The sequence below is a fragment of the Anabas testudineus genome, chromosome 7 (genome assembly GCF_900324465.2).
Source record: "Anabas testudineus chromosome 7, fAnaTes1.2, whole genome shotgun sequence".
Lineage (NCBI taxonomy): Eukaryota > Metazoa > Chordata > Actinopteri > Anabantiformes > Anabantidae > Anabas > Anabas testudineus.
Window position 1 is genome coordinate 12,200,815 of NC_046616.1, and position 144,179 is coordinate 12,344,993.

Consider the following 144,179-nt stretch of genomic DNA (forward strand, 5'->3'; position numbering starts at 1 on the left):
AGTATTTTCAGGCAGTACTCCCACATCTAACTACTATTACAGTACTCGGTGTGGACGCTGCTGCTGGGCGACGCTTCTCAACATGGACATTAGATGAAGGCATTTCTGGCATCCCTGTGAACGCCATGGCCGCACCATGACTATATTAGGAAAATAAGCACCCTTGTCAAAAACGTACCTCCCAGTCGGACATAGTAAAAGTCCGTGTTCAAACAAAACGTCGAGTAATGTGACTGCTGCGGAAACGTGTTCAGTAAACCGTTCAGTAGCCGTTAGCCGCTCCGGTTTAAATACGGGGTCCCGAGGCAGAGGGCGTGGTTGCGGCCCGTGACGCGCTGTGTTTATGTCAAGCCGAGCAGCTAGCAGTCGGTACGGGACCGTGTGAGACCTTCAAACCGTGGACCACAAACGGTACGTTATATCGCTTTAGCGTCGGTAGTTTGTCGATAGCTGATGCGAAGGTCATTTCAAAGCGTAGTCACAAGTGTCTGATTTGAATGTCATTCGTTTTTCTTTCCGCATCTACAAGCTAACGCTAGCTTCCTAGCTAGCTTGGTGCTAGCAGCTGGTAAAGCAGCTGGTAAAGCTGTAGCCGGGGATCATGTTTTACTCTGAACCAGGCGGCTCTTATGGCTTCTTGTGATTTTTACAACAATGATAATCTGGCATATTTTAAAGGCTGCCACCAGCTGTGAAACGTACAACATTGTTGCATACTGCCTTTACTTTTTCTTTATTGCGGAGCATGTACTTAGCTATCCAACGTAAAGTAGCTGTCAGTGGCACTCATTTGTTTACATTTAGCTTTAGTACTTGCTAGACTGCTATAATAAGGGAAATCGGGTCCCTTATTATAGCAGTACAATCTTACACTATCAAGTCTTTTAGTGATAATGGTTCTTGGCTAATTCACACATATCAAACAAGTTGTACAAATAAAACTATAATCAATTATGATATTTCTGGACTCCTCATTATATGTATGACCTAATTTTACATAAAAGTAAAGGATTTCCATGTCCATATTTATTGTTAAAATCAATCAAAGCATTATACATTAGAGACCATTTGGAAAGTCGCCAACTTTGCAACCCTTTGCAGTAGGAATCAGGGCACTTCTATGTCAAAGCAACAGATTGCATGCATTTATGAAATACTCAGATGACATTCCCTGGCTGCCACTAGCAAAGAAGAGGTCTCACCACCCTAAATTGTTAAAAAAAAAAAGCTCTAAGGGACCTTTAAGTTTTTTGTTTTTTTTAAATTCAGGTAAGTATTGATGTGCACAAATCATAATGGCTTACAGTTTCTAATTCTTGAAAAAATGTATTTCAGTGTGCTGTAGTGTCACCCTGCCTGGGTGCCATGGTCCGCTGTTACACATGAGCTCTACTATGTGGTACATCATGCAAAACATTCAAAGTAAATACTCCTTGTCTGAGCGGCTCATCCGCACCATTGCTGCCATCCGCTCATTTCCACACGACAATGTGGAGGACCTCATTCGTAAGGTAGCCCTGTTCATCTCCCATTTAAACTTTGCATGTATAACATCTCTGTTATTAGTGACCATATATTGACTTTATCTTCTGTATGACTAAGGGAGCTGATGTGAACCGGATGCACGGTACCCTTAAACCCTTGCACTGTGCCTGTATGGTTGCTGATTCTGACTGTGTGGAGCTGCTGTTGGAGAAGGGGGCAGAGGTATGTAATAGATAACTCAAACACATTTTTGTATAGTATATCACATTGAGATTAATGTGCTACCTACCAGACAATCACATATAACATGAAAGTTGTCCTGCAGAGAGTTTAATTTAGCTTGTGATGAGTAATTCATCGCTCTGAAGACAAATTTTTAAAACTGTTATTGTTGGTGTGTTTAAGAATGCTTTGACATCGAAATTAAATATTGGTTTGTTAAAATCATTCATGCAGAAGTTGTGTTGTTAGAAAATTAGACATGGAAGTCTTTTAAGAGTGTTTCAAAGCAGTCCTTGCTCATAGCTTAAGTTTCAATATAGTTGCAGATAGTGCATCTTCAAAACTGAGTATTACTCTCACTGAAGGAATAATTAAGAATACTGATGAGAACAATAAGATGATGATAATCATAATACTGATGTTGATAGCTTAATTAATATAAAATGTGTCTTTCAGTTTTTACGTGAAAATATAGAAAACTGGCATTTAACTCAAAATTATTAAAAAATGGTTGTGTATGGGGCACTACCAGAAGATTTGGTTAGATTTTCCCAGATTTGGATATTCTGGATGGTTTGTGGGGTTTACATTATCAAAAAATGAACCTAAAAGATTCAGCAGCAACATTTCTTTTAAGAAACTGTTATTGTACTGTTACATTAGTTACTAAGAGCAGTTTTGATAGAGATTATGTCTTTGCTAAAAGGAAGCTCCTTTGAAAATAGTTTTGGAAATATAATTTTGGTGAAAGAAAGAAGCTTTAATTGCTCATGGTGAAACGCTGACAATCAACAGACTTGTCAAAAACAAGAGTTTGACGTTTTTGCTGAAAATAGACTTTGTCAGTTAGTGTGGTATTTTAATGTCCAGTTACCACACCCTTTGTTTTTCATTTCATCCACCCCTTTTGGACTTAGTGCAGTTCCCCATACATGAACCAAAATAACACGTGTTCTGTGCCCAAACCTTTCCACTTTCCTCACATCATTGCATTTGCATGAGTTGAAATGCTGTTATATATAGCATATTTAGCATGAGTCGGCCAATTGTGTTGCATCTCCTCATCAGGTGAATGCCTTGGATGGATACAACCGAACAGCATTGCACTATGCAGCAGAGAAGGATGAGAGCTGCGTGGAGCTCCTGTTGGAGTATGGGGCCCAGCCAAATGCCCTCGACGGGAACAAGGACACTCCGCTTCACTGGGCTGCCTTCAAAGATAACCCAGAATGTGTGAGGGCCCTGTTGGAGAGTGGGGCCTGTCCCAATGCCCGGGACTACAACAATGACACTCCTTTGAGCTGGGCAGCAATGAAGGGCAACCTGGAAAGTGTCAAAGTGCTATTAGACTACGGAGCCCAAGTCCATGTGACCAACCTGAAGGGCCAGACCCCTATCTCTCGACTGGTGGCCCTATTGGCCCGGGGCCTGGGCACTGAGCAGGAGGAGGAATGCCTGGAGCTGCTGTGCCGGGCAGCTGGGCGGTTTGAGATTCGACTGGCTGATGGCACTCTACCGAGGGAGCTGAGTAAAGATCCCCAGCTGCTCGCAAGGTTGACCAACATGGTAGCTCAGGCTCCCACGCTGCGCAGTCTGGCGCGCTGTGCTGTCCGGCAGAGTCTTGGAGTGCAGTTCCTCCCCACTGCTGTAAAAGAGCTTCCTTTACCAGAGACTATCAAAGACTATCTACTGCTGAGAGACTGAGGTGATGAAACCACTGGGGGGCTTTTAGGCCATACTGGCTAATTAACAGCAGACCACGCTACATTTATTGATAAGAAAGGGTTCTGTTATATCATAGGATATTGTCTGACAGTGGCCCTCATTCATCAAGCCTTCTTGCAAGTTAATATAGATTGATTCACCAAGAGAGATAAAAAAACACTTGTGGTTGCACAGCATTTGAGTGAGCAGTTAATTATGTACAAATTAATATGACTGATTGGTTTCATCTGTAGGAGCATGAATCAGAACACTGTTCTCGAATTGTTCAAAAACATTTGGCCCATTAAAAGGAAGTTTATATGCAGTGCAATGTTCTCAGCCCACTTTATAATATTAGGTGTGTCATAGGAATTATTATTATTTCTGGATCCAAAACCTAAATTAACCTTTTAAAACCTAAATCTAATGACATTATTTATATGGTGGTATTCATATGTTTTGTAAGAGAGGAAAATAAAAATCTTAAATATTTCTGGTAAAATGACAACATGCTCAATGTAAGATTAGATTTAAATGTAAGATGGGTATATGAACAAGGGCAAATGTAAATAAGTAATTCTGAAGATGCAGTTTCTGAAGTTATGCTCAGGAAGAAATGTTAAGTAGTTTGTATGATAGTAGGAGTGATGATCTTTCTCTGAATGGCCTCCCAGTGAACTCACAAAGCAGTCCCTTTGCTATACTAAGAGGAAATAACAATAATAATAATAAATTAAATTATACACTTTCACCAGAGCAGAAAACATTGTGCCAGTTGGGAATATTTGTTCTTGTTGCAACAGAATTTTGCAGACATTATCATTTGTTCCACAAAATGTGCCAGGCACGCCTGCCTCCATCTCGTCCTCTCAACATGTTCAGTGCTGATGTCAGTGATGTCAACATGCCTGTTGTCGTATGTGATGTAACATTTATTTGGGCTTTATTTTAATTAATGAAGCAGTTGCTAATGAGAATGTTTTATAATGGATGTTTCAAGTCTTAACCTGCAAAAGTTTGGGTTTTCAAGGGCGCTCACTGGTCCAACATGTTGCAGCATATGTTTAAGATTATGTTATTTTAAATTAGATGTTTAAATGTTAGAACCATCAAATAGCATGATTACCAAATTTTGGTCTTGAAAAATTCATTAAATTAGCTTGCAAAATGTATTTAGGTTTATTATACTATGTCTAAAAATCAGAACATTTCTGTGCTTGGTTTTGTTTGCTTGTTCTGGACATGTTTAGAAATTAACTCCTTAGATCATGTCTCGTGTATACTTGCATAAGTGCTTTTTTCCCTCTTTGTCAGTGTTATGAAAGTAAATGCCTTTATATAACATTCATCTTTTTCTCTTTATTTTTTGAAGTGTCAACCTAACATGTTTTTAAAACGCACAGCTGTAATCCTTTACTTTAAGGTCATTATATGTAGGCACTGTTACTTTAACATTTGATTTTACTACGCAATTAAACCCCTTTGAAACACTGGCGGTCTGTGATATTCACATTACTGGGCATGATCAGATTTAGGTTATGAGACTAATAATATAAGATGTCATAATATGTCTGCTTGTAACAGCAGAGTTTTCTAACTTGTCTGTGTAGGTAAAGTGTAGGTGTTTCTGTAAGAGACAGCTTGGCAACATGTGGATGTCCCTGAAAGTTATTGTGTGACATGATGATAGGAACACTGATGATCTACCCAAATTTATTGTAAAATGATCTGCCATGTTATAATTACAGTATAAAAAAACTAGATTACAAATGAACGGTGTGGGGGAAAAAAAGTAATCTTGTTTGAATGTGGCTGTGATCCCCTCATAAAACTGTGTAATACAGTTTTATGGCGCTAATTAGACAAAATTACAAAGAAAGGGCCAGACTAGCTCAAATATGAGAAACCACATCATAACTCTGCAGTAGGGCTTGCTATTCAGAGCTGTTTTCAAGCTTTTTTTTAATTCTGGAGAAAAAATGTTTTCATGTTCACTAATGAACTCAACATGGATTCAAAAGACAATACACAGCAGCTAAACAGGAATGATATATTTATTAAAAAAATAAAATCCTGACTGTAGTAGACGTACAGTGTATCAAAGTTAATGTTCCTTTCTTAAATTATCCACTGGGGGGCTCTGCAAACTTGTTTCTGAATTCACATTCATGAGATGAGTGAGATGTGTCTGTCAGTGTGACTTTTGTATTGAAAAACAAAATTCTAGTGTAACGGTTGCTGTGGATTACATCAGCTGGGTTGTCTTTAGTGCTTCATGATGACAATAATGTGTTGTCTTAGCCTGATCTCAGGTTTCGATTTTAATTCTATGTATTCACTTGTAATATTTTGGCCAGTTGACTTTGTTATGCACAGTGCTGCTTTTACCTCCACAGTCAGGACGATCCATCTTCATTCGGCTAATATGGTGAGAATATAACTATTATAATAAATATAAATAAATAAAATGAACATATTCAAATTAAATTTAGTAAAAATACCAACATCATGATAAATTTGGCCTTTTCAAAGCTAACTAAAGCTAAAAAGAAATCACAAGCAAAAATATTTTAGACCACAAAATAAAAATACTAATAATAATTGGATCCAGTCCAGTTCTGGAAACCAAGGTTTTATCCCAATCTGGTCTCTGTGGCACTTGACACCTGCTTACCAAACATTTGTAGAATGAGTATTTTCAGTGTAGGAGCAGTTATCATAAAAGTTGAGGAACAATGAACAATGAGTGTTTCACAAAGTCAATAAGAAATGATGCCTGAATAAAGGAAGACACTTAACGGTTCTCTGCCAGCACAGGATGACACATCCAAGTAATTTAAATGAGACAGTAGAGTGAGTGATATGAGTGAGCGCCTGGTTCTCTCTTTTTTGTCCATTTGATGACACATTCACATATGTATTCTTGTACTTTTATACCATGTGCAATCCCAGTGTTGATTTTCATTTGGGACCCATGAAGCAAAAAGCTTTTATTGGAATAGAACTCAAAATTAAAATAAAAAACTAGAATATGACGATAGACTAAAATAAAACTAACGCAGAAACTAAAGTGAAAGGCACAAATCAGTGCAGACAAGTAAAACTAAACAACATATAATCAGCTCTGTTTATTAAGAGATGGGATCAAATTATATTGGGTTTTTTTGACAGGTTTACCGTATGCTATAGCCGCAGTGGACCTACAACAGGTGATATTAAGTGTTTAAGCAAACATATAAATGTGTAAACGTGCAGATTCAGACTATTTGTTGTTAATATTACGAAAAAACGAAAGAAAAGTTGTGAAGAATTGCGTCCGACAATCAGGAGCCCTGATGTGAAATCTCGCGATACTTCGAGACGTCGAGGGGAGTGTCAAATTCCAAGAGAGAGGAGAGGAGAGGGGAGCCAGAGAGAGGGGCGCAAGGGTGAGTTTGTAAACACTTTATTACCATTTAAATCCACCGTAGATACGTCGACTACACTAAACTTTGACAAAGTAGCTGTTGGCGTGACACTCTCCAGTGTTGGTTATTGTTAAAAACACACGTGTATTTTCTTGTCATACTGTTACAGCGCTTCATTCGGACCCACTGTCTCGTTTTGCACTCAAGTGTCAGTCCGCTAACCAACTATCTGCTAGCTGTTCGCCTGCTTTTGACTCTCCGTAAAGTATTTAAAATACAGTCGTCCACTTTGAATATCATCCAGTGAGTGTTGATATGTGTTAGTTGTCATCGCTGAAGGTGATAGTAGCACTGTTATTACCCATTTGAAATGTGCGTTCGGCCTGTTGTTAACGCTAGCCACACCAGTTAGCCATTAGTTTTGCGAGGATACAAAAAGTTGATTTCGGGCTTTTAACCAATAAGATCGAGCCAGTCGGTGTTATTGACAGGGGCTAGAGCTTTGCATGCATTAGATGCAGTTGACTGACGTGCTTGTGGCCAATTGCTGGAAAGAATAGGCGGTCTTGTTACGGGAAAAGGCAGGGCTAAATGTGCCCGTACGTAGCCAGAAGGTAATGGAGGCTAAAAAGACAAACTTTTTCAAGCCAGTCAGCGCTGTCTGGAAGAAGGAACTAAAGTTATTTTCAGTTTGATATTGACATCTTCTACATGCCTGAAACCCCACGAAAAGTATTTGCTTGGCTATTTTTCGGCGGTAGAAAATGCCACGATGATAGTTTGGTGTGCAAGAAGAGCCTTAAAAGAAGTCAAAGTCTGAAGTAGTAATGATATCCATAGTATTGCAATTTGAGCTGAACGCCCCAGGATTCACATCCCCATGCATGTCAACACGTTCATTAGGAATGTAGGTCATGTTTTTGGCAGAGTTGTACCTAATTCCATCACATAGAGAAGTGTTACACCACAGAAAATTGCAATCCACATTTGTCCGACCGATAAATGCTGCATACATTGGAAACTGACTGCATCAATCTTCTTTGCTGCAACTGAAATGTTAACACAATACAAACTGAGTGAATCATTTTAAGGTTTGAAAGATGTATGTTCAAAATGCATGCTTTTATTTAAAGTATGCTTATTGGTTTGTGAAATCATTATTTGTTTGATAATATTTTATAGCATTAAGTGCAAATAATTTAGCAAAATAGTTAGCTTGCTGACTTGCTACTGACTCTAAATACCTAACATTGGCTTTTGATTTTATTGTAACATAACTTAAACCTCATGGCAAGTTATGCTAATTGTTGCTGATCATGAAAAAAATTGGAATAGTGTTTATATTTTAATTTTAGAAAACGGCGTCTGTTCTGTATTGTCTGCTAGCTCCACATGGATTTAGCTTTTAGCCCTTGTTAGTTATGCAGACGTGGATATAGGATTTCATTTGTTCCATTTACCAAATCTCAGGTTCACTGTGCTTACATAAATGCATGTTGGCTGTTGCACACACCCAGATCTCTGGTCACTAAAGCTCACAGCCACCATTTACTGGACCTCACCTGTGCTTGGGCAAATATCTGTGATCATTCCTACTTGACCAATCGCTGATCTGTCATTCTGTCTCTCCTTTACTATCTCCTTCCTCTCCTTTTCTACTTTTTTTCCTGGGGGTCTCCCCTACCCTCCGGCAATTCAAGCCTCAGATTCCAGAGACACGGCTGTACCGCGAGCTATTAATACAGTTTGTTTAGTCAGTTTCCTAGCAGGCTGCATCAAACACTGGATGTCTGATTATAGCTGGGACTCGGTCCCTACACCTGCTGAGTCGGAGAAATCCTAGTTAACGGTGGGACTTTGGCAGCAGCTTAACGAGAGGGAAAGGAATTAGGGCACTTTGAGTGCTTCCATGTCACCTTGGATGAAAGCGGGCAAAAATAGGTGGGCTTGATATCTATGTCTGTAATGAATATCAGTGATGTGCTTCAGGGCTAATGTAACCAGCACACCCATTTACTCTCTCTTACAGAGTTGAGATCTGTATAAAGCAGAGAATATTACGGTGCACAGTAAGATTTTACACCATCAACTCTTTAATTACTTTAATTTTATTGTTAGTGAGACATGTCTGAATCAAAGTAACAGTGACATCTTTGTATAGATGTGAATCTAGAAGAGGATTATAGTTTTTGACAGTGTTTTTCAAAATATATTGTTTACCTCAAAGTCAAGCACTAGTTGAGTGTTGAAGAATAGATTTTAACACATCTGTTATAATCAGGTAAAGATATTAGTTGGAGCAGCTGTGAAAACAAATTACATTTTCCACCCCTGTCATTTGGAATTTATGGTGGACCCACAAAATCAAATCTCTCATTTAAAGTTTGTGCCAGTCAGCCAACTTAATGTCTAGCGTGTCTTTAGTAAGATGTAAACTCTCAAATCTTGTCCCACTCCTCACACCAGATGTGTCTATTTCCCCACACAGTCCACACCCTTGGTATAACGAGCTAGATGCAGTATCTTGTTTGCAGGCACATCTCTGTCCAAATAGATTCAGTGGATTGGAAGCACTTTGTGAGGCCCTTGGCACCGACTTGTTGCCTTTCTCCAGAACATGGGAGGTCTGCAAGAAATCAGACTGCTCTATTTCATCGGCCCTTTGATCCACACAGAGAGAAATGGGGCTTTTGCTTGCAAGCGTGATGCGGATCTCTTTCGTCATAAAGACACAGACCTGAGAAGTACAACTGTTAGGTCTGTTACAGGCCCAGTGTCACAGGAGCACGCTGTACTTCAGCGCAAGTCTTCAGTAATCATGTGTTGGCTCAGGGGCAGCTGTCCTCGGCAGCGGGAGGAAAATATACTGACTTCAGCATTGGGAAAACTTTCAGACATTTATGCCTCGCCAACATAATGAATAATCTGTCCCACTCAATAATGTTAGGTTACATGCTCAATACATATAGTGGGTACACCATAGGTTAATAGGATCAGTAATGGTCTAATACCACTTTTGTATTGTAAACAAGTTTAACTTGTTTTAGTTTGTTGAATAGTTGTACATTTTGTGCTGTATAGTAAATTAGTGGCTTTTAAAAAATTAATATGATGATAATACAACATTTGGTTGTTGGAATAAATCATCATAGTCAAAGCAAAAGTTAATTTAAACGCCTGTTTTGAAACCATTAAAGTTGGATGTTATCTCTGCTTGTGATTGTGTTATAGTAGAACCTTAATGAGTCCTACACATGTCAGAGGCTTTTATTTATTGAAAGTGTTCTGCTTGTATATATAGCAAGGCCTTTGATGCATGCTAGTAGTTACTGTACTGTTAGTGGGGCAGTGTTGTGTAATAGCTGCCAGACGTCACTTTGGGCCAGCTGCGAGTGCTAAAACATTAATGTCCCTCATCCATCGCCACCCCTTCAATTCCCTGATTTAAATTTAATGACCAAGTTATTTTTCTAAACTTCTCAGTTTGTCTTCATGCTGTGCTCTGTTCAGCTACACAGAGCAGAGCAGGGTGGAGTGGTTTGGTGGAGCTGGACATTCAATTCAATTTTATTTGTAGAGCGCTTTTTTGATGGGGTCGAGGCGAGAGGAAGGGGGTTTGTGAGGAGTGATTCTCCTCAACAGAGACCGTTGTTAGCAGTAAGCATCGCACAAACATAAGGATGCACATATTTTAACTCAGGACAATATCGTGAAGATAGAAGGATGTAGTTTTGATTTGTAGTCCTATGGAAAGCTTTGAAGGTGTTTACGGTGCATTCGGATGGCCACATGTGCCTTTGTTTTTACTATTACCAAATATTTATGCTGTGTTAATAGTACCATATTTAACCAGACATTCACTAGGGGTGTGTGATATATTTCCTTTATGCTAAGATCTTCATTGTTGTTTAAATAATGTGTGACCTGATATTATTATGTCATTTAAAAAACAAACATGCTTTAAGAGTCAAATTCATTGCACCATGCAGCTTTGAAAGATATACTGCTGCACATGCGCATGCAGAGTGCATGCCATGTACTACTATAGCATACATGGTCACCTCACCACAAACATAGCTGCTTAAAAAATGCATTACTGAAATTAAAAAGTAAAGAACAAACAGTGCCAGGACACAAAATACAGACACCACTAGCCTCACAATCTACTATGTTATTACATTTAATTGCTAGACTCAGATCATCTTCACTCGCCTGGAGTCGGAGGCATCAGTTTGGTTCACCAATTGCAAACTACCCACTGCACAGATTATGAAGAGTATGAAAAATTTCAGAGATCAGATGTCCAGGCCAGGCCTAAACCAGCCAAGGTGCCAGCACAAAAACACAATCGACAAACTTTAGTGGAATCAAAAGAAAAAAAAAAGTTCCTTACAACAAGAAAAACAACAGATGGTTATACCCAACAAACTCTGTCAGTAATTATATATCAAAAAACATGGTGCCAGCAGTAGAGAGAGATGGTGTCAAACAACTTGTATAAATATCCAACAACTCTTCTTAAATCGTATGATTTCAATATTGCCAATCTCTGGCACATAAACTGCAGAAGATTTCACAATTTTATAATTGTTATTGACAAAATACTGGAAAATATCTCAATATACTGTATATCTAATCTATAATAGCAAATGTTTTATTAATAACTAGCATAGAGACATTACTGCATTTATTTAGTTTATAATTATTTAATGTTTATGGCAGAACAATTTAGGTCTCATCTCAGGTAGATGTAGGAGATACAGTACACCGAAATAATGTTATATAATGATAATGCCCCATATAGTATTGTTGATAAAATAAAGTTTAACCACTCTCCAAGCTTGTCTGACGAGTCTGTCTGCAAATGGACAAAACTGCAAATGCCTGTTGTCAGAGGAATAGCTGATTACTTTTATCATTGTTTAATTTGTTAGTCTGGTGATTTTTAGTTCTAAAAGAAAATCTTTACATGTGACCAACTGTCTAAAACCCAAAAATATTGAAATCATATAATATAACACAAGAAAGAAAAGGAAGGAGGAAGTCTTTATGTTTGAGAAGATGAAACAGCATTTTTGCCATTATATTTTATAAAAAAGTTTGATTTTACTTTTATTATATAAAAGTTTTATATTTTATCATAGTTTATGATTGTTGCATTTCTGCATGTCACCTAATAACATTGCCAATAGTCATATAAATAGTACCATAACTTTATTGGTATTTATAAAACTTTCAGTAAGTACAAGTGAGTTATAATGTCAGATCAGTGCGAATGTGCATATTTGTAAAGAAAGTGGATGGAGATGACACAGAAAGAGACTTTGCTCAGAGAAACAGCTGAACCAGAAATAGGGAGAGACTTGGGGGTACAAGAAGGGAAAAGGTTGAGTGGTGCGGGAGAGGTGAAGAGAGGGAGTGGTAATGAGAGAAGGAGGGATTGGAAGTGAGCGAAAATGAGACAGAGGGAGACGGAGAGTGTGATGTCTTTGTGTAAACGGTAGCTGTCGTCCTCTCTTGTAAGCGACTCCTCATTGGCCAACCAGAAGCCCCCCTGTGTGAAGGAAGTATCACCAGGGAAACTTCGTCTCGCTGCCTCTGCGTGTTTTCCTCCTTGCCAGGGTTATTTTTAAATAGCATTCGGCTTCCTGCTCAGACTAAAGACTACAAGCCACAGCATCCCTGTTTTGTTGTTTTCAGGATTTACCAGTTGACAAATCAAGAAACACGCTATGTTCTCCTCTTCTCCCTTCCCACAGTTACATTGCAAGCTCTTTGCAAAAATGGGGGACGACCGACCTTTTGTGTGCAATGCTCCTGGCTGTGGACAGGTAAGTCAGTGTGTTTATATGCCTGTTAGTACTCTCCAGCAGTTCACTGTGACTACTTACTTGATTTAATGCACTTTATCCTAAAACAAAATTATTTGAAAGCAGATAGAAGATAAATGTATTGTACTTAACATGACACGCCACTAGACTAGAATAAGTGTAAGTTATTTTTGAACAGTACAAACTGTCATCACATCTCTGTGATTTATGAAGCAGTGTAATTGATCATTGCAGTGTTTCTAGCATTTTAGCTAGCATGCTTTATTGTTAGACAACACTATGTCTCCTTTACCAATGACTCACTGGAAGCTCCAGTGAGTAATCAAAGCACAGTTATTGTTTCAACCTGTCACTGTTGACTTCTAGCGCCTGCAGACACAGGTTTGAGCCGCGGCAGTGACTCAGCTGAGTGCCAGTAGTGTGCTCACATGCCAGTAACGTGGTGTATTGTCGGGGCTTGGGCTGATATAACAGCAAAGTGAAAGAAATGTGTTCTACGACTCATGATTATTCAACACAGGAAATGTCATGTCTGATGTTGTGCCCGGTTAGCTGTCTGAATCTGCTTTCAGTTGGGTGTGATATCTTTAGAGCTTGTGATGGATTATATCTCCTGGGGTCTGGAGGATGAAAGTGTTTATGTGGTTAAGAAACATTTGTGATTCACAAGCCCACTTCTTCATTCTTATCAGTAGTAATCTGTTGTACACGGGGTTTGTGGTTTGAACAACAGTCAGGTAAAGCCAGTTAAACATGCGTGGTAGATAAATAAATCATGATTTGTGTGGTTATTTTCTTTTTAGAACATTATGGACACCCAGGGACCTCCCTTCTGATAGAAAGAAAACATTTTAACTTCTCTCTGTGATCTAAATATTGCATATTTCATTTGTAAGTATCATTATTAATTTAGTTGACCATCCAAGCAACAGAATCGCATGGAAACTTTTCAAGGCAAAGTGATGGTTGACGATAGTGTGGACCTACACCTGTGGCACTCTCACCAACTTTGTTTGAGTGTGAAACTGTTGAATAAACAGATCTGCTATCGTAGTACAGTGTGACGGTGCTGGATGTTTGAGTGTTTTTTTGGCATCACCACACCACTTTACTTCGAGGAATATAAGCATGTTTTTTTGTTATTTTTGCAATCTAAATGTTGAACATTTAAATTGCTGTCATTTTTGACAAATCTAATATTGATTCTGTTTTAGCTCTGTTTTGGTCTCTGGTAAACCCTGAGTTAAAAATCTGGCTCTGAAGCTGCCAAATACTCCACACTGTTTATGAGCAAGTGCCGCATACTTTGTATGTGTGCAGTTTGTTTGTTGTGTGATTTCTGAAAAAACGGCTTACTGCAGCTGGAAACAGAAAACAAAACGATGAAAGACTCAAACACTCCACAAAGAGCTGAAGGAAACTGTAGATTTGGGTGATAGTTCTCTGTAGTGTTTTTTACCACAGGTCACTGCTTTCACTCTACAGACAGTCATTTTGATCTATTGGTAATGTAGAAATATTGATCACCTTAAAAAAGTATTTTTCTAGTCAAAAACTCTGTTCAATAAATAAACACGGTGAAAGGGACAAAGAATTTAAATACAATTGTAAATGTTATTATACAAATGTTGCTATGCTAAGTTTAGACTTAGCTTTCATTTTAAAAGGTTTAACTAACCTTTAATAATATCTTTTAATGATATTTATGTGTTTATATTTACATGGAAAAACCTTTATGTTACAAGTGCATCATGTCCTAATGCAGTTTTACTGCTGCCCTTTACAAGCAACAGTTGTTTACCAGGAAAATCAGAATCATGCCCATAATAGAACAAGGATGATTGACTCCTGGCTTTGCTCAAGGTTTTCCTTTTACTAAGTTAACAACAACAACAACAGCCCTGTATTTTATTATGTTCAGTATTTACTGTGGGAGAAGAAATCCTAGCTGCCAGTGTCTCATACAGGGACATTAGTTAGATAGTTTCCTGCTCAGGACCCAACCACCTTGTTCAGAGGAAAGAGACAAATAAGACATGTAGTTGTATTGGTGATGCTGTCCGTTAGGGCTAAAAATAAGCCCCCTGACACTTGACTGTGTTTCCACTTCACTCTCACGACTGAACTTGCAAGTGCAACACAACGCCCTAAAATAGGCTGCAGCGAATGGTGGATAGGCTGGTGCCACAGCCAAGATGATTCCTCCCACATCTCTGACTGATTCACCTAGCCACTTCTCCAACCAAGAAATGCCCTGTCTCAGAGGATGGCTGGTAGTGCTCTTTTCTAAAAGTTTGTTTCTCCAAGTGCCAGACCCCCTGTAGCTTCCACTGAGAGCACCTGATAGGTAGGAAGTAAAATAATATACCATAAATATTTGGCACAGACAGCAGTGAGCTCTATTCTTTACACCACCTTACCGCATCCGTTTTAATCTTGACACATAAGGACTTATAAATAATTAGCTTTTGGCCAGTGGCTTTTGCAGTTTTTCACAAACTCGTCAACATTGTAATCTGTTGCTCACACTCATAATTCCTGTGCTGTTAGTCATTTAAGGTCTAAAATGCATACTCACCATTTTCATCTAGATAATTCTAGTTGGTGCAAGTGTATTTGACCCATATCCTTAGGCTTTTAAGAAATTAGATATTGTACACCACAGATAACGAATTACCTTGTGTTGTGCCATGTAATGCATACAGCAAAGACTGTGTGGGTTGGACAGTATGTGATTACTGCAATATGATATTTAGGTTAGGGTACTAGATGGTTTTCCTCAGGTCACCACAACAAGTGGACAATTACCCATAGGTAATTATAATTTACAACACGCTTACCCACCTCTTTTCGTCCTGCTCTCTTGTTCCAGAGGTTTACCAATGAGGACCACTTGGCTGTACACAAACACAAGCATGAAATGACATTGAAATTTGGACCACCCAGGACAGACTCTGTCATTATTGCAGGTAGTGATTGTCTATCAAACAGACTTTGCTCTTCCTCTTTTTTACCTATCCTCTCTCAGCATTCTGTTGAAGACTATGCAACACATTTTAGTGTCAGCATCTTTCAACAGTATTAGTGAACTCTCAGGAAAAGCAGCTTTGAAGACACATTATGTGACATGAGCTTTCTATATTCATTCTTTATTCAATGCTAAGTGTGAACTAAGTGTGAAAGTGTTGCTTTGAATATCTCTGCTCATTCCATCTTGCCAGACCAGACACCTACTCCCACCCGCTTCCTAAAGAACTGCGAGGAGGTTGGTCTGTTCAATGAGCTGGCCAGCTCCTTCGAACAAGAAGATGATGAAAAGAGGGCCAAGAACTCTGTAAGTTGATGGGATTGATGATTTTTTCTGTTCTGTTTCAGTGTGTGAATGATTACACGTATTACTTTGTACAGAAACCATGAAAATGTTCTTTAAAAACTCCAATGAAGTGAAAATTTTACTTTAGTTTGTTCTTTCTTACCTCAAGTTTTGATGTAGTCAAAAATAATTGCTTGCAAAAATTCCAGTCTTGTGCACTTTGACTGTACATTATTTAATCTGTACCCGCTATTGCAACAGCTTGTTCCAGTATGTTTTACTGTACCTAAAATAGTGCTTCTGGTGTGGTTGTGTGGCTAGTATAAGAAATACCCACTTCCTTTTTTAATGTAGTGTAGTCTTTGAGAATATTGTACTTACTGTCTTTATCCCTCGCTCACTGTCTGCATCCTTCTCAGCTCCCCGCTTCCAACTCTGTGGCTTTAGACATGAGTCTGCAGACGCCATCAGATGTGAAGGTGAAAGAGGAGGCACCTGTAGAGGTTGACTCCACACCACCAGGCAGCCCTGAATCTATTTCTGGAAATTCAGACAGCAACAGAGAGCCTCTGGTTAAAGGAAAGGTAGGGCAGATCTGGGAGTAGGTGGGGTTTCATGACTTCCCAGAGAAGAGGGCTGATAATATATGTCATTATGACTTTCACAATAGTGCATAAATGCGCAGATTTTAAGGAAATTAACTGTGTTTATATTAGATGTTATGCCCAAAATGTTATTTTCTATGTTTATATCTAAAATAACTAAGATTTGTTCAGCTGTTTACCATATCCTCCCACACTATTAATCTCCTAGGACACACCACCCAGGAGTTCAGCTCCCACCCCAACTATTGTGCGTCCAGGTTCCCTCCCACTACACTTAGGCTTTGATGCCCTTCATCCCACGATGCCATCACCCACCTCTGTCATTACACAGGCACCGCCTTCCAATCGCACTTTGGGGTGAGTTCAGCATCCTTCTACTGACGACTCGATTTCTGCATAAATTGGTCTTGAAATGTGATCAGGACATCACGGAGGAAGCTATTGCTGTCCTAATGAAACTTTGCAACACGCCTGAAGTTTGCCAGAAACTACCTTGATAAAAGGGACATGGAAAATATCCTGTGGACAGATAAAACAAAGATAGAATTGTTTGGAAAAAACACACAACATGGAAGCATCATCCCAACAGTGAAGTATAGTGGAGGGAGCATCATGATTTGGGAGTCTTTTGCTGCCTCTGTACCTGGACAGCTTGTCATTTTGGAGGGAAAAATGTAATCCTAGGTTTATCAAGGTGTCACAACAAAAGTTATTATTTAGCTTAACAACCAAATTATCTCAAGACACTTTACAGCATATAACAAATATAACAGTATACAGAATTTTATAGAAAACCTAACAATCCCACTTGAGCAACACTAGGCGACAGTGGAGAGGATAAACTCCCTTTAATGGAATAAACCTCCAGCAGAACCAGGCTCAGGGTGGGCAGCCATCTGCCTCGACCGGTTGTGGTGAGTGGAAAGAGAAGATAGAAAAGAACAGCAGGCGACAAAAAACAATGGCAAGCGGCAAAAACACTGGGCAGGTTGGTAGGGCCAGTAACTGCACGCTGGAGATATACAGCTCCAAGGCCGATGATACCTGCAGAAAAGTACAGGGAGAGGGAGATACAATTAGAGAAGAAGACACAGAGTTAACAACATGTAATGGTGGCATATAAGTGGAGCGAGTAGAGGAGCTCAGTGTATGGTTCAGGGTCACCTGAGCCAGCTCTAACTATACGCTTTATAAAAAAGGAAGGTTTTAAGGTTCTTAATTGTAGAGAGGATGTCCTCCCGAAAGTAGTCTTTCAGTAATGCAACAGTGACCAACAATGACCGTAAAAATCAAAGTAAATCTACTACAGATTGTCTTCGGAGAAACAAAATCTACCTTGTTGAGTGACCCAGTCAGAGCCCAGACCTCAACACAATAGAGATGTTGTGGAATGATCTCAAGAGAGCTGTTTACACCAGACACACAAAGAATACAACTGAGGTGAAGCAGTTCTGTAAAGAACAGTGATTCTAAGTTCTTCCAGGATGTTGTGCAGGTATCCACAGGTACATGAAGCGCTTGCTTGAGGTTATTACTGCCAAAGTGTTTTAACCAGTTATTATAAAATTAGTTTTTCCACCATCAGTCATTATGTTTAATGGACATGATCAATATATTAGTCATGATCTTATCAGCTGAGAAATGTTTGTTGTGTTGATATAGTTTCATGACCAATTTATGCAGAAAACCAGGAAATTGCAAATAGTGCCATTAGTTTTTCTTGTGACTGCATGTATAGTAAATGTGTTTCCATGTTCTTAATAAAACTGTGTTTTTGATTTAAAATTTATCTATGGATACATTTTTGTGGGTTTAAGCAGATACTTAATAACTTTTGTGGGATTAAAGAACCTGAACTTGAAATGTATTTAAACATTACTGAACTTCCTGTTGATATTTTTTGTTCACTGTCTGCCTGTCTAGTTCACCAACCAGTCACTACCCAATGATGATGTTTCCCTCTGGTCAGGCAGTGCCTGTGCTCCCTGGTCCTGTACAGATGCCCTCTGTCATTAATGTAAGGCAAAACAGTAGTGTTAGTATGTTTAGTATGTTGTATTTTAATTTTATAGCCAAGAAGTTTGTACAAGTTGTTAATACGTGTGTATTTATGTGTCTTATCTGATCTTCAGCTGGCCCGGCCCGTGTGCATGGTACCTAACATTCCTGGGATCCCTGGTCCTCCTCTGGGAGGCAGCAGCAGCGGCTCTAACTCCCCCTCTGGCTACAGCATCCACTCAGAGGCCAAGATGGTCAGCACTAGATTAGCTCTCTATTTTTATCTCTGTTCTTTTTGTCTCCATCTTCACCCTGCAGCCTTCCTCTGCATCATATGATTTTTTTACTGCTGTTGCTTGATTAACTCTTACACCACAACACCACCATAACTGCAGAATTTATGGCACTGCAAAGCAGCAACGACTGGCGTTAAGTTAAATCTGCTGATTACTAGTTGTATGCTTTCATTGCTATGGTTGATTATAGTCAAGCTATTATTTCCAGGTGGATAATGTACTTTATCATAAAACAATATTATCAACACACTTCAAGAAGCAGCATCTGCAAATCGTTCCAGGGACATGCAAAGAGGCTAGAGCCGAATCCAACACAAAGAGGTTATGACAACAATGTGTCAGATTGATGTGCTGCTGAAAACACGTTGGAACTCTGTGAAACTTTCATGGCAGCATGGGCGAGAATCTCTGTATATTTAGAGTCCAGATTTTAATGCAATCTTCAGAGAATGTAGGCTATTCATGTGGCAAAGGGTGGTACAACCTGGCATTGATTACAGTTTATCATGAAAACCTCAAAAGAGATTTAGCAGAAAACATAGTCAAACAAATTCATTGCATGCAAAATATATGTGCAGTCTGTTTTCAGCATAATTATCACTAAGGCTGACAACTTTGCTGAAATAAATCATCTTTCACACAATGCATCTGGTGTGTAAGTGTTATCAACAGCTGACGCTAGGTGGTAATGAAAATTTGTACCAGAGTCCAAGTTATCTCTTGTTTTAAACTTTATATGAGTTTATGGGTTAACATAGAGTTATCCTAGTTAGGTAGCGTTTCCTATGATTCTGCAATGATGTTTGAGTGATAATTTTTATTATTTGGCACATGTATTGCTGTTGAATTCTATTCAGTGCTTTGACCTTTCTGCAATAACAACACATTTTTTATATTCCTATATTGCACTGTTCATTCTGTTGGTTTAGTCAGTTCTTGTGCCTGTTATTAATGCATTCTTCTCCTGTAGCGTCTGAAGGCAGCGCTGTCCCAGCAGAGCCCGTCAGGACAGAGTATGGGGATCATGGCCATGGGCAGCAGTCCCATGGTACCTCAGAAAGCAGAGCAGAGCCAGCTGCTAGTCCAACATCCAGATGCTCCATCACCCGCACAACCTCAGGTACACTGTGTTCATAGTCAAGCACTTTACCCTAAGATAATGTTCAGGTCTTACAACCATGCCCTTTATACTTACAAGCCTAAAAGTGAGAGATCAAAAGCTTTTTTTTTAACGTACTTTACCCCATAGCTTATGTTTTAGTTACAGGACTACACTACTTCTTGAAGTGAGACAACTATGATGTGCTCTGACTAAAATAATGGAACTATGACTCAAACTTCCCTTTTCTTTCTCATCTTTCTTTTGCACCCATCCCCTGTCTTGTCTGTTTCCTTCTAACCCTTTGCCCTCTCTAGGTATCTCCAGCGCAACCTACGGGTGGGCGTCGGCGGCGGACAGTAGACGATGACCCAGACGAGCGAAGGCAGCGCTTCCTCGAGAGGAATCGAGCTGCTGCGTCGCGCTGCAGACAGAAACGCAAACTTTGGGTCAGTTCCCTAGAGAAGAAGGCTGAGGAGCTCAGCACCCTGAACGTCTCGCTGTCGGTGAGTGGGCCTGGAGTGGGCGGATGGGGATGAAATGTGATGTGTGGGAGGCCTGCTTAAGTATGTGCATAGTCACACTGACTGTGCAGAGTTGACATGCTGTCCACAACTTTACATCGATTCTCAGCATTACATTAAGGGGAAAAATATGAAGGGGCTAGTTCTTCTGAACTTTGCGATCCAGCATTGGGGATGATTTTTCTTGGGGTTACACAAACTGAAACAGCATGTCTGACTAAAAAATTAGTTATCTAAAGTATTGAGCAACCTGATTTTCTATTCTCTCAGAATGAAGTGTCTCTGTTGCGGAACGAGGTGGCTCATTTGAAGCAGCTGCTGCTGGCCCACAAGGACTGTCCTGTTACCAACCTACAGAAGAAGACTGCCTACTTAGGTGATTCCTGCATTATTACCTCATGGTATTCACCTGGACATATTTAAAGTTACCTGATTTAGCATACATTATACACTATATACAGTATGTAGCAAAATAAGTAGATTTTCCATAAAATTACAGGAATTTTTTCTTTAGATTTTTCTTGTGAAAAAAAGTAACTTTGCAGCAATTTGTGATATTTCAATCAGCTTATAGCAAGTCAACATACACACAGTAAGTAGCACCCATTAAGCCACAGAATCCTGATTTGAGTTTTCTGCACCTCAGTATATGTATTTTGTTATTCATAATTGATGGGCAGAACTCGTAAATGTTGGACTGAGATTTTGTAAATACATTCATAAACTCCAACCTATTTCAGTATAAAAGTCATAGAGTGTTTTTAAGGTCAGAGGCTGAATCTGTTCTTGTGTGTTTCCTGTGTAGCTGCAGAAGAGAGCATGAAAGATACCTCAGAGCCTACAGGATCTCCTGCCCCGGTGATCCAGCACAGCTCTTTGGCACCCAGCCCCTCTGCAGGGCAAAACGGCCTGAGCTCAAGGGCAGCAGCTGAGGCTATGGCTATGTCTGTGCTGGCAGGAATGGGCCAGCAGCAGCGGGCTGAGAGTGGACCCTCTCACATTATCATGGCTGCACATTCTCAGTCTGCTGCCAGATGATGAGCGATGCCATTACGGCCCAGACTTGGCTCATCACCCAGGGTTAAAAAAGAGCAGCAGACCCATAACCTCCCCTTCCACCTTTTCCAGTCTAGAAGTGCAAATTTCCCAGCTTTCCCTTCCCCGTTCCTCCTCTGCTGTCTCTGACCCTCCTGTAGAGCCATCACGCTGTGGCCTGGAGCTCAGCAACAGCCTTCTGGGAATGGACTGAGACTTTTGAGAGAGCTTCCTGTTCATTTTGCCATAGACTACAGGGGCTGGACTCCACCCCCCACCCCCAAACTACCCTTATTTCCCTCTGTGCCTCCCCGCTCATCTGTCCTCACCTTCAGTCAAAATGAGTCTTCACTGGACTGCATCGCTCTGAGTGTACTGCCGTAAGGAACTTCTCATATAGACATATACTACACGTGTGCAGTTTAAAACACACAGGTGTTGCATAAACATTTTTTGATCAAATCAGATACCAAACAACACACAGGGCTTTACACTGTTTTCAGCAGGGAATAGTGCCTTGTGTTCCTCGACTTTTAAGCCATGCACACACCCACACATGCCACCACAGCGTCCCTATACAGTGTCAGCTCCAGAGATGCAGTAGTTGTCCAGACATTAGTGATGCAGATCTCACATATTCACCCAAACATTTTGTATAAGGTTCCACCTCAAGTAAACTCAACAAGGACCCAAAAACGTACCTCAGATCCCCTTTTAACATAAAAATGATAAACTATGTGTGATTGGCTCTGTGTGTATATTTACTGTATGAACATCAGAACGTAGCATTTTGCCTACTCCTAATCTGAGACATTAATAGATTGTTAGCATGTGACTTTTTCTATTAGGGTGTTATGATCTTTTTGCAGTATGTGCAGCTAAAGTTTCTCATTTAATTGGCACATCTTTCCAGATTAGTCCTACAGAACCAAAATACATTGGATTTTCCTGGACAATGTATGATCCTGAAATAATCTTTTGTTCACCTGAAGGGAATTTAACCTCCTTCTCAGATTACATGAAAACAAGGTAGATTAACTGTTTAGTTGATGCCTTTTTCCGCATAATCTGAAACAATTTGAGCGACTGTGTTTCTCTGTGTGGGCCAGGACTTACTGTAACTGTTATTTTCACACTTCTCAGGATGGTTGCACATCCTTGCTGCTTGTTGGAAGTGTGATGAACTTCTTAATCTCTCTGCTCTTTACCAAACATAAATTAAGCCATAATGCCAATGAATGAGATCTCTGAATCTCCAAAGAGCACCCAGTACTTCATCTGGAGCAGGTGGAAAATAGCCTGATTGTTATTTTTTGATTCAGACATCACAGTTACACAATCAACAGTATATCACTGCTTGTTACTTGCACTTAAACACAACCTCACACACAGTGTCTGATAATTTTGCCTTATGATCACACTGGTGCCTCCCACTTAAATACAAGCAGGTTTGCTCATGTCAAAACAATTGAGCCTAAGAAAAATATATTTGTCCCAGTTAGTTCACTTTGTCAAGCGTAAACCAGCCAACGAGGAACAAAAGACATGTGGAAGGTTCCTTGTCACATTTAAAGCGAAGAGTTGATTCAACCATTAGTCTATTTTCAGTGACATAAAATGATACATAACTTGTCTGTCATCTGGTGGAGAGACACGGCAAAGACATCATCACTGGTAAAAGTTTTGAAGGACAAAATGTTCAGATATATTGTGACTGTTTCTGAATGGTTCCAGTTCTTCAGAAATGCCACCACGATATCATTTAATATAACACACCTAAACAAATGGTTTGCTTTTATTGTTTTTGTTTGTTTTTTTTCTTCTGTAGACTCTTGTCTGATATGATCGTATATCTGAAAGATGTGATACTTCATAAACAAGATATCTGTCCATTAACATAAGGGCATGTCTTTATGCACTAAAACAATGCAAGTTTACTGTTGCTTTGCATTTATTTTAATTCTGTTTTTGTGGTTCTCTCTGTCTTTGGATCATTTTCTAAAAAATATAGTTTTTTTTCCTATATGTACTGTATACATGGATGGGAATTTGCTCAGCAACTTTAATACCTTGCACCCTTGACTGAACCTATTGTCCTACAGACCTAATGGCGACCCTGGTATTTTGTTGTACTTTGCAGCTGGCACTATATTTGGCTGGCAGTCCCTATTAGACAATTGTTCATATGAAATGAAACTTTCAAGCAATATTTAGCGTTCATCTTTTAATGTCATTGGCACCTTTTCTGTCATTTCTTGTTTTCTTATGTTGTGTGCTATTTTCGGTGTTGTGCTGAAAATGGTAAAAATGTATTGCTTCTGTTTGTACCGATGAATATAGAAACTAATTTCTTTAACACGTGGATTTCTTTTTTTGTTTTCTCTATGGAAAATGTCAGTCCTTTTTCAAAAAGAGGTTTTATCCCCCTTTTATTATATAAGATGAATTTGGTCATGTCTTTCAATGTCCCTGTCTAACTTATTTTTTAAAATTGGTCAAATAACAATTACCATTACAGTCTTTGGCTTATCAACATTACCTACAATTGTATAGAGCATCGTAATGAAAAATGTGACACATAGTCGATTAATGTTTTTTCACACTCCCATTGTTGGACTGATGATTTCAAAATTGTACTTGTACTGTACATAACTGTACTATATGAATATATTTACTTTTCCATGCATGTCCAAGTGAAATACCATGAACACTTACAGTGCTGCAGATTTAATTAAAGAAACTACATCTTATTGAACATTGAAAGGTTTGGTTTGATTCTTTTCAGTAAACGTGGTAGTGTATTTTAACAGAGATTTGGATTAAGTGCATATAAGAACATTGTTCTGCTGGCTTTGTTGAGTTTTCTGTACAATGTTCTCTCTTGTTCAGTCATGAACAGCAGATCTTTGAGTTTGATGTTAAAAATGACTAATACAGTTACTTGGTTCCTGTGTATGAATTACAGTTTCATGTAAAATAAATTCTAAAATACTTGAGGTTTCATAAAAGCAGGCCCATATTGATTAGGGGCACATGGCAACCTGAGGTTATATTCTACAGTTAGAAACATGTATTGTAATTTATAGACTAATTTTAGTTTTTTATACTAAATATTTTAAATTGATCTACTTTTAGACCCAAAAATATAGAAAATAAATTATGCAGTATCTGTGATTTTGCATAACATTGGCAAAACAGTTACACAAGTTATAATGATGTTTTAATTTAATAAAATAAGGAAAGACTTATCTAACTAAAGAATTTTAAGTAACTTTTTGGTGTCAGTGCCATTTTTGAGGATGTTCAGGACACATTGATGGCTTCAGTATTTCTGAAATCCTTACTGCAACACTGCTTTTGTTGTGTTTTTTATACTGCACTGAAGTCCTCTAGGAAAGGCACAAAGTGACACAGCAGTCTACAATTATCGTTCTATGTTCATGTCTGCTTTGACGCTCATTTTCCCTTTGAGACGAAGTCCGAGTTTCTTATACAGCAAAGATGATCATAATGTTTTGTAAGCAGCCCTTAGGGCAGAGGGAGTGGTTGGAAGGGTATATTTATTTTTACAGTGGTCACAGTCAGGTTGCCACATTGGCCTTTTGAACTGTGTGTAACTTGCACAATCCAATCTTCTGAACGTGTGCAGGTTCATACGCTGACTTACAGTTACACAGTTACACAATCAAATACAACTTTGCTATTTTTGGCAGTTTCACATTGACTTCTTTCTGGGCTCTTTGCATCTTTCTTTAGTTTCTGTTTTGCAGTTTTGTATTTCTTTCCAGTCAGTTTATGGCTAGTCATATGTTTTTGTGGTTGCGTGTTTAGTTAGTGCTTGTTTCCCCCATTTGTCGTCTCTCTCTATAATATATATATATATATATATATATATATATATATATATATATATATATATATATATATATATATATATATATATATATATATATATATAATTGTATCTACTTTTGTTTTGCAGATCTTTGTTGTAATTTTGTCTTGTAGTCACCTGTTGTCTGGTGCGGTTGAGTTGCTTTTCTTTTTGGTGGTGTTGCACCTGGGTTATTTGTCCCCTTTTGGACATTTTGCACACTTTTACTCATTTGGTTTCTTTTTTGGTTGTTTTGCATCTCTTTGTAGTGTATATATTTTTTGCATGAATGAATGTTTTGCATCTCTGTACTTCAGAGTCTGTGCTTTTACTCATTTTGGGATTGTTTCATGCGACTTTGCATGCCTTGGTGGTTATGTATTCAGCATCTATTCATTTTCTCTAATTTTAGATACTTTGCATGTAGTCATTTTGCATTTGCCTTTTGGGGATTTTTGCCTTTGATCATTTTGCATCTATGTTCTCTTGTTTTGTCTCTTTGAATGCTTTGCATCACCTTGTTGTTCAATTGCATTTCTTGAATTGTTTTGAGTCTTTTAGTAGTCCTGAGTCTATTCAGGCTATTTTTAATTTGTTTCTTGTCTCTTTTTAGTTATTTTTGCATCTCATTTTGATAATTATTGGTTATTAATTATCACTTCAGACTGTGGGCTCCATATGACGTTAACCGGACCCTGTGCAGAATCATCTTGATGTCTGGGTGCAGACTTCTCTGCTGCTCTGTTCTCGGGGGGTGTGATTGTGCCACACAGACAGCAGGGGGAGCACCAGTGTCGGGGAGACGCTCGGCGGGGACGCGGCGGCAGCGAGTGAGCGCACAGGCGAGGTGAACGGCGTCACGTGACCGCGCGCTGCCGCTGGTGAGTTTTCTCATTATGGCGGAGGGGTCAGCCGTGCGGATGGACTGTCTCTCCCACTCTGATGCTTGTTTTGTGTCCTGAGGGACTGCGTCTTGTTTTTATTTTATTTTGTTTTTGTACCATTCCCCCGCCACACACGGGTTTCTTTTCAACTAGACGGCACTCGTGTTTTTCGGCGAAGTGATGGCAGACCGCGGCGGGGATTTGTCCGCCCTGCCGAAGGAGGTTAGAGACCAGTTGGCGGAGTTGGATCTGGAGCTGTCTGAAGGTAAAGGATGGGGAGGGGGGGGATGCTGGAGCAGATTTTCATGCTAGCTCTGTGGCCTGGGCTAGTTAGCAGCGATTAAAGCCCCTGTTTGCTTGTGTTTCCACTAAAGTGAATGAGAGCACACGTCAGGCTGTGCCACCTAGCTTATTATGTGCTAAAGCAGGATGTGGCTTTACAAGCTAGCAGCGCATGACAACACGTCCCGGAGGCTTTCATCGTCCGCTGTGTTTCACACTAGCTCGTTTAAATCCATTTAAAGACGTGTTTCTTTACCAAATCTTCCTGTTTTGTTGTGTGATTGACTGTCAAAGGCGTAGCGTTAGCTCTCAGTGTCGCTGTGGGGGAAACCGGGATGTTCAGAGGCATGGTCAGACAATTAGGGCTTCACCACTCTCCTGTCGTCTTCTTATCTTATTTCAATCTGTGACCGCATGAATTACAGTTGAATATTGTGCAAGCCCTTCACTGGGTCTACTGCTCAGGTTTCATCTTAAAAACGTGTTATCGCAGAGAAGCAGTGAGTCACTATGACTGGCGTTGAGGTGTAATGACGAGGCCTGCAGTCATGATGTCTGGTGTCACATGAACATACAGTCTGTTAAGAAGGACTGTCAGCCCCTTTCCAGACGTGGTGTATGACCTCAGCCTCACTGATGTTCACTGGAGTGAGCAACAAGATGTTTACAAAGCTTCATACACCTGTGTAAACCTGCTATTACCGGAATTATAGGTTTGGCCACCTGCACTGCTCATTGTGGGTTAGACTGCCCTCGGTGATGTGGGGGATCTGTGGCAGGTGTATACATCAGATCTTCAAGGTGGCTGATGGAGCTGTTTATTTGCTGTACTTTACACGTATGTGCACCGGTCATTCATCCAAAGAATATTCACATCAACCCCCTCCCCCAGAGCAGCTGTTAACCCCTGCTTTGCTTTGCACCTACTGACACATACTGTCACACAACCCTGACAGTATCCCTCTTCCCCTGCTTTACTGCACCTAGACATACCTTCAACGGAGATGACTAAATCCCGTCATCCCGAGCAATGACTGATCCCTGTATCCATGCAGACTGATGTGTAAGGTGGTTTTATTTAAAACCGACAACATTTCTCCTCAACACAACTGTAAAAGATCTTCGTGGTTCCAGGTTCTTTTGTGTTTTAGTTATGTTAGTTGCATATTGAAATAAAAAAATACAAATACATGTTAAAAAGTGAATTACTAGGTGTTTTCATGGCGGTCACTGATGTTACTTTCTCAGAATGCATGAAGTCATCTCACGCACTTGAAACTTGCTTGTGGTGATCCATGTCAGAGAGAAATACGTCACCTTTATGGTTTTGATCAGTTATGTGTAGTTATGTATGTAATATAAGCAGGAACTGGCTCTTTATTGTTGGTACACCCTGGTATTTATGAGAAATGCCAGGCTTGACAGTTAACTGGACGGGGTGGTGCTGAACAATACAGTTTTTAAAGCAAACAACTAAATTCACTCGATCTTGGTATTCATGTTTATTAATACTTGTCTTCCATATATCGGGTGTATGACATCAGAGCTTGAGAATGCAGTGATTTTCTAATTGTAGCGTTCAAGTATTGAAAGAAGAAAACGGTTAAACTTATGAATGTTTGCAGTCATTCAGGTTGAAATGTATGTAAGATATCTAGACCGATTATGACTTGAAGCATGCAGCATGTGATCACCTTTAAAAGCTATGTTTCCTGACTCTACAACAAGCCTTCTCTGCACCAAGTGGAAATGCCTGTTCCTTCGTTGCTCGGATAAGAACACAGGCCTGCCAAATGGCCTCTTAAAAAACAACTCAGTTCTCCTAGCCCCCTGTGACCATCGGGACACAATGAAGATCATTCAGCTTGCTTGAGCCGCCATGGCCAGGAGCTCCGCTGCCATTTAGGCCATTCAGCTGAACTCATTCTTTGTGTGCACGTTGAAATGAGCCGCATCTATAGGAAGAGAAGGGAGGGGCTGTTGATTGGTCATACTTGAGAAAGTGATGTTTAGTGTGTACTTCTGCAGGGAGCAGGCCAGGATGCTGGACCTGAGGTAAAAGATCACACATGATTCTTGCCTTTAAACATCCTTCCTTGTTGAGTTTCCCCATCATCTGTCAAGTGGGTTATCCAGAAGTGTAATGTTGCTGAAACAGGCATATTAGTTTTTCATTTGTAAATCAGTAGCTGTTAGTCCAGACATCTCTGGACAGTACACGGACAGTCAGAGCCCAGGTTATTAGCAGTTGCTTCCTTTTTAGATGATTCATTTAGTTAACCCGACATGCAGACTTCAGATACAACAGAAGTGTGGACTCTCCTCTGTCTGTGAAAACATCTCTCCTCTCCATCTGTATTATTTATCATATCAATTGCATACGTACGTAGAAAGCTGTTTCCAGTGACGTTTGTGTAAGTAGTCAGACAAAGTGCAAGACAGACTTCAGACATGTGATAGGCACTTCCTCATACTCAGGCTCATGCAGTACCCACTTATTGTGGAGATCTGCGCTGGTGGAGAAAGAAAAACAAAGATCTCTCTCGCTGACTGCGAAGCTGAAATCTTTACCCAAATTTTAATAGTTTCACAGCTTGCATGCTTTGTTAACAAGTCTACCAAATGTTACTGCAGTGGTGCTACAAAAAGGAGCAAACAATATGGTCAAAATCAATGCTGTTAAACTCATCACAGCATTGTGTTACCAATAATTGTGTAATTTATTTGTCCACAATCTTTCCAAAGAAACGGGAAACAAAGAGAGCGACTGCAGTTAGTGAAAATTAAAGTCATGTTAATCCAGCAGACCCCTTTGTTTTTCTATTTTTAAAAAATATACACAATGTGATAAATTTGAGAAAGTTTAACATATTGCTCTTGAGACTTTTCTACCTATGTAACTATCAAGAGGCCCGATGAAAGAGATCTATTCCCAGCCCTACTTGCAAAATATCATTAAATCTCACTGCATTTGAATGTGTTTTCATATCAAGTCCAGTTTTTCTGTTTAGAAATCATAAGAATATATGTAATATATATTCCATCAGGTTTATGTGAAACACTCAGTTGGTCAGAACTCGAAAGATCCAAATCATTTTCTTCATAGCCTCAGAACCAAGGCTTCAGGTCCAAGCAGATGGTTGGTTATTATTGGCAAGGGCGTGTATTTGTGTGTGTGTGTGTGTGTGTGTGTGTGTGTGTACAGTATGTTTGAACATGCAAATGTGTGTGTACATGTGACATAATACTGTTTCTGTGAATAGTTAATGATGGCCGCAGTCCCTTTTCCTCCTCCAGGCCTGTAGTAGGCTGAATTATTTACATGCTCTCATTAAATACCAGGACAGCCTCACAGAGCGGTGTGGGTGTGGGTGGGTGTGTTGGTGTGTGTGGTTAGTGAGCGTGACTTATTTATGCTCCCTAGGTAGAAGGCATGCATAGAAGAAAAAAAAAATGAACTGGACATCTTTGAGTTAGTGCCAGGAGATATATTGACATCCCACTCATCAGCACAGCACTTAAGACCTGCACATCTCTGGTGTGTGAAAACTCACTTTCTGCAGTAGAAGTTGCTTAACTTGTTGAACAAGCTCACTTGTTATGTCAGGCAGGAGTAGGCAATATGATGATATTGAGAACTGATAATAGTATAGGTAAATGTATTATGTATTACAGTATAGCAGACAAAATGTAAAGAGTCCACCATTGTATAATCGTACTGAATAATTGCCCAGCCCGGTGTGAGGTGCTACTTTGGACGTGATGACACAAGGTATCGTGGAATTTCTCACTGTGTGTGATGTACCAATAGGACCTTGGTTAGAGCGCCTGTGTTTGCAAACGTCCACCTTTCACAGTTTCACATTATATTACACTAACAGTTTCCCATTGATGTGATATGTACCCTACTTGTGTGTCTGTAGCTAAACTAACAGTCTATAGAAATTAGACGTTTACAATCAAGGCAAGCCTGCTCTGTGAGTCACTGCAATTAGGTGTGTCTTCTTCTCCAGGGCACATCCATCTACTTCAAGATGAGAGAACCTGTTCTAGCCTCATGTCTCACTGTTCCCTTTAGTGACTGGATAGACATTATGCAAACTGTGACTCATCAAGAGGAACAAAATAATGGGAATATTGTGATATTTGTCCCTTTCTCTCAGTTTGCACAACACCCACCGTCATTCTCCACTCAACTAAACTAATCTTAACTGGTTAGGGAACCACTTTTTGGACATGGTGTTGTCCAACCTTGAACTCAGTGACTTGTGTGGCCTATAGCAGCCACTCAGATTTGTTCCTAATGATAAACTAACTGGTTGTAATGCAGATTTTTATTTTGTGTATGTGTGTTATCAAACTGTGGGAGCTGATGTGGAGCACCTCCAATCTGTGCTCGGTCTATATCCGCTGCCCAGCAGGCCATGTGACTTTGCTAATGCTGAAGAATGCTCCTGTGAATATAAATAGACCTGGCTTTTAAAACGAATTCGCTTTCATGCCTGAGGAGGAGAAAACAAGCATCTCTTTGACACAAAAGCTCCGCCATTATAGCAGTGGAGGCCACCCTCTCGAAGTCCCAAGGAGTCATTCCTAATTGTGTGTATTTCTTTCATTCTGAGGCTAATCTTCCTGGCTAGTACACAGCAGCCAGTTGCAAATACTTCCACATCCATCCAACTGCCTGGTTGGCTCCTACATGTGGGTCAGTGTTATGCCCATGGGTTGTGTGTGAAATACCTTGGCCTGTTGGTATCTGCCCTCCTCAGCCTGTTGTCTGACCCATGAAGAAAGTTGCCATAAGTGTGCTAATTGTCAAACCAGTCGTTTTAGATGTTCCAGCATTGTGTTTACTCAACATTATTAATATATCTATAAGCAACATATATAGTGTTATCTATATCTATGTACAGCACTGTTTAGCTTTATAGACCTATATGCACATAAACAAACTGCTTACAACTTACAAATGTGCAGGAAAGTGGTGTTTCCATAGTCGACCATTCTCAGGCACTGATACCAAACAACAGTCGTACAAAAGTCACTGTAATGCATATTTGCACTGCTGCCTCATCATTTTGACGTCAGAGTGCCTCAGGATGTTTTGTTCTGAGACACTTGCACATAGAAGTTGGGCTGCTGTGATTACATTAGGCCGTTTCAGCTTCACAAAGCACAGAACACTGTATTATTAGAATCACAAACTAGACTGTTCAGTGTTTTTGGGATAAGGATGCAGATTCAGCATGCCGTGTATGGGTGAGCTGCCATTGTTTAGGATGAGTGTGTACCATGTGATGAATATATGCATTATATGCAAATCCACATATTTCTGTAGTCTACATAATCATTTATGTTGACATGTTGATTGCTGACATTTTTAGAGTAAGCATCTACAGAGGACAAATAATAATACTAGTTAATAGCTAGATAGATGTCAGCAATAACAGCTTGAGTTAAAAATATATGTGTTATTAGCTGTTTTGTTTTGTCACCTTCTGAAGATAGTTTTAAAGTAAAGACAAAAGCTACAAACTGCCACAATGCTCTTCTGTTTTAGATGATCTACTCTTGAATTCAGAACAATGACTTATATTTGTTAAAGACACTGTTTTTTCTCTCTGTGATGAGATATTTTAACCACTAAAAGCCTGATTTCTGGCTGTAAAATTGTGAATTAATAAACTTTAATTGGGCAGTAACTCTTTAAACGACAAGAGTTCAGAGCCTCGATCTGCTGTCTGTTATAAATCGCCTTTCTCTCTTGTTCTTTGTCACACCAGTTCTAAAGCTGATCAGCCACAGCTGATCATTACAGCCTTTGAAGAGGGTGTGGAGAACACACGCTATTTTCTCAGCAGTTGGTCAGTTTCTATATATGAATCCACAGGCTTGCGTCACAGGAAAGGCTGATGGGAAATCAGAGCTTGGGGGAAAAGCGGTGCTGCTGCATAGGTACAATAAAAGTTTCCAAAAGGTTAACTGCTTTCTCTGTCACTCACTCATTGGCTCATTTTTTTGTTGTTGTTTCCCTTTCTGGACTTGTGCCTTGGATTTCAATAGTTCCCTTCCTAATTCTTGTGCTCAGTCAGTGGTTTATCAAAAATTCCCAGTGAGTAGGAGTCCTCAGGAAACCCTCTCAACAAACTGATGTGTATCTCCCCTGCAGGCCCCTCAGTACTCATTGTGCTAGTGCTTGGCTTGCAGTCATGAACCCCTTTAACTCCACTCCCATGAGAAAGAGGTAAAATTAAGGTCATGAAAGCACATAGGTTGGGTGTGGCTTCAGATAACTGTCAGTTGACACCAGCTCCTCTGCAGGTGCAAGTCCACATGTTATATGCTTATTGCCTTCAATGGAAAGATTAGCCTAACGTGGACACTTTATAGCTACAGTCCTGGCCATGCTGGCAGTAATTACTTCCTGGAGAAGAAGAGCTAAAATTGGTTGTTTGCCTCTCGGCACAATCTGTGTCTGTTGTGATGAGTATTGGACTAGATTTTGTAATGTTAGCACTGAATGGGACTGTTGAGATGGTTTGTGGGGCAAGTAGTGACAGAATATCAACCCACAGTGTTTCTCAGCAGGAAGCCATCGATCTACAGTAGCTTTATATCGTGTTACATCCTCCTACACACAATGATGACACACCGATGACTGTTTCACTGTCTGGATGTTATCAAAATCACTTGGCTGTGATTGTGGTGAAACAGCCAGTAGAACTAAAGTTATATCCCAAGATTATCGAGCTAAACTTTCCCCTGAGACTCATACCTCGTGCACACTTGTTGCCTTATACACCTTGAGACAGCTGAGGTTCATATTGCCGCAGGCTAGAAGCTTAAGTGAGTTGCTGGCAGATGTGCTGTGCCATCATGTCACATCATGTCTGACCTACAGAATATGTGTGTTAAAGTACAGTTCCTGCTGAAGGTTTTTCAAATCTGAGTAGGATCTTCAGGCCATTTTCTACAAATATAATCATGAGGCTTATTTTGTGATAACAGAATATTTGTGGGTTGTGTATATTTTGGTTGACGGGTATTCATATGTTGTGTTTTTCACCACAGCGTTGCACCTTGTTGAACAGCCCCACAACTCCATCATTTGAGAGCAGTGATAGTTACTCATCCTGATGACAGGCTGTTAAATGAGTGTCAGCACTGGATCGTAGGAGGTCAGGACCATATGCCCAGAGAGTAGAGCGTAGGCAATAAGGCCTGTGTGGTTTCAGTGTCAACACCGGGAACGGAGTGTTGATAGGACTTTATAATATTGATTTAATGAATCAGCTGCCTGACTAATGCCTCTTTGACCCATCAACCACGAGCAGTTAACAATCAAGAAGCATCGTTTGTGCTGATGTCATGTAGAGGTAGAGGCTACAAGGAGGCGATGTTGTTAAGCTCAGTTTATTGTTGTTGCTACATTTGTTGTTTGTAAGAAGAGTACAGCAGAACAGACACTGACGTACCGACAGGTGATGTACAAAGCTCAGTGAACCACAGGTCATGTCTGTCCCACACTTCTGGCCTAGTACATCACATGTCTTAAATTCAGCACAACCACATTGAAACCTGATGTCTCTTTCTCTCTCTTTCACTCTTCACTACACTCTGGTTACCCAGCAATGCTGAAACACTTGTCTGTCATTCAGTTTGTTAGCCAGGACGCCTCTTTCTAAATAAGTCTCTGCTCTATATTTCTTTCTTTTTCTGGTGCGCTCAATTAAGCCAGAGTTAACCTACTGACTTAGTTACTCTCCCTGCATCTCTAAGTTAAATGAGCTAAAACAGAAGCTAACAAAATAAGATCAAGATCAGGCATTTTGACTTGTCATACTGTGAAAAGCACAAGTGTTACTAACACTGTAATGGCTCTGTTCTATTCAAGTCCCAGTAACCAAGACAGTTTCACAGTGAGTCAGCATACACAGTGCTCACCAGTGGCACAAAAAAGAACAAAGCATGGCTTATAGGTTGCAATTTGTTAATAATATTGTGGTGGGAGCAGTAAGAGGGGACAGTGCTGATCCTCACTGAAGATTACCTGCAGGTCTGCACTGTGTTAAGCTGATGTTACTACAAGCCAGGATGTCTTCACAGAAAAAGACAGTTGTACAATATCATACAATTGACACTTTGAAGATATCTTAGGTAATATCAGCACCACATTGTTTCCAATTTAAATATGTTGTTGTTATTGCTGCGCTGTTGTATGCTGTTGCATCAGTGCAGACTGTGTTTTGTATTGATAACAGTCCTCCTACCTAGCAACATGCTAGGTAGGAGGACAATAGGCCTGGTTTTGTCGTTCCCCTTTTTATTTTTAAAGTTGACCAGGTTTGTAGTTGTAGACGTTTAGCACCTCGCAGACTTTGATCTGCAGCAAACATTTTGAAAACCACTAATGAATTGAGGGAACTGATTGAATAAACCAGCATGTACGGTATCAGTGATTGTTGTCATGAATTTAAATTTAAAGCAGTAATTAAAACACAGATGTAATTAGTCATATTAATTATTAACTTCTATGATGTTTGCTCCGATGGGGGTCAGTTAATACATAATCCCATTAGCTTGATGGGCCTTAACTTTAGATGACTGATAATTTCTACTGTGGAGAACTCAAAAGTACAGTGTAGCTAGTTAATCTGACTAGAAGCTGATCTTGGATTCAACCTCTCACCTCAGACGGTCTTGTTGGGTTTGGGTATCTGTGCATTAAAAAACAAATTGTTTGCTAACTGGCCACTGCAGCTTTAGGGCAACCTGACTTCACTGTTGCCTACTGCCACCTGTCTGACGTCAGCTGTCTTACTCAGCAAATGGACCATAAACATGTTTACCAGGCTTATTACCTTGATGATGTCATGTGCTGTGAGTTTATCTATGAAACAGGTTGTCACCGACAGGATACAAGATACAACGCTCCTGTTATTGTCTTAGGAGTGTCACACTAATTTAGGTGACCTAAATTAGTCTGTCAGGTATATTAACAGCACAATGAAGGAGAAGGGAGTGTCACCTAGATGAAATATAGATTAAAGTGTCAGTAATTAGTGATGCAGCTGACTGATTCAGAATAATATAGTTTTCTCTGTTGTAATATAGACTTAAGGGATGGAAAAGTGAGGAAGTGGGGCATTACTTTCTCCTGCATCCAAAAGCTTGGAAGGAACATTAGTTTTATTTCTTTGGCAAAAATAACTTTCAGGATGATGGCCATCCTGTCTGATTGTGTCTTGGCTACAGAAGTTGATTGTTACTCGCTGTTCATAGTGGACATAATCTTCATTTTGATCTCAGTACAGCCAGCACAGTTGAATTGAAGTGTTTTTGTCCTGGACAGGAAGGTCTGATTTCATTTTTTAAAAAAAGTGCTTAACTCAAAAGCAAGGTTGAATTGGCCAGCATGTTTATAAGTGTGTGGGTGTGTTTAATATAAGTGCATTGTAGATATTATACACAGGAGGATACTTGTGAGCGTTGATGTGTGTATGTATACACTTTGTAAGCAGCTTCTGTTCTTCATCCTTTTCTCTGTGTCTAGTTTTCTGCAGACCCACCCTGCTACTGCCCTGCCATTGCTACTTTCAGGTTTCAGTACTACACACACCTTCTCTTGCATCCTCTGTGCTCTTCTCCCCCCTTGAATATCTACTATCATTACCTACAATATGTTGGCAAACAGGTGTTACACATCTTAAAGTTTAAATAAGAGCATATCAAAGTTTTCACTTGAACATATGTCTGCTTGTTGTCCTTACCTTGTTAAGTAATACAAAATAGGTCAAATATGATCTCAACACAGTAGACAATTATTGCACAAACACAAAAAAGTAAATAAAACCATTCAATTTGCCAAATAGAGCTGGTGATACCTAACATATGATGCAACTGCACCAATCGTTATCTGCCTCAAAAACCAAAAGCCATTCATCTGATATCAGTATATGTCACATTATCTGTTAAGATAGAGATAAATAAGCTGCCTTGTTGACGTTCATGAGAACGTGACTGGATGGTAATGGGAAATCAATCTCAGCTGACACCGCCTTATACATTATCAAGTACTTACTGTAAAAAGTAACCGAGTGCAAACCTGTACTCTCACTTTACTCTGGCATGTTAACCTCTTCTCCTATTTCTTTTTATGTAGTTCCTGAATTGTAGATTCCATGTTATTTTTTGATAAAATGACTCACATGCACTGTATCTGCTCCCTTCTTCATGAAGTTTAATATGATGTTTATGAACATTTTGAAGGTTAGACACAAAAACAACTCACTGATGATTACAGTGAAAATGATATCTTACAGAATTTAGGCCGGTCCTCTTCAATCCTGAATTGACAGGACACCTCAGCTGTCCAGAGATGCAGGATCCACCCTTTGAGCAGCCATAGCTAAACTGAATCTCTGTTTTCAATAAAGATTCTGTCAAGAGAAATCATACTCCCCCAGCCGTTTTCTTAGCTGGCCGGCTGACTTCTTCAGTCATCCAGAGATTACTTCATCCTCTGTCTTCTGAGAACCCCCACATGGACTCTCTAGGTCCCACAGGAATTGTAGGCCTGCTTTTGGAGTGGAAAAAATTGGTTTTGGAGGTGGGAGGCCTTTGTACAAATGTTTGAATCACTGCCCAGACATGAACAAAATGCCCCCTGAGTGAGAAATAATAGCTTGTGATGTGTAATGGCTGAAAAAACACCTGCAGATTAAGATTTGAGAATTCCTCATGGGTGTGGATCCTTAAGTTTTCTGGTAATTGTCAAACTCTAATACATCAGACAGACTTTAATTGACTGGGGGGGGGTTTCCATGATCTTTTTATTTACTATGTTCAAAAAGTCTCATAAGACATCATCAAATCCAGAAAAGTTTCACAACTTCTAGGTAGAAAAATAAGGATCAGCCAAAATACAAAAACAAAGTATCCTAGAAAACCACACTGTGAGAATAACAATTGAAAATAGTGTGTTAATGAAAAAGACTTTCATCAGAGACTAAATCAATTCTTGGGAAAGCAAAACTATAAAATTCATGTCATTTTTACATTTTATTTTATTTCATTTATAGACATTTAGAGCATGAACTATGAAAATAAGATGCCAGCATATACTTAAACTAATGACCAGGTGCGGTTAAATGGCCTTGGTGTCAGAAACATTCATTTGCATTTCCTGCCAAATGCTATTTACCCATGTTCTCATCCCAGTCTGCTCGTTGTTTTTGTGTTTCTGCTCAGAGTCTCTATAAATAAGATCCTGTGGGTGACGTTAGTTCCTCTCTTCTCAGACCCTGTGTTTATATGTATTTACATGTAAATGTGCAGACTGCGGCTGGTTCGTGTGAATATTTTTATTTGTGGATGAGCTCAGTGTCTTGTTGCAGTTATCCGCTCACCAAGACCCCATAGGAAAGTACCCCTCTTTTGTTTATCTGTTTTCTCGTAAGATAGAGTTGTACGTTCGCATCACTTTTGTCACAGACAATAAGCCACTGATGAACAAAGACGGCTTTGTGCAGATTGAACCGCTGTCTTGGGTTAGAAGCCCGAGCATGACTTCAGAGGGTTAGTAGGCAGTCATACATTACAGACTTGGACACCAGCCTCAATTGAGACATTTTTGTCATCTATCCTTTTTAACAAATCCACACAAATGTCCAGATGGAGAGGTGTAATCTGTTAGGTTTGATGTAATCTCAGATTACAGATTAGGATAAACACAGAAATGTGAATACTGAAGGATTCTCTTGATGTGAAAGCGAGGTTTGTTTGTTTATTTATTCTGCGTAGTTACCCTCCTTGAAGTTTGTATACTTGTGTACACATTTGTGTAACCTGCAACATGTAGGTGCCTGTGTGCATGTGCAGAGAGGAACTGATACTGTGAGGCAAGGAAAATGTGGGCGACCGAGGCAGTCATGTCACTTCCTCCCAGGCTAATCTGCTCACAATAATTACAGGGCTTTCTCAGCTGGGGGGTAAAATGCATGTTTATGAATAGACAAGGGCCTATAGATAGTATGGATTTGTTCTGTGTGCACATTTGATTAAGTGAGATCAGTCTTGTGGCCACATCGTTCAAGAGAAATGTAAAAATGGACTCACTGATTTAATTTTGTAAAACTTGTGTGTAAGTGTTGTTCATACGTGTTGGTAACTTTGTTGAAATCAGATCTAAGTTTCTGGAGGCTAATCAGCTGATTCTTAAGTCATTCATCACCCCCCAACTACATATGAGCACACAGTCTAAATCTTACATTTCTGCTCTTTAATGATTTCTGTTGACTTTAATCTGATTGTCCGTGTGTTCGAGTGGGGCAGGTTGAATGATGATGGGTGTCCAGTCCAGACTCTCTCCTGTCTGCTAGCATCAAGTATTAGCTCATATTTCTTTCTTAGAGTAAGTAACATTAACCCAGCAGTGACCTCCTACTATTTTATTGCACTGGTACATTTAGGTATTTTCCTGCTTTCATCATCGGGTCCCTGCCTTGTTGGAAAAGACACGTTCACATGCTGCCATGTTGATTAATAACCCACTGCACTTCCACTGTCTTTTAAAACAACTGATGGCACATTAGCTCTTGCTCCTTTGAACTCCCAAAAGCCTCTGTAACATTTGTTCACACTTAAAAAGGTGTCTGCATGTGTTATGCTGTCCTTGCTATTAGTGTCTTTTATAAAGGTCTGTTACATTAATGTGGTTTGCTGATAGAGGCCACTGCTTGTTCAGATCAACAACACAAACAGGAAAAATCTTTTTTCAATCCTATCTAATTCCAATATTAATTTCACCTTTTCCCGAATGTCCCGGAGGCGTGTGTACGATTTTAGGTGTGGTGGTGAGGATTTGTCTCAGTTCATTTGTGTGTCATTGTGTATTCCCTCAGCGCAACCATAACCTCAGCCTTTCCTTCCTATCTGGCTCTGACTGTGTGCTGTTCACATACCAGTGTTCATTACTCATCATTTATACACCACTGATGTGGTGTGAGTGTTCCTCTTTAGGTTTGTTTGTGAAAGCCAAATATTAACCCAGGCAACAAGAAATGTAAGAATATCAGATGCAGTCAGATGATATTCAGCTGCTCAGAAAAGAAACCCTTTAACATGAATCTTTATTCCCCTTTATGGCCTCGTGTTTTTAATAGATTTCTTCAATATGAGCCAAAATGTGTTTGTAGTGACTTACTTCACTAAATCCTTAGATGGAGCGTCTCTGGCATTGATGTATGTAGGTAACAATATATGGTATAGTCGTCTCTCAGAAAATTTCCTGTGTTTAAATGTAATAGCACATGTGTCGTCGGCAGTGTAGATTTCATTTAGGTGCTCTTGAAGGCACTTAGCGTATATTAGAGATCCACCACTTTAAACTAATGATGAGGGACGAGTGTTTTTTAACCTTCTAGTTGTTATGTCCGATATTGGTGGTTTCTCACAGGGTTGGCAGCTATATCCAATATAAACATTAGTTAAAGTGATTTTAAAACTGGGTTTTATGTTCACATCCATGAGTGGGTGTGGCATAAAAAATTCAAGTCCAGGCAAGCTCTTTGTTTGAGTTTGGGTTACTTGTGATTATCTATACAGCTAGACATTGTTTGTATGTGGTTTCTCTTACATCATCTTATTTATTAGTCCGGTCATCTTCCTATTCTTCTCATTCTGCTCACATTGTGTGAATGCAGCATTTAAGGAAAGATGAGAACATGCATTATAACTTCTATAAATCACAACATGCACGTGAATATCCCTTGAGCTGTAATTGTAAAGTTTAACATATAGCATTATAGTATTTTGCTGGAGATTAAATGATGTAATTTGTGCGTGGAGTAATGCACAGCACTCAGATAAAGCTCAGATGAGCTTCACGTGTACGAACGGTTCTAATATGCTGGATTAGAGTGGAGAATGCTGATGCAGATTAAGTGGTCAGTAACGCCTCGGCGCATGACTTCCATCTGTAAAACCCCTTTATGTCAGAATGCACATTAGTCTCCCATATTTATTCATGTAAAAGGGTGAGTTGCTTGTGTGTGTGTGTGTGTGTTGCCTGTGTGTGTGTTTATCCCCCTCTGACCCTGTGCTGTCAGCTGTGAGAGGATCAGCCCTCTGTCTGACTTGACTCGAGGTCAGAGGTCAGCTGCAGTAGGTTAAAAGAAGATACAGCGTCATCTTGTGCTGCGTTTAAAAGACATTACTATGCACACATTTTAATAAACACCCTGACTTTATCGCAGTATGTTGAGCAGGTCCGACATGTGCCTGAATGAAGACACACATAGTCCTGGTTTGACATACTGACACACGTCTGACAGAACAGGGCCGTGATGCCAGGCTCAGTCAGCATTCATTCCTCTGTGTACTGGGGCACCCTTTAACCTGCACCAGCTGTGTATATATACACACACACACGCAGATATATTCACTTCCTGCTCCTCAGGGGAGTTCTTAGCGAATGAACCAGCTCTGCTGTCCAGTTGGCCCTCTGTGTTAATGTGCTGTCGTCCAATCAGCACATTCCTCTTTCTCTAGACAGACACTGTGAGACGATTTTGGCAGTGCACGCACAGGGTGGGGTAATGCTCATATCCTGTCCTGTGACCTCAGATTACACACACACACACACACACATACAGAGAATCACTGTACTGTTTTGCTCATGTTCACACTCAAAACACCACATTCTTGCTCTCAAAACACAACAGCTTTTCCTCTGTTTTGAAGCAGCTGTCACAGTCGGTCTTTCAAACCAGAGCCCCTCAGTGTCTCTCTGGCTGCTGCCAGCCACAGTACCAGTGTGATCGTGCCAGTCTGTGCTTGTTATGCCCCGCACCAATACAGACTCTCCTCTGTCTTAGTTAATGACCTTCCTCCGGCCATCTTTCCATCCCTCGCTTTCTCCCTCACGGCACCACTTGGACTGGGCTTGACAGAGCCCGGCCTCCAACAATAATGACGCTTCAGTCCACCACAGTTAATTTGCAGCTGATCGCTGTGCTTGCACGTCTGTGTCTGTGTGTTTTCCACTAAATAAACTACCCCGTAGTATGACTAAAAGATGAAGAAACAAAGATTAAAAAGAGAAGCTCGAAACCCCAGTCATTGTTGTTTCTCATCCTGGGCAGATTTCAGGCTGGTGTGTATCCAGGCATGAACTCTGTATTGAATGGTGGCCTCTCCATTTGTGCTCTTTTATACAGAGAATGACAAAGCACTCAGCATTCAATCACACACCTCACCTCTCACTCTAAAACTGTCTCTGACTTTGCTCTGCTGTCTCTTTGTCTGTGACTGCTGTGGACTCGTTCTGCTCCTTCCTTCTTTCCCCGATGATCTCACCATGTTGTGAAACCTCAAGAGTTTTCTGCATGGGAAGTATCGGAAACAAAAGTCTGCAACTCAGACTTCTAATATATATAATCAGGAGCTAATTTTCTGGTTCTGTTCGTCCAGGAAAGCACCACACAAGATAGTGACCAGAGTGTGAGAATGCTCCCCACCCAGTGCTGGTTTATCCAGCACACCTCCCTCAAATCTGCTGGTGAACTTTGGCTCCCACCCTCTCGTCTCACTTTCTCGCTGTTGTTGTTTCATACACACACCAAGCTGTGTTCCCTCATGCTTCCTGCAGTGACTCTCACCGTGTGTTTATCTCCCCCTATAACTCTCCCTTCCTCCCTAACGTCTTCTGTTATCTTGGATTTTCTCCCTTTTCTCCTCCTCTGAATAGGTTGGACAAGGGTCCTTGTTGTCACATGGTCAGTGGGGAGAGGTGTGAGGGGATTGAGGCTGAGCAGTCCACTGGCATGTTGCACTTGACATAGCATATGGTGTTATCACTGGACACAGAAGAAGGGAAATAACTGAGAGCGTGTTGCAGATTGTTGCAGTGGGATTGTTTGTGTGTACAAGGGGAGTGTGTGTGTGTGTGTGTGTGTGTGTGTGTGTGTGTGTGTGTGTGTGTGTGTGTGTGTTGAATAGGGTGTGTCCTACATGCATGTTTGCTGCACAAGCAGACTGTGTGTTTTTGGGGTCTCAGTTAAGTGGACTTTGTCTTGCTCCTGTCGCTCTTCAACAAACTCTGGTAGTTGTGGGAGTCCTGCCAGTCCAAGGCCGAATGAGGAAGGGGTGGTGCCGGTTACAGTGGGAAAAAGTGGGGGAGGTGGAGGAGATAAATGTTTGAGTCCCATGTGAAAACGGCTCACATGGCTTCCTTTTTTACCCTGCTTTCTGTCCCAACTGTTCCCGACAGCCTTCAGTTTTACCATTGTTCTCTGCTACTTGCTGTAATCATATTTGGGTTTCATAGCCACACAGTGCCTATGGCACTCACTGTGTTTGTTCACTGGGGCTAATGTGAGGCCAAACAATGGCATTATCTCCCTGTCTTGTTGTAAATGGACTGATCCGCCAACATGTGGAGTTAGTAGATCTGGTTTAAAGGGGATAAAGAGGATTATTATTATGACTCAACCCCTGCAAATGTATTAGCTAAAGCAGAGACTCCGTGTATGTGTGTCAGAGAGTAGTTGTGTGTACTGGATGTGGTTTATGTGTGTGTTCAGTTGTTTTGTGTTTGTGTGCTAATTATGACTAAAGTAACGTTGTGGTGTTGCTGTCCTCTCTCCTAGGTGACATCACGCAGAAAGGCTATGAGAAGAAGAGAGCCAAGCTGCTTGCCTCCTACATCCCCCATTTGCCAAGTAAGATAAACTCCTCTTCTGCTTTTTGTTTTTCCTCATTTCCCCTTTAACCCTTTCCTTCTCCCCGTCCTACGCAATGTTCTCCTCATCTGTAAGCATTCTTAAGTTTGGTCACTCAGACATGTGGAAACTCAAAGTAATTGCATCACAAGGTCGCAATGTTTTCCGTAAACTGGAAGTTGATTTTTTTTCTTTCCCACCTGTTGAGAGAACAACACGCAACAGCTTTCTGTGTGTGGTTTCAGGGGTGAAGTTTTTGTAGTTCATAAAAACTGCCCAGTGTGAGTGTAAATGTCCCAGTTCCTAAAAGGAATTTCTGGCTTTTGTAGCACTCTAGTGGCCAAAATGGGAACTGCACAAACAAACGAAACTTCTTTTATAACTACAGTGGTGAAGTGGTTCCTAGGAATTAAAATTGAATGTTTCAGTTCTGTACGGCTACTCATAACTATGTGAACACTGTTTTCCTAATTTAGGGTTGATTTACAAGCAGTCACAGCAGCAGGGAAGTACCAGAGTTTCACCATATTACTATGAGCCAGTCACCTCTGTCCTTATAAGTAAGCTTATCAGTGTGGGTTTCTCTGTCACATGAGGGCGTGATGTTTCTTTAGGAAAAATTGCACCACATTAGCTTTGGCTCGACAAACCCTTCTTAATCGGTCACTGTAAGCCAGTCTCAGTGTTTAGCTTTCTTTTCTGCTAGCTCAGCCTTTAGCTTATGCTGCCACATGATGCGTGTTTAGTCAAAGGACTTGTGAATGACTCAAAACCTATATGTCATGAAGATGATTTTCTTTTTTAACGCTAAGATTCTGTGACTCCTTCTTTTTGTCATATAATGGGCAGCTTGTCCTGGAAGTGTTTGTGCTTCAAAGGTCACCTCTTGTTCCTGCCACCTGTCTCTTCAGGGTCCTCATCCCTTCAAACATCATTTTCTAGGGGATTCTGTTACTCGGACCCTCTAGGAAGAGAAGAAAGATGACTAAAAATACATTTGCTTCAATCTAACCCAGTTTCATGTACTCTGTTAACAGTGCACGTTGCATCAGTCAAGTACATGTCCTTATTTCACTTCATGTTCAGAGGTTATTTAGTGAAGCTAAATTTAGAGAGCTTCTCAGTGGATCATATAATATTTATGCCTACATGTACATGTGATGGCATTATGTAAAGCAAGAGTGCTTCCTGTTAGTGTGCAGCTTTCAGAAAACTTATGTTTGTCTGTTTCCTTTATTAGTGTCAACCTCTTATTGACTTTTATTTACCTGCCTATGCTCTTTAGATGCAGATCTAGCTCTGCCAGATGTGCAGCTCTCTCCAGGCCACAGTGCCGACCCCAGCCCAAGTCCTGAGGCCCCGGGCCCCTCCACCTCCTCGGCCTCCAGACACCACCGCGCACATCGCAGTGGAGGGGCCAGAGATGAGCGCTACAGATCCGGTACATAGCATACTATAAGTAAAAAAAAAACAATACATAAAAACATCTTAACAAACCAAAAGCCACCATAAGTAAACACTGTCCAGGAATTGAAATCAGTCAACTTACTTTTTGTAATATATTTTTCTTGCTTGTCTCACTGTGTTCTGTTCATGTAGACATTCACACAGAGGCTGTGCAGGCAGCATTGGCCAAACATAAAGAAGAGAAGATGGCGCTGCCTATGCCAACCAAGAGACGCTCAGCCTTTGTCCAGTCTCCCATAGATACCTGCACACCTCCAGGTAACTATAGGTCAAACAAACACAAACACACACACACACACATTCACACACAAGCATTTCTCTCTCTTAATACTCAAGGTTTTCTCTTTCCATCAGACACATCTTCTGCATCAGAGGATGAGGGCTCACTGCGCAGAAAGGCAGCTCTCAGTGCAGTGTTAGCCCAAAACCTGCAGAGCCCCGATTACTGGATCAACCGCTCCGTCCAAAGCTCCTCCACATCCTCATCTGCCTCCTCCACCCTCTCCCATGGAGAGCCCAAGACCCAACCACAACCCCAGCTTCAGCCTGCTATTTCCTTGTTAGCCGACGTACTGGCCCACACACGCATAGGTAAACTTCACTCGTAAATAGCTCCAGTATTGACAGATTTATCTCTTCTATGACCCTCACAGTCTCTCTTCCTTCAGAAAACAGCGTCCCTCCTGATGTGACATCCTCCACTCCCCAGGAGAGAGGGTCCCGGGTTGACCTGCCTCCAGCAGTCAGGGGCATGAGCCGAGGACAGAGTCGCTCCAGCATGCTGGATACGGCTGACGGTACACCCACACTCACACAAGCCCAGATGTCTATAAATGTCTGTTGATGGTATAAATATAAATCCCAGTGTACATGTGGGGAGAAAAATTACATCCATTCATTTTCTGTTCCTGAAACTTGTGGAACTTGGTTACTGTCATCTGGTTCTTCCTTCAGATCGTGAGGTTAAAACATTTGCATGTTGTGATTTTCAGTCTTCTGTTTGCCTTCTACGGTATGACTCACAGCAATGCAGTCACGAGGCTGTTTGGAGTGTGATCAAATCAATGAATGATCTTCCCATGTTCATCTAAAATTACCTTCAACATCATCCTCATTTCACTGTGTGGTGAATGCTGCTAATGACCGATATTTTGTGTTCTTTCTTTTGGGTCCATTAATCCTGTCCCTGTCTTGCCTTTCATTTAAAAAAGGAAAAAGAAAAGGTAATATAAATCAAAACCGGGGAAGGGGAGGGATGCTGAGGAGGCCCGGATGAGCTTGCTTTCCAGCCTAGTGTCTGTCTATCTGTCTTTATGTTTGTCTCATGTCACAAAGTAGGTTTAGATGTAATAGATTTTCCTATAGATTCTCCGGTCTGTGTCTCTCCATGTACAAATCTCCCTTTCAAATCCTTCCTGCTGATGATTTTGAACCTGACTGTGTGCTGGTGTGTAGGGTTCTGCCTGCGTGAGAATGTGTGGTAAACTAGAGATTCGTGTTAGAATAGAATTGCATGTGTGGGTGTGTGCGTGTTTTGGGGTTGTTTGTTTGCATATGTTTGTGACAGTGGCTTTTCTTGGTGTTTGTCCAGGCGTGCCTGTCAATAGCAGGGTGTCCACTAAGATCCAGCAGCTGTTGAACACACTCAAACGACCCAAAAGACCACCACTCAGCGAATTCTTCCTGGATGATTCGGAAGAAATTGTAGAAGGTGAGACACACAGTGTGCATACGGGGTACCTTCATGTTGTGGTTCTTTTCTATGGGGAAAGGCGCTGAAATAATATATCACAGGAGTAAACCATAAATGATTCCCATAGGCCCATTTGTCATTAGCCTAACAAACTATCTCTTCTGATCACAGGTGTTATTTTTGATTTTGCGATATTTGAATTTTTTAATAACATAACAGTAGCATTAATAAGAAATGCTGCAAAAACATTACCACAATGAGCATATCTACCAGGTTGCAGTAGAGCAGAGAGAGCTGTTATTTTAAACTAAACAAGCTTAGTCATTGTCCAGTTTCTATGGTTTTCAGTTCTGCTGGAAATTACCCACATTCTTCTGACATGTAATTTATGTTGCTCACAGTGTCTATTCAGGGTTACACCCATATTCAGAGTTTATTCTAACCATGTGTTTATCTGTGCATATTTCGATGTTCAGTTCCCCAGCCGGACCCTAACACCCCAAAGCCGGAGGGGCGTCAGATCATCCCTGTGAAGGGGGAGCCCCTTGGAGTAGTCAGTAACTGGCCTCCTGCTCTACAAGCTGCGCTTGCCCGCTGGGGGGCCACCCAGGCCAAGAGCCCTGCCCTAACTGCTCTGGATATCACTGGCAAACCCCTGTACACCCTCACATATGGTGAGCCACAACTTTACTTAAAGATATGTTTAATGTAGATTAAACTGTTTCCAAAGCCCAAATGTAGGTGTTCACGTGTTTGTTGTTTTGTATTTTATATGTTGTGATGTATTTGTTCATGACCTGTTTTTTTGTTGTTGTTGTTGTTGTTGTTGTTGTTGTTGTTGTTGTTGTTGCTGCTGAGCAGACACACCTACAGTACATTTCATCTAACACAGGGCCACTGTGTGCTGAACAGTTGAACTGTCTTTGATCAGTTTTACAAAATAAAAATGTGGTAAATTAAAAACAAAGAAGACATTTTAAAATAATTATTGCCTTTTTTTCAGGTAAACTATGGAGTCGCAGTCTGAAGCTGGCCTATACACTGCTAAACAAACTGGGCACAAAGACTGAACCTGTCCTACAACCTGGAGACAGGGTAAGAGAGGGAAAGTTGTCAGTCAACATGTACAGTACGTCACATATGCTAAAGAAACAAGAGGAGGAAAATATGTTTTTCTGTTTCATAGGTGGCACTGGTGTATCCCAACAGTGACCCTGGCATGTTCTGGGTGGCTTTCTATGGCTGCCTGTTAGCTGAAGTAATCCCTGTGCCCATTGAGGTCCCACTATCACGACAGGTAAAGAACATAAACATTTATAGATTGATAATGATGGAAGTCAAAATTTACCTCTGAAATGTATACCTCTAATGTGTCAGTCTAACCTTTCATAATCAATAAATGGTCAGTTGTAGCTGAGCATCTGTTTTATTCAGTAGCTATTTCACTGTAACCACTAAGTTATTTAATACCATCCCTGTGTACATGGTGTAAATAATACCGGTCGCTTCCTGTGTGTCACAAGTCTCTTGACCCTTGTCTCGCTCCGTAGGATGCCGGTAGTCAGCAGATTGGCTTCCTGTTGGGCAGCTGTGGTGTTAGTCTGGCTCTGACCAGTGAGGTGTGCCTCAAAGGCCTTCCCAAGACACCAAATGGAGAGATCATCCAGTTCAAAGGTCAGCTACACACCAAACACAGACCATTACTATGTTACTGCTGGCTCAGCAGGAGTCTCAGCCTCTTTGGGTGCCAGTAGACTAATTGAAGAGAATATACTGTATGATGTTCAGTGACCAATGTAGGGCTGCAATGAGAGGGTTGATAGTAAAGCATTTGCTGTCCACCTTTGGCCTTAAAGTGTTTGCTAGATGAACATTATTAATTTTGTTAACATTGTAAAATTCAGTTTCAAATTAATATACCTAAGCACGCTGTATTTTTGCTTTGTCAGCTAAAATATATATTATCTTTCTTGTGTGTGTGATTAATGCTCACCAGGATGGCCAAGGATGAAATGGGTAGTGACAGACACAAAGTACCTGACTAAACCATCCAAAGACTGGCAGCCTCACATCCCCACCGCTAACACAGACACGGCCTACATAGAGGTACTCGTAGTTCTCTTCTAGTTATGAGTTGAATTCATTTACATTACAGAAGGTTCTGGCTTCCATTTATATTTACTACTATCATATTTTATACGTTCTGAAGTCTCAGTCGGAGCTCTTCTGAGCAATTAAAATATTTTTTATAAACTTAATTAAATGTGATCTCTTCTTAAAAATGACTGTATTTAACATATACAGTTAGTAGACATGTATTTAAGAATATTAAAATATTAAATAATTGTTTCCAGTTTGCTCATGTTGTCATTTAACTTTGTTGATATGTTTGTGTGTCTTTCACACTACAGTACAAAGCGACTAAGGAGGGGACAGTGATGGGAGTTGCTGTGTCAAAGATCTCTATGCTGACCCACTGTCAAGCCCTGACGCAGGCCTGCAACTACTGTGAAGGTCAGAGCTGAGTGCTTTATGTAAATTACCCTGCACTGAGCTGGTTATTGCACATATCTTCACTGACGGTTTTTGTATTGTGTGTCTTAGGGGAAACACTGGTCAATGTGTTGGACTGCAAGAAGGACATGGGCTTGTGGCACGGCGTCTTAACGGTGAGCTTATATTCAGCTATTGATACTGTATATCTAGATCAGTTGACCTTTTAAAGTGTGGTTTGAAGCACACAGTGACATCAAGAATGTATGTACCTGTTTTTCCCCAGAGTGTCATGAACAGAATCCACACCATCGCAGTGCCATATGCTGTCATGAAAGCCTGTCCCATGTCCTGGGTGCAGAGGGTGCACGTTCACAAAGGTTCAGCCAATCTTAACCTAATCTTAATTTTATATTTCATATTGCTATTGTTTAATTATTCTGTTTTCTGTATAAATGTATATAAATATTCATCTAGTAGCACGCAGATTAAGTAAAACCAAATTAGGGATATTAATAATTACATGACTGTCCACCAAGAAACAAAGAGAAATGACACGGCAAACACAATATCTATACATTAGAGGTAGGGCTGGGTAGAGCTTTATTCGATGCATTCGATTCATTTTTTTGTTTTTTTGGTCTTATCACTCAGCCCAAAAACTCTGAATTCTCTATGTAACTGTACCATGTGTAACACGCCCTCCTTATCCTCGTTATAGCACGTGTGGCCTTGGTGAAGTGCCGTGACCTCCATTGGGCCATGATGGCCCACAAGGACCAGAGGGACATCAACCTATCCTCTATACGTATGCTCATTGTGGCTGATGGAGCAAACCCATGTGAGTCATTCTTTTGTATGGAAGAACTTTATGTGGTATTTCGACTGTTTCTATTGTGTGAATGTTGTTAATGTTTTTTAATTTTTCATGTTGTCAGGGTCTGTGTCGTCATGTGATGCCTTCCTGAATGTGTTCCAGTCTCATGGTCTGAAGCCTGAGGTCATCTGTCCATGTGCCACCTCTCCTGAAGCCCTGACTGTAGCCATACGCAGGTAAAGCATCTATATACTCACTTGTTCATGGAAGAGACTTCAAAGCTCAAGACAGCTGTAGTTTTGCCTGAAACCAGCAAGAGTTACTTTGTTTACAAAACCTCATAATCATAGTAACAAAGCAGATGTGTTAAATTAGGAAGGGGAATTTTTACAGAGACAGACCAAGTGAAAGAAATAGAAAGTTAAACAGAGACTTCTGAGAGGGTTCTGTCTTGTTTAAGGTAAAGATACTTCTAGAAATATTTTGACTCCACTGCGCTTGCACAAAACTGAAAATATACAGTTTTAAAGAAATAAATGCTTTATTTTTTGCTTTCTGAAGACCTGGTGCACGAGGAGCTCCTCTACCAGCCAGGGCCATCCTGTCCATGGGCGGTCTGAGCCACGGGGTGATCAGGGTGAACACAGAGGACAAGAACTCTGCTCTCACCGTTCAGGATGTGGGCCACATTATGCCTGGAGGTTAGCCAAGCAGTTGGGCTTATTTGGCACTGCAGAGGTGTACCAGCTTTGATATTTACCGAACACCACTTACTCTGCATATATAATGTGTGTGTGTTTCAGCTCTGATGTGCATTGTGAAACCAGACGGGCCCCCTCAGCTGTGCAAAACAGATGAGATAGGAGAGATTGTGATCAACTCTCGGGCTGGAGGCACCATGTACTACGGTCTGCCTGGTGTCACTAAGAACACATTTGAGGTATGTTACAGTTTAAAAGCCATTTATTCTTGATACTCTAATACACATGTAATAACGTAATATGAAGTTTGCAGCAACATGAAAACACATCCTGGTCTGGGTTGTCCTCTGACCTAACTTGTGTTCACTCTGTTGGCTGTTGGAGAAAATGGATGGATGTGAAAGGACACTGATTTAAAGCCTCCACTAGATGGAGCCACAGGCATCATGTAATGGTTAAATTGTATTTATTTTTTCTTTGTGCTGATTTTAGGTTTTATAATACCTCCTCCAGTTATTCTCAGTCTTTTGGTGTTTTTGTTCAGCACAGTTTTTATGTCAGGGTGAGTTTATTGAAATCCTATCTTTGATGCCTTTCAATACAATCTTAATCTGTAGGTGATTCCTGTCAACCAAGCTGGAGCCCCCATTGCAGAAATTCCCTTCTCTCGGACGGGTCTGCTTGGATTTGTAGGACCGGTAAGGCACACATATATAGAAATAAAGTACGTAAAACAAAAACCTGTGACAAGACCTAAAACTTAATTTCTGAGCTTAAATCTATGTCCACAGGGCAGCCTGGTGTTTGTTGTGGGGAAGATAGAAGGGCTGCTGACGGTGAGCGGGCGGCGCCACAATGCAGACGACCTGGTGGCCACCGCACTCGCAGTGGAGCCTGTCAAAACAGTTTACAGGGGGAGGTGAGATTGTGACAGCTCCCTATGAGCCAATGTAAGGTTAACTGTTGGTTTAGTGTTAGATATGTTGATGACCTACCAACTGGTGCACTTTTTGATTTTAAAGAACAGGTTGACAGGTCAATATGGAGAGTGACTGTACACAAATCTCTACTGTAACTGATCAATCCCTTTATTAACCAGTTATGAATGTTATGTAAAAAAATGGCATTAAATTACATTCTATGTTCTATTAAAAGGGTAAAAATATTGATCATTTTGTTTGAGCTCCACAGATCCTACAGTGTATCTGTTGTCATCTATGCAGGATTGCTGTGTTCTCAGTGACAGTGTTTTATGATGAGAGGATAGTGATTGTGGCAGAGCAGAGGCCCGATGCCAGTGAGGAGGACAGCTTTCAGTGGATGAGTCGAGTACTGCAGGTAAATCACACACATCTGCTCATGTCACACTTTTTAAAAAAAAAACTCTTTTTGTGATTGTATTTTGGTTTAGTCACTTAAAGACTGGTTAAAGTAAATGATGATCAGATGATTCCATGAGTGAGGTGATGGGCGGAAGAGAGCTCAGGCAAACCGCAGGGCAGAGAGGACTGAAAGGTGGCAGCGTTTTTAGACGGAGCTAGAATTATGAAATAATGATTTATAGGGAGCTCTTTGGTAAGTTTTAATCATGTGGTCACAGCCATAAGTACCTATACTGCTCTTACAGATTTATTTAATCATTCATATTTGATGATGGTGGTAGGTGAAATAGGGGTTCCTGTATTGTTCTCACTGATGTTTACAAACACTAATCTTGGAATATTTCCATAGTGTGTATTTATTTTTCATTCTCTAAATCATGTTATATATTTTCGGTACAGGCTATCGACAGTATCCACCAGGTTGGTCTGTATTGCCTTGCCCTTGTCCCAGCCAACACCCTGCCAAAGACGCCGCTCGGGGGCATCCACATATGTGAGACCAAGCAGAACTTTTTGGAGGGAAACCTGCATCCTTGTAACATCCTCATGTGCCCACACACCTGCGTCACCAACATGCCCAAACCACGACAGAAACAGCCAGGTAGGCCACTGTAGGCTGTCTCTGCTCATGCTCGGTATTTAACATCACAGCAAGCAGAGACTTTCCCTGAATCCAGTGATGAGTTTGACAATAAATAAATTCAACACTGTTGAACTTTAGCTTAAAAGTTGGTCTCTGTAAAGATGAGTTTCTTTGTTTCTGATTTACCCAGTTGATGTCGGCCCAGCTTCAATGCTGGTTGGAAACTTGGTGGCAGGGAAACGCATCGCTCAGGCTACGGGGAGAGAGCTGGGTGTGGTGGAGGACCAGGATCTGATCCGAAAGGTACTGAACCCAAACCACCATATTAACCCTAGAATAATTATCACACGCTTAACAATGGATGTAGCTCTTTATGCACGGGGTGAGGAAAATGGATCCCTCTTCATTAGTGATATTTAATTGTCAGTATCTGAAGCAATATACGTTATTGAAATTATATTCTTCCTATTTTAGAATATTAATATAATATAATATATTAATATAATTATTTAATTATGTATAACACTCATAGACTGTCTGTGATTATACCATATAGTGGAGTGGTAATGATTTTTACAATTAACTTTTTTTGAATTCATTCATCATTTAAGTTGTGAAGCAGTCACAAATGTAAAATATGATGGTTCTAGCTTCTTAAAAGTTACCTTTACATTAGTGTGAACTGAATGTTTTTGGGTTTTGGATTGTCAGACAAAATATCAATATATATATATATATATATATATATATCAATCACCAAGTAAACCAAATAATCAGCAGATTAAATGATTGTGACATGATGATTTGTTGTAGCCCTTCAGTCTATGAAACAAAAAGTCCAATTAAATTCTAATTAATCTACTGTATAAGCTGAAATTTCCCTGAATAGATGCATATGTCCTCCTAAATCTCTGTTGTTCTGCCTTTACTTTTGCTTGGTTTGGGCTTTAGCTCTGTATGTGGCCCACCATGATGGTAAGGCTCCAGTCTGGCCTCGTCTTTGCTTCTGCTGCTTTTGTCAGTCAGATGTGCTTTTGCAGCCACAACACTCTGATGGCCACCAGCAACAGCTTTGGCCCGATGCACAGGGATGACTGTCCAGGCTGGCTCCTTGGCCAGCGGGGGTCCACACACCTAAATTATAATATAATTTGAAATGAAGTGAAATTACATTCTTCATGTACCATTATCTCATAACAGACTCTCTCTGCCATCACCTTTTAAATGGAAGTCAGCAAGCAACCTACTAGCTTTGCCAAGCCAAAAGCTCAGCAGTAAATTAAGTGATGTTCACCGACTGTAGGGGAATAAAACCTGAAAGTAAAGATTTATTAGGCTTTAAGGAGTACGTAATTACACACTGTTGTGTTTATACTAGTAAGTATTAATTAGGAAAATCTTCTGTGTGCACCTCTGCTCGCTGTGTTCACTGTGATGCTCCCCTGTGTAGCATGGCTTGATGAGTGGTCAGGGCAGCCGGTCTGCATGATGTGACTCCTGATTGATTGTTGACCAGAGCACGACCTGTCTGATGAGAGAGAGATGATAGAGGGTGGCACAAGGATAATATCAGGCGGTGATTTTTTTTTTTTTTTTGGCCAAATGAAACAGTGCTATAACTTATGTTTGAATGTCCAGAGAGCATCTGTCAACGTTAATGTTTTCTATGTGTTGCCTAGTGTTCATGTCGCTTATATCTTTAATGGACTTCTTTGATTTCATGTTCTGCCCTGTTCTGTCTTGTGTGCTAGATCGATCCTTGGTGTACTGACACTAGGGGGGAAGAAGCTAATGATAAATTTTACATTGCTTTTGTATTTAATTGTAAATAAAGTCAGATTGTTATTCCCTTAAAGCCACTTCATGTAAGAAACAGCCCAGAGAGACTCTGTTGTCCAAATTGTCATGACCCTTTGTTTAAAAGGTCGAAGTTAGTTAGTTTTTGATAATTTGCCTGTTACCAGGTGCAGGTGGTCCCAGCGTGACTTCTGATCGTGAGACACTCCTGTACCCCTGTCATGTGCTTGTTGGTCTGTGTGTGAGAGATAAAAGTGTCACAGATTATCACGTGCTATGAAATGTTTTGTGTTTCCTTTTCCCCACTAAGTCTGTTTGAAATCTGTTGTTGTTGAGAGAACTATTTATTTCGGGGTGTTGGTTGGTTCGTATCTGACTGTTTCTGGATAGATTTTATATGTTATTATGTTTTTGATACAGCTTTGTTGAATTTTTATTTATGTTTATTTACTTTTTATTTATTCATTTAGTTCAATCTGCACCTTCCTTTCTATGCCTTTACAGCACCAGTTCTTGTCTGAGGCCCTTCAATGGAGAGCCCAAACTGACCCAGACCATGTTCTCTATGTGCTGCTCAATGCCAAGGTAAATCACTGAACTGTAGCAGTCCACATTTCAGACCATGCTCCTGCGATACCAGTGGAGATCCATTTTGTTGGTTGTTCCAACTGAACTTCCTGTGTTTCCACTCTAGGGGGTGGCAGTGTGCACGGCTACTTGTGCTCAGCTGCACAAAAGAGCAGAGAAAATCACAGCCACGCTAATGGAGAGAGGAGGCCTCAACACAGGAGATAATGTGGTGCTGCTTTATCCCCCAGGTAAACACACACCCATCACAGTTTGCCATCTTTCTCTCTAGCATAGAGTGATGCCTGTTTAATTTGCCTGTATTTTATTTGTTTCTGCTTGTTTACGTCTGCAGGTATTGACCTGATAGCTGCCTTCTATGGCTGTCTCTATGCGGGGGTCATCCCTGTGACGGTGAGGCCACCTCACCCACAGAACCTGGCTGCTACTCTCCCCACCGTTCGCATGATCATCGATGTAAGTTATCTACGCTAGTCATAACCAGTATCTATCTAAAACAGAATAAGAGAGCCAGAGACATTTGCTGCAAACTGTTGTAGCATTGCTTTTATTAGATCACTTTCCAGTACTAACATACAGTATGTATCATAAACCTCTAAAGAAATATGAACCTTACTTTAGCCTTTTATTGCTATTGCACTGTAGCACTACAGTATAAATATTGAAGTGCCCTTGGGCAAGTAACTGAGTCACACCCAGAGTCAGTGAAGTTCTTTTGCCAGTCACCCTTTCACCAATTTCCCTGGTTGGAAGCAAATAAATTGAATTTTAAATCAGTATAACAATAATAAACACATTTTATCTGAGTGATATATTAAATGGAGGAATTTGAAGCGTAATACAAACTTCTCTGTGTTTTTTATTTTACAGGTGAGCAAAGCAGCCTGCATCCTCACCACTCAACCTCTCATGAGGATCCTCAGGTCTAGGGAGGCTGCTGCCAGCGTCAATGTGAAGACGTGGCCCACGATCATCGACACAGGTGCTGGACTGACTCCTGTTGTTACACACGTTTGTCTTTACTGTGTATATCCACTGAGGTTTATAAACACAGATTAAGTCTTTATTTTGTTGTTAAAATAACAAGGTAACACTTCCCTCTCCTCTCAGATGACCTCCCCAGAAAGCGTCCTCCGCACATCTACAAACCCCCCACAGCTGAGATGCTGGCATACCTGGACTTCAGTGTGTCCACCACTGGCATGTTGACAGGAGTCAAGGTCAGTAATTCTTACAAAATCGTAACTTTAGCTTTAGCATATTTAAAGTTTGACGTTAGAAGGCACAAATACACAATATACTCAAATATATAATTATAGAATAATGTGAAGATTTGTACATTTAATATTCACTGACTTTAAGTCAGAGATTTGTTCAGCAAAAAAATCGAAATGCTTTTAGTTGAATGGACATGAGTAGTATTTGTTATTTATGTGAGTTGCTGTTACAATTCAATAGTTTTATTTACATATCTCCTCAGATGTCTCATGCTGCAGTCAGTACTCTGTGCCGCTCCATTAAGCTGCAGTGTGAGCTCTACTCCTCACGCCAAATAGCCATCTGTCTGGACCCATACTGTGGCCTGGGCTTTGTCCTGTGGTGTCTCTCCAGGTAACGCACAGACAGACAGACACACACACACACACACACACACACACACAGACTGCTTATCATGTTTCATGTAATAGTAAGCTGTAGATGTAGAAATGTTGCTATAGTGAATTATGTTTTTGGTCCAGTGTTTACTCAGGTCACCAGTCCATCCTTATCCCTCCCCTGGAGCTGGAGAGTTCACTGCCTGTGTGGCTGAGCACGCTCAGTCAGTACAAGATCAGAGACACCTTCTGCTCCTACTCTGTCATGGAGCTCTGCACCAAAGGTCTCGGCACCCAGACAGAGATGCTGAAGGTAAGATGTTGCCACATGATGTTGCCGTTTGAAATTCCTGCTCTAAACGAATATTAACCAAACCATGATAAATAGTGTCCCATTAATCCTGTCCACTGCAAAGGAAACTAGTAAACACTGGGACATGTTAATGAAAGCATATAAAACACAATATTGAGAAAGTAAACCCTAGTACAAGACTTGTTCATGAACTTGAAGACCATTTAGAATTTATGCAGAAGTAGAAAGGCGTCTCACAGATACATGGCAAATGACCTGAAAGTGTTTACAGAAAAGTAAGAAGTCTGCTTCTTGTGGTTCTTTAGAGCTCAATATATCTGCTTATTCTGTTTTTAGTTAAATGCACTTAGGATAAAAATATCCACTAATGCTGACTAAAAGAGTGAATAACCTTTGCATAACCCTGCGTGTTTACAGGCGCGGGGTCTGAATCTGTCGTGCGTGCGAAGCTGTGTGGTGGTAGCAGAGGAGCGGCCTCGTCTTGCTCTCACGCAGTCCTTCTCCAAGCTCTTCAAAGACCTCGGGCTGTCGCCGCGCGCAGTCAGCACTGCCTTCGGCTCCAGGGTCAACCTGGCTATCGGCCTGCAGGTTGGTTTCACGTCAACACACATGTATTGTTCAGCTCATTCTTGTGTATCCCGCTGGGTGCATTTACCGGTCATTGCCTTTTTTTTTTTTTTTGTAGAACTTGAAATGTTTTTCCATGCCAGAATGATAAGACCTTTTTATTGTCTCTATGGGCCAAACAAGCTTCACCGTTTATTTATTTTCCTGTTCTCAGGGCACTGCTGGACCAGACCCCTCCACTGTCTATGTTGACATGAAGTCTCTCCGTCATGACAGGTAAGAACGGAAACCCCTGTAATCCTGAAAAAAGCCATCGACGCTGGTCACGTGATGCGAAATGGAAAAAACAAACAGGACAGAGTGATTGACAGGCCACCTTTTGTCTGTGTCTTTCAGGGTGAGGCTGGTGGAACGAGGAGCGCCTCAGAGTCTTCCACTCATGGAGTCTGGCACTGTACGTATTGATTATTGGCTTGTAAAGCCCATTTACGTGGTCACACTGGCCACAGACACAGAGACGTAATAGAAGTGGTTCTATTATTCCTAAAGCTAAAGTCTCCTATTATGTTATTATGTAGATCCTACCAGGAGTGAGGGTCATCATAGTGAACCCAGAGACCAGAGGCCCACTGGGAGACTCACATCTTGGGGAGGTGAGTGGGCTGAGAGGATCACGTCATTTTCACTCTTTGATTTTCTTCTTAAGATTTTTAAGCATTTTGACTGGTTTCATTTGAACCCCATGTTCTCCTTTAGTCTCAAAAGACAAATTGTTTAGCTCAGAGTTAGTCACTCTCTCTGTTTCTGTTTAGATCTGGGTGAATAGTCCTCATAGTGCCAGTGGCTACTACACCATTTACGGGGAGGAGAGCCTGCAGGCGGATCATTTCAACACCAGACTCAGCTTTGGGGAGCCCCACACTCTGTGGGCCAGGACGGGCTACCTGGGCTTCATCAAGAGGACTGACCTACTGGACGCAAGCGGAGGTGAGGGAACGTTTTACAGAAGCTGATGAAAAAAGCTTCTCCTGTTTAATTAGGCTTTGGGCACTTTATAGTATAAAGTATAATGTAGATTCTATGGTTGGGCAACATACTGTAAATATAACATATTACATACTGTATAATAATATATATGTAATTTTATATTGCAACAATGATCTATTTAGAAATTGTTGATAAGTGAAAGAACCAGAGAGAACGTTCTGGTTTTAATCCAGTGATTGTCCTATCAACCTTATTGGAGTCCCTAGCTATAAATAATAAAATAGATTTCTAATTTATTCTTCTGCAGATCGTCATGACGCCTTATTTGTGGTGGGCTCCCTTGATGAAACACTGGAGTTGAGGGGGTTACGCTATCACCCTATTGACATCGAGACCTCCGTGTCCCGAGCCCACCGCAGCATCGCAGAGAGGTAAGGTTCACTTTGTTTTTGTACTTACTGAAAAGAGCTGTGGTGCTAAGCAGGAACACAGAACGCGTAACTGAGTTCTGTCCCCATATCTCGCTCCTCAGTGCTGTGTTTACGTGGACCAACCTGCTGGTGGTGGTGGCAGAGCTGAGCGGCTCAGAGCAGGAGGCCTTGGACCTGGTGCCCCTCGTCACCAACGTGGTCCTAGAGGAGCACCACCTCATTGTCGGGGTGGTGGTCATCGTGGACCCTGGGGTGATCCCCATCAACTCCAGAGGAGAGAAGCAAAGGATGCACTTGCGAGACTCCTTCCTGGCTGATCAACTGGACCCCATCTATGTGGCCTACAACATGTGAACACCCTTTACCAATTGATGCAGAAAACTGAGCCCGGCTCCGAGAACAGACGTGAGGGACGTTGCGGTGCTTTCAGTAGCAACTCAGATGTTAAACCTCAGACACATTTCAAACACCGAACAATGTGGGAATGCGAGTACAGTACAAATACTGCAATGAGAACGAGCTTCCCTCTCAGAAACTGTGCCGTCTTTGCTTCCAGCTGCTTAATCACTGCAGCACAGGTGCATTGAGATTTCTACTGAGGGAGAAGGATGTTTTCTCTCCTCTTGATAGTAAACACATCTGTCAACTGGAGGATCTTCATCCTCTCTGTGCATCCCATATCTCCCTCATCGCTCCAACTGTTTTTTATAAGACATTTTTTAATTCCATACTTTCAGTAACAAAAGTCCTCCCCTCCTTCCAACCTTTGTTTTTTTTTTATTTTTATATTTGATCATGAACCATTCATCCCCGTGTGTTTATTCTTTAATTCCCACAATCGTTGTAGGCAGGTTGGTGCACTGGAAAAGCTGGAACTTTCCCTCCTTGCACTTTAGGTCCTTGCGCCTCTGAGTTCACTTTCTGTCTCCCCTGCCTCAGGGGGACACCCCCTCCCATGTCTGCTGCTGTCACGAGAGCAAATCCACATCAGTATTAAGAAGTGCCACCAGCCAGCGCACGCCCACAAGGGCGATCCTGGCGTATTACCTTCCTACCAGGTGCACCGTGGCTTTCACCACCCATCCACATACTGCATTTGTCAGCAGACATCCTGTCGGCATTCGCATGTAAAAATATCCTAAAAATACACTTGAATTATTTGTTGGTGTGGGAAAAGAGAGACTCGCTTCATAAATGTACAAACCTGGATGATAGTGATGAACCAGATTCTCTTTGTAGGTAGAAGATAGATAGTTCCTAAGGTTGTGTAGTACTAATACATTTAAAAGCTCTCGTTTTAAGAATAAAAGTTGAGCCGTAGGACAACTAATGTCAAAACGAAGGCCCCGAAAACTAATGTTTGAAAACTAACAAGCCCACGAATCACATAGTGGTGGATTGGGTGTGTCAGCACGGAGCATGCTGAGGCAGAACTCAGTCAGTTCATATTGTACTTGTCATTCATTAGCACCAAATTCGAGTCACGGCTGCTTTAAGCGTCTAATGTTCCAAAACATGAAGACCTACTGGTGATATTTGAAACACACAGAGGGTCTTTTAAAAACTTATTCCAGACTATTCTGTCTCACATTTTGTGCCCATTTCCCAGACCTGTGATTTTATCTCCTAATCCTCCTACATGTAACTGGATGCTGTCCGACTTGTCTCCTACATGTAACTTAGATTTTTTTGGTCATGCTATACAACAAAAACACTGTGGCCCCCCGTCTTTGTTTGGATTAAGAAATACAGTCACAACCTGGGAAATGATATGATGATATTTTTTGATTCAGATAGTTTGATGAGAACCTTTACAACTGCAGCAAGTATAGGTTTTTCAAAGGACGATGGCGTTTTAGTTTTTTGAAAATCACATGCTTTCTGTTGAAACTCATGAGAGGCACAAATAGAGGCTAGACAGGGTGCGAATACAGACGTTGACAAAAAGTACACCCAGTGTCAACTTACTCAACTTGTTCCTCGTTAACTTACGAGTCTTCTCGTTCTTTCTCAGAAAAAAAGGGAGATTTGAACATTTGCTGCTCTGTGGCAACCGAGCAGATCCTGCAGAAGGGGACTGTGTGTTGACATTAAAACCTCTAGAAGAAGCAAATAAGCCTACATTTATTTGTCAGTGACAGCCAGTTTCATAGTTTCCTGGCTTTAATTGTGTGAGCGTCTAGCTTTCACGTGTAGTTTCTCATGTTAAAGCAAAGAACGTCTGTCATTTAATGTCAGTGTCACATTTATTAGATAAATGTAGATCATCAGAAGGCAGATCAGTGCCTTTTTACTGCAGCATTGTCCAACGTATGATTATGGATAACGAGAACGAGGACAGAACCTTGCCTTACTAAACCTGTGGCGCTTCAGTACTTTCTGGCTGTAATCATGTATTTAAAGAAGTATTCCACCGTTTTTCAGACGTGGAGCCAGTTTATAACTCAGAATACACTCACATCATATCTTTTAGAGGAAGGGGGGCGTCTTGCTGTCTTTAAGTTTGTGGTCATGCCTTTCTCATTTCACCATTATCATTCAAAACAATTCTTTCTGAATGTCTGTAATAATGGGAAAAAAAGTAAAATTAGAAACGAACAACAATCAGTAAACAACCTGTGATTTTAAAAAACGTCAGAATCCTCCTTTAAAAAGAAAAAGGGAGGTAATAAATGAGGGTGAGGATTTTGTCTGTATGCTATATTTTAGAGGTCAAATACTGTATTACTGGTGTTAATGTGTACATGGAAATGAACTTGTCCATAAAAACTTGACTGATCTTTCATACTTGACAGCATTTTTCTGCATTGTTAATTTAAAGGTATCACATTATACAAAAGAGAAAACAAAGGGTTCAGATGACTTTGGCAGGAACAACGTGCACTTTCCCAATATCATTTTGTGTGCATCTGTGAGGGAGTGTGTGTGTGTGTGTGTGTGTGTGCGTGTGCGTGTGTGTCCAGTTTAACAGTGATATTTGGCATTTTCTGGTGCAACAAGGTTTGTCTTTTGTAACAAAATCTACCAGAATATTGAACCTTTTTTTTTTTTTTTTCTTCTTCTTCTTTTTTTATGTCGCCTCCACTGTATTTTAATTCTCTCCATCCAAAATTGGAGTTTAATATATTTTATAGGGGATATGTTTTCCTGATGTAATCTTTCTTTCAAACTGCACAATTTCTGCCAACAGCTGGTTTGAGTTGGACGCAGCTCAGTGTAACACACTGATTAACCACTTTTCATTCAGTGACAGACACTGACCACACGTGTGCGAGCCAGTATCTGGGACGAGTTAGAGCTACTCATGAATTACGAAGCGAAGCTTCTGAGCTTTTGTGTGATAATTGCTTTGTTGCTACTGTTTCACTCCGGCAAGTTTTAATAAAGTTTTATAATTTCATGTTGGCCTTCAAGCCTTTTCAATGGACATTGGTGCTATTCATTAAAGGGAAAGTTGACAGACTTTTGTCCTCCAATGTCATTACAAAATAGGCTTCTTCCTGGATGCCCTTTTTTGTGTGAAAAATAGGTCGTTCTTTTTAAAATGCCAACATTTGTTCAGTGAGTGAGCCAGTTTTTACTCACTGTTTGGTTCTAAAATTGTTCATCATCACCAGTTTTCATCAGATGTGATGAAACGTCTCTCAACAGGCAACTCGACAAGGACAATGCAAGTTGACTTTTTCCATTTGTCGGTTTTCAAGCTGTTGTGTTGTGAGGAATGGTATACATTTGAAACCTCCAAAGTTATGCTAAGCACAAAATGTAAATGTACATGTGAGGTAATGAAATTAGGATCTGTCACACACACATACAATAATAAAAAAAAAAAAACTCAAGGGCCCACAATGTATACCTCAGCAACGGCTGTCTGTTCACTATGCATCGTCGAGCTGCAGCAAAGACATTCTGAACTAGTCAATGGTGCGATATCTTCTAACAACATGTCTTACTTGACAAAAGCACTGTCACACTGTCATTGGATGTGATTCATGTCAAATAAAAATGCTTTGTCAGAGTATCTCATGCTTTTTGTTGTCTTTCTGGAAGGTGGAGGAGTCGGCAGCTGCATTGAAGTAGAGCAGCTTCTTCCCTCCACCAGGTGTCAGTCTGTCTTCATCTGTGCACAAAAAAAGCTCCTTTATGACAGCCAGTCAGTATTTATAAGTTTTTCACATATATTTACATCTTTAACAAAACATGTACTAGAACATATTGTTATAGTTGAAGGAATCATTAAAGGATTTCTTGAATAAACTGTTAATGTGTTCCTGATAAATAGATATTTGACAGATATGCAGCAGTCAAGAACGAATGGCTTATTATTATTATTGGCCTAATTATTAATCAACTCATTCTTTAACCATTTTTCTAAATAGCACCTTATAAGAAGGGGATATGAATAAATAAAAGCATAAAAGCTTCTTAATTTCCTTGCTGTTACAAATATGACAAAAAGCAAAATGTTCTTAAAAATACTGAATTCTTGTTGATCAAAAATTACAAATTTGTATTGATTTCTTTAGACGTTTCTCCAAATAATAAAAGAATTGTTTTTCTTTAAACCTCCTGACAAGTTGAATAGTAAAACATGTTCAGCGTAGAGTAAAAGGTACAATACTTGAGCACTTGATTTGATCTATAAACATATTTTGTGTTCATATGACATTAATAACTAATAATATGTATTATTATAGTTTACGTTAGATGTTGTCAGCATTTGTGTGTCTTGGCTTGTGTTGTGGTTCTTTGGCTTTTAGGGCCTTCAAACAAGCTCTGGTGGATCCAACAGGCTGATTTCAGTGTCATATATCTTAAAAGTAGAACAGCATCCAGACAAATGTGTGATGAGTTATTAGAAAACCATCTCTAATGTACATGTATATGGCTGCATCGATAGGAGACAGCTACAGCTTGGTGTTACACCCATATTTATTGACAGCTGGATGTTTCAGAGCCGCGTCAGAGCAGCACTGAGCAGAGCTGAGATCAGTCTTGTGTTCAGTCTGCCTGCGGCAGCAGATGTTGTCTGACTCGTCTTGAGCCAGTCTGCAAACCTGCTGGTTCGTGCGTACACCCCTGGCTTGTAAGGAAGCCCGCACTCTTCCCCGAAGCTGGTCACTCCGACCACATAAAACCTCTCCTCGTCCTCGCTGTAGCACTGCAGAGGTCCTCCGCTGTCACCCTGCATCAAACAACATCTCTTTATTGAAACGCAACCTGCAGCTTGCAGCTTCCTCTGTAAACATACGGGAGTGGTCACCTGACAGGCGTCAGCCGCCCCGCTCTCCAGTCCAGCACAGATCATGTTTTCAGTGATGAGGCCGTCGTACCAGCTGATCAGGTTACACACTGTCCTCTCGATGAGCTCCACCTCAGCTTCCTGCAATCTGTTCATCAGCCTGCCTGCAGCACACACACACACCACCATGGCACTTTACTCATTAGGGCTTTTAAATGCTCTCTAATAACTGTAGGACATGCATTATACATGAGAGGAACCTTTAAAAGGAAATGGCAACACTTTACATTAAGTTCTCCTATTTACTGTAGCATTAATAATCAGTTTATAAACATTTAATTAACGATTTATAACAAACTACACAGTAGTAGTAGTTGTAAGCAGATACGGGCAGTGAAGTACTCAGTTTATGACATGAGCAAAAGTAGCGACACCACTGTGCACAAATAAAAGTACTTCAAGTATTCTTTCTATTTGAGTACTCTTTATAAAAAAGCTAATTTCTTGTTAATATATATGATATTATTGTATTATGATTGTGTTTCTACTCATCATATACCACTGATTCATTAATTATAATGAGTCTGAATCCAGCTATTACACCAACCTCTGTATGAGGTGCTCCCCCATCCAGAGATGAAGCAGTGGCTGAAGTTGAGGAAGAACTCGTGGGTCACGTTATGAGGGACGCAGATGGGCTGGACGTGCTCAGTGTAGTTGAGGGGAGAGCTGAGGAGCAGCAGCGTCACGTCGTTATCAGATGTGACGTCGTCGTAGCCCCCGTGCATCCTGACCTCGCTGATGGAGCGGATCTGGGTGTGAGCTCCTGGAGCAGACAGCACATTAAGTCCCGCCACCACACGGAAATTGCTTCTGCTGATCCATCTGGAAAAAGAAAAGAATAAATGGACTGTTGAGGACGTTCTTCTGTTCTCACCCCCCCCCCCCCCCCACCCCTGTATTCAATCACAAACAACTCAACTTTCTTTGTGTTAAACTTTTGGCAGAGATACAGTATCTACACTGTACTGTACAGTTACTAAGACAAGGAGCAGGATGAGAGACCCACAGTAAACAACGCAGCAGCACTGAGTCACTCTCAGTCTTAACTCAAAGGGCCTGAACTGTAACAGGGAACTTGTTCTTGCTTTGCACTTTGGTCCCTGACATCTGCAGGTGGACTCATGGCGAAACATCCAGCTGCTGTGACTCAGCGTACAGGTAACCTCACCTGGATGACTCTTCGGTCTCTCTGTAGCTCATCTAACAGCTGGAAAAGGCTCATAACAGGTTTATATTATATAATGTTTAAATGTGTCTCCTCCCTGTGCACAAACACAGCGTGAGCTCTAATGTGCCCTCAGGTCACTCAGGTGTGTGTCAGACTCACAGGTAGCTGTAGAAGCAGTGTGTGGCAGTGAGCACCCACAGGCTGTTGAGGATCGTCCCCCCGCAGTGATGCCTGGACCGGATCTGGATGCTTACCTGCCAAGGCCACGCCCCCTCGGGAGCGTCCCGGCCCCCCACAACCCGAGATCCTCCTGGGGGGCTGACCAAGAACCGCTGCCCACAGTCTTTTAAACACAAACAAACACACTCGCCTTTAGATTTGAATGATACCTTCTTGTTTACATTGCTGGACAAGACCAAGGCTGTAAAAGCAGAGTTAGTGTGAGGACTCTCCTGTGCCCAGTGTTAATAATCTGTTTACCTGCTGACACCTAAAATCAAATAAAGAAATAAAATAAAATAAAGAAATAACAAGCTCACTGTTCTGTGGCGAAGCCAGTGCAGCCAAACACAGAGAGCTCACAAACAGCAGAAGCTCCTTTGAGTCCATTCACTTCAAGTCTCCAACAACATTTTGACCCAAAACAAAAACAACCTTCCGCCCAGTGACGTCACTCGGATGGTTACCTGGTTTGCGTCACAGGTGATGAGAACACGAACAAATGGAGATAAAACCATAAATAAAGACTTTTAGCTCAGAGAAGTCATTAAATGACTTTTAGAGGTTGAGTGGTCCTATTTGCATATTAACCTGTGTTATTAATGTGCGGGGGAGGGGAGGGGGGGGGGGGGGATACTTTCCAAAACCAAAACCTCAACAGGAGAAACATTTACCCCACACAACAAAAAACTGTCCAACTTGAGCAAATAGAAAAAAAAAAAAAAAAGCTTTAATTGATGTGACATGTGGGTAAATGTCAAGCAGGTGTTCGCAGCATTAAAGTGATTTAAATGTATTTCTATTTATTTATTTCTTTTTTTTTTTATTCTGACATTTCTCAGACAGCCAGTGGCCTGCTGGTAGCTGCCTCTGATCCATCGACTATATTCCTGCTTCATAAAGTCACCACGCTGAAAAACAACGCGCCGGTGCGTTTGGTCACTAAACGCTTTTCTGTGCCGCCTCTGCGTCTCTGCGCTTCATCCAGCGCAGCGCAGCGCACCGGGGGGGGGGTTTGGAGGCTTCAGGCCTAAATGACCTTTCCTATTTCACCAAATCCTCTCCCCGCCACTCCCTCACATTCTGCTGAGAGTCATCAATTATGCAGGGAAACTGCTCGCGCTGAGGGGGAAGATAGCAGCAACAATATGGCGACAACCGCAGTTTCTCCCCAATCTTTTCCGCACCTGCAGTCCAACAGCAGCTGTCTGGATTCACTGTAACGCCGACAGAGTGAGTATCCTCCGTTTGTTGTCGTTTGAAAAAAGAAAAAAGAAAAAAGGGTGCATTTGTTCAAAGGTGAGGTTAGATGTGCTCTGTCAGTCTCCTTGCGTAAATGTCGCAGAGCTGCACACTGCCCCGCACCTTCTTTTTTTTGGAGCGGGATGGAAGAGGGTGTCTGCGTTTGCTGAGCATCCGTCGCTTGGACCAGAACAGGAGGAAAAATGTTTTTATCAGCCAGCTGATGTTGATGCCATAGAATTGATCAGACGAACAATTTCGTCGAGCATCCGAGGCACCGAGCAGAGCTTTAGGAGAGAAAATGTCTCGTCGCTTTGGCTTTAGATAGGACACTATCGGACGGCTCCAGCCCCTGAAAAAGGCAAAACTAAAGCTTTTTCTCAATCTGATCTGCATTTTTTTGGGGGGCTTTTCTACCCTCCGGGTGTCCGGAGCGTTCACCGTAGGGCTTCTGAAAAGGGGCTGATGCTGTGTGAGTAGCCTGATCATCTTTCCATTATCAACAGTAAAGAAACGCCACCAGGTGATTTTGGTGTGGCAGCACCAGTAGTGCTGTTTGTTGTGTTTCAGCTCATGTTGCGGATTGTGTGTCGTTTTTTTTTTTTTTTTCTGCTGCTGTCTAGCTTTCTGTTCTGGGCTCTGTGGTGCACAGATAGAAGCCTTATTGATTTGGCAGTCGACATGGCTTCACGGGTGTGGTGCAGATCTCTCAAGGCAACGCGCAAAAACGCACAGAATGTCCCGGAAAAAAAAAAAAAAAAAGAAGAAGCATGTCGTGTTGACAACGTTTGATCAGTAACAACGAACTATTTCTGTCATTTAGCAGCATACATCGAAGTCAAACTTGGGATTTTGACGGCTGCGTTTGCCACAGCGTGACATTTCCAATGTACAAACCACCCACTGCAGCAGGATTGCTGTGGCCAGTTTGGTCGGAACGGGCCACTTATCTGCGCAGTGTAGTCTCTATTCAAGGGAATAAATGAGAACAAAACGCACATAATGGCGTCAAGGGGGCCTCATCTGAAACAGCAGCTTCAGCAAACACGCTTCAATGTCTCACTGCGTGTCTGAAAATGAAGAAATAGCAAGAGGGATAGGTAGTGTGTGCATGCGTTCCCTGTGGAAACAGTTGCACTGTGGAAGCAGAGGCAGCACAAGACGAGCGTTGTCATCATGACTTGGTCACATTGAGGAGAAGTGGAGGATGAGCTGCGCGGCCTGAATGCGTCGACGCGAAGGGCCACGCTGTGCAGCAAAGTCAGCTGTGTTGTGGTTTTTACTCTCTATGAAATCTGCATGTGTGCGTGTGTGCATGTGTGTGTGTGTGTGTGTGTGTGTGTGTGTGTGTGTGTGTGGGCACGCCTGCGTGCGCGCTCGCGTGCTGGTGCTGAAGCGGACAGCGCCAGCAGAGCAGCAGCAGAAGGCTCCGTGATTGCGAGGTTCCGGGGTCCATTTTAAAAACAGACGTCTTGGCTCCGAGGCTGAATGTTTTTCTGGGATGTTTCCTTCCTTCCCATACCGGGACACAGAGAGAGAGAGAGAGAGAGGAGTGTTCCCCGTGTTTCCTGTGTCAGCCTCACACGTCGAGCATTTCTAATTAAATGGTGTTATGCAAGAGAAGAGGGGAGCGTGAGAGTGGCAGGCCTTGGGATTCAGATATGGCTGCATCCACATATTTCTCCAGCACCATGGGCTGGAAGACAGATATGTGTGTGTGTGTGTGTGTGTGACAATGGATGCAACTGTAAAAGTGCAGGGCCTCATTTGGGATCTTTCAGATAGTCAGGTGTGACTGTGTTTCTGCTCCCTCCTCTTACCTTCAACACCCCCCCCCCCCACACACACACACATTCATAGGTTGACCCTGAAATGTTCTGCAGCTCCAGCAGCTCTCGTGTAACCACCATAATCTTTTTACATCTACCTGTTTTGGAATAAGACTCGACTGAGTCATGCAGCCATTAAGTGGGCTGGGTCTTCTGTCACTGTTTACACAACTATTCAAGAGTAATACTTGTTAAATGGGGCTGTTCTATTCTTTGTCAGAGGTTTGAGGACCCACAACCTGTTTCCAGCACTGAGTGAAAGCTTGAGATCAAACCTTTATACTGCAGGTGCATGAAAAAAATGACTTAATAATGATTCCTAAGTATTTTAAAATCAGCTATCAGATATAAGAACTGGATAAGTAGAATTACATCTGTTGTCTCTATAGTGACTCATCAACCTCTGTAAGATCACATTTGCCGATTTTCAAAATGAATCGACACAAAATGTGTGTGATATACATAAAGGAAGTATTATAGGATATTTCTTCCCTTATTTATAAAACCAGCAAATGCAATGTTACAATAACACTTTCGCGTTTGCACAATAGGTGAGAAAATGCTAATTCAGTTTTCTTTTTCCGACACTTTAAAGTCCAGTGTCCATCACCTGAGTTTAATCTTTTTATTCATACAAAGAGACACTGAGCAAGGTTTAAATAATTAATTATGGATATTTATTTCCAAGTCTGTTCATGTTTCTATTCATCTCACATCCTTAACTGAGATAATAATGAAGGCAAAAGTTCCAGCTTTATTTATTTCTAGTAAAATTTACCTTAATTTAAAACTGTATCTTTTAGTTCTGGTCTCCCAGTATAAGTTTAATAACCTTAAGATGTCATGGTGTAAAAGTATATGTGCGTTTAGCTGTAAAAATATTGTTTCCTGTAAATATTCAAGCATTTCTTTCAGTGTTTCTAAAAATGGATGGACACCAAGTTGTTCTGCCCAGGAGCTGTTTGTATCTGTGTGTATGAATTGTAGGAGCCTCTTTTCTATCAAACAGCCTTGTCTTTTTCATGGATCATGAATTTGATAATTGCATATTGTAAACGCAAGGATGCAACATTCAGGCAGCCATTTTTGTAGTTTGTTATGTCTTCCATTTATTCCATTCCATATTTTTTAAAAATAATATATTTTAGTTGTTTATCATCAACTTATTCTGTCACCAGGACTTTAAATTTGTAAATGTGTGTTATTGTGTGATTGTCCACATATATTATACATTTTATAACATTCTAAACCTAATAACAAAAGAAAAGCTGAAAAGTTCATGATTTAAAGCACAATTAAAAAAGAAAGAGCACATGATGCTCACATGCTTTGAGAAACCAAAGCCATACTCCATGAACAATCCCGTGTTGGTTGACTTTCTTCTTTGTGTCTGCACCTCCTGCAGAGCTGCTACTGTGGATGGTACAAACCTAAAGACCAAGTAGCTGCAGGATGAAAACATGGCTGCACCCCTTCTTGCACCGCCAGGACCTGATAGCTTCAAGAAATTTACTAGGGAATCTTTGGTGGCCCTTGAGCAGCGCATCAAAGAGGAGAAGAACAAGAAGCCACCCAAGCAGGACAGCAGCTACCGCGACGATGATGACGAGAATAAGCCCAAGCCCAACAGCGACCTGGAGGCTGGGAAGAGCCTGCCGTACATCTACGGGGACATCCCTCGAGGAATGGCGGCGGTACCCCTGGAGGACCTGGACCCATTCTACCTGAATTCTCAGAAAGTGAGTTTCTAAAAGTCTGAAACACAGATACACACATGTATGATGATGTCATCAGCTGAAATTCACCAAATTTAAGTCACAAGGATGTTTCTAACTTTGGCTGGGTGTTAAATCACATTATACCCAACCCAGTAATTGGATGGTGTTTGTTGTCCCTCAAACTCAGGCTTCCATATTGCAGTTTATATTTTATACTTTAAATCCAGATTATTATATTGTAAAGCCAAATAGTGGAGCAGACAAAAACCTTTTATACAATGGTCAGCTGATATATTTACACCCACAGAACAGATGTTGAGCGGATTATAATAGTGGGCTTCCAGGTGTGCTGTGTTTACAGTGATTTTCATTTTGTGATTAGCCCAATGTAATTATGTTTTCCTACTTGAAGACCTGTGGGGAGAGTCGAGCACTTGCGCTGTTGAGTGGGCCGTTTCCGTATCTCTGATGTGCTCACAGGGCTTTGGGGAAAAGGTCAGCAGCAGTAACTGTTGAAAGGCTGCCGTTCCACATCACAGACTTTCCTAATTGTTCAAAAATTAATCTGTGGCAGGGGAAGAGAGGACCGGTTGTCTTAGAGGAGACACGTGTCTCTCTGGGGTTTCCGTCATGTCTGACGTTCAGTGTGAGGACAGCTAGGTGACCTTGAGAGTCTCTGAATATCACCATCGCGTGTACCTGTCGGTTAACAGTCTGCAAACTGTTAAAGGAGACAGTCGTCATTTTACATGGCGTCTGTTAGACTGATCAGTGTCTGAATAAAAATTATAAAATATACCTACTGTGGTTCAAATTAAGACCCAGGAAAGTTTAAAACGTCCTTAAAATGTGAGCCATTTTGGAAAATAGGAGACATTTGTGCACGGTAGCGCTTCTGTTGTCGCGAACAGTGTTTTACATCACACGTCTGTTTGTTACTTTAAAAGCGCACAAGAATAACTTGTTAGAAAATGGCTGTCTCTTACTTATGCATTAATCAAGACGCAAAGAGTGCCAGGTCAGATTGATGCTGGTGTGTTTATACCGGGAACTGAACAGTGAGGCTAAAATCTTCTGCCATGGTAACGTTGTTTGTTGTCTATTTTTAACATAGAATTATATAACAAAATTGGCATTTTTATTCAAAACGCTCTCCTCCAATCACATATTCTTATAAATACTGCTGCACTCCTGACACCAGTGTTGTATAACTCCCTGCCAGTCCACATATATATATATATGTATATATATATACCTATACCTTAAAAGGTGCTACCTGCAGCTTGTAATAATGTGTTCAGCTATCAAGATTAGCTGAAGGGATTTGTTTCGATATTTTGTCAGGTTTTCAGGTGCACAGTATCTGTCTCTGTGTTCCTCTCTCTCCATCTGTCTGTCTTCACACAGTGCACACTGACTGTTATGTAACACACCAGTCCAGCACACAAGGAGGAGGCACGATTCAGATGACACGTGGCAAACATGTCCAGTGATACGTGGGACTGTTGATAAATCCACTTGCTAAACGCACAGCTCTCCTGTTTATTTTCCACTCACATGCATGTGTTGCTGGCACGGGTGCATACGGGCTCCTTTGTGCTTCACCAGCAGTTTCTGTCTGCTCTCAAATCTAATTATGGCCCCCGATCTAGTCTCGTTGTAATGCTGAAGGGAGCTGGTGCTGCTGTGGCTGTGACGTCAGATCAGGTAGTGACCTTGATGGGAGAAGCTTGCTCGGGATGTCTTTGTCACTGAGAGGTGGCAGGACGGTTCTGGTTTCTTGCAGGGGGAGGATGACGAGGTGGGAGGGTGGAGGTGGTGGTGTATGTGAAGAAATGATATTAAAGGAAAGCTGCTTCCTTCCTCCTCCTCGTCACATTTTTTCAGCCGTGGCTCTTTTAGATTGTGTCATAGCTGAGACAGAGGGTCGGCAGGCTGGTCGGCTGATGACGCAGCATCCAGCCCTCCCCACCCGGCTGGTGGCCTGAGCACGGCTGTGCAACGCCGAGCCCGAGCCAGGACAGGTTGTGCTCGGCGTCAACGTGCGAGGCCAGCGAAACAGATCATTTTCAAGGAGAAGTGGAAAGAGAAGAGCGAGAGGGAGGGGGGGGGGGGGGGGAGAGACGAAGCGAGGACAGAGATGAAATGGACGACTTGTGAAGAGATGCATGAGCAACTTGACTCACTGAGTGTAAAGAGCTGAAGGTGCCAAATTAACAATTGTAATATGGACCCTTCATGAGTACAATGTAAAGTCCATTTGATCTAATAACACGATAAACAATAATGTGTCAGCTTGTGTCCACATTACTTTACAGAAAATCATATTTTCTGTGAGAATTATAAAAAATAACAATACAAACAAATATGTGGATGTATGCCGAGCTCTATCTGAGCAGGTTAGCGCCTAGCATGGCAGCTGAGTCCTACATCATTGCTGTATTAATTCATGCATACTGAGTGTGAGGCTCTCGGGCGAAAGGCGCCATAAAACACAGTCCATTTACCATTTACAACAAGGGGGCTCCTTGAATGGCTGCGACAGCCCTCACAGTTGCAGATGCTGCAGCCTTGCCTGATGGCTGGAGCTTCTCTGTCGAAGCTGCTCTCTCTCTCTCTCTCTCCTCGTTTCCAGCCCTTCCCCCCTCCCCTCCTGTTCACCATCTTCTGCCCAGCTCCCTCGCTCAGGCTCCCTCTGCCCTGCTTCTCCTCGGCTTGCTGCTGCCACAGTTGCTGCCTGCCTGCCTGCCTGCTTCACTTGCTCTACACCTTCCCCGTTTCCTGCCTTTCCCCTCCCCTGTTCCCCTCGTTGCTCAGCTCGGGATTATGAAATTTTCAGTACCTTTGCAGTAGTCTAGTCATGCGTTACAAAAAAGACTTCCAGCATATGTAGCAGTCGCGTGTGTTTGGAGGTGAAAACATTGCACATTTTTGAACTTTGCTGGTTCGTGTGCGTAACATTTAGCATGTATGTGCATTCATCTTTGTGTAGGGGTCAAGCCCATACTGTACACACCTCATATGGGTGTGACGGTAGATGTGCTACCAGCAACTGGGGCTTTTCCAAGTGTGTCATTATAGCTGACCATACAGTGCTGACTAGGAATGTTTACATTATATATGAGAGTATTAATACTCTGGGGGATTCTGCCGCTCTGACCTATAATAGTAACAAGAGAGTAAGATTATCTGATGGAGATCCACTGCGCTCAGTTGATCTGATTTCTTTAGATTTTATTTAAATTATCATCATGTGACTGAACTGTCCCTCATCCTCTGGACAGGAAGGCTCTTCATTTTGTTTCCATGTTCCTCTCTGAGATGCATATGTTTCTTATTGACAAGATCTCGCACACGTGCCCCATTTCTGCTGGAGGTGCACAGATTGCATGCAGTCATGTGACACCACCACCAGGTTTCGGACCACACATCTCAATCTTCCTCCTTCTCCATCCTCCTCTCCCACTCTCCTGACTTCTTCAGACCTGCAGGGCTTAATGTAGTGAGGGACGCCTTGTTAAAAGCTGCGGGATCCGTATCACTTCTGCAAATGCAGTGTCATTAAAGTTTCATGCAAATTGTCATGTTCTGGTTAAACAATTATGAGGTTATCAACAGAAGGGGATTGCAGGCTACTCTTGGTTTTGCTCGTTTCCTTCTCTTGAACCCACCAAAGCCATGATGTGCAGGACAGCCCTGTGTGAGTGGGACAACATTACAAACATCCTGGTAGACATTTTCTACTTGACCAAATGCACGTTATCTTTTATAAATAATCTTATATGGGTACGAGTTTCTATCCTGTCACGTATGTGTGTATTTCAGTATATACATTAAATTGTATGCACATGCATTTTTATCTAATTGTTAATCGATTAATAATCTCTTTCTGTTTCTCTTTTTCTTCTCATTCTCTCCACAGACATTTATAGTGCTAAATAAAGGGAAGACAATCTTCCGTTTTAGTGCCACACCTGCCTTGTACTTCATAAGTCCTTTTAATCCGGTTAGGCGATTAGCTATAAAAATTTTGATACATTCATATCCTTTGAAATGGTTTCTTAACAGCAGAGACAAAAGGGTTTCCTGTCCATGTGTATTATTCATGATGATATGTTCTGTCTTGCTGCTCGTCGCACTGCTTTTGATGTTTCCTGTGACTGTGGCTACAGGAGAAGATTCACACACAGTCAGTATGTTACAGTCAGACGACTTCCTTTCACGGAACAGGAAGCAATGCAGTCGCCATTTTATCAAGGAAAGGAAAGGCTAGCACAAATGATGAGTCATCCTTAACAGTAAACGAAGCTTTAATAAGCCCGTTTTACTTTAATGCTGTGGGCTCCTTCTGGTTGTATGTGTCTTTGTACAGAGAGCTGTCAAACTAAAATTTAGGAGGTGGAAGGAAATCAGTTTTGGACAAGATGCAGCTGATCAAAGAAACACTCAAACTTTTGAGGAATCATAAAGTAAAGTAAAATCAGATTTGACATCAAATCTGTCTGCAGTTGAATAATGAAAATAACGTTAACAGTATATCAGCTTTTACTTTCTGTAATGTTTATTAGCAATGTGGAATGTAGTAACTAAACCCTTTATATTTTTTCGAACTTTCCCATTTTTCAGCCACAAGCCACAACTATCATTGACCTTTGGCTGCGTTTAAAACTAATTATGAGGTTTCCCATGTTTCCATTGAACGTAAACTTCTCTGCACCAAGAACCTTGCAGCCTTAAAACGAACTATAGTTTTTGTCATGCCATTTATCATGGATTTCCCACTAAATATATACCATTTCAATATTTAATGGGTAGAATAATGGCCTTTGTGGTAGTGGACCCCCATGACCACCTTCTGTTAAGTGCTAAGAGCAGATTAACCCTTGACATCCTGAGAGCTGTTAGGGCTGACTGGACTAAGACATTACACACACGGTGTTGGTACTGAAGATAATGTATTGCTGCGTTTCACATTTTCACAGGGTTTGATGATGTTTATGCAGGTTTTTGATTGTCTCTACAATCCATATTTTCCTTAACCTGCTCCTCACTCTTTTCAGCATGATCATTATGTGCACTATTTTGACCAACTGTATATTCATGACCTTTAGTGATCCTCCTGAGTGGTCGAAGCAAGTAGAGTAAGTACACATTTTGGCACGTTTTCTCCTCAGGCGAATGCATGCTAACATAACAAAAAATATATATTCAGCAGTCATTGTGTGTCAAACTGCTGGTTTCAGTGAAATTAACTTTGATAATATTCTTACCTCATCCACATTTTATACCTCATCTGCATTATGAGGCTGACTTTAGCATTGATGTCCTCACATGGCCATTTACATGACATAGTGTTCAAAGACTGTTATATATTTATATTTGATAAATGTGGTGCTAAGAGCTATGAGACAAATGTATTAGTAACACATAGAGAAGCTAACAGCTGCCTGTAGGACTCTACACAAGAATTTTTAGTTTCTATAATTTTGTCTTGTGTCCAACGCTCAATGTCATGTCATTTGCTTAGTCTTCAACCGAGGGTACAGACGTTGGATATGCGTGAGCTTTGATCCAGGATGAACTGAATTCTGTCAACTCTTTTGTCTTCCAGGTACACATTCACAGGAATTTATACGTTTGAGTCTCTTGTAAAAATCACAGCACGAGGATTCTGTATAGACGGGTTTACATTCCTACGAGATCCATGGAACTGGCTGGATTTCATGGTCATTTCGATGGCGTAAGTATTTCATTTTTTTTGATGAATTGAAATCACGTGCACAGATATTGTCATTGGTGGATAAAGAAAGTGAGCTTTTGCCGCTACAGATGATTGTTCATCTTTCTGTCTTTCTTTTTTCTTCCTTCCTGTCTGATAACCCATCTTCTGTGTTTCCTCCATTGATCTGAGCCCTCTCTGGTCTTTCTCTTTGGGAATTGAAGGTTTCCATCTGACACTCTGAGGCCTCCCTGACAACACCCACACCTTATCCAGTTTATCTTCCCTTTTGTCATTTAACTCTACCTCTCATTCACATTTCTTCTCACATTTATCCAATTTAAGACCCAGTTTCTCCCCTGTTGATAATATGTCACCCACTAGTTTATATTGCAGATTTAACTGCCTCCGTATGAGCAAATACATACCCCAAAATCATCAGTGCCATGTGAAAAACATCGTCACCGTCTGTAGAGCTGTGTGAATTTACCTTTTCACCCCATATCTACATGTATATAATGAGCTGTTGTAACTGTGGTTTGATCCTGCAGGTATATAACAGAGTTTGTAAACCTAGGCAATGTCTCAGCTCTGCGCACGTTCAGGGTGTTGAGGGCATTGAAAACTATTTCTGTAATTCCAGGTAAGACAGGATGGGGCGGGGGACGGTGGGGCGGGGTCGGTGTTAGGTGTGTGTGTCTTTCTTTCCTTTTACCTTCCACCCTTCTCCTCAGTGGACAGGCTCTGTGAGTGGCGTCGTTTCCTCCTGGTTCGGTGGTGTTGTGCTCTTGGCGTGTGTGGTTTTTGTCATCGTGTTTGTTCTGTGTGTGATCCTTCCCCTATTTCAGATATATAACAGAGTTTGTGGACCTGGGCAATGTATCTGCGCTGAGAACATTCAGAGTTCTCCGAGCATTGAAAACTATCTCTGTCATTCCAGGTGAGACTCAGTTTAAACACTAAGGCTGATCCTCTCACCCTTTATTTTCTCACTATTATTATGATTACGATTATGATTTAAACAACAACAAAAGAATTGGAGATAACCATTTTTTGATTTATTTTTACTCCAAAATGATCAAAAATGGTACTAATACATTTTTGATAGGCTTTGCAGTCTCCTCTAGGGCCCTCCAAAGTGTGTGCACTCTTTTCTGCCCCAGTAGCACCTCATTATGAGGCTCCTTTCCAAGGCAGCTGTTTTTTACCTCAGTATAGCTTTAACATACCCTTTAGCTAGTTTTGGAATAACCAAATGCCGTTTTCTGTAGCAAATAAAACTACAGATAGCAGATTCTACTTCTTAAGAATAAAAAAATAGGTGATAATATAAAGTATTTATCAAAGAACAGATCAGAGCCCCCTGAATTTGCCAGCAATCCTTCTAGTTGTTTAAATACAAAATGAATGTGCACATGAAATTAAACTGTCACTTGTTTTGTTGCACATTTATCACCAGTGATTGAATTGGAAATGAAAGATTCCATGTTTTTGGGATCAAAAACAAACCTCATATACTCTTAAATGAGAACCGACGTAGCCTTAGGAGAGTATTCACCTATTATTAATGTATGAAGACTGCCAAGCCTAGTTTGTGAACATATCTCTTATGCTGCATGATGCTTTTCAGTCACTTGCTTTTATAATATTAGCCTAAAAAGAGCTTGGCTGACAAATGGCATTGACAGTTTGATTTGCCCTCTTTTGTTTTTAGTTTGATTCTTGTCTCTTTATTTATGACCTACTCGAATGGTAGTGTGTGTTCACATTGTAGAGGTTGGGGGAGGCAGATGGGGATGGTTGAATGACCTATCAATGTATCTATTGGTAGGGGACGGTGAACAGATGTTGAACTCAAAAGAACCACTATGGACGGCTTTTTATAAGGTGATCATTCACCTGGAAACCAGATAAAGGAAATCCTGGTAAAGGTGCAATAAAAGGATCATGTTCGGGTTTAAACTGTAAAGGTCATAGTTTGACATTTTGGGAAATGTTGCTTTTTCATTTTCTGGCAGGGAGTTGGATGAAAACACTCATACATTTACATGTCTGGTTGGTAAATATGACGCTAATTCTTAAATTATCTAATAAAAAAATAAGACTAATGAGTCAGATAGTCTTATAATAGGAAATGTGTATTGTTTTATCTTGTGTTTTGTTTTATGGATATGCTGTCTATGCGCTGGTGTGCAGCTTATGACGAATTTCAGCCTCTTCTAACACATACAGCATATATAAATATATCCTGAATCCTTCTAATTTATGTATGTTACATCATTTTATGACGTTATTGGAGCTATTTTGTGAACTCCAGTAGGAGTAGCTGTTGTATTAGTAGTTTTAATGTTTATTTAAGTAAATAAAAACATTCATATATGAATAAGGGCGAGGACGTGAAGCCTGTCCAAAAGAGGTCACTCGACTTGTTATTAGGTTTGTTTCAGGAAAAAGCGGTGGTTGCCAGACAAGCAGGGGTTTTGTTCTTTCTCGAGCCAAAAATCATCCAGTAGGTAATTTCCTGTAAAATCACCAACTGTGGTTTAGCACTTTTATTTTTATACACACTTAACCTGTAGAGCTGATGGATATTGGTATCCTCAGGGCCAGGCTAGCTGTTTCCCCCTGTTCTCAGTCTTTGTGCTAAGCTAAGCTAATTAGCTGTAGTCTTTGTCTAATGAGTGACATCGAACATCTCTAACTCTCTGCCAGAAAGCGAAGTAGTATATTTCAGTAACTGATCAAGGCCCGAAGTATACATTAGATTTGAAATGCTTCATGGGATCCTCTCATGTACTCCTATATGACAAAAGTAGCTTTGATTTGAATAAGAGCAGCTGTTTATCTTAATTAAAGCTGCCTTGCTACTAGAGTTTTTGCTAAGACTGTGTTTTAGGTGATATTTTAGATTCAGACATTATATGTACAGCTGGTAAAGCCCACTGTACCAGTAGAGGTGTGAGTCATCCTGCTTTTATGTTTGAGTTCCTTGTGGACCCACGTGAACGCTGCCAGAGGATGCCTGTCTGGAAGGTAAACCGATTTTGTATTTAGTGGAACTGTGGATGAGACAGACTGCAGGGTCACGGTATGGGGAGTCAGTGCTTTCCTAATGACACCTTATACAAGACAGTTCAAGAAAGTGCCCACACTGGCGCTGGCATTGAATTGCTCCTGTTCAGCCTTGGAGTTTAAATGACCTGCATGTGGTTTTCAGCCCCCTTGCCTGTGCCTGTGTCCCTCTCATGGCCCCTTGTTGTGCTGCTGTGCTCTCTTCCTTATGGAGCTCCTCTAACTTTTCTACAGTCCTCCTCCTCTTTTTCACAGAGTCCATCATTGGCAGTGAAACACAAAAATTCAAATTTGATTTCAATCTTTCCAGTTTGGACTCATCTTAAAAGAGTGGGAAGGCTCCTAAATATTACCTGTTTGTTTTGTTTCTAGATATGTTATGTTTGTTATGTATTTTGTCCAAAATGTATTACTAGCTGTATTTAAAATTGGTCCAGTTTAAATCTAACCCACATAAATGATGTTTTTGTTGGGATGATCAGACAAATTTACATTTAGACATGTTGTTATGTTGTTTGATAAACAGTACAGTACAGTAATACTTCTTTATAGTAGTCATAGATTATAGATAGTTGTAGTTTAAAAGCAGTATAGTTTTTTCTAAATCCAGTTGAAACTGGGCATTTCCCAGTTATAGACCTCCAAAGAGGGATTAGCATGTCAGCATTATTAGCTACAAAACAGTGTGATCGAGTAGAAGTAGACTCCAGTGATTCATACCTGGGGCGGCAGCAGCTCCTGCATCACCTGCATGGTTTGTGTACGTGTGTGCGTTGCTGCCCTCCAGGCCTCAAGACCATTGTGGGCGCCCTGATCCAGTCTGTGAAGAAGCTTTCGGACGTGATGATCCTGACCGTCTTCTGCCTGAGCGTCTTTGCCCTCATCGGTCTCCAGCTCTTCATGGGCAACCTGCGCCACAAGTGTGTGATCTGGCCAATCAACACCACAGAGAGCTACCTGGCCAATGGCAGCAAGGGCTTTGACTGGGATGAGTACATCATGAATGATAGTAAGTAGAGGCAAGGCTTGGCCAACGGTGAGCTGGCAGTGATCTAGGAGTATGAGTCAGTCCATATGCTGGAACGAGAAAACAATATGTCATTTTGGCACTGGATAGACAGAAAGAATTGGTTTGAAATGAACTGCACCCAATTGAAAAGGCATGAGGAAAAATGGGTCTGAATGCTTTTACAGACCCCAGAATAAATGCCTCTAGCTGCGACTGCCTGTGTAAGAAATGACTCATTATGGCTGTTTGTTCGTTTCTGCAGCCAATTTCTACTTCCTGCCCGGTCAGTCGGACGCTCTGCTCTGTGGGAACAGCTCAGACTCCGGGTGAGTTGTCTTCTCTGCCCTTCTCTGATTGCTGCTGTTTCAAGACCTCCTCTATTTCCCTGTAGTCAGATTACATTATATGTAAATAGTGTTGAGTCATTTTTTGGGCTGGGCGCCCCGTACTCTCTGTCTGTGTGTGTTTGTCTGTCTCCCTCCACTCCTCAGCCGCTGCCCAGAGGGCTACACATGCATGAAAGCTGGGAGGAATCCAAACTACGGTTACACCAGCTTTGACAGCTTCGGCTGGGCTTTCCTGGCTCTCTTCCGACTCATGACACAGGACTTCTGGGAAAACCTTTACATGCTGGTAAATCTCATGTTCAGTTTGCAGGCTCATACGATACATCCCATCAGACCTCCAATATTACTGTATAGAAACATTAGAACACCATAGAAACTGATTGAAGTCAAGTTATTACATTACACTCAGCATTCACACAGACAGATTTGCAGCCTATACAACATACAGTCACCTCTAATTGTAGATCTTCCATCCATGTTATTTAAAGACATCACAAAGGGCTTTCCGAGGCTAATTAATTAATGAATTCATCAATGAATAAAAAGCAACTTCAACGCATTAATTAATCATAAAAATAATTCTAATTGCACAGTCATTACCTCGGTCCTTAGAGCTGGTGCAAATGTGGAGTATAGATATAGAAAGTGTAGATATGTCATGGTTTTATACACATTGTAGGGCAAATATCAAACCAAAACATGCTGAGGTATCCTGACTGAGCTCCACAGTGCTTTTAAAAATGGCATTTACAAAATCTGATAGAAACTCCACCCCTTCACATTCTAGTGCATCGTCAACATGCATAGAGTTAATATGCCCTGTGTGGCTCCATCTGTCAGACAGAAGACGTTGCCTGTGCTTCTACACCTCCATGTTTCTCCAGCTACACACTGTGGCCGGACCGCTGCCATCCTGTCTGTCAGCCACACAAACCTCCTCTGAAATGGTGGACTCACTCTTGCCTCTGTATATGGAGGCTAAGTGGAAGGAAGGAGTATGAAATATTAACATCTTAGGATTACAGTATGGCCGGTGAGGGATGAGGTCTGATGGGAGCATTCCAGCTCATATTTTTGTTTTCAGTCCCATTTCTGAAATTTAGCTCCCAACTACAGGCCCTCATAACTATCTTAATGATTATAAGGCTGTGCTTAATAAAAGTGTACTGATATGATATCCCCAGTTTTGCCATTGATAATTTTTACCCATGGCCTGTTTAAAATTTGCATAAAAAGACTAAACAATAGAATCCTGTATTGTAAACACATCCCAGCAATACATGTCAACCACATTTATAATTCATGTTTGAGGGTATTTCACTTCTCTATCCTAGGAACTCCTCTCTTTTTCTGCTGCTCCCTGAAGACAATAGCTTAGTTTTAAAAGGCTGATGAGTGGAAATTGTAATTCAATGCTCCCTCTCTCTTTTACACCTCATATTTGTCTTTGTAAATAAAACAAAATAAAGTCTGCACAATTAAATTTAACAAAACACTGTAACATACATGCGTCAATATGAATGTATGAATGTTTTTTCCCTGAGTGTTCTCATTTGTTCTGCTGTGTCTCTTCCCATCTCTAAGGCATATCAATTGTTGGGTGATGCAGTGGCTGGTATAGCATGCATGGAAAAATAGGTCAAAATGTGTATGTCATGGCCGTCCCTCATGAACAAACACAACCTTGAGGCTCATGCTGAGAACCGTAATGAGCACAGCTTATAACATTATTTCTGTGTGGACCGGGAAAAAGGGAAAAAAGAACAATAATTGCAAAGCTAATTTCGGCTTTGCAGTATTAAAGTGTGTAGTGAGATCCTTAAACCTACTGTCCAGTGGGAGTGACAGACATTTACGCTGAGTTGATTTTCACACCCAGAAATGCCCAACCAGGCCAACCTGGCTGTCCTCGTTTCCTCAACAGCTGACTCTTTATTTCTGAGGAGCCATTGTGAGAGCTCAGCAGTGATCTTGACAGAGGGGTTGAGGTCTTGAATGTCATGAGTATATGTGCTATTCTCTCCCTCCATACCCTCTTCCCCTAACCTGGCCGTACTGTCTCCCAACAGACCCTGAGGGCAGCAGGGAAGACCTACATGATCTTTTTTGTGTTGGTGATCTTTGTGGGATCTTTCTACTTGGTGAATCTGATCCTGGCTGTGGTGGCCATGGCTTATGAGGAGCAGAACCAGGCCACCATGGAAGAGGCCCAGCAGAAGGAGGAAGAATTCAAGGCTATGCTAGAGCAGCTCAAGAAACAGCAAGAAGACGCTCAGGTCAGTCCTCTGCAGGACGGAGGCCAAAATATTTCCAGATCATGTCATATCATTGTTCTGATATATTCATGTGTTTGCTGCTTTGCAGACTGCTGCTATGGCAACCTCTGCGGGCACAGTTTCAGAGGATGCAGTAGAAGATGATGGGGGAGGGCGTCTGTCTTGCAGTTCCTCTGAGATGTCGAAGCTTAGCTCCAAGAGCGCCAAAGAGCGGCGCAACCGTAAGAAGAAGTGGCGACAGAAAGAGCAGGAGAAGGAGAAAGGTGACAGCGAGAAGTTTGTTAAGTCCGAGTCGGACGACGGCAGCAAGAGGAGCCGCTTCCGTTTTCCTGATAACCGGCTGGGTCGAAAGTCTTCCATTATGAACCAGGTGAGGGAAACAAGGATAATGACTCGTAGGTTTAAATATTTTTCAGCATTTCTCAGTAGAGTTTTTAAAAAAGTGTGTTTATTTTGAACTTTTTATTGTAAATGCTGAATGCTTTGAGCGCCACACGTCAGATTTAGCTTCATGAACTGGGTTGGTGGAAGAAATCTTGCAGACAAAAATCCCCAAATCTCATGACATCAACCAGCAAGTATCTGTGTGTCATGGATATTCATGATACAGTGAGTCTGAACTAACCCTTTAAAGCTTTATGAGGCTCAGTGATAATTATATGTCAGACCCAACAAGTACATTACTAATGTACAGATGCTTTCTGTACCTATACATAAATAGAATATATAGCTGAACAAAAGGCGTTCCTCATCTCTGGAGCTGCTATTGTAAAGTTTGGTTTTACTAAAAGCTTTCATACGAAGGAGCATATAGTGGCCAGAGATATGGAAGCACATGTTCAAATTCTGAATTATTCACCGGGATTACATGAATGTTTCAGGGGCAGCGATCATGCAGCTTTGTTTAGGCCGCACACGCTCATACATTGTGTTTTGTTCACCAAGATAAGATAAGAAAAGTATGTGTAAAACATTTGTGAAAATTACTATTTGCCATCGCAAAGGCAGGGAAATGTCAGAAATGTGTCATTCAGATGAGCCAATGTTCTGTAGCTACAGTAAAACTTAGATCAGTACGAGCTCATGACTCATATTCAGATTCAAAATTCAAGATTCAAAAAACTTTATTAATTGTTTAATTGTTTTGCCTCGTTACCGTTGTTCTCGCACTTCATGTTGTTTCAGCTCCTAGAATCTGTCTCGTGTTTGACCTTGACTGTGTCGGATATCACTAACCTAACTATGTGATTCCCTCCTGTTTATTGAGTCACATGATTGCTCCAGCAAAGTATCCCTCCCCAAGGAAAAGCATCCTAGTGGCATTAAATGTCCCACAGATGTTGCCTTTCATGCTGGCTTCTGGAACTGATGACAAACAGCATAAAAGTGATGGTGCAATCAGTTGTAATCCAGAAACACTCTGGGCTACATCAGTTTTACAAATGTCTCCTCACCTCTCCTCATTCTTCTTCTACCTCCTCCCTCCAGTCCCTCCTCAGTATACCCGGCTCGCCTTTCCTGTCCCGCCATAACAGTAAGAGCAGTATCTTCAGTTTCAAGGGCCGCAAGGACGTGGGCTCAGAGAACGAATTTGCAGATGACGAGCACAGCACAGTTGAGGAGTGCGAGGAGCGTCGGGGCTCCCTTTTCAGCCCGTATCGGCGAAGCAGCTACAGTGGCTTCCACGGAAAGAGGAACAGCACCGTGGATTGCAACGGCGTGGTGTCGCTCATTGGCCCTGGGCCTGGTGGACGCCTTCTGCCTGAGGTGAAAATAGATAAGGCAGATACTGACGACAGTGTAAGGAAGTCAATGAATAGACCTATCTAGGCATGGCCCCCTCTCGTCCGTTCCTTCTTTCTGGCTTCCTATCCTCTATTCTGTCATCTTTGCAAGTCCGTATGTATCTCTTGGCTAAAGCGCTCGCGCCTCCCCTCCCCCAGCCCCTGCAGAGTATGCCGCCCTCCGACAATAGGCAAAGGATGGAGAAATAATTATATTTTATAGTGAACATGCTATAGCCAACCCTTAATTGGATAGGTTAGTGAATCTGGGTCTATCAGTGACTTCCAGGCAACTTTGTTGTTTGAGTTGAACAGTGAATGTCAATGTTTTGAATATGTTATATCAAATTTATTCACACATGCATAATACTCGCTCTCACACAGCCACTAATCAAACAGACATGATTCTACTATTACTACTACTACTACTACTACTACTACTACTACTACTACTACTACTACTTCTTCCCCACTTCATTAGAAGATTTTGGCACATAGATCAAACTCATCTTTAAGATTTAATGCACAACTCTGTGTTGTTGTTAAGTTACTATTTAACACACTTCAGTAACAAAGCACAGTTTTTGTTAACAACATGTATTGATGAGTTAACATGCTCCAGTGTGATGATGTATTCCTCCTCCAGGCATCCAAGTCTTCTGCTATTCTGTGTGGGTAGATCTACAGTAGGAGGTGGAGGAAACTGAGGGGACCAGCACTGTAGAGCCACAGACATTTTATCTGCTTCCCTAATACACTCTTAGTATCATAGAGTAGATACACAAATAACACACACCATCACACACCAAGCCTTTGTAATTTAATTTTAAAAAAGGAGGGCTGCTGTCCTTGTGTGTCTTTACCTTTCTCTGTTTTCCAAACTCTCCCTGGTCAACAGTAGTGAATTAGTTGTGTCTTTTTCAAGCTAGCATGGTAGATTAAAACCCGAAGTTAGAATAAGCATGACGTAGACAAATAGAACAATGGCTATGGTGTCTGTAATTTCCTCTCCTTCTCTTTGACTTGGAGCATGCTCATGCATGACAACTGGATGGATCTGAACTACCTACCTCCATATGATCTTTTTACAATGCTCTTGATGGTTGCAATATAAGTTGTATGGTTTCAAAGTAGAAAGAAAAGATACTGTAGCATCAATTTGCAAGTAATGTTAAAATGGCCAGATTTGGGAGACATTTTGTAAAATAACCCAATGATTATATTGCAATGGCAGCAAAGCCTCCATTACTGCATGACAGGACTGAAAATGCATTCATGCAGAAGCAGTTCTCCTTGCACAGTAGCTCACAATCCATTTATTATTTAATCGGGATGAGCTAATTACATTCAAACACAATTAGGTCAAGTAGCCCTGGACCACCGCTCCCACTTTGGCTGAGACTTGCATGCATTTACAGCATACACACATCTTCCTTGAAACCAGCACTAAGATAGAAAAGACTGAAACATGCCCTGCCCCCCACTCCAAAAATCTGATCCTCTACTTCTTACTCCTGCCAATGCTGTTGTGCACTTCCCTCCGCCGGCCACCGGTGGTGATGTGGGATGGTGTTCATGTCCTCTCCATGGGTGCTTGATTCTTCCTCTCCTCCTGACAGCCGACTACTGAGGTTGAGGTGAAGAAGAAGCTGTCGGGCTCCCTGATGGTGTCTGTGGACCAGCTCAATACCTCCTTTGGGCGGAAAGAGCGGGCCAACAGTGTCATGAGCGTCATTACCAACACACTAGTGGAGGGTACTGCCACTTTAACCCAGCTATTTAACCTGCTCTCTCATTATTCTTTAACTAGGGCTGCTCTCATTGGTTGATTAGTTTGACATGAATTTCCTGCTTATCTGCTTTGCATATCCAACAGTACCAGATACATACAATGCATACAATTTTTCTATCATTTGATACCATTGCATGCGGTATTCTCAAGCACGCCAGTATGTTTGGTTTTGATGTGTGGTCCGCGCTATGTCTTCAGAACTGGAGGAGTCTCAGCGCAAGTGTCCGCCATGCTGGTATAAGTTTGCTAACACATTCCTGATCTGGGAGTGCAGCCCCAACTGGATTAAGATCAAGGAGATTGTGAACCTGATAGTCATGGATCCTTTTGTGGACTTAGCCATCACCATCTGCATTGTGCTCAACACCCTCTTCATGGCCATGGAGCACTACCCCATGACCACTGACTTTGAAGATATGCTGTCTGTAGGCAATCTGGTGAGTGCCAGTCTTTTTACTCTTTTATTTTTATCCCATTCACTGTGAATGATCTCCTCAGCTTTGTCTCTGCAGCTCATGGAGAGGTGTTATTTTTGGGACTGTAATTGGCAGGTCTTTTATTGCCAATTCAAAGTTGAAAGGAAAAAAAAAAAACCCTGCTGCTTCCTTGTGTCCGTGAATTTCTCACACACATACATGCACACATGTTCCTTTTCTTCTCCCTCTCCTTCTCTCTCCTACTTTCCTCTGGTTGACTGGAGCTAATGTTTGCTGCACTAGGACCGGCCTGACTCTCTGACTGGTGGGAGGTCTGCATTAATATTTCATGGAGCATGATCGATAAATAGCTCTCAATTAGTGCCAGGATTGTGGCTTCCATGAAATGATATTGCTTGTTTAATGAAACCGAGTAACCATGATTGTTGTTTTACTTTTCAGTGTCACATTTGTTAAAATATGTTGTGTCAACGTCCCAAAACCAGGTGTGTTACAAATGACACAGGCACAATCTAGCTATTGTAATAATAAAAACCTCTGTGTGTGTGTGTCAGTGTGTGTGTGTCAGTGTGTGTGTGTGAGTGTGTATTTATACAGAAATGTAGAAAGGTATTAATTTACAGTTGACACAGCACCGAAATGTGTTATTACCCAGTTTTGCTCCAGAATAATTTACTAGAAAAGGCCAATGGGCAGTACAGGTGAACATTTCTAGGTGGCCGTGATGCCAGATGAATCATCTTCTTACACACTCATGCACGCACACACCCATTTCTACAAACCTTACATGTTCTCACATGGTGCATTTAGTTATTATGTGTGCTCTATGATTGTGGATAACCCTCAGTGATTTATGCTGTTTAATTCTTACTACTCTTACTGACACACACACACACACACACACACACACACACACACACACACACACACACACACACACACACACACACACACATTAACTACATATTCTGCCACTTTCAATAACTGTTTTTATTCTACTGGTGCAGCCTCAAAATGAATCAGAGCAAATATCTCAAATGTGATCTCTGACTTCCTGTATACTGTCACATTCTCAGTTCTCCTGTGAAACGTGTTGTTGATCTATTTGTCGAAATTTCTTTCCAATCTGCCAGGTATTCACTGGGATCTTTGCAGGGGAGATGCTTTTCAAGCTGGTGGCCATGGATCCATACTACTACTTCCAGGAAGCCTGGAACTGTTTTGATGGTTTCATTGTGACGCTGAGTTTAGTGGAGTTGGCTCTGGCTGATGTGGAGGGTCTGTCTGTGCTGCGGTCATTCAGATTGGTAAATGCTCACTTTAGCTCCTCTCGTGGCAAAACAAACAAAGTTTAAATGTTATTTATAGATAAATTAAACCTGCTTATTCATCCATAATTTTTTTTATTTGACTAAATATCCCACCTCCTCTTTTCACCTATTCCACTTCAGCTGAGAGTTTTTAAGCTGGCCAAATCATGGCCAACCCTCAACATGCTGATTAAGATTATTGGTAACTCAGTGGGAGCCCTGGGGAACCTGACTCTGGTGCTGGCCATCATCGTCTTCATTTTTGCTGTGGTCGGCATGCAGCTGTTTGGAAAGAGCTACAAAGACTGTGTGTGCAAGATTGCTGCTGACTGTGAGCTGCCCCGCTGGCACATGAATGACTTCTTCCACTCCTTCCTGATTGTCTTCCGGGTGCTATGTGGTGAGTGGATTGAGACCATGTGGGACTGCATGGAGGTGGCGGGCCAGGCCATGTGCCTCATCGTCTTCATGATGGTCATGGTCATCGGTAACCTGGTGGTGAGTGTCCACAGTGGGATTGTGTCCAGGGTTTTTCAGGGAGAATGTTTTTGTTTTCAGAGATGGATAAAGTAACTATTGACATTTAGTTACAGATTTCTTATTCTGTGTCTAAAGGTGTTGAACCTGTTCCTTGCCTTGCTGCTGAGCTCATTCAGCGCTGACAACTTGGCTGCGACAGATGATGACGGCGAACCCAACAACCTGCAGATTTCAGTCATGCGCATCAAGAAGGGCATTGCATGGATAAAAGCGAAAGTGCGGATACTGGTGGCCAGTCTGCTGAGAAAACCGCCAATGGAGGATGAGCAGAAGCCTTTAGATGACATGTATGACAAGAAGCTGAACTGCATAGCTAATCACACCGGGGTGGACATCAACCGTGACCTTGACTATGCTAAAAATGGTAACGGCACCACCAGCGGTATTGGCAGCAGCGTGGGCAAGTATATGATTGATGAGGACCACATGTCATTCATCCACAACCCAAATCTGACCGTCTGCGTGCCCATAGCTGTAGGAGAGTCTGACTTTGAGAACCTTAACACAGAGGATTTCAGCAGCGAGTCGGATAATGAGAACAGCAAAGAGGTCAGTGACAAGAGTGCATCAGTATTATACACTTCTAATAACTTATCTCAGTCTAGTATTAAAGCAGGGAATGAGGAAAACATCTGGAGCTTGCATAACAATAAAATCATGTGTTCTAAGCACTTATAAAATAATTAATGTTACTTTTACAATGTTGACATGAAATACAGCAGGCAACTCTCTGTGCAGCCACGTGTTGTTTTTGTTGTCATAATCTTCAGCTACTCTACACTGCAATTTCCTGTTGCAGGACAGTATATCTATAGGTGTGGCTGGTTACTCTGCGCTGCTCAGACACTAATCTAACTCAATAGAGTCAGCCAGAGTGGTTGGAGCAGGCAGCCAGTGTGGATGAAATGGACATTTGCTGACGTATGTCATTTGATGAAATGCATTTAGAAAACTTTCAGAGCAGATGATCTGCCATTTGATATTCCATTTCAGTGTTCATGGGGATGATATGAGATGTTCAGGATTGATGTAGTGTCCATCTCAGTATGGAAAAAAACCTCTATGATCAAATAGTACTTATATATTTTTTTTCCATTTAGAGATTAAGCCAACGCCATTTGGAAATAACACATTTTCATTTCCCGACAAAATCCAGAAGACTACACAAGTGTTTTTTTAGCTGTGCAGTGAAACTGAAATGATTCTTAATCACTGTGTCGGTCTGTGCATTCATGCTTGCATGTTTGTTTGTATGTGTGCTCTCACACCTGTGTCCAGCTGGATGACACCAGCTCCTCAGAAGGCAGTACCATTGACATCAAGCCAGATGTGGAGGAGGTGGTGGTGGTGGAGACGGTGGAGGAATATATGGAACCAGAGCCATGTTGGACAGATGGTGAGACCACTGTTTCCAATGCAGCTATTATCTTCACCCCACAACACAGAGACTCCTCTGGGTTTAGATGAAATGATGAGGTGGCAGGGTGAAGGACAGCATTGTCAGTATTTAGTTGTAGTTTATTTAATTTTATATGTATCTAATATAACGTACATTACAGATATTTATTTTTATTTAAACACAGTTTTTTATTTAAAGGGGATATTAACATAGAAATGTGTGCACAGTTAAGACAGTTTAAAAAGGAATCTGCCATTGATATCTGAATTTATCCTGGTGTCATCATGTCATCTCTCCTCCTGTGTGTCCTCAGCTTGTGTGGCCAAGTATAAGTGCTGTGATGTTGACATTACCATGGGCTGGGGGAAGAGCTGGTGGTTCCTGAGAAAAACCTGCTACCTGATAGTGGAACATAACTGGTTTGAGACCCTCATCATCTTCATGATCCTCCTCAGTAGTGGAGCCCTGGTAAGGGTGCCTGTGTTAGCTTTGCATCATTTAAATAAGAAGAAAATATAAGGCTATGAGGTTTTATTTAAACCAGGTTAATCTGTAAATGAAACAGATCATCAAGCTATGAAAATCCAAACTGCATTATGATTGGATAAGTTGACTCACTCAAAGTCATAAACAGACTTTATGGAGACCGGTTTCTGTGTATAATACTGAAACAAGCCGATCAGTCACACAGTCAGTTTGGTTGTTCAGTCTCAGAGCCGCTTGGTCAGGGGATGGGCTGGTGATCAATGGCCTTTTACCATAAATCAATCAGGGGATCTATTTCTGGCGATGGAGTGAAGTCTTGCTTTCAAGCATGTTGAATGTCTCTAAAATAAGAGCACAGTTGTTTAAAATATTTCATGCAAAACAGTTTTTTTTTATGTTGTAAATCATTGTTAGTGTTCAGCCATGAGTGGGGTTGTAGTGCTGCACACAATTTCATTAGCCGAATCATAAATCACCAGGTGCAATATGTCCTGCACCGTCTTTTCTGTGGCTCAGAGCGTTTTTTCTGTTTTTTCACAGGCCTTTGAAGACGTGTACATCGAGCAGAGGAAGACTATTCGGATAATTCTGGAGTACGCAGACAGGGTTTTCACCTACATCTTCATTCTGGAGATGTTGCTGAAATGGGTTGCCTATGGTTTCGTCAAGTACTTCACCAATGCCTGGTGTTGGCTGGACTTCTTCATTGTGGATGTAAGTCTGGCTCTTATTTCCTCCATTGTGTAAAGTAGACTAGTGCAGAAGAACAGTAGCTTGGTCCTCAACCACATCCTGGTTCAACAACTACACATTGGTAGAAAGATGTAAAGTGTCGCTTTTTTGCACTATATGCTTTAGTATACACATTGTACTGGTTCTAGTTTGGGGAGTACTTATACTCTCTTTGCTTCTATAGATATATATATATATATAGATATAGACATTACATAGATATAGACATAAATATAGATAGATAGATAGATAGATAGATAGATAGATAGATAATAAATGTACCCTTCATGCATTGCACCTACTGTTGCTTGTTGGGGGTGGATCATTTTAAAAAAGACCGGTTCTAACTTTAATATCTGCCCTACGGGGTGCAATAGATGCGAAGGCATGTTGTGTACCATAACAGAGTATTTTTATTTGTTTACTCGTGCATTAGTGACAGTGTTTTACAAGACTCTACTGCAGTCTGTCTACATGCGTTTCTCATCTTTTACAACTCCATCAAGCAACAGTCCCTATGTATTTTTGGTTGATCACTGTGAGATGCTTGAATATGAAGAATTAAGTGCTTGTTTAAAAAAAAAAAAAAACAATTGGGGTGCATCAAAACCAGAGGAAATGATTCAGAATCCAGAAACAAATGATTAAAATTACAACCATATTCAAGTCATGCTCAGAACAATAGTTTGTGTCAAAGATGTGTCACTGTAAAACTGTCTTTGCCTGTGTCTCTGACCTGTAAGATGTTTGATATGTGTCTTTGTCCTCTCTCTATGTACTTTTCTGCTCCCTGTGTCAGTCAAGCCTGAAAGACCAGAACAGGGATAATTCATTATTCTTTGCCGTTAAACAAAGTATATTAACACCACTTTGCCTTAATGTGCCTACCTCAAGACAATATCACCTTAGACTGTGTCCTTCCTGAGGTGTCTGTGAAGGATTTCAGCAAGAGATTTGAAAGTGGGGGAGACATTGTTCATGGCGAGCATTTTAATTTTACATATATGACGACTCAGGTGCACTGAGTGGCAGAATATGGTAGAATAAGAATTTCCCTGACTTCTGACTTTCTCCTTGAACTAATCACTTCTCCGCAGTGTCAAACACCTTAGCCAATACCTGTGAATGGACTCCTATCAATGACCAGAGGTTGCTATGTTCATTCATTCTAAGTTCCTGTAATCCAGACCACCTGCAGCACACACACTTTTTACATACCATAGATTAAAGGATTCAATCTCCAATGCATTTATATATTATATAGTTTTTGAGACTTAAAATTAAGCACAAATACAGAATAAGACACATAGCATCAAGCATCATACCCCACTGTACTGATTCTAGTTATTGCCATCTAGACTCCCTCTCTGTAGGTGTGTTGTCAAGACACTTGGGACAGTGCAGGGCGCTATGTTTTCCCAAGCTGTGACAATTTTACAAAGAGTGACATCCTTCCTCCTCCCCTCTTTCCCTGTCCTCCTTTCATTCCCTCTTAAAAGTGTAACCTCAGGAATGTGGTGATTTTATGCTGAGATGTAATGATGGTGGGTGACAGGCAGCTGGCGGTAAGTTTGGTCTTCACTAGCGCTCCCCCTCCAAAAAAAAAGTGTTTGATGAGTCTGGGTTGTGTTGTGACCTGACTGTGCCTCTGTCATCCTGTGTCTTGGGGTGACATCATTGCCATGGACTCAGAAAAGTGGTGGTGGTGGTGGGGGGGGGGGTGCACCATCATTGGCCCGGCCTGTGTTGACCGATGTGTGTGAGTGTGTTCCTCCTCATATTTCCCTTGTGTCATCGTATATATTTTTGTTATCCATTTGATTTGCATCTTTCTGCTTTTCATTATAATAATGTTTCTGTATTATGTATGTATTGGAGAGAATGTCAGGGGAAGAAGTGTTAAAGTGGTAAAGAAAGTGAATTAGTGTGTAAAATAATCCCTGGAAGACTTAACCAGAGGTTTTTACCCAGTAAAGTGGTAACAGTGCTTCTTAAAAGTATTCATTATTTCTTTCACAAATTGAATCATGGTTGATTTAATTTGGCTTTTTTGACAAAAAGTTACAGCAATACTATTTCATGTGCAAGTGAAAACATCAATACAAATTAATATAAAATAATTAAAATTATGAAACAATAAGGGAATGCAGAAGTGTGTGCCCCCTTTTATGTAACTAACTTCAAAAAATCACACAATTACTTAAATGTAATCTGTCATTTATGTTGACATGAAAGAATATTTTTGTAATCTTCTTGTCAGATAAACCAAATTATTTATTATTGTCAAAAGATACTTGCATTATAAGACTAAGAGTCCACATGCATCTTAAAGTAGCTTTCGAATTAATGCCACTAATTAGAGTTAGATTAATAGTGATACTGAGGTGTACGAGCGTGAGGCTGCTAGGGGTCATACTCCATTCATTTTTTCTTTGTCACTTAGATTATTATCATTGTTTTGTTGTGTTTTTCCCTTTGTTTTTAGTTTTCTTTTATTTCTGTTTTGTTTGTGCTGTCGTCATCATGGGATCACAGCCCCAGATGTCATTGGCCTTGCCTTGCAGAGCTCTGTGAGAAGGACGCTGAAGCGCTGAGGCCGCTACCACACAGCTGGCCCGGCTGGGGGGCCAGAGGCCGAGCACCCCAAAAGGGGCTCTCCAAGGGGTCAGGCTGAAGGTGACAATTACCCCAAACACTGTAGTGTAGATCAAGGCAAAATCTTTATTTTACTGTCTCCATGCCGAACAGCTGCTAACTTATTTAAAAGGTTATTGATAGCGACAGGGGCTCTGTGCCAAACACAATGTAGAAATCTCAGCAGAATCTAAATAAAGGTCCTATTTAGGACACTGTGGAGCTGATGTTTGATCAGTGTCCAACCTTTACAAGCCTCGGTCCATCCTGATATGTGTCCTGCTGTTCTTTCTGTCTGAAACCGTTGAAACATTTATCTCTTGTAGTCTGTGATAAAGGCGTCAGTCAAAATGAAGATTTTGCCTGTTACCTCCCTCCGTGACTTTGGTAAGCTTTGGATGTTGTGTACTTCTTGCGGTGAGTTTGACCGGTTGGTGTCGGTGGCTGGTTGGAGGTGCTTTCACATGTGTTCACTGTTGATATTTTTTCCTTATTTGTAAGGAACTGGTTCTCCTGCTGTTTCAGTCCCTCTAGCATTCAAACCAAGAAAATTACAGTTTGGGAAAAAATGGGTAAAATACCCGAGGCTAATGTGCAACTCTAATAATGCTCAGAAAAACAAAACAAAACAAATAAGTCTAGTTGACTAGATCCATAAGACTTTTAGCGAATTCTATTGCTGCTCTCCACCACTGCATTTGCACTGTAAATAACCTGCATTCAGCCAAAGAGTACGTCTTTACAAAGCTACAAAGGTCAGGTGACTCCATCAGGGCTATGTCATTCCTCCACTGTGGAGCTTATTGACCACACTCCATCCGGTTCCTCCAATGGCGATGGAATACTGTAAATATGTTTAGTTTAGATTAACTGTATGACCCTGAGCTATAGTACATTAGCAATCTCCATTGATTTATTTGTTATTTATTCTTATTCAGAGTTCTGTGCATTTTTAATTTCGCTGTTAATTGATGTACAGTTTTCTTTGGCTGCAGCAAACCCTTGGTGGCTGCTGCTGGACATGAGCAGGGCGGCACCAGTTTCTTTGAGGTTGTGTTCTGTTATTGTTAACTGTGTGTAACTCGACTGTACTCGACTGTGTATTTTTGTCCTTTCAGTGCCATCCAGTGCTAATAACTATATCCGGTCTGCCCTTAACCTCCATCCCTGTTTCTCGTGCGTGGTTCATGTGACTGTGACTCTCCTATTTGACTTTAAAAGCTGTGTTACACATTTGATTTGATGTATGAAAAAGAAAATGAAAAATGACACACTTGTACATTTTTACTTGTATTCTTTCTCTTAGGTTCCGTTAGTTTGTCTGTCTTAAATTATATGGGATTTTATGCCTCAGCCCAAGAGCGACATGGAGAGACAATGTTAGAGGGGCAAGGGTAAGGCTCTCAAGTCTGTTGGGTTTTTATGAGCTTCTACAGGGTAACCTCTCTCCTTCCCTCCTTCCCCAATTCCTTTTCCTCTCCCAGTCCCTTCGCTTGAATCTTAACTAAATCATGTAGCACTCTTTTCTGCCTAATTTACCCTCTATTTGAGTCTGATGTCTCTATCTCCTCTCTTTCTCTCTCAACCACATATTTCTTTGCAGGTACAAAGGATTTTTCACATCTCGTCAACTGCCCCAAAATAACAGACAAACAATCCCTATGGCCTTCTGCTACTAAAAATACTACGCACATAAAACCTATACTAAACATTGACCTTCTCTCTCAGTGTATTTACATGTATAAATGCCATGTTATACATGCATATACATGCATAGATTTATGTGTGTATGTTAAGAAACTCTCCGCCTATGCCAGGGCCGTCTCTCTTCCCTAGTGAATATTCTCACTTCTAACAGTTTGGAACCTCTTTTGCTTCTCTGTTTTTGTGTAGGTGTCTATAGTCAGCCTTGTAGCTAATGCGCTGGGCTACTCCGATCTAGGGCCCATTAAATCACTCAGGACACTAAGGGCCTTGAGACCCCTCAGAGCCTTGTCACGTTTTGAAGGGATGAGGGTAAGATCCAAAGCTAAGCAGCTGATCCTTCCGCATGCCCATTCAACAGTTTAAAGCATGCTAGAACTGATCTAAAAACAAACTAAGAGGACAAAAAAAAAAGAACTCAATAATATTGGGGGATTGTTTTTAAAACCAGGAAATCAAAGCCAAGAAGTCACCTTTCCATGCGCAGTCCTGTACCATGCCTTTGTTAGAGCGAAAGTCATGATGCAGCTGGGAGACAGAGTAAAGTAACGGTGAAGTTATATCGCCAGCAGAACAACAAGCATTTCAATTGAATTTATTAAACAACCAAAAAAATTCTACATACAAATTGATATTAAAAAAGAAAAAGAACAACAGAAATATATTTCACAAAGCTGCCTCATCACATAAGTGACAAACTAGAAATTCTGATTACAGTACCTCATCTTACTTTGTTTCCTCTTGATTGGCCAAAATGAATGTAAATTGGTCAGAGCTAACCAAACCTACATGCCATATCATAGAGCATTGAAGTCAACAATAAGCTCTTCATTTGGCCTGATTTTCAACCACTGCTTTCAATTGAGACCCCCCCCCCCCCCACACTCCCCCTCCACATGCCCCCTCCCTGCTCCCATAACTTCCCCCCTTCCCCAGCTCACACCATCCCTCAATGCATCTGGCATCGAGAACAACCAGCAGGAACCAGGGAGCTGCAGGACACCAGAACCTCTGCCTAACAGTCACACCAAAACTGTGCAGGGCGACTGTCAAACAACCGCTCAGAGGAATCTGTCTTATCTGTAACAAAAGATTTAGAGCAGACATCATTACCTCCGGTTGCTTCAGCCGTCTTGCCCTAAAATACACATCTGATTGGTTGCCTTTGTGACTGGTGGTAGCGATAGGTTGCACCTGGTTGTTGTCACCGTAGTCCCTCCTGCCTCTTTCTCTTTCTTTCTCTCTATCTGTCATGATCTCATTCTTCTTTACCTCTCACTATTCTTGGACTGGTTGCCTTGTCTTCTAGTTTGAGCTTCTTCTCTTCACCTCAGACCCCCCCCTACCACCTTCTCCCCCTCAGCCCCACATGTGCAGCACTGTGCAGCACCCACCTCACCCTTTCCCCCCTTCTCCTATTCCTCTACACCCCCTTATTCCTCCACTACTCACTCCACCTCGACCCAGTTCAGCTGGGCCGGACCGCTGGAGGGTCACCACACTCTCTCCTGCTTGTCCAGGATATTTCTACATCAGGGACTGAGACAGAAACCACACACTCACAGTGTTGTGGCTTTGGGAGGAAAGTATTTGTTAAGCTTCTGCCAGTACCTGCACCTTGGGTCGTACCATCTGACCGAATGTTCTGCTGACAATCCATTCTGACTGTAAATTTCTCTGAACGTTGTCCATATTAAACATGTATTATTGTTATCAGCGGCATCCTTCAGGAATGCAGGCAGAAGCTTAGCAAATATGCTAGGCTGCCATTTCACACAAGACATTACTGCTGTCATGTCATGGCACCGCATACTGTAGCGCATACAGCAGGCCCTGGCTTCCTGTTGCCTTCCACTCCCACAGGAAGTGAAACTGGGAGGCAACAATGGGCCCAGTTAAACTCACTTTGAGTTCTGGGTCTGGGTGGGTTGTAGCCCATAGTTTGACAAGTACTATGATGTTCGGAGAGCACTTTCAACCCTAGACAGACAATGTGTCGCTCCTCTTTGGTACGTCCCAAAAATGACAGAGCAGTAGGAGAAGGCGGCCTGTGTAATAATTCAGTGTGTGGATTAATTGCAAACAAATTTATTCTTAAAAATTTACCTCACAGTAAAGTCTCATTCATACTAGATATCCAGCGACTAAAATGTGATGCCGTTGCATATGAGCAGACATCTGTGCTTTTAGGCCCTGGATAGGCTTTATGGATGTTGTCGTGAATGTTTCTCGTAGGGTTAATTTTTAATTTGGGCATTAGAAATAGATCTGTCAATAACCTTATGTCATTTTTGGGGTTGGAAATCATGGCACATTTGCTTTAGTCGAGTGCATTGATGAAATACCAGTGCCCCTATGAATGAAGTCATTCACTGGGTGTATGTGGTACAAGAGGTGAGGGTGGCCCAGTAATGTAAAGGGAAACACATAAAGGAATTTGATCCTGCTGTATCAGTTTTTACTATAATGTCTATGTTCATCAATTGAATTACCATTTTGTTTGACCTGAAAATGGAAAAACTGAGGTGAAAGCAATAAATAAATGAATAGGGAAGTACATGAATGGAGAGATGACACCTTATGAAAGAGATTCTGGAGAGTTAGAATGATGAGAACGTATACATCCCCACTGGTTGAGTGTTACGATGTGACGCATCGCGGAGGCCAACGCAACTCAACAGTGCTGAGGGACACATTGCACTGCTTAACATGCAATGATTATGGGCTGTTCTGACTTTGCTCTCTCTTTCTCTTAATGCTGCTTTGTAATGTTGGCCCTACGTTTTCTTTTAGCAATGCATTGTACAGGAATGGCACCATGTTTAGCTATAGCTTCAGTAAATCACCTTCTTCCTGATGAACTTGCTGAAGTTTAGGTAACATCCAAAGATTTTAAAGAAAAAGTCATCTAGTAATTTAAGATTTTCCCGCTGATGAAGGCCATCAGTCATCATTTAATCTTTTGCATATACAAGCCAAAAAGTGTTTTGGCCTTCAAAAAGGTGCTACAGATATTTTTCAGACACTAATAAAGATGTATAAATATCAGAATGGCTGATTAGACACACGAAACTTCAGGCATTATTACTTTAGCCGCTATCTCTCTATCCACACATTTCTCTATTTATTTATTTATTGATTTGAGCGGTTCTTGAGATTGCACAATGCCATATAACACGCATGTACTATAACTGCCGATGCACATTATGCATTTTTGAAAGCCATTTTCCCTCTTTCTGAGAATGCTTTCCACACAGCATGGCCTAATTCTTTTTCTAAACAGTGAAATTTTTTAAAGTGGTTCACTTGTACCTCAGATTGAGCAAAGAGCCATTCTCTCAGCGAGTGTGATGCCAACACTGTGTGGGAAAGCCTTGTACACTGTCTTAGAAAAATATCCTGTGATTATTAAGTTATTTTCTTTTAGCATTTTACACACAACAATTCAATAGCATGCCTTCTGAACACCACATTTCAAATGTATGATTCCACATTCAGCATAAGTCAGTCAGTGAAGGTTTGTGCACACGCAGAGAGAATCCTGCTCTAGAGCTCCTCCCTGTCTGTCTTTAATGAGGAGGGAATATGGCTCCACAAAACGAGTCTGCAAAAGACATGCATGCTCAGCTGTCTGCCTGAGAGCTGCTGGTCGGCCTGCCTAACACTGGTAGTGAGCGGTTCACTATGTGCTGAGCTTGTTACTCGCTATGATAAATATTTAGGAAATCAGTTGGACTACGATAAAGGACTAGATTTTGGGGTGGTGGTGGGAATTACACTTATTTTAATTAATTAATTAATTTCATTTTAAACGGTTATAGTGTTGCATTGTTTGATTGGGGCTAATTATTAAAGGGGCCAGTAAGGTGAAAAGTATTGACTGTCTAAGGTTGGGGTGGTAATAGTGGACACTTCATAATGGTATGGCAAACACTTAGGTAAGCTTAATAAAGTTTTATTTTGATTTATTTTTTGACTATTTCACAACAGTGAACTGCCTGTTTAACGTGCATAATACAATATGCATGTATGTTCAATAGTAACAGGACCGTTTAATGGTTTGGTCAGAGATAAAGCTTTAAAAAAGAACTGTTGGCACGTGTGTGTGTGTGTGTGTGTGCGTGTGTCCCTCTAATTTAGATTAGCTTAAATTATGTTATAAAGTGTGCAATTTGTATGTTACAACAGCTCACAGTATATGTCACGTGTCTCGTCACATCACATTCATCAAAACAATATCGTACATAGAAAACTAACTAATTATAAAACATGAAATACATTTAGAAGATTCAATATCTACTAAAGAATTTATAACACACTAATATGCTGTGATGAGCAGCTGTAAGGGCATGTACAGTATTTATACACTAATTTGTGCTGCTGTTCTATTATTCTACTTCTACTTCTTCTTTCATTTATTGTTAGTGATGATCTGTTTATGGAGCAACCTCCACTTACAGTCACCCACAGGAGTAATTTCAGTTTATAAACATTTATATCAACTACATGTTATTGTGTTATTTGCCAATTTCTCTGTGTTTTACACACTGATTGTAAAAAAGCTAATTAGAGCCCTTAAAGCATTTTCCCTGTATAACTGCAGTCACCAAATCATAAACATTCACAAAGTTATTATATATTATATAGAAAATGTATTAAATGTATAATTTGCATCATAAACATGTCATCATTAGAGATGATTGTACATAGGTATTAGCCTTGTATGTGTGTGTATGTGTGTGTCTGAGTATCCCTCGAGCAGTTCTAGCCGCTTCAACAGATGAAAGAGCATCTCATACCCACATCAGTGCTGCTCTAATTAGAACAGAACTGATACAGCTCTCCTTTCCCATTAATTCCCCACAGTTCAGTATGCGCATCGCAGCGGTGTGCCGTGCTTATTTTTGGCTATGTCAAATCCTAATAAAACTAAATTACAGCTCCTATACATGTGACAAATAGTGTTTTCAAGTACTAAGTGTAACGCCATAACAGTATGTAGTGTCTTGTTAGAGGGGTTGAATGAGCTGTGTTGGTTTCCTGGTTCTCACACTGTCATGTCCTGTCTTTCCTGGTCTGGTCTAGGTGGTAGTCAACGCCTTGGTGGGTGCCATCCCTTCCATTATGAATGTGTTGCTGGTTTGCCTCATCTTTTGGCTGATTTTCAGTATCATGGGGGTCAACCTGTTTGCGGGCAAGTACTACTACTGTTTCAATGAGACGTCGGAGGAATACTTTCCTGTCGACGTGGTCAACAACAGGACCCAGTGCGAGGCCCTCATTAAACAAAACTTCACTGAGGTCAGGTGGAAGAACGTCAAGATCAACTTTGACAATGTGGGCGCCGGCTACCTTGCCCTGCTGCAAGTGGTGAGAGTGTCCCTCCTCCTTTCTTCACAAACTCCATGTCTTGTTTCACACTAACTTGGTTTCCTTATTTTCCTATGAGCTTTTGCTTTTTGTTTTTTCTGTGCTTCACCTAAAGGTCTGTTACTGCTTCAAATTCCATTTCCTTTCACGGTACTCTGAGGCCGTGTATTCTTCACATTCATTGTTTATATTTGTATGTTTCTCCATCATCTACTGGTTTCTCTCCATGCACAAGCTGTACCATGGGACATACATCACTTTCGGTTTGAGTTTGAGTATTCTTTGATTTAAATTTAGGATTTGCTTGGTATTATTTGCTTTTTGTCTCTGCAATGTATTTAGTCATGTATCTTTTTAAAAGGCCACGTTCAAAGGCTGGATGGACATTATGTACGCGGCTGTGGATTCCAGAGAGGTACATTCTGCTTTCTCAATAAATATTAATACATATTTTGATACATATGCAGAAATGTCTCCGAAGATTAAACTCTAAATAGCTGCTTTATAATATATTTTTTGCATTTTGTACAGAATAAAAAAAATATGTGAAATTTAATAAATACATTATTGCTCTTTATTAATCTAATCTAAACCCTTCACAATAATGTGAATAAGCATCTTCCCCAAAATGATTATGTTAATAAAATTCTACTTTGAACACTTTGCTTCCCTCTAAGGTGGAAGACCAACCAGACTATGAAGTCAACATCTACATGTACATCTACTTTGTCGTTTTCATCATATTCGGCTCCTTCTTCACCCTCAACCTCTTCATTGGTGTGATCATTGACAACTTCAACCAGCAGAAGAAAAAGATAAGACTCGTTCTGTTGCCAAATCCTCTGTTTTGCCCCAAGTGTGTCCATTTTCCATTGTTGGAATAAGGTTATAACCAAATCTGTGTTTATCCCTTTACTTTGGAGGTCAGGATATCTTCATGACAGAGGAACAGAAGAAGTACTACAATGCCATGAAAAAACTGGGGTCTAAAAAACCTCAAAAACCTATTCCTCGACCAACGGTATGGATGTTTTTCTTAAAGTTTGCACTTTTTTTAAAGTTGTATTTAGATTATTCTGTTGTTGGTTAAAATTTGGACTTTGTTCATCTTTGCTGTTTTCACCTCATAGAACAAGATCCAGGGAATGGTGTTTGATTTTGTCACGCAACAAGTTTTTGACATCTCCATCATGATGCTCATCTGCCTCAACATGGTCACGATGATGGTGGAAACAGACGATCAGTCAAATGAAACTGAAAATGTTCTCTACTGGGTCAACTTTATATTTATTGTAGTCTTCACCATGGAGTTCTTGTTGAAGCTCTTTGCCCTTCGCCACTATTACTTCACCAATGGTTGGAATATCTTTGATGTGGTAGTGGTCATCCTGTCTATTGTTGGTGAGTAAATGCAGCAGAGAGCAGTGAGAGAGCGATGAGAGGATGTGACCTGTTGAAATCTATTCTTATCTTTCTTTCTTTCCCCTTTCCTTTCCTTCAGGAATGTTTTTGGCTGACCTCATTGAGAAGTACTTTGTGTCACCGACCCTGTTTAGGGTGATCAGGCTGGCTCGTATTGGCCGTATCCTCCGTCTCATCAAAGGAGCCAAAGGCATCCGAACATTGCTCTTTGCTCTGATGATGTCACTGCCAGCCCTGTTCAACATTGGCCTACTGCTCTTCTTGGTCATGTTCATCTTCTCCATCTTTGGCATGTCTAACTTTGGTTATGTAAAACATGGAGCGGGCATTGATGACTTGTACAACTTTGAGACTTTTGGTAACAGCATGATTATCCTCTTCATGATCACCACATCAGCTGGATGGGATGGGTTACTACTGCCAATTCTCAACTACCCACCAGACTGTGATCCCAACTTGGAGAACCCTGGTACGTCAGTGAAGGGCGACTGTGGTAATCCCTCAGTGGGAATCTTCTTTTTTGTCATGTATATCATCATTTCTTTCCTGATTGTGGTCAACATGTACATTGCCATCATCCTCGAGAACTTCAGTGTTGCCACAGAGGAAAGTGCTGATCCACTCAGTGAAGATGACTTTGAAACCTTCTATGAGATCTGGGAAAAGTTTGACCCCACTGCCTCTCAGTTTATTACTTTTGCTAAGCTGTCTGACTTTGCTGATGCATTGGAGCACCCACTTCGAGTGCCAAAGCCCAATACTATAGAACTAATTGCCATGGACATGCCTATGGTGAGCGGCGATCGTATTCACTGCCTGGACATCCTGTTTGCCTTCACAAAGCGTGTGCTGGGTGACAGTGGTGAGTTGGACATGCTGAGGCAGCAGATGGAGGAGCGTTTCGTGGCAGCCAACCCCTCCAAAGTGTCGTATGAACCCATCACCACCACCCTCCGCCGCAAACAGGAGGATGTCTCTGCCAGAATTATCCAGAACGCCTACCGCGCTCACCTCATCAGGCGCGGCATCATCTTTAAGCGCCATGCTTTTACAAATAACAAGCTTGAGAATGGCGGGACGAACCAAGAGAAAAAGGAGAGCACGCCATCCACAGCCTCTCTTCCCTCGTATGACAGCGTGACCAAACCTGACAAGGAGAAGCAGGACGACAACAAGGAGGAGTGGGCCAGGAAAGAGAAAGATAAAAACCAAAAAGATGAGTGGGAATCCAAGTGTTAGGGTTCAGTGACTCTACAAATCCAATAAAACACAGCGAGATGAGACTCTGAGCCCAAACCCAACAAATGTAGAAAAAGTGATCATTTGCAAGTAAGAAAAAAAACAACAAAACATAAAAAAAAAATGTTTACAGACTCAAATATTACTGAGGCAGTGTGGTTTCTTATGTCATCAAAGACAGCTGAACCAAACACAATCAGTTTACTGTGGAACATTTGCTGCATAGTGACCAAGTTCATACAAATGAGGAACAAATACAAAATGAAAAACAGTGACTCACAATGTGCTGGCCAATGACACATTTCTTTGGGGACCAACTGCCACGGCACAGAAATCTCTGCTAGATATTTGGAGAATTGCGTACGCCCTGCCACCACCGAGTGTGGACCCCCCTGCAGCACAGCTCCAATGCTACGGGACTGAATCTTACAGCTCACTCTAGAACTGTCTTAGCAGTCTAAAGGAGGGTTAGTAACACTGAGTTTACCATCTTTATCAATAAGAAAACAATAATCAACCAAGCAAGTTTAGCTAGGAGGGAAACCTAGTGAAAGGGGAAACCCAGAATTGTAGACAAAGATTTTTTTGTTTGTGCTTTGAGTATACTTGCATCTTTACATTATTTGAGCAGCAAAAAAGATAACATTTAGCCCATGTCACTAGTCTTTTCATTCCTTCTCTCTTTGTTATACTGACATTGAAAAAGACACTGTCTACATGGGCTTTCACACTGACCGGGCAGGGGTCATTAGTCATTGTTTTGACTTGGGCAGAAAGAGACTTGCTCAGGCCGAGTTCCAGATAAATAATAATTATTGTGCTCGTTCAATGCATAGAAATGACTTGCATGAAGGCATGTTTTGATCAGGAATCATGCATGAGTAATCATAGTCCACAAGACACTAATTCTCAGACTACTGCAGTGGATTGACTATAGGTTTTAGGCTGTCCACTGGGGTAATTACAAGAAGTATAAATGGAAGATGAAGATAATAGATACTGACATATAGAATAAGGGGGAATGATGTCCATATGATCCCTTCACTAGTATTATTTTTCGACTAACGTTGATCTTTTAATTCATCAAAACTTCAGGTGAATGAAGGATGTAAGCACTCAGAGCTAATATCTCAGATCAGCCAACAACACAAGCTAGAAAAGTTTTTTATGCTGCTCTGAATGTTAAAAGTAAAAACAGAGTGTGGAGTGTGTGAGTATTAGAAAAAGATTATCCTCATGTTGAGGTTGTACAGGTTTTGGAAGGCCATGTCAGTAGTCCTAAGCCAAATCTGGGGGTTGCATCTGTTTGTTTACTTACATCCATCCTGTCACTTTCCTTCCTTACCTGTGGTCCCTGTTATGGCGCTGAAAGCAGGTGATGTTTCATGCCAAGGTCTTGGAGAAGGGAGAAATATGGATTTAGATTTCTTTTGGAGTATTGGAAAAGAACAGAAAACCACATGTAGGTAGATATGTCAAACAGCAGTTTCACGGTTTTTCAATAAAATTCCTCTTTTGTACTCTGTCAGACCCACATCAGAATTTCCCAGTGAGTGATGTCTTACTGTAGGTTGTGCTTTCCAGACAATTGGAGTTGGTAGCTTTAGAAAAAAAAAAGCCTTCTCTGATGTCCTTGTGATGCAGTCGAGCTTTGATCAGTGAGACTGACCATCTGAAACAGCAGAGTTAGTGGAGAATTATCACAAGGACATGCCTTGTCGTGCCTAGCATGTATGGAGGGTGGATGGCTGTGAAGGGCTTGTGTTTGGGACTGTAGAACTAAAAGGACTTTGTGTGGTGTATCAGGGAGGTGGGTGGATGATAAATTACAGAATAAACATGGACCAATAAATCGATAGGGCCTCTCCCTTCAGTGTTTTAGAGCGACTGCCATGAGAATGAGAGAAATGCAAGAGCAGAAGAAGAGAATAGTGTTCTGGTCTGAGTCGGAGTGCTGAAAGTCCCATGTTTGTCAGTGTATCATTGTGCTTTTGTGGGACCTCTTAAACACTGTGTGGTGTTGGACCCAGGCTCGCACCATCTTTTCACATACAGTACTTGCAGGCATTCAGATGCTTTCACCTGCTTCAAAAATAATTAGCCAGAGATGGAGTTAGAAATCTAACACTTGCCTAGATAAAACATCAGCAGGCCTCACATTGACACAACTATGTTGTATAATATGCTTTGTGGGTGTTTTTCATAAAAAAGAAAACAACAAAAAAACAGAGGCTTTGTCAAGTGGCGTACAAGACACAGCTGCCTCTTTAGGTGTTCCTGCCATTTATTTTCTACACAGGAGTGATGGTCCTATTTATATGTGGATGGCTGGACATAAATCTAGCATCCATCGTCACACCACTAATGCCATTTGGTGTGTTTAACACTGCCTGTTTCAGAACCCCCTGTCTGTAAAAATAACAGAGGTCTGTTTACAATATGAGGTCTCCGAATCAGTTTGGCTGCTGCACATTGAAACCAAATACATTCCCGATGAGAACCACAGGAGGAGTGAGTAACGCCATCCAATATTCCCATGTTCATCTTGGATGTAATGTTTTAGAATGATACATTCACACATGAAAAACAAAAGGAAAAAAAAGCAAAAAAAAAATAAATAAACAAATAAAAAAAAGACGACAAAAAAGCAAAACAAAACAAACAAAAAAAATCATATATGTACAGTGCAGGCTATGATGTAAATGGCACAATCGCTGAAAAAGAATGAACTTTTTGAGAGAAACTATAAATATTGTATTATATTCTTTTATTTTATCGGCATGCTTTGTTGTGTTTTTTGTAAATACGGAATTTTAAAAATGTTACTACTAATAATCAAAAAATGAATAATAACAATAATATAGAATGGCTTCCAGCTATGCCCTTTGTCACATTTGTTACCTTTTGGATTTTTTGAGACACTTTTCACTTTGTTGACGGAAACTGAATGAAATATAGATATTATATAATACAAAAGATATATACATGTATACATATATGTCTATATGTATATACATAAAACAGAGAACACTGTTTGTCACATTTGATTTATGTGCAACACGTTCAGTGGATGTCTAAAAACTGGTTGTTTCCAGCACCCTTCTATGTTGGGGAATAGCTCATATGCGATGTTACTGGAGCTGCTTGCCATGGATTGTAGCCTGATCATGATGAAAGGATAATGTTACCAGCACATTTTTCACTTACTGTCATATCTCTCACCGTCACTGAGTATACAGGACACACCCACAGTCACAAACACAAACGCACACAGGTGACTCTTCTCACTGCCCACCAACCTTTCCAGTGATCTCTTCCTGTAGGATGTCAGCTGGTGTGACTGACTGCCTCGTCCACCCTGAGATGGTATCTAACTCCAGGGCCTTCTCCCCATACACACATCAGTGCCATTATGACTCAACATGCATACAATCATGTACTTGCTTCTCATCCTCACATTTCTTTTGTTGAATGGTTTGTTTCTAGTGTTCCACTCAATGGCATGTGCCTTTTTTCTGCTTTTTCTGCGAATCTGGATGTCGATGCCACACTGAAAAACTTAAAAAACACAACAGAAAAAAAAAAGACACAACAAATAAACATGTTTCCAAACAGTGGAGGATGGGGGTTCGAAGGAGCACAACATTAATCAGGGATGTCGAGTCAGAAATACTGCGGGAGGATCATCCAGACACCCCACTTCATCTTACTATTCAACAGTGTGTGATGTTAACAGAAAAACAGCTAAGTCAAAAATGTCCTGTTCTTTAGTGCTATGTGTGTCACCCACTTGGCTTGTGAAAAAGCAGCTTGCCTTCTATATTTCCGTTTTATTTCTTCTATATTTCTGTTTCCATCTGAAATTTATTTTTGTATCAATATTTGATTATAGGACTCATTCTTTTTTAGCATGGTTTATTATGGGCGTTTTTTTCTTTTTTGCTGAAAAATTAAAAAGTGCTTTTCAAACTGTTGTTATCATTTAACACCGTGATAAAAGAGGATATACAGTACAATACAATGGTGTGTTGCACAACCACTTGGACTCTTGGTAAGAATATAAGAAAGATTGTCTTCATTTGAGCACGAACCTTTTTATTACCAATAAAGCAGCCTTCCAGTTACAACTTTGTGTTTGTTTCTTTATGAAATGTCAACTTCTAAATATTTGTACTGCCATTATGAAACAGGTTTAGTGCAGCCTGACATGTTAGAACCTCTAAGAGTTCATGCTCATTGTGTCCACTTTAAGTAGTGGTCACCATCTTGTGCAGCTTATTTTCCTTTTGTGGTGCTAGATGCGGATGCAAGTGCATTACAAAACATCCTGTGAAATGGAGCTGAGCAGCTCTGTGGTAACAGGGTCGTGAAAGGCAGGCTTTCAAATGTAATGGACTTATTGAATTTGTTAAAAGCCCTGTGTTAACATCCCCCTCACAGGCAGAAGATGGACTCTAGCCCCTTTATTATGCAGGCCATCTGTACTGTGATGCTTGTGGCCCACCATAAAGTAAATACACAGAGGTATGTTATATATTGTTATTATAACTAAGCATTATAGTCATCACAACCTCATGTGAACAGGGCTGAGGTAGTTGTGTTGGGGGATACTGATATTAGTTTTTTTTCTATTGTTGTCCTTAGCAGGGAGGAGGTGGAAATCTTTGTAAAACATGTACGCTGTGCCCTCAGATGGTGGAGACACTGACTAGTGGAGTATTCCCTTTTTCCTTTTGTCACATTATAAAATTTTGTCTCCCTGGCTGCATTTCCTCTCTCAAATCACGTTATTTTAAACTCACAGTGTCTCCCTCCTCCCCTGCTCTTCTTCTCACTGCCTGGATTTTTGTATGATATTTTCAAGTCTTTGTGTGTCTCTGTTATCAGTCATCTACACATGTAGGCAATGGGAACCTGCTCGTTATTGACTATCGACCCTGCCTCCCTCCCTCCCTCCATCCTCTTTGCTCCACTGCCATGCTCCAGGATGGCTGTGTGAGAGTGCAGTGAGGTGGGGAAGAGAGAGAGAGAGAGAGATGCAGTCAGGACGGGAGGGGGAGGTAAGGAAAAGAGAAGGGGAAGGGAGGTGGTGGAGTACTGCAGTGCAGATAAATTAATGCAACATTCGAGGCTGAGTCAGCAGCATACTCCCCGTTTGGCTCAGTGCTTCTATCAGCTTGTGCCCAAACGCAGCTGCCCAGGAGAATGGCTTGCACAAAATTTAAGACACGTCTTCCTAAAATTAGACACTTGCCACTGTTGCTGTGTGCTATGCAGAGGAGCTGTTCATGGTACATGAGGTGGTACCCGAAGGATGAACATCCTCTCCGGTTGGGGGTGCATCAGAGACAGGCAGGATTGGTGCCGCGATGCTAAGCCCAGCTATAAAAATGTGTTTAGTGTGCGGAGGAGTTCGACCTAATTCAAAGACAGCCACGCCTATAGTCCCCTCTCCTCCTCCTCCTCTGCTGGCTTTCCTCTCATCCCACCTCCCCTCTTCTGAATTATGTTGCCATATAGCATGTGGTTTCTCCGTGGGTGGACCTGAACATGGCTAAATATAATGATTAAACATGTCAGAGCACTATCTTCACCATGATAATGATGCAAAGCTTTTTAAAGAAGAGCTTGACTTTTTATACACGTTATAATGACACCAAATATTATTATAATCGTTTAATCACTACTGAGAGCTGCTATTTACAAGGGCTTGTCATCCTTTGCAAGACTGCGTGGGTTATACTGTTCATTTCCATCCCACTATAATTCCCTTCTTCTTTACCATCTTGCTGCAGTCCTGCTGACAAATGTCAGACAGGCACCAAGTGTAAATAGATAGCAGTAAAAGGTTTTTTCCCTACCCATTGATCCCATTTCAACCCTTGACTGAGATCAGAGGGCTATGTTGGTCTGCTGGTGTTCCCTCCCTTTCTGTTATCCTCCCTCCTCCTCCGGTCTCCCTTTCTCCCCTTTCTCCTCAGCCACACTGAGGAGGGACGACAGAGCCAAAAGAGGGAGCTCGCCATCATATGGCCAGAAGCCAAGAGCACCCACCACAGCTGCATCCTCACATTTCTCAATGAAGAATGAGGCTGATACATAACCTTAACATGCACAGTGCACATGTACAAAAAGCCTCCATCACCACCACCAGTTATAGCCTACAGTTTCTCTCCACCTACCTATAACATCTATTGGCCCCTCCTTTTTCACTCTGTAAAAGGAAACAAAACAGATGCCTTTCCACCCACACACTGCCTTTTTAAAAAAGATTTCCCAAAACAGCCAAACAGCTGCTTCATTTTTTTGATTTGCTGAACAACAGCACCCACCTATGGCCAGTCCAGCATGTGCTATATATGAAAAATACTGAAAAATGTTTTTTTGTGCATTTCACTAAATATTTCCTTATCTTTCCTTTGTCTTTGGATAGCATACACAATTCCCACCACCACTATCTAAACATAACACACACATAAAAAAATGCAGATTTATAAGATTTTATTCTAAAATTCTAAAACAAATACATTAAAGTTGTGTTGCTGACATCACCATGCATTTTAAGTAAAATTTATTGTTTCATTTTGCATCTTGGTGTATCTGAACTGCATGAAAATAAAATAAGATGCAAAATAGTACATAGAGCCTACATTGTTTGTTAGATGTGGGAATCTAAACACGACCGCGTGAACCAAAAAAGAAAATAACTAGTCTGTAGGTGAACTTCAGCTTTGGAGAAAACAATACATACAAAGACATTTCCAAATAAACTGAAATACAAAGTTGAAAATCCTGACTGACTTTGTATGTATACATCAAAGTATGTTTTATCTAATATTTCCATCTTACTGTCCGTGACTTCTTATATGCTACTGTATAATGGAAAGCAGTAACAAGCTTGTCTTTCTTTAGTGTCTTATACGTCTGCTGCAGCTTGGAGCAGATCTTCATGACCTCTGTAAAGATATAAGTAAACATTCAAACTGAAGGCTTCAAGTCCAACAAAACCAAATCAAAAATACTACTATTACGTGAATTTGTTTTGCTTCAAAATAAAGCATTTAAACAATTCTAGCAAATTTAGCAATAATTGCAAAAATATTTCTAGTTTGACTATTATGAACACATTAAAACATTGAGAACTGTTCAACAAAATTTAATGCAATACCAAATAAATCACATTCTGTCATCAGCAAAGAAGCAGCTTTGGTGTAAATGCTGCTTTTCAGCTCACCCTTCTCGTTTGGTGCTGGCCAGCCACTCCACAAAATCTTTAGCCTTAATCTTATCAAGGTAGTGGGTCAAGTCGCTGGTGAAGGTCCCATCCGAATGCCTTTTGATGTTTCTGATGTTGTTTTGTCCTTTTTTTTTAAACTGATGCAAATGCCAACTAAAAGAAGCAGCAAGTTCTCAATTTAGTCAAGTTTAGTGCTAAACAGGTTTCAACCCTGTATTTATTTGTATTCCTTCAATAAAAAAATGCTGCGCTATATTCATAAAGAGAAACAAATGAGCTCAGTCAAGTCAAATTTAAAAGTGCTTCTAAATGTGTGAACATTCAAATATCCAGTTACAGGAAGAAAAACTTAATTCAAACCTCACTGATCTGTTTGTAACTGCAGCCATTTCTGCTGTGTTCGAACAGAGAACCAGGATCAGCATACACCACCGCAGCAGGCTCATCCTCAGGTCACCTAATGCACAACAACAACAACAACAACAACACAACAACAATGTTGACCCTGCTCAAATAGAAAACAATTCATTGCTTTGAATAGGCTTAAGTTAGTATGAACAACCTCACCTTGGGAATGTTGTAGACGTCTTCCTTGGTTTATGCACATGCAGTGAAATATGGATGAAACCACACAGAAGCCCCTCGACTTTAAAATAACACATCGAAGACTTGAAGTGGACTAAAGTACATGAACTGACAGCAGCTGTCCCACTGTGACTTACAGGTCACCTTCCTCAGCTGGTGACCGTCCTCCTCATTGTGGTTGTCTGAATCATAGCTGATCTCAGATTAGAGGTCAGAGACGACTCTGACTTCCTGAGACAGCAGCAGGTGTGAAGAAATGCTGTTGTTGTCTAATGACTCTGAAATAACATGTTCACTTTTAGTCCACCAAGGAGTACTTATGGTAAGATGAACTTTGTAGGATGCATCAAATAAATCAATCTATTCTGAATAAATACTCTCACTTTTGGCACTTGAACTTCTGTTGATAAAACGTGTACTTTTACTAGTTTGAATTATTTAAAATATTTCTTCAATGTGGTATTGCTACTTAAAGCTGAGTTGTGCTTCAGTGTCTTTGTAACTCTTAACAGGAAAGTGGTAATGGATGGATGAGTGGGTTGGCATTGCTACTATAAAAACATCTCTTAAAAAAAAAATTCCAACATAGCTGAGCAAAATGGGATTGTACAACTTAATTACATTCATTCTGATTTACATTAAATGAAATAACAACCTGAAAGGCTGCTAAACTGTTGTCTACCAACCCAGGGTCAAGGGTTCGATTCCCAGTTCTTCTTAGATTCATTAGGACAATGTTATTTACTTAATCTTTATTTAAGGACTAGGCACCTTCTTTATGTGTATCTTCTTTGTTAAAAAATAACTATGCTATATAACCAACAATTACATCATAGAAATAAGCATGACTTAAAAAAAAAACCATATTTTTAGATTGTTTCAGAACTATACAGTTAAATCCTCTTTGACTGGTGCCACACCTGGCTAGTTACCTTGAAGACAGCCCCTTTCCACCTAAAGGTAAGATTGTTGTTGCACACCAACCATGTCTTGGCAATAACAGCAAGACCAGCAAATAGTAGAAATAGGCTGTAAGACATGAATAATGGTCTGTCTGATAGTTACCTCTGTATTTTCTACATGCACTTTTACAATGGGCTTTATGTATATCCCCTATGTACAGCTGTCCTGCAACAAATTCCCTAATCAGATCTATAAAGTTACAACAAATTAAAACAAATAGCCCTTAAGTTTGTGTAGTGTACCTTTAGGCCTTGGCCACTAGGTGTCAGACTAGACCACAGCTCTGCAGGTCTCTTCTGCGTTTTCATGCTGGAGCCTGTCACTGTAACCTCTAGTAAGGAATTTCTCAACATTTTCTGGATCAAAGCCTTATTTTAAAGTCTCAAATATATCTTATAACCCAAGTTTAACAACTTCAAGTTTGTATTTTATTTACTAGATTGTAAATAAGAGGGAGTGGCAGAGGGATTATACAAAATCTTTCCACATTTTTAACATTTAGTGCACTTTTTATTTTAAAGATTTTATTTTTCAATAAAATACTCCACTTTTCAAGCAACAAGATGTGGCTTCTACACCCTAATCATGAGCAACTCTGCTTTTGTACCTGCAGCCTAAAAGGTTCTAATAACCTGATTGTGAATTAGATGTTGAGATGCATGTCATGTCAAGATAAAGGTAGCTATTTGAATAGTTTTGTCGGTTTAAGAGGCTCTGGTATCATGTCAGGATGGTGCAGTGATAGAGTATTAATAAGGAATGTGTTGAATCCTTGGAGAAATATACAGATACACACATTTACCTCACAACTCATACTCTTTGACATTACCCCTGTGGATGCAGCGTACACATGATTGAGTCTATATTTTATATATATTATCACTAAGAGAAGATGGCGAGTTCTGTGCAGAGATCATATACTGTAGCTGAAGGTCATGTTTACAGGGGCTGCAATACTGTTCTCTGCTGCTGCTGCTGCTTGATAACTTGGTTCTGATTGATACATTAATATTGCATTGATCTGCTCCTTCTCTTACACACAGGGACACTCCTTTACAAAGCATTATGTGGAAGCTACTGTAGATAGCGGGGAGGTTTTTGGTGCAGCAGAGAAGTGTTTGTTGCTACGTTTGTGTTTCTGCCCATAATTAAAGATTTTAATATTTTGTTTTTTTTAAACAAAGTTAATACAATTCAGTTTATTTAGATAATGCCAAATAACAACAGAAGTAATCTCAAGGCACTTTACAATGTAAGGTTTCAGACCTTACAGAATACAGCAGTACAACTATACCGAATTATATAGAAAACCAAACAAATCCCAATGCAATGCACCTTCCGTAGTATCAGGGTGGATGTTACATAAGCTGATAAGGTTGGTTTACATTGCGATTGCAGAGAAGCTCCCACACAGTACTCCTACATGGATTGCATCTCACTTGGGGTTTGAGGGCATTGTCTGTGAATCACAGTGGACACTACACATTAGACAATTTATCTACAACAACAAACGCCGTCTCTGGTGAAGCATAACAGATCTTTGAAATGCCACAAGAGACAAAACAATAAGTCTATCACCTATAAACATCACGACTGAGGGCACTGGTTTTGCCTGAGAGTTTTTCTTCAATTTATTTGGGCTGTTAATGATAGGCTATCAGATTCCTATCTTCCTTTCCTGCTCTCTTCCCTCTTCTGCTCCCTGCTGTAGCCTGAAGGACTGTTTTGGCGAGCATCTGGAGGCAGGCTGTTAAATAGGCTTCATTCTTGCAGGGCCCTCTGCTCCAGCGAGCGCACCCAGGGCATAGACGCTCGACCGCTGTCCGCATAGGAGGCAGAATTGGTAGTGGGGGTGGGGAGGAAGGAGAAATGACAGGAAGCCTGTGAGAACACAGCTGCTGACATTAATTGTAAATTTTCTCTCATGCATTATTTGTTTATATGAACTGTGTCCACACAAAATGCAGAAGAGCGTGATTTCCTTCGGCTTTATAATGAGACTTAAAATACTGAACAGGGCTCTGCAGCATGGACTCAGGCCTTGTCTCTATATGGGAAATTGGTGGAGGGGGACGGTGTTGCACTCAGTTTGGGTGATTGTGGTTGTAGAGCAGCTGTAGAAGTCTATTTTCAGCAGATTTTAGAGGATGCTTGTGGACAACTGTGGTCTCAAACCTCAGCCACCATGCAAGCAATTGCATGTACCCTTACATAGCCTCATACCATTTCCCCGGGGTAATTTCCCTGGCATGTATTTCAGAGCAGTTTCATGTTTAGAATGTTTCTAACCAATTTTAAAGATTATTTTAGTAAATCGCTCTTTATATATTTGAAGATTTGAAAACATCTGCCTGCCACGACAAAAACCGGGAGAGATTTAGCTTGAAATGTTGTGTCATTCATCTTCATCCACCAACTCAACAAATATATTTCAGTAATCTTTTCTGTCTTTTGAAAGCAGTCAATCAAAAATAAAATCCGCTTTTAATCTGCAATGACAAAATTTGACTGGTATAACTGATTCGCTTTGAAGACTTTCCATGCCTATTGATTGTGTGACTGTGTATGTGGGTCTTCTTGTGTCTGCCATTGCTATTTTTCTGGTTCAGATGTTGGATCAATGTGTTTGTGTCTGTGTAGGGAAGCTCTGGTTCGAGCTGTATCTGATCTGTAGAAGGTAATGAGATTGTAAATGTCTGGCACAGAAGTGGAGCAGTAACAAAATGAGGGGCCTGGACTGTCAGGGCGAGAGATTTTAACTGACAGGCACCCACATCAGAGGATACACCCCATCTAGCATGTTTGTTTTTTTCACACACGTGGGAATGTGTGCATATGATTACATGTGTTTATGTCCATGCAGACACTGTGCTTTCACAGACTCGCTGTTTCCACGGACATTTAGCCATACAAGGTCACATGAGTTAGTTTTTTGCTATTTGTCATTAGCCTTGTGGGTTTGTAGTTCAACTGCAGCGATAGACAGAAACCAGCATGGAAGGCGTGACCAGCTCCTGCACTTCCTGCTCTGCTGATAGTTCTTATCTCAGAAGGCAGAGAAAAAGGGTAATGCTGTCCCCACAGCTGTCAAAACACCCATTTTCAGTCAGCATTTTCATGGGAGATAGAGCTTAGCTAACTGTAAGAAAGAGGCTATGGATCATCATAGAACATTTAGTTCTGGGCCCTTGTTGGAGGTGGTGACCACCAACTTAACCATAAAAAAAAAAAATTCATCTTGTTGTTATATCATATTCCTGCCAAATCCTTCCAAATACTCCCCTGGCCATTCTGTGGGTCGCCCTCCTTCTCTCTGTGCTTTAAAATCATCATATCAGTGCATAAGCCCTATATGTATCCCATTGTGATTTGATTTGGAGAGCAGAAATGGCAGATTAGTCTTAAATCCGCACAAGTAGATTATCCACTCATCTCTAAAGCTCATGCATTGAAGGTTCCTCATAATTGCCGCTCATGGTTGAGGGGGTAGGAGTGCCCAGCTTACCCACAGTCAGGAAAAGAGGACCGATCTGTTTCCACATTTCCATACATATCTGCTTATTAGAAGTGTGGTTGACCCCAGTTTTTCCCCCATATGCCTCTTCCTATTGTGTTCTGTCTGATTGATGTTCACGGGGGTCACCTAAGCCCATGCCGCTCAGTGCACAGAGGGTTAAATGTTTACATGCATTCATTTGACTTTACCCAGGGGTCTGCAGGCCCAATTCAGGGTCGTCCTGTGGACGGGCAGACTGGGCCATATGTCATGCTTTTCCCCACCACAGGACTGAAGGTCAGACCCACCAGGTTATGGAGTCAAGTTAGGAAGAATAAATACTCTTTGTAGGCGGATCCTTAACTCATGTTTTTTGCTCTAAGCTTTCAGCTGTGACACCAGACATGGCTCTTAACATGGGGGATTTGAAGAACATTTATGACACTAATATTGCTTCTCTGTTGACATTTACCTGACAGACATGACAGAAAAATAAGCCAGTATATATTTTTCAGTATTTCACTTATGCACTTACCTGCAGCCAAATATGACAGTGAAGATCGAAGCTTAACAAATGGTAAATAGTTGAGCTGCAAAACCAGAAAACAAAGAGCTCCAGGGATAAAAGTTTGAGAATTAGGCAACATGACTGACATGAGCAGATCTGTTTTCAGCACTGAGGGCAGAGGTGAAATGTCAGTAGACAATGCAACTGAAATGACTGTATCTTAAATATACTATAATACACTGGCAGGAAAAAGGTTGAAAACACTAAGGCAATACATAGAGTCCATTTAGACTGAGATGTAAAAAGTGAATACCAAAACTCAGAAAACACGTTTCTTATTCAGCTGTAGCAATCTAATTAACAGGTCAACCATCTAAAATGTCAAAGATGTTGACCATTTATAAAACAACTATCATAAAGACACAAATATTGTGACAATTTCTTCTAGAAGAGATTCATAATGTTGTACTTAGTTGTCATGTGTTTTTCTTTTTCCCTACATTCTTTAATTTTCTTAAGTTGCAGTGGATTGCTTTTACTTGATTGTGATTTTTCTTAAAGTAGTTGATTACATGGCTACAATTTATTTTAGACTATACTCAAGTATGTGTGAGTATATAAAGTTGCTTAATAACAATTAGAGAGAATAGTAACAGGTACTTCTGATTAGTTAAAAAGTTACTTAAGTTAAGTTAACATTTTGATGTATTTTCTAATGTAAAAGTGCTTATCCAGCAACTACATTACAAGGCAATGCACAAAATATTTTGCATGTTTGTGGAAGTTGCACATACTGGTGAGTCTCAAAAAATGTGAACATTGTGAAAAAGTTCATTACACATAAAGTTAAATATATCAAGCCTTTCTGGTTAAAAAAAAAAGAAAATCAAAATCTATCTCCAAATATTAGAATATTTAATTTTAAGGTTGAGTACAACACAAGTATACAATGAAAATACTAGGTATCTCTATGTCTAGTTCAGTAAAGACTGCTGACTTGACAGAAGACGATCATCAACACCCTCCACAAGAAGGGTAAGGTCATTGACGAAAGGGCTGATGCTTCACAGAGTGACGTATTGAATAATGTTATGGAAAGCTGACTGGAAGGGAGAAGTGTGGTAGGAAAGGTACACGTGTAGCAGGACTGACCTCAGCTCTGAGATGATCGTATATAGCCATAGCTAAGAACTTGGTAGAGCTTCAGAGGGAGCAGACTGGAGTCCTTTCTGATGAAAGTAAAGTAAATTTTCATTTAATTTGGAAATCAAGGACCCAGAGTCTGGGGGAATAGTAGACAATCCAAGTCTAAAAAAAGTATACTAAAACACATGATCAGAGGGCTTCTATTAAAATAACCTGGTCTTCAGTAATGTCTCAGCTGTGTCAGGCTGATCGCCTCCATGCCGCTCCAAGTTGATGCAGTACTACAGTTGATGCAGTAATTTATGCTGCAAGAGCCCCAACCAAGTGTATTAACAGCATAAATTAACATGTTTCTCAGAAGATAGACATTTCTGTATTGTAAATCTTTTTTTTAATTGATCTTAAAAATATTGTTATTGAGATACAGATTTTAACAGTATTTAATCATCAAAATAAAAAAAAAGGCATGAAATATTTCAATTTACAGGTAATGGCATATATATAAAAGTTTCAGTTTTTGTGTTAATTTATGAAAAAAAGTACTTTTTAACAATATTCAAATACTTTGAGAACTGTAGTAATGATCTAAAAGTGTCTCCCAGCAGTGGCATGGTTGGTGGTTTAATGCTGATGCAGTTTTCAGCTTGGGATCAGGGCTTTGGACAGCATGGCTGAGAGTACGCTGGTGTTACAACACTAGTTACACCTCACCACTATTATAATTCAGCAAATGATTTAACTGCCAGCCATTGATCAACCTGGCAAACATCCATTGCTTTCAAACTAATTTTCCACAGTGTTTAGAGATCTCTCTCATGCGTATGCATTGGAATGCGTGTGTGTGTGGGGTATGTGTTTGAAATGAATGTTAACAGGCGGGCGGGGGTGGGGTAACTGATTGGAGTCTGGGTGAACAAGTGTTGGTCAAATGTGGTTAAGGCTAAAAGAAGAATAGAAGAGAGAACAGTCAGTGTGGTAGTAAGGCATAGAAATGAAGGATTGTCTGCTATTTCTCTCACCCATTAACCAGACAGGACCATTGTTGCTCTCACTTCCCACTGGCACACTGTTGCTGTGACTGACAGCCCGACAAACCGCCTCTGTAGGTCTGCCACATGGTGGGCCAGTGAATGGGGAATGCAAAACATCACTGCATTGTGAAAAAGGCTTACCTCCACTCTTTATGCTGCAAAAAAGCTTTCACCTGTGCTTCACTTAACACTTTGGTAATTGCTTTTTCTGCACAGCCCTGGAGCAAAAATAAAATGTGAGTACTGTTTTTGAAGCCATTTAGATGATTACAAAGTCAGTTGATCTCATTTCTATTGATTTCTAAGTTGGTGAATGGCACATTTCATGTAGTGGTCTGGGTGACTTATGTAGTACTAGTATATTTGCCTTTTTGGGCATACATGCAGCTGCTCTATCCTATAGTAATCAGTTTATATTTGTATACTCACATGCACAGGTCCTGGCAAATGACATGCTGGTGGGAACAGCAGTATCTAGTAAGTATAACTTCTGGTACCCCACTTGAGAGGCACAACCCCATCCCCGCCTCTCCTTATACACCCACTGGCCCAGCACGGCCAGGGTTGCGGCAGGGAACACCAAGCGAGAGATGAGGATGTCTCATGGAATTCCAGAGCCGAGGCAGAGAGGAGGCTGCTGGGGAAACAATGGCTAGGGACATCTGTCATGCGTGGCTGCACTCCCCTTCACTTACAATGGGTCTAGGGGACCAGCCAGTGGTGGCTTTCTTTTCTCTCCCCTCCTTTCCGGGGACACTTCTGGCTCTTACAATGGGCCTTTTGTCCCCTCCCCGCTTTTTGCCAACGTTTAACCCTTCGAGCCTGCTCCTTTTTCTGCCTCTTCTTTCTGCCTCCACTAGAAAACAAAACATAGTTGAAAATGTGACTATTCATTCATCTCCCTCTGCTTCTGTTTTTCATTATGACTTTTGACTCTGTCACTGCCTGTGCACTGTGCTCTTTGCTTGAATGTGCCAAAGACCCTCTTTATATGCTGATCCATGTAGGTCTCACCTTTGTTAACATATTGGAATAAAATGAAATCTTTCTTAGTGCGTCCACAGATCTCATTTTGCCACGTGACTCCATTGATGTCAGTACAGCTTGGCAGTGGCCTCTGGCACCTGAGACACTATATCAGTTGTGTCCTCTTCCAAAAAGCCCCATTGTGTTTCAGCCAAAAAGCTATGTTTCCAGGAAATCAAGCTGCTAAAAGTTTGTCTTCACACACTTAGTGCCTGTTGATGTAACACAAATAGCCGTCTCTGTGCGACATGTGGAAGTGAGTTGAGCAGTGTGTGCATATGAATGGCAGGAGTTCAGGTACTGTGAGTTCTACTCAGTACCATTGATTATCAAACCCATGATGATTTTAGGGCCACAGCTCGACACTGGCTGGGGTGTAATTATACTTGGATCCGTGGAGCTGTCTCTTTCTTAGTGTTTTCAACACTCATCAGCCTGATGTAAATTGCAAATTGATTTTTTCCCCAGCCTCTCATTCTTAAGGACTTAAGGGGTTCAAGCTGGTCTACAATTGATTGGTCTGACTGCAATTTATTATTGCTGTCAGCAACAAGAGTTTTCAAGGGGAAACTTGGCAGTCTGCTGGGTAAACTGAACTCATCACCTCTGTTGTGCCAACTTGACAAATCAAAAGCACACACAATCTCTCATATACGTATTGATATCCATATATGCACACAAATTAGACAATCCAAATTATGCATTTAGATTGACTAAACGTGCATATGTTGCTGTGTGTTGTGTATAATCAGACTTGAAAAGTGTCCAAGTTGGTTGTGCATGATTTCAAAATAGAGATTCCACAGCAAAGTCCAACATTGTAATGGACTGACTGGCAAGCTGGACTGCTGTGTCCTGCCCTGGCAGCTAATTGCTGCCAGCTGCCAGGGGTCGGGGAACAAAGGGCTATTTGAAAAGGTGATCTGTTGATTGGAGAAGCTGTCCACCCTCTTTTAATGGGATGTGCATCACATGAGATGTGGCATCTGTGTATAACGCTGCCTCATTCTGGAACACATGTCCCCGGGGCCCAGCACACTGTAACAACACCAGTCCATCTGTGTTTTGTAAGCGGAGAGCTAAATGAGCTGAAAAAGTAATGGACAGTGTGCATGTATAAGGAGAACGTGGTCATTTCATTTTGTAGTAGAGAACAGCAAATAATGAAATGTTATTAATGTTGTGATTCACATTTTAGCATTAGTCATTATATCACACAGATTGCAGCATTAACAACACCTGATGAAAGTGACCACATGCATTTGGGCCGACTTTATCTGGGTTCTCAATCTTTCAGCTGATATACGTGCCTTTTTAACTTTGTCTCTAAGGGGTAGTGGTAGGGTTTTAGCGAACAAATGTTTCATGTGAGTGGCTGAGTCAGAGCATGTGTTGATATGGAAGCGAGTCTTGTTGGAGATAACATTCTTGTCTTTTCCCTGTATGCATAAATATTTAAGGAAACCTGTCAGTGGTTCTCTCTCACTCCCAGTTTTCTCTCGGAAGAAAAAAAGAGAGAAAGAAAAAGGAAAAAAAAGAGGCAGAGAGATTGAAAAGATAAAGGCCCTGAACGATGTCTGTCTGTCAGTAAGGCTGGCTCTGTGACTATAACCAGGACCACTCACACGCCGACTGGTGCGGTGTGTGTGTGTCTAACACATCTTACAGCTATCTGTCTGATCGAACAACCCTCCAGGCGTCCTGTTATGACAGCTTTCTCTCCGTCTTGAGAGACCTCATCTGGGGCATGTTCTGACAGGGCGGCTGCTTGAAATAGCTCTGATGAGAGGCAAGAGCAGACCTCTATCATTCTGCTGCTGCTCCCTGTCACTCTTACTTTCGTTCTTTGTTTCTGAGAGAAATACAGTAACAACGTGTAACATTTTTATTGGTATAATTTCCTTGCATGTCTACAAATGCAAGCCAATAGCAGACATGCAAGCCCTTAGGAAAGAGAGAGAGAGAGAGAGAGAGAGAGAGAGAGATTCATTACAGTTATTATTAAAAATATTAAATATAAATCATTTAAACATTTGAGACAATTCATGATAGATTAACTGCACTGAATGATTTGCCAAAGGTGAATCAGTATTTATAGTGAAATATTTAAGTGAATTATCCTGCCTAAATTTAGCAAACTAAACTTATTTATAGCTAAAAGCTATTTTTACACACCTTGCCTTTGATATGCACAGTGATAAATGACTGCAACAACTATGTGCTGCTAATGTCCACACAGATCTTTGTTGATGAAGATGAGTGGTTCATGGATGAATACAATTAAGATGACATTGTTCAATTTCACATATTATATGGTTTTCCTGCAATTCAACTCTTAAAATTAGTCCAAAGTTGAAGTAAATCTGTTAGTGTGACAGCCAACAAGTTACAACATGTGCTCAGTTTAGTGGGCACAGTTCTGTATGTTTATACTATTTTGAATGAATTACTTTTAGCCCTCAGGACATGTTGGACCTCATTGACTGCAACTAGAAAGTTGCATCTTTAAAAAAATATCAGTAAAACTACTGTGATACTTAATATGTTAGCAATGAACAAGTTTATTTTGCACATTTATGTTTTGTACTTAACTGTTTTTGTTTTCACACTTAGTTTTTGTTTCTCAAGATTTGAATATCAGACAATGTAAAGAAAATTGAACTACACCTAAAGTAAAACCTATGGAAATCTAGTCCTGATTGACATTGTAAGGGTGAGATAGGGAGATCAGAGCAGTAAAATGTGACAAAAAAAAAAGTCCTTGACAGTGCTTTGACCTGGCTGTAGTTAAAGGATACCAACACCATCTGTGACAACCCCAGAAGCAATTATCCCATATCACATACCCTCTGACCATCTACACATCTCTCACAACACCTGAGAGTAACCCTTACTTGCAACTCTCCTGTCATAATCTTAATTGTCTTACAGCCATTGGTCTTCTCTCTGTGTGATTGAGCCAGTAGTGTGTTGTGTGGATGTGTGTGTCTGTGTGGGGCTGGTTCAGGGTCAGCCTGTCAGTTGTCCTGTGTATTCAGCCATGCTGCTGTTTCTGGCCTGAGCAACACTCAGAGCTATGGCTTCCATAAAATTTCCTGTAGCTGAAAATGAGCCATGCTATTACAGACAGAGGTGAAGAGAAGGAGGGGGTTCAGCTGTAAAAGCAGCATCCTGGACTTGTCCCACAAACAGCATCTGAAGGTCAGTGGCGAGCTACGCTGTGGCTCCAGTTGTGCTGTATCCCTCTTTACGAAGCACCCGCCAATTGTCTTCGCTTTGCTTCTTCTCTTTATGCTTGATGAATCTTCTTGTTTACAACCACTGTGACATTTTACCTTTGTTGCTGTGGTTTGATTTTAAATTTCCTTGACCCTGATACCAGTTATGACGACTTTAATAAAACTTTAATAGGTAAATATCTTTACCTTAAGAAGATAACACCTAGATCAGTGGTTCTTTGCTCGTCAGTCTACCCTTCACCTTGAAGTTAATGACCCTAGCACCAGTAGTGGGTTCCAGCCCTACTACTCTTACTGCAGGATGTCCCAATGACCTGATTGTATTGGCCTTATTGAATTGCCATTTCAAGCTGTTTTGATGTTGGCTGATATGTCCAGGCAGCTGGTAAAGATCCTCCTTAGGCTTATTGATTTGGGTGTTTTCAAGGCATAACTGTATGGCAAGAGGCCCAGGACATGTGTACACTTTAAAAAGTACTGGAGGAGACTGCAAAAGAAAATGACAGGTGTGCCATATCATCCAAGGTAATACTGGTATAAATTTGTATGTGATAAAAAAGTGTAATTTTGCTATATCAATTTTGTGCTAAATACATTTTGAGGCTATGTCACTCATGACAGCTGATATGCTGTATGCAGTTGCCTCCTTTATTATCATCCAGACCACAGCTGTAACCAGAAACATTATACATAAACATTATAAATCAAGTATAAATCAGTCTCATAGTCTGAATAAAAGACCAAGTATTGAAAACCACCAGCCTAGAAAACAGTTGGAGGGTGGGTGGAAAAAAGCAAAGCAGTACATTTCAGATTTTTTTTTCAGACCTGTACCATGTAGGAATACTAGAAATGATGCACAGTGTGTACATGGCTGATCTCTGTGTGCTGTGCCTTCATCTTAGAAAATGAACAGACCTTCAAAGTGCAGAGGGCCACATAGACGGTGTGCACACTTGCGATGATGTCAACGTGAAAGTCATTGAAATGACGCTGACAAAGAACAGAGCCGCTATAATGCATGGGGAGATGGAATTCAGTCCATGCTCATGCACATGGTTGATAGTGCTGTAAAACCTTTTTTCACTAACTGCTGGACAATGCTCAAGGCTGCTCTATGCTTGTGTGCTGTCCTTGCGTTCCTGGTTGCAGGCAGCAGCACAGCCAGCTGAGCCTGCAGAATATTACGAACTCACATGGACATTCCTCGGTGTACTTCTTCCACAAACATTGTTTCACTGTGACAAGCAAGCCCACACAATAGTGTTGAAGCTCAGGTTGAAATAACTTGGATATGGGTTGATACAACTTAAAAGCCCCCCGTCTCTCAGTGCATCTTCTCCTCTTTGTGGGGGCCATTAAGCTATCAAAGATGTGGCCTGTGAAGAAATGAAACATTGTCCAGAGCTGGAGAATTCCTCTGAGCTGGAGGAGGATAGGGAGAGAGAGAGGTGGTGTTGGTGGTAGTGGTATATATGTGTGTGTGTATGGGGGTTGGATTAGAGGAGGTATGGAGGTGGAGGAGAGGGGAGACTATGATGATGGACAGACACGGGGGAGCCCCCCCAATATCAAAACAGCAGGAATGTAGAGCAGGCTGGTAGGACCTAGAACGCACTTCTAACCTCTGATCTGATGTGAAGTGTGATGTGGGGGGGGGCTGAGTCAGAGCTTAAGACTGAACACAGCACCCGAGATACAGAGCAGAGTCAAAGACTTGCAGCTGTTTACCAGACTTGAAGCAGTGCTCTACAAGAAGAAGGGGAACATGGAAAAAAGTCCTTAATGTTTCGCTATGTGGACTTTTTCAGGTGGCTGGATAGTGTAGTGGTAACAGCCTATCGATGTTACAATTGGAGGGGTTCGAATCCCAGCTGTGGCCTACCTCCAGTAGTCAAGACTTCCTTATGCTTACCCTGCCTTTGCCCTGTACCTTGTAAGTCGCTTTGGATAAAAGCATCTGCCAAACGACTAAATGTAATTGTTTTGTGAAATGAGCATTTGTCACGCTTCATGATGAATGCCCCCTTTTTGTGTTTTTGCAAAAAAGCACAATACACCTTAGAAAGTCAATAAATCTTTTGCCCTTGTGATACCTTCAGAAAAATCTAAAACGCCTGTTTGTCAATGATATTTTCTATTTAACCTGGTGTGTAGATCTATGTGCACTTAAGCCTGTGTGTCTGTGGTGTTTCTGTGGTTAATATGTGTGGAGGAATCAGAGCTCTGCTGCTTAATTGACCGGGGCAATCTCTCTCTCTCTCCCTCTCTCTCTATCACTGCATGGGGCCATGAGCTAACTAGAGACTCTGTGCCTTCATGATATTTTATTTCCCACTTTCCCACATAGACAAAGACCAGCTCTTTTTCCAAGTGGTGCATCACAGTAGGAGACATATTCTGACTCATATCTGTGTGAGCACTTGGAAAGACCGACAGAGAAAGGAGCACAGTTCTGTCTGTGGTTAGCCATTATAGAGTAACCTAGAGCTTTTACAGTATCAGTCCAATTATGGCTATACATCTGCCTCTGCTTAAGTCCATTTACTTTTACTTAATCCCACAACTATTCCCTGATGCTTTGTTCTTTACTCTCAATAAAAATCTCTCTATCCATCTCTCTTTTTTCTCTCCCCTTCCGTCTCCAGGCTGAGTGGCTCCTCACCCTTTCACTTCACCACCTCAGTAAGCATGTAAGCTGCTTCTCAACACTGGCTGCAGGGTCATTAGCCCACCGGAAATTTTAGCTTTGTTTCTCTTGCTTTTTTTCCTTCACCTGGAACAAAAGGAGAAACATTCAATAGTTATTGATCTGCAGACATTCAACTTTTACTGGAGATCCCATTTAATCACAAAAGCTGATTTATTGTAGGGCCTCTGACAATCCCATTAAATTGCTGTCTAGCTAATCAAGCCCATTCTTTCTCCTCGAGGACTAATCTTTTATAGGGCCAGCAGAACAAATCCCGGCACTAACAGGATTGGCAAGGAACTGTGGAAGGTTCAGGGTTGCTGAGCCTTATCATAAATGACAGAAATTTCACAAAATGATGAAAAGTAGTCATATGGCACTGTTTATCTACTCTGCTGGGTGGGGCGACATTTCCCTCTCGTAGTTTCATATCTTCAAGAACCTCAGTTCAGTTGGATTAACTTTATTTTGTAAAATTCATTCTTTATCTGCAGGACACATATATTTAGCATCTATGTTATGTTCTTTTTCTCTTTTCAAATGAGGTGTGATCCAAGACACAGCACTCCTAAAGCCACTCATAATGAAAATGTTCTAGTAAACCTTTATGTTTTTCCCCCTGAATGAATGTTGTGTGTGTAAATCCTTACTTTATGGGTCTCCAGTCCATCCACTAAATGAAGTGGAAAACTAAAAGAAATTATCATGGAAATGTGGAAACGCATGACTTGAACTTTTATAACGTGCTGATAAAATTTCACTAGCTCCTGTCCTATTGGATTACTCCAGAAAAGATACAGCAGATGATTTTATTGCTTTATTATTTTTTTCTTTGTGTTGTTTTTAGAGCAGCACATTAATTTGGCGTATTTCACTTTGCCTGTTGTGTGCCCCCCCCCCCCGATAATTTTGTCTGTGAAGGAAAATGTCATTTCCATTTAAGCAAGACGATGCTAGTTTAAATTGTTTGTGATAGAGAGCTGCAATTGCTTGATGTTTCAGTACCTTTATAATATCAGTACTGTCAGTAGAGTGCAATTCTGTGTCAACCACTAATAATCTGCTAAACATGTTTTATGTGATTGTCATCCGCAGTGAAATGCTAACTGGGTTGCAATTCTGCTTTGTGTTTTCATGCCCTTCAGTTTCTGTCTAGCTTCATCCTTGTTTGTAAGAACAATGAAATAAACATGTCTATTCCAGTCTGCTTCTCTCAGCCACTCATTGATTCCAAGGTTAGAAGGACAATGTGACTCTTTTACACAAATAATGCTGTAGCTACGTTCCTGTTTGAGCCTATGAATGTGCACAGTTTCTATTAAGATTTACAGCAGGGGTTTTCATATATGGGAACATAATGGTGACAGAACATTCATGGCTGACATAAGATATCCTGTGTAGATTCAGACCTGACAGACCTTACACAGGACAGTGCTTCCTCTGCAAGCCACTCCAAAAGGTGAGCTCAGCACCTCTGGACCTCTGATAAGCAACCGTCGATTTGATCTCCTCACTTATTCCCTCATTGACATAAATACACTATGAGCTCCTTGAAGGAATACATCTTAGTCAGTCTAAACAGGCTTATTGTCAGCAGACATTTTAAGGTTTTTCCTTTGGTGTTTATGGAGATTTTCAGCTACTAATTCAATAGAACTGCTTAGCTTTTGATGGCGATTGCATTTCTCCCTTCTCATTTGCATACTTAGAGTAGGTTCCCACTAGAAAGATCAAGGCAATCTATGTGTGGCCAATGCTGGGCTTCTGCCAGAAAGAGTCTGTCGATTCCATTAAAGGTGGGGCCAGATGTTTGTCATTACCTTTATTGATAACCACAGGGTCAATACTGTGATTTATTCTACTGGGATAGGACTAAGCTTTAGTCACAAGTTTCACTAGGACCTGATCAATAGTACACAATGGACAAGTACAACATTACCACACGTGAACTGAGAACCTCAGCAAAACTATAACATTTTGTGGTCAGGTACAAATAATAACTGTAGAGAAACTATAAAAAAGAAACAGTTTCAGTTCTACTTCAAAGCCGTGTGGGACCGTCCCATTTCCTTATGAAACAGTGGTGTGCAGAGAGAGCCGTTTGCATTGGTTTTGTGTGTGTTTCTTCCTTTGTTCTGACCTATAGCTTCATCCTGTGTTTCATATCACACTCCCTGCATACTTTCTCGGTGCTTGCACTCTTCCAAAAACGTGCCTGAAAATAGAAAGTAAATATTCTAGATTTACATTCAGCACAACATCACTTTCTGTCACAAGACTGACTTGTTCACAGCTCTTAAGCTGCTCATATGTCTGTGCCAGTTAGTTAGAAACTGCTATTGAGCAATATGAGTGACAGCATTTAGGTCTTCCATATAATATCCTTCCATAAAGGATATTTTTATCAAAATCTGGATGATTGTTTTGTAACTGTTAATTTATTATTTTTTAATAGTATTTTTTAATAATTATGCATAAAGTGAATGCCTCTGATATCTAATGTGAAACCCTAATGAGTGTGATTAAACATTAAGATACAGTGAATATTTGCTAATAAATAGTTTTAATTTAAACATGAGTTCACTGCTGTAGCCTGTAAAGTGAACTGGTGCAGTGACTGGAGCTGTTTGTATATAGCAGTGTGTCCAGAGCTGGACATTCCTCTGGTGGTTGTAGTGTATAGGAGGAGGGCACTGACAGCACCCTCTGAATAGACGCTGAGTCGCCGGACTGAACCAAAATGTAATTACCTCTCCTTCACAATGTCACACTAGACCTGAGCCTGACAGTAGCCTCAAAATGGAACGTGTTGGGATTGAATTAACCTCCAGCTGGAAACAGTGTTGTGCGGTGTGAACCACACCTACGCTTTTCCATTCCTGCTTCTCACAGAATTTTCTTGAACTCCTGCTGTCACACTATTATGTAGCATAGAATCGGTTTTCTAAAAATGCTTGAGCAAACAGTGTTATTTTGTGGCATTTTGTGACTTTTGGCCCAACCAGCCAAGCACAAGAATTGTTCAGCCCGCTGACCACTGTAATGCACTCTTATACTGACATACTTGGCTTACTTGTGAAATCTAGTAGCAGTGACACAGAGAATATTCTCCCTCCCTGAGCTTTATAGACTCATTGCTATGATAAGCCAATAGCTTCAATAGCTCCAGAGCTATTAGAGTCAATATATCCCTGTAAGTGACAGTAATTTGCTGCTCCCGGTATAAACCTTTGTCATAGTCTTTAACATCAAACAGATTACGTGCAGTCACTTATTGAGATTGATTAATATTTTCATTATGTGATTTATTTTCTGGGGAGTGTACAGTTTGCACTGGCTGAATGGTCTAATGTAATGTAATGGGGACTTAAATGAGCCATTAATCTGGCAGACCCAAGGGTAAAGGGACAGCGCAACAGGGATCCAGGGAGCATGATGTAACCAAGATGATGGGGGAGCTGCAGAAGATCACAAATTATTTGTGATTTCTTACTTTTAAGAAAGAAGAAGTGGGTGTTTTATAATATAGTCGTCAAAACATCGCATCTAACTAAATCCTATGTAGAGGTTACGATTTTTCTCTGAATGTTCCATCAAATATGTTTATTCATAATACAAGGGTGACTTAAATATATTGTAGGTGTATTGCAAGATCGGAAATTGAAAATGGAGGCAAGGAAAGCAGTGTGGTGACACACAATTACTATATCTATGGGAGGCATTAGGTATTATAAATGACCCTGTGAGACCAGGAAGAAAGGTGGGAGCCAGCAAGTCACTGGGGGCTTCCTGTCTTTATAATTGAAAATCATTCAGACAGTTGTACAGTTTAACCTTGGAGGACCATGGTCTTAGTCACTAATTGATGGGTTGGCATACACCGGCAATTGAAATGGAGGATATATGTGGGCAGACTTAGAACGTGTGTGTGTGTGTGTGTGTGTCTTTATGGATATGCTGTGCTGTATCTCCCCGATGTCTGTTGACATTTTCCTTGAATCTTTTCCATCATATAACCAAACAACACATTTCTGAGAGGGCTGAATCACTGTATCTATATGTGGGCTGGTTTCTGAACATCTCTGTGTTTGTCTTGAATGATGTTTTCAGCTCTACAAACCACCCACCACCATGATACTGTCTGATAAAATAATTCCACATCTGAAGTATCTTGTGTTTGTGAGTGATAGAAGCCAGAGAGACTAGTGAGTGATCTCCAGGAAGTAATACATCTCACTGGTCAGTCAGCGAAGAATCCTGTCTCCTTCCTCTATGTAGAGGGCCGGAGGAGTGTGGTTGTCTCTTCCTTCATGGAACCAGATGCATTATTGATGGATGGCTTATTGGGAACTCAATTACACAGAGATTACTGGGCTAGCAGACAGTGGGACACTGCTAGCCTGTAAGAACGATTGAATTAGAGCACGGCAGAGGAAGGAAAGTGTCCTTCAGAGACACTTCTCTCTCTGCAGCGCACATGGGAATGCCAAATGGCCACAAACTAGTTCATTCTCTGACAGATGACCTTCCCCACAAGTGAAACTGTAGCAGGGCAGCAGCTGGGTGGATATTACTCCACAGAACAGTGGTGAGAGGCTTATTACAGGTCTGGATGCTGGTGTTGTGGTATATTTCATGGCTGTGGGTTGTGCTGGATAGAGGTTGTGCATTTACAGTGTTCCTCAGTATAATTTGATGTATAAAATGGCAGCTGCTCTATCCTTAGTACTGAAAGAGATGCAATGATGAGAATGCGAATATATGTGCATAAATATTGGCATTTCACCAAATCTCATTCATATAACATGGCCCACCTGAATGAGAATCGTGCCTCGCAGGGTCATATGCTATTACAAGTTTAATGTGAAATCTGGATCGAAGAAGATGAGAGAAGGGGGTGTCGGCATCTAAAATGGAAGCATTCATCTTCCTTTTCTGTTGGTCAGCAAATGTGCTCAAAGGGAAGGAAAAAGTGCAGTGAGAAAAGCTGATGTTGAAGAAGAGAAATCATTTTACACCAGACCACACGTTAAAGCCTATTTCACCCTTTGGTCTGGTCCAACTGTCTACTGTAGGCTGCTGTTTATTGCATATATCAGGGAGATATGGAAGATCAACCACATGTGTCTGTGGCTTCACATTTCTGCTCCTGCAGCGTCTCTTCTTATTTTACAGATGCAGTTATCTTCCTGTAACATTAGTGAAGACACACATGTGTGATCATGGACAAGGTTTTCCATTCATTTTCCTAAGTGTCTTCATCTATTGTTGCTATGTCAGTGTGTCAGCGAAGAGAACGACTCTTGAAAGAGACCATTGTTGGGGTTCACGTTGTCAATGGAGACGGGCCCATAGCAGGGATTAGGTAGAAAACAGGCAGCTTTCACCAGGCTCCTGCTTTGTCCAGGTCATCTTCAACAGGCTGGACATTTTAGAAAGGACACCCTGGTGAGCTTCTTTGTTGCCCCCATTTCCCTGAACACTAGGCACGAGTTAGACCTTGGAGAAAAGGTTTAATATAGAGTGTAGAATTGCCATTAGCTCCCTACCAACCTCTGTTGATGGAGGAGAAAATAGAGCGAATAAGAGGAACAAGAGCTATTGGAATCTGTGACAGTCAACTAGAGGGTAACTGATTCCCCTTTCTCTATGTAAGCCTGATGGGTTAGCAGTTGTGAGCAGAAGCTACAATTTAGCCTTAGTTATTACAAAATGTAAAACAATTCAAGTGGTTACACATTACCTGAGTTATCCCAAGCAATTCAGGCATACTACGGCTTCTCTGTGGTTTTGTGGACAAATTTGACTTTAATTCTATTACTGCTAGGATATTTTGGTTGCAATGATTGTTGCAAAATAGCATATAATATTAATATTTCTAGGCTATATTGCGATACATGGCACGTGTCTCAATATTTTGAAATAAAAGCACTTTTATGCATATAGTCATACTAGCATGATGGTTGTAGTAGTTCCTAGCAGATGCTATGAGAGCTGTTTCTACTAATTCTGTTTCTGCAAAGCCTCTTTTTGCAGCACAAAAAAGAAATATTTTGCGTTTATCCCTATTTTAAAATCTGTTAGTTATTTAATAGCATGTTACAGTCTTGAGTTGGATTTTGATTATGATGTCAACTCTCTTTATGTTTCCTCTTTAGGCTACTTTGTCAATGTTTCTGTAGCAACCTGAACCTCTCCCCCTCTTCACTCACCGGCCTTCACTCACTCTCAGAAAAATAAAATGCCTCAGTTTCCAACAGTGCACCAAACAGTACACAAGCAGTGTGGATACAGGTTAGTAACTGTCACATTACTATCAAGCAGCACCAGGGTGACAAATTGAACAATTAAACCATTGCTTTGTAAAGTGACTTTAGACTTGCAACTAGTTTAGACTCATAACTAACTAGTGCCACTGGGATGATGTATATTTGTAGGCCAACCCCAATTTAGCATTACCCTCGACAAAAAGGATTTTTCCACTTGGATTCTTCCATTTAACATCTGTAGTCTCACTAAGCTACTTAGAATCTGCCTTTTGCAGGACACATTAAAGCTTAAGAAATTGCAAATCAGATATTTACTGATGTATTTTTCTTAAAATTTCCCAAATAAATCTCTCAATTATTTCAGGCATCTGACCAAAAACCCTGTTACGTGGGGACAAAACAAACAGAAGTACTAACTCATTTCTAGGTTTCAGGACTCACTAATGTGGAAATTTATTGTGATCTTTTATTTTATATCTGACTCTTAAGATGTCATATTTGTCCTTTGAGCTCTCCGCTTAGTGACAAGCAGTCCCTGCAGTATTTACAGTATGTAGTTAGCGTTAGTACAAAGGAGGCATTTGTTTCAAGTTCGATGTAGAACGAGTGGTGTTGGGTTGATAATATTATACTCTTCTGTTTTGCATGCAGACAAACACTAATTTGCCTCATTTCTGCTTTGCATGTATGAATTAAATTATTATTATTAAATGAAATCAATTTTCTAGGAGCCCTTGAAGCAAATTTATCAACAGCTGCTGTTTTGAGGATATGGTGACTGAGTCATAATTAAGTGATATTATATTCACACTTATCTATACCACTCTGATCAACCTTTATCTGAATGGCTCCAGATTTATGTCCTGTAAGTTATTTTCTGGAAAACAAGCCAGGACTTTATCTCAGATAACTGTGATAATTTTAACTAATTTACTTATTTAATAATGTTTTCAGGGACATTGCACATTAATCAATATTTCTAGATCAGTATGTCAACTGCTGTTTCTTGGCCAAATAACAACAGCTATCAAAACAACAACAACAACACACAACATACAAAAATCATGACTAGCAAAACAAGACATTAAGCAATAAAATAGGACAAAAAGCTCAAACAAAACAAAAAGAGAAACACTGTAAAAATAAAAAAGCATTTACTCAGATAGCTAAAACAAAACACAACATATAATCACAATGCTATTTGCAACACTTCTATGACTGTGACTAAACTCTAAGAATAAAGTCTCTTTCAACCCTGCTGATTTGGCTGTCCCATGTGTTTTGAGTCATTTTTAAGCCTAAAGCCAACAAAGAAAGGCCCCATTTGAAGATATTTGTCTAAAATAATGAATACATTAATGCAATTTGTAGTTGACCTATTCACAGTGAATAAATGCATGACATTATTTAAGGAAATAATCTTCATTAAGTAAGCATTTTTGCAAATTAATGTCAGTGACATTACGTTACAACTTGCATCAGTAAGCAAAGCTCTGTTTTGCATCAGTTATCATTTTTGATCCGCTTGTCCTCATTTGTCAGACAAAAAGACAAGCATACTATACATCTGTATCAGTAGATATTTACCGCAGTTGATTCCAGGATAGATGGTTGTTATATGTTCAGTGGTTGGAGAACTCAGAGGTTTAATTCTGTTTAGTGATACAAAACTGATGGTGGTGGATTAGACCACTGCCTTTAATTACAGCTTTAAGTTGGCACGCAGAGAGGACACACACACACACACACACACACACACACTTAGAGTTTAATCTAGTTAACATTAATTAATTGTTTTTCTTTGCCTGTGATTTTCATTGTAAGGCGTTAACACTATAACTGATCAATGGAGCTGATGTGAAGCTAATAACAAAGCTCTAAACATCTGGAGTTAATGTTTGACCACAACAGGATTGAGTCCTGTCAGCACCTTCTCTCCGGTCTTCTGGTTTGTCTGCTTCAGAAAACAAGCCTAAGACATTAACACAACACAAACTGTCCATGCAGATTGTGATGCTCATTTCTTATCTAAATTCAAATCCCTGACCTCCATATGTCCCAAGACTTGTCTCCATGATCCGAGACTGCATGCCTACATGGCGTGGAAAGTTCAGATTTCCCAGTTCCTAGTGTCACATGTCTTTCTCCAGGTTAACAACATGCATGGACGTGACCAGAAACCCTCTGACACTACAGGCTCATGCCAACAATGTATGCAACTGAGGAAGTCCATGTATGGATACTCTGAGAGGTGGTTAGCCAGTTTTCCAACATGTTTAAAGAGATTGTTTGGCTGGTTTTCTCAATAGTAGTTGTGTCATAGGTCATGACGAGCAGCATGATGAAATTAATAAAATAAAATAAGAATACAAAACTCTTTAAACTATTAACATATTACTAACTATTAATATATTAATAACACAGACCAATGGAAGAAATTTACACATTCACCCACATCAAAGTGTGAGACTATTCATCGACCTATGAACACTGTGAGTGTCTCATCATTTCAGAGCGGTAAATGTGATGTGTCTGTTAAGTTTTATGAATGGCCCCTGTGATGTGTATGTGCTACATCAGTATAGTGAGCGCTGCCAGCGTGTGTAGCCATGCCGCAGGGTTTAACCCCTTCTTCATTGATCCTCAGGTTGCTCAGGGCTGCTGCCTAATTCTCCAATTTTCAGCTGTTAGAGATAGAATTGGAATAATAAACAGCTGAACCTCCCACTAATAATCCTGCTGACCCCCCTGTCCGTCTCTTTCTTACATACACCCTTCCTCCACTGCTCAAACAGTCCTCTTCAGGGCAACTGGGGCTAGGGTAGAGTTTCTCTCGCTGCCCTAATCTCGGCCAAAGGCCCAGCACTCTAATGAAATGATATCGACCAACCTTGGGGGCCTGGAACTGATTATTACAACCAATAAACACATGCACATTTTCAGATACACAAAAGGACAACTAATCTTGCACACACTCCTCAACACAGGCAGAGTGCACAACTGTGTGCAAGTGTGTGATTCGCTTTGCATTGTTTCGTCAAACACTCGTGCTTCATTGAGCTTCACTGAGCTCTGAGATGCTGTCACAGAAACACAGGAAATAACAAGTAAAGTGTGTTTTGAAAAACAAAATTTGTCTACCATCTTTTTCTGTCTACATGTTTGAATTTGAGTGTTTAGATTCCCGTAGGTGGTGGTTTTAGTCCAGTTCACACAGTCCTGGAAGCAATTAGTCTCCTGAGGTCAGGTCTTGAGTGTCATACCTCACGTCTGGTCCACTCAATCCATTTGGCTGCTCAGAGACCTCTAGAGTTCCAAGTCTTCAACCTCAGTGGCTATCTACAATGTCAATTACAGTGTCTGAGGACTTTAAAACAACACAGACCATTTGATTTTATGTGTGTCCACTGGGAAATGATATAAAACAATATATATAAAAAATAATAATATAACATTCACCTCCTGAAGATGTTAACAAATGCTGTAGACTAGACGTCATGTAGACAAACTCTGGCCCAAACCGATTTCCATTAAAATAGTTAATTACTTGATTTTTCAGAATATGAATAATATTTTTATGTAAGATGCTATGAATGCACAAAATGTCACTAGTTACGTTACAATATAAATTCTTTGAGCTGTAAATCTTTAGTTTTATTTTTACTCTAACATAAGTAATCTGACCTAATATGTGATACATATGATCTATCATTTTGCACTGACCTGTTCATTTCTGTAACATTTTGCATTAGATAAAAGTACTGTAACGCAGCCCTGATGTTAGGTCTGAAGGAGTGCAGGTCTGTATTTTCACTGTATAACTGTAACTTTGACTCCATGTCCCAATAGCCATTAAGCATGCTATTTTGCTTAGCTAATCATCTTGTGTGGAGCTGTGCTGCATGCTGATTTTCATTTAACTAAATTAAATATAAGCCTGATTCATCAGTTTGGCTTGATGAAACCAGCTGACCGACTGACGCATTGTACGCACAACCTGCTGAATGGAGGTGTTGAGCCTGACATGCCCCACAGTATAAGGTCAAACGCTAGCGTGTTGACCTGTAGCCTCTGCCCATTCAGAAGTCATTTTCAGCCTGCCATAGCTCTTTTGTCAGCCTGTCATATCTCTCCATTAACTTTCAAACACCAGGCACCTACACAACCACCCAGTCCTGACTTCTGACAGTAGCCCACGTCTACCAGTGTCTACTGGACTGAATTCCCTTCGAGTGTTTGGGGAGTCTGAGCTGTCACAAGTGTGCAGAAATATCTTAATGCATGTCAGGGAAGGGGTGGGATCTTAGAGACTGACACCTGTCAAACTCACTCACAAACATAAACACACACTCTCTTTCCATTCTGTTTTTCTGGGTTTTTTGACTCGTCTCATGTCCTCGGGGCCTGAAGTCTTTGTGCTTCAGTAGTGCTGGGCTCAGCATGCTGCCTGTGTCCACACTCTGCTGCCTCAGCACTAATAAGGCAATAGAGTGATAGAGAGAGCGCCAGAATTGTCTGCTTTCAACATCCCTACTCAACCATACCTTCACCTAACCCCCCACAGAGACACCATTAGCAAACCTATTGAGGATCCCATATTAGGGAAAACATTAAAGAGTCTAATTGTGGTTCTGCGCTGGGACTCGCTGGGTGTGTTAAGTTTTGTAACCACTCTAATGAGTTGCAGTATTTCCTCCAATGGGTTTTTTGCCCTACATTCCAATTTGAGCCATGTCACTGACCACTGGGGCATCTCTTAAAATAGTTCAACCCACATGTCATACAAAAGAGAATTTTAGAGGCCATGTGTTTTAAGGGTAATTATGGTCTATTACAACCCTAGTGTTAGTCTCTTATAAATTTGTACTCACTAAAGTAAGTGCTGAGACCTGGGAACATGCCAGCTTTCTAAATAATTAACTGGTGATTACAATGTCAATATTAGCAATAAGAATAATACCAAAATAAGACCCCAAAACAGAATGATCCTTCCATCGTAGATGTGCAAAATGTGAAGTCACGGCTACAGTACAGGTTGATTCATTTGAGCTTGGTTCCAGTCAGAGAACTAACACTTTCCATGATACTGTCACATGAACATGAAGTGCATGAGATACTCTGGACACTAAACATAGGATCCCAGTGTCCCTGTCTATTTTCGGTTTGTTCATTCACTCTGCGTGCTTGTATATTACTATGTATATACTGGATGACTGTGCACACGTATACAACTATTTGTGGTGGATTCTGTGTGTGGGTGGTTTCCCTTAGCTTGTCCTGTAGCGCAACAGAGAAACTTTGCTGAAGCACTAGCTCCGTGTAACAGGAGGAGATGACTGGACCATGTGGCCCTCAGTGTGGCGCTAAAAACAGCCCGACAGCTGTGTGTGGAGAGCGAGTACATGAAACTTGAACAGCACCTGACCATGAGATATGTGGAGCACTGAAACATTTGAGTGACATAGATTTTAGATCATAAATACATAAAATAATGTGATGTTTAATAGAACTGTTGCATGTTTTTGTAGTGCTATACAAGCGCTACACTCCTTTCTATCATATTTGTATGATATCAGTGTTTTAGTAATGTGGTAGAAATAACAGATATGTAGGAATAGAAATTCACATTAATGGCACAACAGTTCAGTGAATTGACGTGTCTAGCATCTACCAAAAAAGGAGGAATCTAGGTCTCCTTGAACCATTAATTTTTGTCATATGAAGAAAAAAATCCTTTTAAAAAAGATGCAATTTTTAGTAAAAATAAAACACAACAAAAAAATGCCAGTTAAAAAACGCAGAATACAACGACAAACAAAGGGCTCTTCCATCAAAGTCAAATGCAACAGTGCAGAACTGTGTCTGCAGACTGGTGTGCAGCTTAACAGCAGTGCAGTATTTTATTTTCATGTTTTCTAACAATTCTGCTAAATGAAGAGTGGCTTCTTTTACAAATCTTTGTGCCACCGGTTGCAGCGCTGAGAACCTTTCTGATCTGCGGCTGCTCCTGTCAGAGGTGAGGAAAAAATACTGCTGCATCTTTGACTAAACTGTATGTGATTTATGGCTTTAATAGAAGATGTGTTTCTTGGTCAAAGTAAATGATGTTTTGTTCTCACTTTGCACCAGCTGCTGTTTTTCCGCTCCTGTAAATTGTTGAATTTGTATTTTAACTTTCTTCCAACAGCAACAGTGTGACTCAAATCTCTCAGTTGTGGAAGTAGACCATCCTGAGCTTAATACCCAGGACTGGAGGGCTGTCACCAGTTGGCAGCTAACAATTTATTAGTACATGCCTCCTTACTGTAGGCTGGTTTCTTGTTAAACTACATTGTCTTGTTTTCAGTTTCCATACGTGTTACATAGAGATGCGACGCGGGTGTGTCAGCTACGGTGTTGTTGGAATGCATCTTTTACAAATCTTAACAAAAAAGTTGTGTAACAAGTACTGTAACATACTTGTCTGCTTTTGTGTAACTTGGTGATCATCTGTTTTAGTCCCTCAGATTGTTCCTCCATTCTTTCCAGCGTTCATTCAGCTCTTTCTTAATTAGCCTGGTCATTTCCCTCCAACCAAAATCTCTTTCTCCCCCTTGCCCTGTGTCCAAGCTTCAGTGTGATCGCTCTCTCTCTTCCTCAGAGCACAATTGGTCAGTTCCCCACCCTCCCTGTCGTCCTCCCCTCATTCTCTCTCTCTCTACTTAAATACTTTTAGCATAAAGAGAGAGAAGGAGGGGGATGGGAGATCCATGGGGGAGGGGAGGTTAGTGCTCACACTGTTGTCACTGGCCAGAGAGAGAGAGAGGGAGTAGGAGAGAGAGACAGAGTAGACTTGTGTCCCATATGTGGAAAAAAACCATAGCAGTGCACACACAGTCTGTTCTGCTCCAGGGATTATCCTAGCGCTTTCAGATCTGATGGAGGATATGCAGGCATGAATAGGTAAGGCTGCCTGTCTTCTTTGCATCTGTGTGTTGATCTGCTGTCATAGCCCGCTGCTCTCCCTGCTGTGTGACCAGGCTCTGCTGAAGTTGTGGGAGCCCCGGAGCGGAGCGTGTTGTAGCAGCTCTCCTCTTTGGCCATGAGACGTTTCCCTGAGCAAAGCAAACCTCCTACCTCTACCTCCTCCTTTCAGCCTCTCTCTGAACTGTGCAGGGACAGATCTCTGTTTGTTTTAAGTGGAAGCTGTGGTTTGCTGCTGAAGTGGAGTTAGTTATTCTGGGCTGAGTGTTAAAAGTTGACTGTCAGTCAGCAGAGGTGGGTCATAGTCGGAGCCAGTGTTCGTGAAGCCTGTTGGTGTCCAGAGACAGCTGTGTTGCCATTGCGTAATTTCTCTTCCATATGAAAGGTTCATGATTGAACGTATATTGGTAACGGATTTGTTTGTTTTTACTTACACTAAGCAGGAAAGCATCTCTCTTACCATGCGTAACAGCAGTCCATGCTATATTGTTGCGCTAGGTAAAGAAATGGTCTCAAAAAGTTTTATTTTTCACAAGGTATTTAAGATTTTGATTTGTTTTGGTTTTTGATCTTGTTTTTTTTATTGTATATTTATAGAAGCATCCTATGTAATGCTGCAGTGTTTTCATAGATTTTAATATTTTAATTAAATTAAAAAAAATATATATAATTATAATTATATTGTGTAAATAGAGATAAAAAACCCTTCTTTGGTGTTGACTGATTTGAACACAAATAGCAGTGATTAAAAAACTAAATGTTCAGTTTTAATCTTACCAGCTTGCTCAGAAAGTTGCTTTATATCAGACTAAAACAATAGAAACGGGAGGATTAAACTTTCTTTAATCTGTGCATGATTAAAACACAAAATGTGTATCCTAAATCTGAATAGAGATTATTTTGCTTTTTTTTATAAAATATACTTAGTTTGATTTATTAGTTTTCTGCATTTTTTGAAAATGATGACTTTAGTTTTTCTACACCTCAACTCCATCATTACATTATAGGAAACATTTTTTCCTGTGGTTTTGTGTATGCAGCTCCAAAAGTATCTGGTCTCCTAAGAATGCAGTCTTTATTGCCCCAGTGCACAGAGCAATGGTATGCATGAGTCTTTTTGTGAGGCAGATTTAAAAAGCCCTTTTTAGAGGCTGGATGCAGCTTCACAATCAGCTTAATGCCTGGCTATAATGAATACCCTTGTGTGTGTCAATTTGGCAGATTGTGTGTGTGCGAGTGTGTGTTTTGGTTACGCTGATCGTGTTCTCAGGTTTGTCCGTAATTCTATCATACTCTGGGTGAATTCTGGTCTCTGTGTGTGTTTAGGTTTGCGTTGCTGTGTGAGTTTGTGTGAAAGGGTTTGTTGACATGTGAGCGTTTGTGCAGACATTGTGCAGCAGCCTGTAACTGCCTCACCTCTCCCTTGCTCCCTCTCTCACTCTCTCTCTCTCTCTCTCTCTCTCTTTTAGGGCTGTTCTGTTGTCAGTGCGAGCTCATGCCAGTGATGGACTACAGCCGGACGGATGCTAACCTTAGCTGGTGTTCACAAAACAGCATTCCTTCATACTGAGACCAGCTCCACAGAATGCTGAGTCCTATTGTCCCCTATAGTAAGTACACTCCACACTTTTGCATATCACACCACACATCCCCATTTAACATAGTTGAACTTTGCCTGAATCAATGAGGCTTAACTCCAGAAATAAGCAGGAGTGAACACGGTGTTCTGTAGTTCACAAACAGAAGGAGGAAACAGTTTGCAGGTAACAGTGAAAATCTGCAAGCCTCAGTGCAGAAACCTGACTTTTCCCTTCACGTACACCGTGGAAATGCTAAACCATGGGCACTGGCCTTGTCTGAATGTTTCATCACCAGGCGGAAGACACTGATGGGGGAAGGAAGAGGGACAGAGGGGGACCGGAGAACTGATAGGTTAAGCAGCAGAACCCCCTCGGTTCTGCCAGTGTCATTTTACCAATACAGCTCAGGACTTCCCACCACACACGCTGCCTCCTGCTCTCTCCCTGTTCTCTCTCTTTTCTTCCTTCAATGCTGACTTAATAACTGACGTGTCCAGATTTGGCCTCCCCCTTCACACCCACCCACCAGGTTTCATTTGAGTCTAGTTCTCTGGCTCTCCAAAACAGCATTGTTTGTCAGCCAGCATGGGGCTGCCTCCGTGGCCTCGGCCCCTTTTTCCCAGCTCTTTAACTCGCCTCAAAGGAGCATTATGGGCATGACAGTTCCAAGAAAAGAGGGAGAAATCAAACAGAATGGTTAATTTAAAAAATATTACTTCATAATGGATGCTAAAATTTAGTTTTCTTTGGATGTTCAGAAATTGGTCTGCAGAGGGACTGTAAAGCATGTGTGTGGGTGTGTGAACTCAAACTGGAGAAAACAGCTTGATTCAAGCATCATAAGAGGATGTTTGATAGTATCCATGACACTTTGTTTGCTTATTGTAAATCTCCCCCTGAAAACAGCCAACATTATCATTCAACCACAGATCAGATGAATGGAATTTAAATTTGTTGCCAGCTCAATAAGTAGTTGACCTTATGTCTTCTTGTGAAACATATCTTCTAAGTTCTAAGAGTCCCTTGGTTGATTTAATGTCGGTTCTCACAGAACATGTTGTTTCCTCCAATTAAATTTTTTTTATAGTTGTGTATCCAATTAGGTGGAGTTTTATTTGAGACTCAAATAAAACTGAGACTATGAGATATGGATACACTCTTGCGTTGCTTTGCGCAAAGGCTTGTTTAACTGGTTGTTCCATCAGTTCCCTGCACCCTGTTAGTCCACACAGTCTCAACACACTCAGTGCTGTTACAGGGGACAGTATGTTCATGAATGTCTCAAAACTGCTGGTGAAATAGTTAACATGCTTTCAGAGCTCACACTGTTGTGGTCCTTCGTGGGAATTTTCCAGTACATGTTGCACTAGCCTTTGTGTGTAATTAGCTATTATGATCAGGGTGCACAATGCTGGTTTTCATCAGCTCCGTCCAACAGCTTGATGTTTTTCCCTTGTACAGAGTAGCTCTGTTCTGCAGCACATCCTTTCAGAAGAGCTTGCCTGTGCGTGTGTGTGTATGTGTGTGTGTGTGTGTGTGTGTGTGTGTGTGTGTGGTGTGTGTGTGTACAGACAGAGGAGTTGTATGAGTGACACAGCAGTGTTAGGTAGTCACACTATTTACTCTCAGACCAGTGACACACAAACACATCCTTGTGCCTGCTGGTGACACTGCAGCTCACTGTCTTTCATCTAAAGACTCCAGTCATGATGCTGCTAAGCAAAAATCTAACTGAGGAACATTGCATATGTGCAAGACATGTAAAGACTCTCACCTCCATGTTGGAATTCTCTTTGTGGGAATGTGCAGCATTCCCACTTCCCAATGTTACTTCTGACTATGACAAGCACACGGTGTGCATTCATAGAATATTGTATCTTGGTGTGTTCAGCCTCCGTCTATGTCTCTGGCCAGTCCAGAGGACTTCAAGCTGGGACGATCATCCATGGCCGGACCTGACAAGAAACCTGAGAGAGATTCCAGGGGCCATGGATACTCCTGGAGGGATTTGGTGCAAAGAATCTGTAATCTGCACTTCAAACACACTCTTAAATCAGTCCCAGGCCGCCAACCCAGGAGTGCCCTAACTCTTGTTGCTGGGGGCCCCCGCTGGTGTAGCGATACCTTTTCTTTTAAAACAGCACACAGACACACACATAGAATGACTACACACAGGAGTGCAGACCTGACAGTTTTTATAGCTCTCCTCTGAGTGACCCCTCTCCCTCTCCTTTCTCTGTGTGCCTCTGTTTTTATGTTTTGCGTCTTTGTGAATGACTTGCCTAAGTCGTGGAGCAGTTTGTATAGAGAAAATAGGAGTAGATCTCATCCCGGCTCTTGAATGAAACGGCAAGTTGGAGGGCCGCGCCAGGCAGAGTGGTATGAGTGGTGCAGTGGAGGGGCCTGTGAGGCCCTTGAGTAAACACACAGCCTGCTTAAGTGTGTGTGAATAAGAGTTGGGATCATTAGTGCAGGGTGTGAATGGGGTCTAATTAGCCCCCAGTGTGTGTGTGGTTGTGTGTACGTGTGTGTGAATGTTTGCATGCGTCAAAGAAGGTTAGGGACCCAAGGCCCTGTGAGTCCACCGGTCCTGTGGTCTTTCTCTCTGAGGGTTCATCAGCTCATTAAGGAGACCTCTGCTCCCGTTAAGGGCCCAATTAAGAAGCAGGGTGGTGAGGCTCATTTAGATGGCAACACTTCACTGGATTCCTGAGGCAGCAGAATTCAGGGCTCCACAATGAGACGCGACGCCTTTCACACCAGTACAGCTAATTAGTAAATGACTACACTTGAGAAATAACTTACTTTAAATGTTTTGCCATTAGGTGTTTGTAGTGCTGTGATCATAAAATGAAGTGCCATAGCAGGGACTGTGGCTGTCAGATATATTGAGCGTTCTCTAATTTGTGTGTGTACTAACAGAAAACAACAAATCCCAGAGCTGTCCATGTGCTGAGAGTATAAGCTGGGAGCAGAGAAGGGCCAGGGGATTTGGACAGAAGAGAGGGAATACAACATGCTTACTTGGAATGAGTGGAATAAGGGAAGTGGAGGAGCAGAGTAATGGGGGAAGAAGGAGATTGCAAGGAAAAGATAGAGCTGGAGAGGGGGAGATTGGGCAGAGATTGGGCAAGTGAGACAGATGGAAGGGGTGACTGGTCATCACAGAGCCTTAGGACAGCTGTTCTTTGATATATTAGTGGACACAATGGCCTAAAGCCAGCCTGCAGTCACAGAAAATAGGGACCCTGTTTTTCTTGAAGGGGAGGTGGGGGTGTTCGGGCCTCTGCCATTTGTGGACGTGCGTTAGCAGACACGGGGGATGGGGGAGTTGTTTCTAAAATTACGAGCATGAAGTGACGCATCCAGCAATTATTCCAGAGGCTTTCTAGTTTTGGAGAGTGCTGAGAAAGGGGCTATAAAAACGAGCAGGCTCTCAGATGGGAATTTGCTTTTTTTTGCATTAGCAATTCTAGACACGTTTGTCAATTAATCAGTGGTTAAATTCCATCAAGTAGTTGGCCACAGTTTCTCTCCGTCCACTCTGCAAAACAACAACTTAAATGACACTGAGTATTTGTCTGATAATTCATTGAAGATTTACTTCGTGATCGATTGGATTTGATCAATAACTGTCATTAATCCTGACTATGTTTTATTACACACAAGGGCAGTATGATTGTATTATTCTCCTAAATGTGCAGTACAATGTTGTCTTACTGGACTTCTCTTCTGATAAAACCATATAATCCGCATAGTCTGACAGGAACTATTCTGACAGCGGGCCCGAAACATTCCCAAAGGGGGATGAAACAAAACACAGAGTAAGTCAAAGTGTCATTTCTGAGACATAGAGTGCAGATAGCTCTATCCACAGAAAGAGGGGTAGAAATATAGCAACATAGAGAGACACACACAGAGGACATCCCTCAATGCCACTGCATGAGATGGACTCCTTCCTCCTGGGATTGGACTGGTGAGGCTTATTTGAAAAGAG

General features: G+C 41.0%; 6 protein-coding genes across 11 annotated transcripts in view; 5 read left to right on the forward strand and 1 right to left on the reverse strand.

Moving 5' to 3' along the window:
* The first annotated feature begins 284 nt into the window (after positions 1-284).
* asb8 (ankyrin repeat and SOCS box containing 8) lies at positions 285-4,902 on the forward strand. Its single transcript, XM_026369005.1, has 4 exons — positions 285-411; positions 1,336-1,511; positions 1,603-1,707; positions 2,776-4,902. Exons 2-4 carry the CDS (start codon positions 1,383-1,385, stop codon positions 3,409-3,411), a joined length of 870 nt encoding a protein of 289 aa, XP_026224790.1. The 5' UTR covers positions 285-411; positions 1,336-1,382; the 3' UTR covers positions 3,412-4,902.
* A 1,889-nt stretch (positions 4,903-6,791) lies between these two features.
* Positions 6,792-24,274, forward strand: atf7a (activating transcription factor 7a). Of its 2 annotated transcripts, XM_026367759.1 has the most exons (12): positions 6,792-6,839; positions 12,578-12,649; positions 15,522-15,618; positions 15,871-15,983; positions 16,382-16,546; positions 16,776-16,924; positions 18,491-18,584; positions 18,700-18,819; positions 19,832-19,981; positions 20,278-20,466; positions 20,755-20,860; positions 21,290-21,522. In XM_026367759.1, exons 2-12 carry the CDS (start codon positions 12,602-12,604, stop codon positions 21,520-21,522), a joined length of 1,464 nt encoding a protein of 487 aa, XP_026223544.1. In that variant the 5' UTR covers positions 6,792-6,839; positions 12,578-12,601. The 2 variants fall into 2 exon arrangements, with proteins under 2 accessions (XP_026223544.1, XP_026223543.1); XM_026367758.2 differs by lacking the exon at positions 6,792-6,839 and having other exon boundaries at positions 12,551-12,649; positions 21,290-24,274.
* A 1,994-nt stretch (positions 24,275-26,268) lies between these two features.
* Positions 26,269-62,094, forward strand: dip2ba (disco-interacting protein 2 homolog Ba). Of its 2 annotated transcripts, XM_026369016.1 has the most exons (39): positions 26,458-26,542; positions 43,209-43,280; positions 44,566-44,721; positions 44,880-45,005; positions 45,102-45,338; positions 45,416-45,544; positions 45,959-45,970; positions 46,339-46,458; positions 46,917-47,114; positions 47,444-47,535; positions 47,627-47,737; positions 47,991-48,114; positions 48,437-48,546; positions 48,852-48,954; positions 49,045-49,109; positions 49,220-49,313; positions 49,655-49,774; positions 49,872-49,986; positions 50,312-50,451; positions 50,554-50,690; positions 51,069-51,149; positions 51,243-51,370; positions 51,675-51,789; positions 52,233-52,434; positions 52,607-52,719; positions 54,718-54,798; positions 54,908-55,031; positions 55,136-55,257; positions 55,672-55,783; positions 55,912-56,021; positions 56,282-56,412; positions 56,541-56,709; positions 57,127-57,297; positions 57,491-57,552; positions 57,673-57,730; positions 57,855-57,929; positions 58,089-58,263; positions 58,571-58,694; positions 58,796-62,094. In XM_026369016.1, the coding sequence occupies exons 1-39, from the start codon at positions 26,458-26,460 to the stop codon at positions 59,046-59,048; spliced, it is 4,752 nt and encodes a 1,583-aa protein (XP_026224801.1). In that variant the 3' UTR covers positions 59,049-62,094. The 2 variants fall into 2 exon arrangements, with proteins under 2 accessions (XP_026224802.1, XP_026224801.1); XM_026369017.1 differs by lacking the exon at positions 45,959-45,970 and having other exon boundaries at positions 26,269-26,542; positions 58,796-59,048.
* Positions 62,095-63,615: 1,521 nt separating this feature from the next.
* LOC113167796 (transmembrane protease serine 11D) lies at positions 63,616-65,816 on the reverse strand. The gene is made up of 5 exons (XM_026368661.1): positions 65,707-65,816; positions 65,327-65,510; positions 64,544-64,821; positions 63,958-64,100; positions 63,616-63,879 (listed from the first exon to the last, which is right to left on the reverse strand). The coding sequence occupies exons 1-5, from the start codon at positions 65,774-65,776 to the stop codon at positions 63,646-63,648; spliced, it is 909 nt and encodes a 302-aa protein (XP_026224446.1). The 5' UTR covers positions 65,777-65,816; the 3' UTR covers positions 63,616-63,645.
* A 564-nt stretch (positions 65,817-66,380) lies between these two features.
* Positions 66,381-105,002, forward strand: scn8aa (sodium channel, voltage gated, type VIII, alpha subunit a). 3 transcript variants are annotated; one of them, XM_026367828.1, is made up of 27 exons: positions 66,381-66,619; positions 69,863-70,196; positions 74,098-74,216; positions 75,227-75,316; positions 75,787-75,915; positions 76,446-76,537; positions 79,754-79,975; positions 80,238-80,301; positions 80,467-80,608; positions 82,392-82,598; positions 82,687-82,968; positions 84,087-84,365; positions 86,002-86,137; positions 86,373-86,611; positions 87,745-87,918; positions 88,063-88,419; positions 88,537-89,010; positions 89,740-89,857; positions 90,174-90,328; positions 90,887-91,060; positions 95,606-95,728; positions 100,502-100,786; positions 101,148-101,201; positions 101,464-101,601; positions 101,703-101,807; positions 101,917-102,187; positions 102,288-105,002. In XM_026367828.1, exons 2-27 carry the CDS (start codon positions 69,918-69,920, stop codon positions 103,445-103,447), a joined length of 5,868 nt encoding a protein of 1,955 aa, XP_026223613.1. In that variant the 5' UTR covers positions 66,381-66,619; positions 69,863-69,917; the 3' UTR covers positions 103,448-105,002. The 3 variants fall into 3 exon arrangements, with proteins under 3 accessions (XP_026223613.1, XP_026223611.1, XP_026223612.1); XM_026367826.1 differs by lacking the exon at positions 76,446-76,537 and adding an exon at positions 76,743-76,834; XM_026367827.1 differs by lacking the exons at positions 66,381-66,619; positions 76,446-76,537 and adding exons at positions 66,778-67,100; positions 76,743-76,834 and having other exon boundaries at positions 102,288-103,447.
* Positions 105,003-138,449: 33,447 nt separating this feature from the next.
* Positions 138,450-144,179, forward strand: part of si:dkey-157g16.6 (AAA and Vps4_C domain-containing protein) — a 15,823-nt gene continuing 10,093 nt past the window's right edge. Inside the window, exons 1-2 of one of the 2 annotated variants that reach the window (XM_026369061.2) lie at positions 138,450-138,581; positions 140,072-140,212. In XM_026369061.2, the coding sequence (XP_026224846.1) occupies positions 140,188-140,212 (25 nt within the window). In that variant the 5' untranslated portion in view covers positions 138,450-138,581; positions 140,072-140,187. Of the gene's footprint in view, positions 138,582-138,837; positions 138,897-140,071; positions 140,213-144,179 lie in introns of those variants that run through there. The other variant, XM_026369062.1, reaches the window with a different exon arrangement.

Coding starts and splice junctions, on each gene's coding strand:
- dip2ba (XM_026369016.1), top strand. CDS start 26,458: ATGGCAGACCGCGGCGGGGATTTGTCCGCCCTGCCGAAGGAGGTTAGA. Junction 43,281..44,565: donor CTACATCCCCCATTTGCCAA/GTAAGATAAACT, acceptor TATGCTCTTTAG/ATGCAGATCTAGCTCTGCCA. Junction 51,790..52,232: donor GGATGAGTCGAGTACTGCAG/GTAAATCACACA, acceptor TTTTCGGTACAG/GCTATCGACAGTATCCACCA.
- scn8aa (XM_026367828.1), top strand. CDS start 69,918: ATGGCTGCACCCCTTCTTGCACCGCCAGGACCTGATAGCTTCAAGAAA. Junction 90,329..90,886: donor TCCTCAGTAGTGGAGCCCTG/GTAAGGGTGCCT, acceptor GTTTTTTCACAG/GCCTTTGAAGACGTGTACAT. Junction 102,188..102,287: donor GGTCATCCTGTCTATTGTTG/GTGAGTAAATGC, acceptor CCTTTCCTTCAG/GAATGTTTTTGGCTGACCTC.
- asb8 (XM_026369005.1), top strand. CDS start 1,383: ATGAGCTCTACTATGTGGTACATCATGCAAAACATTCAAAGTAAATAC. Junction 1,512..1,602: donor TGGAGGACCTCATTCGTAAG/GTAGCCCTGTTC, acceptor TGTATGACTAAG/GGAGCTGATGTGAACCGGAT. Junction 1,708..2,775: donor TGTTGGAGAAGGGGGCAGAG/GTATGTAATAGA, acceptor TCTCCTCATCAG/GTGAATGCCTTGGATGGATA.
- LOC113167796 (XM_026368661.1), bottom strand. CDS start 65,776: ATGGACTCAAAGGAGCTTCTGCTGTTTGTGAGCTCTCTGTGTTTGGCT. Junction 65,511..65,706: donor ACTGGCTTCGCCACAGAACA/GTGAGCTTGTTA, acceptor TGTGTTTAAAAG/ACTGTGGGCAGCGGTTCTTG. Junction 63,880..63,957: donor GGGCGGCTGACGCCTGTCAG/GTGACCACTCCC, acceptor TGTTTGATGCAG/GGTGACAGCGGAGGACCTCT.
- atf7a (XM_026367758.2), top strand. CDS start 12,551: ATGTTCTCCTCTTCTCCCTTCCCACAGTTACATTGCAAGCTCTTTGCA. Junction 19,982..20,277: donor CATCACCCGCACAACCTCAG/GTACACTGTGTT, acceptor TGCCCTCTCTAG/GTATCTCCAGCGCAACCTAC. Junction 20,467..20,754: donor CCCTGAACGTCTCGCTGTCG/GTGAGTGGGCCT, acceptor CTATTCTCTCAG/AATGAAGTGTCTCTGTTGCG.